Below are 109,419 nucleotides of genomic sequence, written 5' to 3'. Positions count from 1 at the left end.
TTTTTGAAGTTCATTAATATTTTATTGCATGTCCAAAGTAAAATGCATGGGGTAGGAAATATTTATTCTTTATTAGTAATTACTAGGCAGGCAGCACAGCTGGTTTGCCTAGGATGTAAAATCAACAATAGTGCAGTGCATGTTATAAGAATACATACGCTACAGTTATTAATTGTGAACAAAAAGTTACAGTATTGTATTAATGCTTTACAGTGACCAGCACTGAAGTATGTATGCGTTACATAAAAAAAATTAGCTACAGTGTGTATGTTACAATTACTAATTTAAAAAGGTAAATTATAGTATGTATGTCACAATTACTAATGATAAACAAAAAGTTACAATACACATATACAACTATACTAATTAATATTACAAACAGTCAAAGTTATAGAGCGTATGTTACAATTAGCAGTAAGTTATGATCCTGGCCACTGTAACTCTGAAGTCACTTTTCATGAAGGTTGAAATGGCTTTACTTTGCAAAAAGGTGTTGCTGTGCATGGTGAAACAACCCCTCCCCCCTTATCATGCATGTGTTACCTAGCCAGAGAGCTACATACAGTACAGGTGTAATTGTATCATGAGCAATGAAAAGATGGAAGGAGCAAGAAGAGAAGAAGTAATCTCTTCTAGGAATCAACAATAAGGCATAAAAATTATATTTGAGAGGTAAACTACTGAAAAGCTGCTAAAAATAATACTCTTATAGAACAGTCACCCATACTCTAATAGAGCATTCAGCATAAAAGAGATTATAATTTGGCAGTTTCTTAGTTAATTGAGCTCACTGTCATACTTCTCAGTTGATTTTGTGAAATTTATTGCTGTTAATTATTTAACACTATAAAGAATAAAAGACCAGTTTTATGTTGAAATTAAACCCTCATTCGTCTTGACTTGTGCACTACTATCTCATCATTGTGCCAAACATCCTGCCATACCAATTCTATACCTTTTGTGTACCATGAATCACACATAAATTCTTATTGAAAGGCTATGCTTTTTTTAGTTGATGTACTGTAGGTTAAATGTTTCAGTTGTAGCTACAAATTTGATACTTGGGTTGGAATACTTAATTCCTTGACAACTGAAACATAAATTCTAAGCATCTATACAACATAGCTACAATGTCTGGGGACTGTGTCCTTCCTTGATCAAGCTAATCATTACCGCATGCAATCTGGACTTTGTAGACAAAAAAAAGATAAAGCAGGAAAACGTTGTCAAGAACTGCATGGAATCATGAATTTACAAATAGCTAATACAACAACAATAAATTAGACAATATTAATCAGTCAAGTCTAAGTGACTCAGCACACACTAAGTCAACTGCTGAGTCCTTAAGGCCATTCCAAGTGGTAATCCTGTTTCTGGTACCCACCCGCTTTAGTTATTGGACAGGCCATTATTGGTATTGTGCATGCTGATTCCATTTAATGTGCATCACATAAGCAGGTGGTTGCTGTTAGAAGCTGTGCAGGTTTGTTTAATGATTTATAAATTCGAAGTGGCTAATGAGCCAGTACGGCTTTCATTTATTTTATGCTAGGATAACCAGCGTGGCATAGTTCAAATTTGTTGTATAAACGTTAGGAATTCCATACTCGATCCTATATATGGCTATACAACATGCTTGTAGGATTAGGAACAATGCTCCTGGGATTAAGAACAGTGCCCCTGGGATTAGGTTGCAGCACACCTAGGATTAGGAACAGCACCCCTAGGATTATAGGAACAGCGCTTCTATAGATTTATGGTTGGTTAGGGTCAGATTAGCCTTGGTTTGTTCTACATGTAGAAGTTTCTTCATTGTCACATTTATATTAAAGGTAGAAACTAAAGGAGGTCAGTAGCAGGAAGCACCATGGTACATGCAGTGTTCACGACTCAATTAACATTCCTTCTGCCTGCTTTCTATCCTCTATCTTATAAATAAAACTGTGCCAATGTGGCATTTTGTACCTATAGCTACATGCATAAACATTGAGATAATATAATAGCTTAGGCTTTGTGGTTTAAGTGTTAGATATGGTGGCTTCCATGTTTATAGCTTGTATAATACGTGAATAATAGTATATTGATCAAGCCCTCCTGCCCTCATCTAATTTTGGACAGCCTAGGACCAGAAACAGGAATAGCTACTACTTGGGATGGACTAAAAGAAGAGCGATTATTATTATTATACAACTATATCCCTCTAGGGACCAGCAAGGAGGCTAACAGCAAGCTTGTGAAGCAGGGATTCAGAAACTTGTTAGTGAAAACTATGCTGAATGCAAAAAAAAATCTCAGGCCAGGCGATGACTTGATCTACAGACAGCTTGCAGTCTAGGCAAGTGCCTGAGGAGCCACACAACCTGGGATCCAGGATTTCCTCTGCATTCAGCCATGCATGCAGTAGTTAATCATCTTGACTTTTCGTTTTTTCATTGAGGGTTGATTAAAAACAATGGTATAAGATGACGTAGTTGTCCAACTACCCGCTTTTATAGTTGTTTGATAGGGTATATATAGTCGTTCGAATTCTTTTACCCTAACAAAAATAGCTGACAATTTTGCGTGCGCACGTGGCGCATTTTTAAGACCACACCCCTTCGTTAAATACGCCTATAAGCTATACGGCTGCACAAACCTATACCTGGATATGAAAACATACCATGAAGCTCCCACACATACAAAAGCGGTCTGCATGCATGGGCACGAGACTATATAGGCCTAAATCGCGCCGAAGATCGCCACATGAACGGTTGACATAGATTTCCGCAACGGAACTTAGCTATATTATGTGTTGAGATTCTGGGTGCTTGGGTATCATGTGCACGCTGATTAGTGAGGCGAATAGGTTCCCGCGGGTAATGGAACAGTCTGGTGATAATAGGACCACCTAATAAAAATTTTTGATTCAGAAAGTTGCCATTGATGTTCACCGTGGCAATGCTGCTTCTGTGATGGCAACAATACCGTCATCCCAGGACTGCATGGGCAGAGTTTGCCTCTCTGCCCACTGTTTAAGTGTTTATATTATTATCTTTGTGGCTGTATAGCTCGTAAATATCTCCCTAATATTTTATACTTCACTTAGCTATTCGTTACGTAGATTTTACAACAACCACAAAAACTGTGTAGGTCTACATGCAGTATTTATAGGTTAACACGTTACAACGAATGTAAATGCATGCATATATAGAGCTAACCATGCATATGTTTATACTTTAGGTGCACTACAGCCAGAAGTCAAACAAAGAGGTAAAGACGTGCAGCTACAAGGTCAAAGATCATTCAACGACAGATGCAGCAATAAGCTCAGTACAACAGACAGCAGTAAAGCATTGACTCCAACAACCCCATCACTATAATTATATAGCTATATAATTTATATGAAAATTTAACTGTTTATATATGATTCATGCTGGTCCCTAGAAATTTTTTACCATGCTTCTACTTCGATGCATCATAGCAGAATGATAACAAACTAATCTGCATTTACATGAATGATATAAATCTGCATGCATGGGCTAAAATTCAATTAGCTGTTTTACCGTTATTGAATTATATATTATACACAAATCCCAATAAATCATATACAGATTGCAACCCTGTGACATATCATAGAGATAGTATAGCGCTATATCTATATGGACATAGACTATAGTCTATATAGGCCATCTCGTTCTATAGTCTATACATTGATAACTACAGGAATATAGCTAGACTATATAGCTATATATATAGTTTACGAGGAAACCAGGATAAGTTCATCAAACCATCTGCTACTGTTGATGCATACAAATTTAGTTTTTATCCAAGATCAATTACCCTAGATGGAATCAACTACCAATCAATGATATTTTTTCCCTGAATGATTTTGATAGTGTTCTTCAATCAACACTGACACATCATACTGTTAGTTGAAGTCATACCTAAAGCATTAAAGGCCCCAATCCTATCTCCTAGACTTCAAATTCCCAACTACACTTCCTATACTAATTTTGATCCTGATGCACCTTTACAAAATAGCACTAGAGGAATAATCATTTATATTACTGATTCACTCAATTCTAAGGAGGTATCATTTACTACTGAATTTCAAGAGCAGTTGTGGGTTAAAATAGAGTTATTAAACTACAGCTATTTACTAATTGGTACTATTTATCGTTCACCATCTACTGATCCCAATGTTAGCATATTCAAATTGTGTTGTGTATTTAAGGAGGTTTTAGAGTCAAGACCACCATATTTATTGATAGCTGGTGACTTTAATTTGCCTGGCATTGATTGGAGTGATGATAATTTTTCTGGCAATTTGTATGAGCAGGAATTCTATGATACAGTACAAGAATGTGTTTTATTTCAGCATGTTAATGAGCCAACACGTCTCAGACCAGGTTCAACCCCCCATGTACTAGACCTAGTACTTACCAATGAAGAGAACATAGTAAAATCCATCAAATATTCTTCTGGGCTGGGGTTGAGTGATCATTTGTGTTTGAATATTTCTCTTTCATGTTCTCCAATAACTATCAACCAGTCCAGTGATGTACTATCTTACAATTTTAACAAAGGGGATTATATGAAGCTTAAAAGCCTCCTTAACGAAACTGCCTGGTTGACGGAATTACAGGATCTAAATGTATGCCAGTCTTGGAATTTTTTTATGCAACGTTTTAAGTCTGCTATGGAATGCTCTATCCCAAGGTACCATAAACCCCAATGTAGAAAATTACCATATACTAATCATAAAGTAATTGATCTTAAACATAAGAAGGAAACATTATGGAAAAGGTTCCGTTGAACTGGCAATCATTTGGATCATCTTAGGTTTACTGAAGTAAGAAATTCGCTTAGACGCCTTACACGTGACTTGAGATCTAAGTTCGAGATGAGAATTGCTAAGGAAGTGAAGACCAACCCTAAAGCTTTTTGGCAATATGTAAATTCTAAGGTCAGAGTTAAACCCTCCATTCCTACCCTGGTTGATGAGTCACTTAATGATACTGAAGCAGCAACTGATGAAGGTAAAGCGGAAATGTTGAACAAGTTTTTTACCAGCACATTTACCAGAGAATCCATGGATAACATCCCTGAGTTTCAAGACCGTGACTTTGTAACTAGTCTCGATGGCATATCAATTGATGTAGGCATTGTAAAAGAAAAGTTGTGTGATTTAAATTCTAGCAAAGCTACTGGACCTGATGAGCTCCCCCCCAGAGTGTTGAAGGAAGCTGCTGCTGAAATAAGCATACCTCTGTCTATAATTTTTAAGAAGTCATTAAGCGAGGGTAGACTACCCCCAGACTGGAAAGTAGCAACTATTATCCCAATTTTCAAGAAAGGAAACAAATCCTCACCCTGTAATTACCGTCCTGTAAGTTTAACATCTGTTGTTTCCAAAGTTTTCGAATCTATTATTCGTGAGGGAATGTTAGAGCATTTGTTTAACAACAATTTGATGTCACCATGTCAACACGGATTCCTACCTTGCAAGTCTTGTATGACACAGTTACTGTGTGCACTTGATGATTGGACAGAGACTTTGGACAGTGGTAATTCAGTAGATGTTTTGTACCTTGACTCTTTAAGAAGGCTTTTGACTCTGTTCCTCATGAAAGGTTGCTCAAAAAGATTTATGCATATGGTTTTAGAGGTGATCTGTTTAATTGGATACAAGACTTTTTGAAAGGACGCAGACAAAGAGTTTCTGTGAATGGTTCAATGTCTGGTTGGAGTGATGTAATAAGTGGGATACCTCAAGGATCAGTCTTGGGTCCTCTCTTCTTTGCAATTTTCATCAATGATTTGCCATCATTATTAAGGAATAAAGTTCTTTTATTTGCAGATGACACAAAAATATATTCCAGCATTAGTCGTGCTAACCCAATATCCTCCATGCAAGATGATATTAATGCTTGCATTGAATGATCAGTAATGTGGCAGTTGCCTTTCAACATTTCTAAATGTAAAATACTACATATAGGTCAGTTTAATCCAAGATATTGTTATAAGATGGATGGGATGGACCATTCTGATTTTTTTACTTTTTCACCCGTTACCCATACCAGAGGTCATACATTTAAGCTATTTAAATATTTTTCAAGAACAGATGCCAGGAAATATTTTTTACAAGAAGAGTTGTTGAACCATGGAATAATTTACCCCAAGAAGTATAGCATGTGCAGCATCAGTTGATGATTTTAAGAAATTGATTGACCAATATTCATCTAACACTATGTATAAATGTATGTAATTAGTCTACTTGTACTTTTTTTTACCTGTTGATCAGGTGTAACAGGCTGTTTAGCCTTATAAATTACCTGTAATAAATAATAATAATAATAAGACACATTCAATGAAAAACAGTAATTAATAATCTAAAGACATTGTTTTTATACTCTAATACCATACCTGTTTCACTGCCCATACGAAAGTCTCAATAGTAGCAGTGAAATTTATCCCGTATTTCACTGGTATCAGTGAAAAAGTTGTAGCTAATTGCTATTTCATTGGCTAGAATTTATGTTAACAATGTAGCGCCAATTAGTGTTGACGCGTGTTTAGTACATAGCGAGAAATTGCGTATATAGCAACGCTAATGCACAGCATGCTTATATGCAGCGAGTATGGTATTAACTGGGAATAGCATGGGTAGCAGTGAAATTTGGGATAAATACCACGAGTGTTGTATTGGAAATGGAGATAAATTTCACGAGGCGAAGCTACCCATGCTATTAATAACTAGTACAAATTTGTGAGTCATGAGTTTTACAATCATAAATATATATATTTATATAGCTAGCTATATGCCTTCAGTATATTGAACCAGAGTATATGAATTAATTTGCTAATGAATATAGCCGCATGCATGCATGCGACGTTTGTTTTCCTGAAATGCGTGCTCCACAGCTGTATATAGCCCACCCTACAATATATCATTGTTGTTGTTAATGTTACGGGAAAAACATGATAGTGAAGTGGCGTTTGCGTTTCGTCTTTTTACTTTTGTTTGTCTCCAATCTCTTTGAAAACTTCGTATGTGCACAAGGTAGCTATAAAGATAAACTGTTTTAACGTGCAATATAATTATTAACTGCATGATGTTTATATACACCTTATATATCGGATTCTAGACTATATCAAAACTTTCACAGTCAAGGTGTTTCGGTTAAACGATTACATTTTGCCAAAAAGTCGTTTTTGATAAAAGCAAAAATGCTACTCGGTCAATACATTTCGAGTTAGAACGTTTCGTTCAAACCCATATATCTGACTAAGATAACAGGAAGTCGCACTACTTTTAAACAAAAGACATTTCAATTGTAGGGATCCCAGCAGTTGCTGCAGCTACTCAGTATTTTACTACTTAAATGCCTGTCATTCGCTGAGATCCTGGCGACCTTATATATATATACACAGTTCTGTAAATATCTATAATTGCCGCGTTGTCATAACGCCACTACTCTTAAAAATCGGGAATACGTACAATATAGCCTATATAGAGCTATATAATACACTGTTAAATGGTAACTGCATTCGAGCTTGTCGTTACATACCTTCACGAGTACATTGGCAACTTGTTTCTGCAATAAAAATATGTTTCTGCGTTTGGCTATGGGTATATATATATCCATTAATTATAATGAATTGTAGCTATAGCTGAATTATAATATATAGAAAAGCAAGTATACCTAGCTATAACTGCATGCATGCATCCTTATACAATATCAATTATATTTATATATAGTTTGCCATAGATTTCTCTGCAGTAAACTGCATGCTTGCTTCAAGCCAAGTGCATGTCAAAAAGTTCGTCGTGTAGTTATACTGCACTACCTCGTAATCAGCAAACATACAATCCCTATATACTGTGTATAGACTTTACATTTGCAACCAGCAGGTTAATTAAATGTATATATAGGGTTGCAGCAGATGTTACATCTTGTACATGTAGTGAGAGGGTCGATAGATTTACGCGATGATCTTCGCCCATGCACATGCATGCATGCATTATTATTATTATTTGTTTACTGTACAGAAACCTCCATATGGAGTATATAGTACAACAGATTAAATTAAGAATAAATTGTAGTGATTGTACTTAGCTATAATTAATACATTGTTTAAATGTGCTTAAGGTAGGTGATTCCACAGTACTGCTAGATAGGTTATTCCATAATTTAATTGTAGAGGGGTAATAAGAGTAAAGGTAAGAGTCAATTCTGAAGTGTGGCTGCAAAAATCGTTGATCGTGACCTCGTGTTTGGTTTGCTGTTGGGATTAAATAGGTTCCATTATCGATGTGAACTTGTCTATGCACCATTTTATACATCATAACTAGCTTCAAATTATTCCGTCACTGTTCAAGAGTTGGTAGATTCAGGTGATCTAGTATCTCAGTTAGACTAGCCCAGGGTGAATAATTGTTTGTAATAAACCTTGCAGCTCTTCGTTGGATCATTTCTAACTTGTAGATGCTACTGTTAGTGTATGGAGACCAGACAGTTGATGCATACTCTAAGATAGGACGTACCATTGCTAGATAACACAGCTTCTTAGTTTGTTGAGTGCAAGAGCTAATATTACGTCGCAAAAAGGCATTGGCTGAGTTTGCTTTACAGGTAACATGTTGGATATGGTTTGTCCATTTCAGGTGTTCATGCATGCTTTGCATAGCTCAGCCACTGGTGAAGTTGGCACAACTCGCAAGTTTAACGATCGCTGAAGTTGCCACGAGAGGCTGCACAATAAGTATCAGGTGCTCTATTTCTGCAATTGTGTGTCTAGCATGCAGAAATTCAGAACACTATAGCTAAAATAAATGTAGCTATACTGCAAAGCAAGTAACAAAGAACTATAGCTATGTTATACTTTTATATACATTCGCTGAGATGTGAAATAGCTGTATTACCGTGCAGTCAATGCAGATTACAATGTATATAAATACAGATTAATAAATTGTAATTCTGTGAAGTATTGCGGCGGGTGTTTGGGGCAAGCACAAGCAAGCCCTATATTGTTTGTATTACTCATGATATATGCGTGTCTCGCCACAGCATAAGTTGGTTAGATATATAGCTGGTCGGAATGTTTTAAAAGCTGGTTAGATTTATTGCTTTCATACAGCTGCAGTAGCTGGCTAGCCAAGGGGTAATATATAGTCTAGTATGTATATATACCCCGTTGAATAGCTACCAATGTTCATCATCACAAGTTCATAGTTCGAAAGTTTATAAAACTCCTTTTGAGTTTATTATTATCATGCTAGGGACATGCAACTATATTAAAACGATGTAACAACAGCTAGCTACAATTAAGGCTTAATAACTGGAGCCCTGGCAAGACAAAAAAAATTAAATTGCACCTATAAATCCAGACTGGAACAACTAAACCTCCTACCACTAATGTACATCTATGAAATAAATGACCTTATGTTCTTAATAAAATCATTGAAATCACCATCAGACAACTTTGAAATTAGAGACCATATTACCTTTACCAGTAACTCTACCAGATCAGGGACACATCACAAGCTAACCCATCCTAGAACAACATCAGCGGTACAGCGTCACTTTTACTTCAATAGAATCACACGACTTTACAACTACCTCCCAGTTATTAACATTTCATTACCAACTAACATTATCAAACGCCAATTAATCCAACACTTATGGACTCATTTTTACAATAATTTCAATTCTGATCGAGCCTGCACTTTTCACCTTCTTTGTCCATGTCATCGCTGCTCCAGTGTGCCTATATCTGTAAACTTCAATGAACTATAATTCTGTAACTAGGCAGATGCTAGCAGCATCGTGGGGCGAGCCTGAACTGAACTTAGAAGCTATAGCTAGCTAATGATACTATGTATACTTTTACAGGCACTGCGGCAAGATGGAAAAGTCAGCACGAGGAGTCAGCATATTGTTGTAAATACATTTTGATGATGTAATGTGTAATGATGAAATGCGCTAAAGTATAGCTATATATAATGTATGAGATAAACGAGTGGGAGAGTGCGCACGTGGTGGCACATGTGCATTGACAAAAAAGCTTCAAAGAGGTGGCACACTATCGCGAAATGAATCGAGAAATGGATGTATCCAGCATGAATGAAAGCGATTCTGCAACAGTACATGGAGTGTATGTTGGTGCTGTTTCTCACCAGCATTCAAACCACTATCAATATAAACAAATTATACTACTGAATAAATTTAATTAAAACGTACTAATCCTGCCTTCTCTGCTGTAAGATTGTGTCCCTTTGCTGTTGTGTCAATTGAGTACGTCTTCTTCTGCTACTTTCTCTGTTTCTCCTTCGTCTTTCTTCCGCTTGCTCTGGTGTTTCGCGATCTCTTCTCAATCTATACTGCTCTCTTCTTCTTCTAAGCCGTTCTTCTCTATCCATTATGTACCATCTATAGCCAATCTCACCGTGATAACACGTGGCATGGTTGAGGACACGAGCAGTGCTGTACCACGTATAGCCAATCTCAGCGTGACAACACGTGGCATGGTTGAGGACACGAGCAGTGCTGTAATCTACGCCGCTTATTTTTCCGTGACACGGTCGACGACACGAGCATATATGGAAGTGCTGTAATCTACGCCGTTTATTTTTCCGTGGCACGGTCGATGACACGAGCATATATAGAAGTGCTGTAATCTACGCCGTTTATTTTCCGTGACACGGTCGACGACACAAGCATATATGGAAGTGCTGTAATATACGCCGTTTATTTTCCGTGGTACGGTCGACGACACGAGCATATATGGAAGTACTGTAATCTACGCCGTTTACTTTGCCGTGACATGGACTACAGTGGGCATTAATTCGGTAAGTTTTCCGATTTCTTTTGTAGTTGTTTGCGCATGGTCCATGACACGAAACTTACGTGGGCGACTCGCTAGTGTGGGGCTTGCTCAGGCTCGCCCCAATTAACGGTAACTAAAATTGTTTATTTATTAAATTTTTTTTTTCACCTTGGATGTCAGCACCTGTTGCCGGCATACCTTCAGCATGCAATTTTGATTTTACTTGCACGCATGCTGTAAAGCTAAATAAATTAAAATAAATAAAATAAAACTACTTATAAAACTAAGTAATTATAGACCAGCTATCAACAGATCGCTACTATTAGCTATACATCCCGGGGGGGGGCTTTGGGGGCTGAAGCCCTAGTCTCGCGTGCCAGACGGTTTGTGTGGGGGCGGTAAATAAACCGTCTGGTCACTGTTGCACACTTTCCGTGAACTCACTGGAATGTAATTAGATTACATCACGGCATTGTTTTGCGCCAATGATTATTATTATTATTATTTGTTATTATTTGTTTTTACTGTGCAGAAATCACAAATGATTATAATGCACAGATATAATTACTTAAGTTGTTACAAAAATTATCCAGGGAAGGGGAATTAATTATGTAGGGGGGAAGGGGGTTCCAAAGTTTAATTGCAGAGGGGAAAAAGGAAAATTTATACGAGTCAATGTTTGTCGTCAGTTGCCTGTAGTATCCTTTTCTTAATCGCGAATCATTAGGGGTAAAGTACTCTTTGGGGATATCAATAAGATCATTAATAATTTTATACATCATTATAAGTTTAGCTCTCTCTCTTCTTTGTTGTAAAGGGGGTAAGTTAAGTGTGCTTAGCATGTTAGTAACACTAGAGTAACTTGAAAACTCATTTAGGCAAAATCTGGCCGCTCTTCTCTGTACTGCTTCAATTCTATTAATATTATTTAAGGTATGAGGATCCCATACAGATGATGCATATTCAAGCACTGGCCTGACCATACTTCTGTAGCAGTTACATTTCACAGTGCTTGGACAGTGGCGCAGGTTTCTGTAAATAAAGGCATTGATTTGGTTAGCTTTATTGGTGATTGTTTGGATATGGTCATTGAAGGTAAGCTTGTTGTCGATGGTGACCCCTAGATATTTGGTAGATGGAACTTCCTTAATGGGAGAATTTTCAATATAATATGTGTGCAATGATGATGCAATAATCGTTCCAATTACCTCTTTGAGCAGACTAAGACAATAATTGTACTGGTAATGTCCTGGTGACGTATTCGAAACATTGCTGAACGTCTTCCTCGACAATTCTGTCGTTTCACAAATCCGTAGCGAACCACGATCGTTCTTATACGAACGCTTTTAAGAACCCTGTACTAGGGAAACAAAGATCCTAAGCCCATGGCGTTGTTAAACTTTCGAAAAAGTGATCTGTAGCCGAGATTCAGTTTATAATTACACTAAGAATTTGAATTATTAGTGGTTGTTTCGTCACAGAGTGCGCGAAGCGATCTGATTGGCTCTGCCAACATTCCGGCAGTGGTCCCGGAATGTGTGCAACAGTGACCAGACGGTTTATTTACCGCCCCCACACAAACCGTCTGGCACGCGAGACTACTGAAGCCCCCCCCCCCCTTCATATTTAGGCTTTACTTGATCAATATGCTGAGTATTACAATGAAATTTTGTCTTAGCATAATTATATGATCACTAATAATACAAATACTCATAAAACCACCTTATAAACATATTTCCAAGGTATTATCAGTGGATTTATGCTAAAGTTTATGCAACAAGGACCCGGATCAGCATTGGAGGTGTACAAGATCGAGATACTCTAATAGAGCAGTCAGCTAACTACTCTAATAGAACATTCACTGGAAACATGTGATTTTGGTTCTGTTATGAAATTTTTCCAAATCTTCCTGCACCTATACATACAATGAAGTGCATTGGTCTGTTTAAAGGGCTTCATTCATCTACTTGTGTAGTTAATATGTATGGCAATACTTAATTCAGGTACACAATTTCCATTGAAAATGCTCTCAGATTCAATATTGTATTGTTCAAATTTCAAAATTTCCACATTTTCAACATTCTTATTCTAACATGCACCTATTCAGTGTTGTGCAATTGTGAGAGGGGTGCATCATGTACTTGGTTGTCTGTACCTACCCAAACTTTTCTATTAGCAAAATGCTTCAGAGAACCATACCTATAACCTAAAGGCAGTATATCAGGTATGAATTTTATGTGGAAATGTCTCCAAATTGCAGTATTTTAGCATCTATTTTTCAAAATTTTCCTGGGCGGGGGCACGCCCCCAGACCCCCCTAGTTCCAGCATGCTTTGCATTAGTCTCGCGTGGCCAGACCGTTTTTTCCGTATATTGGGTGGGGAAAAGGGGTCTGGTGCAACTCCAATAGCTGTTTACTTCTGAGCCGTCCCCACATTCCGGGGACGCTGATTGAATAATATTGGTCACAAAGGAGGTGCCATGACGTCAGTAAGTTAACTAGAGTTCTGTTTATCCTTTAAACGAATCTTAATTTGCTCCGATGTCTCTTTTATAGTGTCTTGAAAGTTAATCCTCATCGTGTAACAAGACTCACAACCAGAGCAGAAGTGTAGGAATACTTCATAGTTTTACTGACGTCATGGCACCTCCTTTGTTACCAGTGTTATTCAATTAGCGTCCTCGGAATGTGGGGACGGCTCAGAAGTAAACAGCTATTGGAGTTGCACCAGACCCTTTTTTCCCCACCCAATATACGGAAAAAAGCGGTCTGGCCACGCGAGACTAGCTTTGCATGCTGGGAAGTGTGCTTTGTACACCTCTACCCAAAAGATTAGTACCTTGAGTTAGCCCCCCCTTTTATAAATCCTAGATCCGCCCCTGATCCCATGCATGATACCGAAGCCCGTTCGAATCGTGTGACGCCGTAGCTATACATGCATTGCTTTGCGTAGTGTCGTGCGTAGCACTTATCAGGCTGCTGCATGCATATGCTGGACGACTAAAACGAAAGATCAACTCCTGCATCCCTTTCGCTGTAATCGGATCAAAGCCTTCGATCACGCACTCACGCCCTACGCGGGAACCACACTGTCTGGTTTCAGCGTTGAAACCGGGTCGGGTCATCCGGGTCTGACCCGGTTTACAAATTATCCGGGTCTGACCTGGATTGGATCACGTGAGGAACGAAATTGTTCGTTTGAACGTATAAACGCTATCGCGTAGCTCTTTCGTGAGCCACGCCCACTTAGCGCGTTACAAACATACGCTCAGCCACGCCCATTTATTAGTAAGTGCAGTATGTAGCACGAAACTGAAGTGGTGAGGGGTAGCTATTGTTAGTAGGTGATGGCCTTTTTTTTTGGTCTTCAACCTACAGCTAGGCTGAAGTTGCAATTCTAAAAGTCTGGATCCGCCCCTGTTTACTCAACACGAATCGAACGCTCAAAACGTAGTCTCGCTCGCTCGAGATTAGCCGAAACATAGCTCTTATCGCACGCCTCGGATTTAATTAATCCGGGTCAATCCGGGTCAAATCCGGGTCTGATCCGGATTGCTATCCGGATCAGTGGGTCATCAGGGTCAGCCCGGTTTCAACGCTATCTCGTTTACGTGAGACCAGAACTACATAGCTATATGTTTGTTTGGCACTGATAAAGCTAGCTGCTTGGCTCAGTTAAGCATCAGAATATTATATTTAAGTTAACTATAACTCATAGCAATGATAGGCGGAAAGCATTCGTAGTTAAATCGATTGTGGGATTGGCTGTCTTCATTATTGTCTGTGATGCTTTCAAACTGATATTATATAGGCAAGGTGAGAAGCAAGGGCACTTTACTTTGGTGCTTTCTAATATTTCATGACAAGGGAAGTCTTATTTCTACGGTATATCCTACTTCAGCTGATTCTGCTGACTCGGGAGGGCGTTATTTAGAATTTCTGACACTTATTTCAAACTACAACTAAATGTCTACAAAGGACGCTGTATCTGCTAATTTTACTCCACCGAATTGTAAGAAGCAAAAGGACAAGAACAAAGCTGAAACTGAACCTGAGGATGTGCTGTGTGTGACAAGCCAATCTTAGAATAGTCAGAAACTAGTGATGGACAGGAGGCTATATTTTGCGACGGTTGTTGTAATGCCTGGATGCATCGAAAATGCAGTGAACTGTCTTCAACCTTATTTGATATTCTTAGTAATGAATCGAAAGAACCTTTTCGCTGCTGTCACTGCATGTTTACACTCAAAGAGATGAAATTAACATTCTAAAACAAATTTTTGAGTCTGACTGAAAAATTTTCTAGCTTAGAATCCAACAACTCTACCAAGACCAACACAACTTCCGTAACTGAAACTAACCACTCCATCACAACTTCCGAAATTCCAATATGTAATCATATAATCACCTTCATACTCCTTCCTCTGGTTTTGTTGAACCTCCCAAGGCAAAGTCTGATAAACTGTTTAATGTGGTCATGTATAGAATCAAAGAATTCCAACCAAACAGTTCAAGAGCCACTAGATTAAAGCATGACATGGAAGCCATGCAAAATGTACTTACTAATATTGATCCTGCTCTCTCCAAGTCATCAATTAGGGAGTTCCATCGACTAGATACCTCCAACCCAAAACCCAGACCTATTTTAATTAAATTTCTTCACACCTTTGATGCAACATTTGTCTTGTCTAAAAGATCTTCAGTGCCAAAACAAATTCTAGTCAAACCTGTCATGACCAGAGAAGAAAGAGCAATCAAAGCAGTCTATCTGAGAACAAGGTGGCAATTAGCTCGGAATGGCACTGACAAGAAGCTGTCAAGCAAAGAGGAAACAACATTTATGGCAATAAGAGTCTCTTTCGCACAATTAAGGTCTAACAGCACAGAATCATATGTAATGACTCCAGTTACCACCAATGATGGTTAAGTTATTAACTTCAACAATAAGAGCAACTGTACATGTTACTTAACTCCTTGCTCATAAATTCATCAGTCACAGCCACCCACCTTCAATCTAAACTCTCCTTAGCAACTGTACGTATGTATGTAAATAAGTAACATAGGGTAATGTACAAGGCTGTTGGTGCATGTTACCTTCAGGCCTCTGTTGTGCTTATGTCATAAAGTTTAAATAAATATAATCTCCTTAATTAACTAAAGGTGTTGCAGGAGGTGTTCCCAAGTCACGTGCATAGAAATTTTGAGTGGATTGATCATGGTAAAATACGGATCATACCCATGATACATTATCAGTGGCCAAGTAGTATACATGCTGTACCTTTACCAGTATCATCAAAGTCATAACTTATAAACAATTAACACCATGCATTCAAGTCCAGCTATATGAAAGAGTATTTTGACACAGGAGAGTGTGGTTATATATAATAGCTCGGCAGTACTTGGCTGTTAGCCATAATTAAATTTAAAAGTGCCTTCAGAGTTATGCCAAACCCTACCAATTAGTTGCCTATTTCAGCAACTAGACACATTTATTTATAAATCCTCTTGTCAGTCCATTGCCGTTGCATGGTTCTTCATTGGACTGGTTTGAAGTTTTCACTAACTGACATGGGGACATTTGTCAACTCATTTTTAATTTCAACAATGATTAACGATTTTGTACATCACTACCAGCCTCAAGTCCCTTCTACCTTTAAATGTTGGCCATTACATTGTGCTATATAACATGCATACTAGAAATCATTACTAACTTTTACTTCCACTCCCTGCATTCTGTTCCATTTTAAGATGCAGAACTTTGTTGTTACACCGTTTTTGGTTTACTGGCGTGTATGCTACTAGTCCATGTGGTGGTGACAATAATTAAACTCCAGTAGGTGACAATATCAAATGTTAGGAAATGGCTTGAAGTTCATTCACTAAGAGACTCCAACAAAAGTCTCTGAGTGCTAAGAGACTTGTAGCATAAGTTAATTGCTTATCACTATATATGCACACAAGAATTTATTAACCACCGAAATATTTGTGTCAAAAAATAAAGTGTTGTTATTGTTGATTGTGCATATATTATATTATACCAAATATTAATACTTTATTTACTGTCTCAGTACTTGATGACCTTCTTCCATCATGCTTTTTAAAAACCTTATGTACCTGTAAGGATCATGAAAAATTAATGTCTCATACAGCTAAGACACTTTCTCAGCGTAGATACCTTGCATGAAGAAAATGACGAAATGAATGATTAACCAGTGCATGTATATTCATTAAAAAATTGACTTTTGTCATATTATCCATGATATTAGCACTATTATAGCATATACACATATACAAGGTAATTGATTAAACAATACAGCATCTGTGCACATCAACTGTTGTTGTGTCTTATAGTCTCTATTTGGTGTATTGTAATTGGTGTGAGTAACTGCGGGTGACTATTTCATATTTTGTCCTTGGTAGCATCAACCCATTCACCAGATTTATTCAACACTTTCCATTTTGAGGATGCACTTTGTACTTTTACATAATTATGTATTTGTGTACATAAACCTGTAATCTTTGTTTACACATCAGTATGTCAGTATGTGTGGTGAGCATGACTAAGCCAATGTATAGCATTGTTCTATTAATACACAGAGGCAGGAGACATCCGCTTGGTAGATGGATACAGGCCAGCTGAAGGTCGTGTTGAGATGTGGTACAATGGCTGCTGGGGAACAATCTGTGATGATGGTTGGGGTTTGAATGATGCCCGTGTGGTTTGCAGACAGCTTGGCTACTCAGATGCTCTACAAGCACTTCAGCGTGCTTCACATGGACAGGGAGAAGGGGCCATAGTATTGGATGACTTGCAGTGCATCGGAAATGAAGCAAATCTCCTTGAGTGTCCAAGTTTTACAAATCCTGGTGTACACAACTGTGGTCATTTTGAAGATGCCAGTGTTATATGTGAAAATGATATTAGTGAGTTACATGTCCACGTGTGTAAACATAAAGCTACTGAGATGATATAACCAAATATTATTGTATATGCTGCAATGCCCAAATGTATTTTTAATACAGGACTTGTTAATGGCTCTAATCAGTTTGAAGGACGGGTGGAAGTGTACGTGAATGGACAATGGGGGACTGTCTGTGAAGATTGGTGGAATCTTCAAGATGCTGCTGTTGCATGTCAACAGTTGGGCTATGGATATCCAGTTGATGCTATACGACAAGCTCCATTTGGCTCTAATGAAAACATACCCATCCTTTTGGATAACCTTGACTGTAGGGGTAATGAAAACCGACTACAAGACTGCCGTGCACGAGTTGGAAGTACTTCACACAATTGTGATCACAGAAAAGATGTTGGACTAATCTGCTTTGATGCCAGTAAGCAAATTTGTTATAAACTATAAACACTCATTGTAACAATCCATGCAGGATTGGTTGATGGCTCTTTTCTCTATGAGGGTCGTGTAGAAATATTTTATAATGGTGCTTGGGGTACAGTTTGTGATGATGGCTGGGATATTACAGATGCAAATGTACTCTGTCGTCAGTTGGGTTATCCTGGTGCAGAATTTTCATATAGACTTGCTGCATTTGGTGAAGGAACTGGTTTAATACAATTTCGAGGTCTAGGCTGCAATGGAAATGAGAATAGTATAACTGAATGTCCAGCTGGTCCAAATCCCAACACGGAGTGTAGCCATGCAGAAGATGCTGGAGTTCGTTGTCTAAGAAATATAAGTAAGCTAGTCTTGGTCATATGTGTGTGAATATATTTTAATTTTGATTGTAGGACTGATTAACACAACTGGTAATGAGTCAAGTGCAGGTCGTATAGAGGTTTACAGAAACAACACGTGGGGAACAGTGTGTGATGATTTGCTTGGACGCCTCGATGCTGATTCAGCTTGCAAACAGTGGGGTACAAATACTCGTGCCATTTCATGGAATGGTCGTGCATTCTATGGTCGAGGTACTGGACCAATACACCTAGACAATTTAAATTGTCAAACTGGCCAGGAATCTTTATTTTTTTGCACTGTAACTACTCATGATTGCACCCATGCAGAAGATGCTGGTGTCAGTTGCCCAACTGTTCGTAAGTTATCATATTACATATGCTATTAAGTAATTTGTACAGAACTGTATGTAGTTCTGTAATTATGATGGGTTCAGATGAAAATAGATTTCTCATGATCCCTGCTATACAATTTTCATGAATGTGCAAAATGTACAATTGGAGAGGCTATATAGCACCCATATGCTTTAAAAGTAGCTATCTCTAGAAAGGTCAGTATGTGATCAGTTAAATAGCAATGTGTAAATACTCTTGGATTCTATTTAGGCATTTTTGTGTGGGTAAGAAATAAATTCCACCTTATTTTCTAATATACTATGCACGTTCAGGCACAATATAACATATGTGGATGAGTACACATTCCTACTAAAGTGCAATGATGTAATGAGGAACTTAAAAACTGCATCACGTGAGCATGCATGGTTGCCATAGTGCCAGTATTATTGTGAAAGATTCAGCTGCTTTTGTTAATACTACTGCAGAAAGAGTCATGAAAGAGGTAACTGATTTAGCATAGAGTCTAAAGTGGCTATAAGGCATAATGTGGAGTCTATGAAATTTATTACTAAAACCCTCAGGCCCTTAGTAGTGCCCTCACTGTGCTCATGTGCTACAGCCTTAAGCCGCTACAAAATATTACTTTGATGCATATCATACTGTGGGATAGTACTGAATATTAGGGATCATGAAGGTTGGAAGTGTTGGTATAACCAAGCCCAAAACACCTTCAGTACGACCTCAAACAATTCCAAAATGTTAAAAAAAAGTTATTTAGTGGAATTTTCTACTGACTGACTGCATGACTACTGATGCCTTCAAACAAGTATAACTCGATAAAGGCTATGGCTATGCACTTGATTTTTGCACTGTTTGACATCACTGCAGCCCAACACATGCCATTTATTGCCAATGTATGCTTCATGAACTGTGCCCTCCTTTTAGTCCCATTTATCTTTGCTGACAGCACAAGGTGTCAATTAGCAGTAATGCCGTGTGATGGCTTCCCTACAGGATTGGAATCATCCATTGTGACTGGATTGATTGTATGCAGAGGTCCTTCTCCTAGTGTTCTTCATATGTAATGCTGTGTAACGGGCTGAAAACAAAGTGTGATGGCTACTTCAATATTTCAGTAATTGATAGTTAGGGCACATGTCTGGATGAAACAATAAGCCTGGCACCATTCCTTCCATTCTAATGTGTGTTCACCAGTCATAATAGGTCGCCTACACCTGTAGTGGACATTTTATTCTAAATTCAGTCATTGTCTTCAAGTGTAGATGACCTACCTTGTTTACTATTTATTTCTATAATCCCTTAAAATTTTTAGTTGGTTTTTCCTTGTATACTTAATACATGTATTGGTAAGGCAAATTTAATTCTTATCTGCATAACTAAACAGGCACTGCAATTTGAATTTTTTGTATGTTAAAACTATATGAAACTTATTTATTTGAATATTTTCTTACACAACTACTGTATAGTAAACATATATAGCTACTAGCCAATGTTTCCAGAATTAACTCTATGTAGTTTTTATTACTGCTTTTAATACTGTAGCAACTAAGACACATGTATCAAGCATCAAAGAACGCAACTGATAATCTTTTTACTTATGCTAAATCACTAGACTTGTGGTAACAACAGACACTACTAAGTATGGGGTGATGCAATGAATTTTATGAATACAGAGAATTTGCGGAATCTTTGCAATACAGGAAGTCACCAGAAATATGACTGATCAAAGTTGTGGTGACAAATTTCAAAGTTGATCTATCACATTTTTCAGTTGGCACTTTATGGTTTTGTTGCAAACATTCCGCAAACCGCTGTACTTATACCTACATACCAACAGCTCTTAAATAGCTTACAAATTACGCTGACTCTCTTTTGCAGTAAAGAAATGTATAAGCAGTGAACAAACTCTACTTATTATTGTAGTAATTGTACAGTATTGAATGTTTGGCCTAGCAGAATTTATAAGCATTTTGTAGTATTTTGAGTGCTTGTACGCTTATGGGTGTAGCTAACAACTGTTATTTTTGTGCAAAAATCTTGAAAAATTTTCATGTATGTTGTGTGCTCTTTGTGAACTTTTCACATAAACTGTATTGCTTATGAAACGTTTTTGATGTAGTCTCACCACAAATTGGGCTTTGGTAACCTTTATGGCTATAGTTTCATTTATTGAAGAAATATATGAGTTTTTATAAGTTACAATCAGCTACATCAACTATATAGCAGTCATTCAAAACCATTTGTGTGTTTGCATAATGTCTTTCTTTCATACAATAATAAGCAGTTATGTATACTCTAATGGAGCAGTCAATTACATTCTAATAGTACAATCAAATACTGATTGAATGTAATGCTGGTCACTCAACAAAGAACTTTTGAAAACTGTTTATCCACTAATTAGACATGATCTATTTTTTTGTTTGTATTATTATAATTATGTAAATATGAATCCACACAAAAAAGCCAAGCTGTGAAAAAAGATTGTGTATATGTTCTGCAAAACCCCTGGATGATAAAAGTTATAAGATGCTGGCTAGTAAATTGTACCATCATTGCTACCATTTCTTGGCCACCACCTTTGAGTTCCCAACTTTTTCACCCAGATGTTTGAAGGTCATGCAATGGAAATTCTAAAATTACTTGTTCTTGAGCATTCTAGCTATGAGGGATTACTTTGTAGATAGAAATGTTGGTGAAAGCAAACCCTATAGCTGGCTTTGAGGCCATATAAAATACAGAAAGAAGTGAATAAAAAAGCCAAGCTGTAAAAAGGGAGTAGCCTTCAAAACACCTGAATTTAAAAAGTAAAGGCGGTGGCCAAAAATGGCTGCAATGATAATAAATTTAACAATTATCATGCATTGCATTATTCATCAAAACAATTGCAGCCATTTCTTGACGGCCACCTTTTGATTTCACAAGTTTTTAACCCAGGTGTTTTGAAGGTCACACTGTATATTACAACTTGGTTGTTTTGAGTTGACTATCTATATTGAAGCATTTGAACTAACCCTCTGTTAGATATTGGATGTAACTGCTTGTTGGCCATAACAGTCTTCCTGTTATGATAAAAATAAATATCAGAGTGGTCCTTCCACAATCCAGCCATCAATTAAGCATACATTCTGTTATTTGAAGACTGTTCAGTTAGAGTATTTAATTGAATGGGGTTCTGTATACTAATGAATGAGATCATTTACCTAAATCTGTTGATTATCTGTATACACTCAGGGCCCAGTAAGTTCAGATAATAGAGGGACCTCAAACAAGTGTACTATGCTACTAGCTGATTTCAACAAGTCACTGTAGACACAGCCAAAAATACATATAGATGAAAGGTGCTATATAAAAAAACATTCACTCTACAATAATAAAAGCACAAAGAGAAAAACCTTGATTCAACTACACAAAAGATTAGCTTTGTACTGTATCATGTGATACTGCAAATTGTTGCAATCAAATGAGCATTATGTACCTGTCAAACATCATCATCCATAGTCTTGTAATAAAAAGCACTTACAGTGTATGTAGCTTTTTATAGTACAATTAGTGCCAAAATGAGGGGACTAACAATATGCACTAGTGAAGATGTTCTTAATTTTACTCCAACACAATATGGATCAATCACGGTGAACTTATATGCTATTCAAAGGAAAGGATAGAGCTAGACACACACCACCCCTTTTTACATTTCATTTGTGCATAATTTGTACCACCAAGTGTAGCATTATTTTCAGTGACAAAGTAGATGTGGACAATGATTCAAAAGGCTTATCTGGCAATAGTGATCTAATAGTAATAGACAATTTTGACATAATGCCTGATAAAGACAGTGATGAAACTTGAAATTGCATATATGGTAAAGACAAAAAATTAACAGGGGAGACAGTAATACATGTCCATAGCACAGGCATTGAATCTTATGTCGTAAACAAAATGATGCATCTCATGATCACCACCAATAAAACAATTGTGATTCCCCATACTACAAAAATGAAACATACAGTTTTACTCGTTATTTCATTACACCTGTTTGAAACTATCAATTTGTTGGTTATTCAGTAAAAAATGAAATAGAAAAAAAATAAGATAAAATAAAAACCAATTGCATATGCATTCTTTTCAGGTCAGTCAGTGTTCATCAGCCATGGCTTCTCATTGTCTCCACGCAGTGTTGGGGCAATTACCTTTTAAAAGTAACTCGTTACATATTACATATTACTTGCAACTAAACTATTTAGTTAGTTACATATTATCCAAAAATAAAGTAACTAAAATAATATTACATATTATATTACTTTCCGTCCACAGCCTTAAGCTGTCATGTGTGAGACTACCACCTTATCACGTGACATGATTACGTTGTTGGACAATGTGCAAATCTTGGTTATAAGTAAGAAGCTGGTGAATAAGCTTCAGTCAGTAGGCATCGTTACTTTGTTGTGGTTAGGAATTACTTAGTGGATTAGTAACGAGATTAGTAACTTCGTTACTTGTAGTAACAATATTAGGTAATATTACACTCGTTACAGTAATTTGATTACTTAGGTAACGCATTACATTTGTAAGTAAAATAACTTGAGTTGTATTACCAGCTTTTATAGTGTATTTTGTTATATTACTTTGTCACCACAAAAGTAATAATTATTATGTAACGTGTTACATAAGTAATGTGTTACCCCCAACACTATCTCCACATTAATGTATTAACAAACATTTTAACCATAGGACTTGTTGGAGGAGACACCCCTTATGAAGGAAGGGTGGAAGTTAATTATAATGGACAATGGGGCACAATTTGTGATGACTTTTGGTCTCGTGCAGATGCAAATGTGGTGTGTCGACAGTTGGGGTATGGTACAGCAGCTGCTTGGCCAAGAGTAGCAGAGTTTGGTGCAGGAAGTGGTACAATTTGGTTGGATAACCTTCGATGTACTGGAAATGAGACTGATCTATTCACATGTCGACATAATGGCCCAGGAAATCATAATTGCAATCATAATGAAGATGCTGGTGTGGTGTGCACTGATATTCGTAAGTGTATAACATTATAGGGTTCATAATTGATTGCACTCCTACACTCAATGTCTGCTTGCCCTTCACAAGAGCTTCATAGTGCTGATGGATGTGTTGGCACATAGTCTGTGTAACAGAGGGGACATACATGGTTACAAATGGTACAAGTTACTGCTGATTGATTGCACTACTAGGAAGTTGTAAAAGTGAGGGCATTGACCAGAGCATCAAATCTCTGCAAGCATTGATCTGTGGTAACTTTCATATGACAGAACACAACAATACTTTTTAGTACTGAGGTGGGAACTTGTAGTTAATGTGTTGCTAACATGAATAGTAGCAGCCACAATATAAATCTATAAGAGAGAGAACACATTTCACACCTATTGACCTAACAGAGTTGTACAACAAACCAGAGCCACTTCTTTGCCTTATGTTATGCAAATGAATGATTATATGGATGAAATATCCTGGATAGCGAAATTCACAATAACTAAAGTGGTGTACTACATGTTATATCAACTACTATTATGTGTTGAATATATATATATATATATATATATATATATATAGGTTTGGCTGGTGGAACTTCAAGTTACAATGGTCGTGTGGAAGTGTTTACAATGGGTCAATGGGGTACAATTTGTGATGATTGGTGGAGTCTGAATAATGCTGACACAGCATGTCGACAACTTGGTTTTCCCTTTGGAGCAAGTGAAGCCATAAGTGGATTTGGTGGTGGAACAGGTCCAATTTGGCTGGACAATTTGGCCTGTGGTGCTTACACTCAAATCATTTTTAATTGTTACTCACCTAATCAAGTAGGAGTACACAACTGTGATCACACTGAAGATGCTGGTCTAACTTGTATCCCAATACGTAAGAGCAATCTTGTGAAGCTAACATGCTGTGCTATTTAATCAATTTATAATTTTCAGGTCTTGTGGGTGGTAATTGTCCCAATGAAGGAAGAATTGAAGTCTTTTACAATGGAGACTGGGGCACAGTTTGTGATGACTTTTGGGGTACAAATGATGTTAATGTTGTCTGCAAGCAACTGGACTATGAAACCAATGGGGCTATTGCTTATAGAAATGCTCAGTTTGGACAAGGAACAGGTGACATTGTTTTAGACAATGTTCGATGTCGTGGAAATGAATCAAGCATATTTGATTGTCCACACAATGGAGAAACGAACCACAATTGTGATCACAGTGAAGATGCTGGAATCTTCTGTCCTGTTCCAGGTACCCAAACCATTTTTATCCAAACCATACACTGATAGCTATAATGTGCATTTACATATTGCAGCAATATAAATCCCACTTAAAAAGGATACTAGAAAAGATTGCTTTCAAGATCTATATGCAAACTTGTCATCAAAAGAATGTTATAGGTGCAACCCTTTTTATTAATCAGTTGTGTTTCCTGCTACTTGATGAGTGGATGAATACCATATAATACCAGTTTAGCGTGGACATTCAAAGGTGCCACTCGGGATTTAACTCGAAGATTTTCCTGGAAATATCATGGGAACACGGTTTTCTCATCACTTTGATGCTTAACCAGTTCAAAGATATGATATGCTTTGACTCATTATATTAAGTGACCATCTATTGTGAGTTTGGGTTTACAAGTTAGGCTGCCCAGTGTAGTTGCTAAGTTTTGACTAGTTGATAGTTACTAAATGATGAATTATCAGTAAAATAATCGTTTGGGCAATGCATATTTCTGCCCAGGTTAGGGTATTATCTGTATAATTCCCTGTGGTTAGGACTCTAGTTATAATGCACTATTGAATACGGTAGGAAAAGGTATATTATGAGCAAGATGCACTTTACATTGTGGGTTTTAATGATCCCCTGTGGCTTACAATTGATACTCCTGTGCCAGGTTCTCAATTGAGACCAATTGAATCCCACTGTCTCTTGATGATATAGGTTACTTATACAAGGTGAAAACCATACTTAGTGAGTACTAGTGTTATAATTAAAATTAATCTGAAACTTTGATATAGTAACTATAATAAGGTTAGCCACTTCAAAGGTTCTGGACAAAATATCAGACCACTTTCAACTACATCAAAGGCTTTATGTTAAAAGTAATACCTTTACAGAGGTGTAATACAAGTTAAGGTGACTTCAAAGGTTTACAAGTACTTTAAAGTGTCACGTACTAGTTGTAATATCTGTACTTGTGGTCTACCTGATATGTCTACTCTCAGCCCTTGGGTAGGCATAGCTATCAGGCCACTCATGCCCATGTTACTACTTACAGCTATAAAATATACCACTTTAGTGTGGGTGTTCAAAGGTGCCACTTGGGTCACATATTGTTAGGGCAATATCATGGGAACGTGGTTTGCTTTGATGCTCAACCAGTTCAAAGATATACGCTGATACACTTTGAGCAACACGCAGGATTCCATTGTTGGGATTCAGTATTATTTTCTTAGCCAGGCTAAATGTAGTTGCAAAATTACGACGAATTCATTGTTAGCAAACTATTTTTTATGACGAAGGATCACTAGCTAAATAATCGTTTGAGTAATGTGTGAATGCATACTTATGGTGTTAACCATTGAACAGACCGTGGAACAAGATCGCTATATTGAAAATAGGTTAGTAACTTATAGTCCTAAATGCTAATATAGTAACTTACTTACTGTCTTAATAGCAAAGTTAGTAGCCTTAATGCAGTGTATAACAAGGGGTAGTCAATACCAATAGTCCTGTAGAACCATTTGCGACCAGGAATCAAATGATCAAGAGGTTATTTTACACCAAATCAAGTGATCAAGACATCCTAAAAATGGTGATCAAGCATCTTAGAAAGCTAACTTGTATGCAAACAGAGAATTTACAAACTTATTTGCAAACTTATTTATTTGAAATGTTGTAGCTATTGTGAAAATTAAAAAGAAAATAATTTATGAACTTCTATTGTAGATTGTCAAGGGATCAAGGTACCTTTTAAAATGAAATCAAGTGATCAAGGTTCATTTTCATCAATAAAAAATCTTGCTCCCAGTCACAAATGGTTCTACAGGACTATTGGTAGTGACTACCCTTTGCATAAGGATGCATGGATAACGTTCTGAGGGCTATTAGCCCACAATTTTAAAACCACGATTGACCATCAGATACCAGTGTATAAACAAATTGGATGAGTGCTTTGTAGTTCTTTCACCTATTAAGTGAGTGCATCATATCACTTATACCATGGCTGTTTGATTGTAACAGCTGCTGTTGATATCCTTTTCAACAGTAGCCATGGGTTCCTTTTGGGCTTCATTTGTGTAGTAAGCTTTGTTCTACAAATTAACCTATTGTAATCTCATACAAGACCAAACATGATGCTAAAGCTGTAAGAAGTGTGTGGCCACAAATCTCTATTGTAGGATAGCATGATGTGTATCTAACACTTCATTAGGCATATATAGCTACTGTATTTACCCATAAAAGATGAACTCAAATAAATGCCATATCCTAAACTAAGGCCAATAAATATTGATTAGCAGTTTCATGTCATCGCCCACATGCTTTTGATACAACTGCATGAAATTTTCATTATTGATAATTGAGATACTCTACTAGAGCAGTCAGTTTTACTCTAATAGAGCAGTCAATTTTACTCTAATATAGCAGTCAATTTTACTCTAATAGAGCAATCAATTTTACTCTAATAGAGCAGTCAGTTATACTTTAATAGAGCAATCAAATAAATGTTTCATCAAAAGGTAAACAAGGATAAATATACTAGTGTTTCATATTTGATGTAATTTATTGCATCACAATAAATTGAAGTTAACATGCATGCTGCAGATGTAGGAATATAAGAACTTGCATATAATTGCTGTGACCTAAGTGCACGCTATGACCTAAGGGTGCGCTATGACCTAAGTGCACGCTATGACCTAAGGGTGCACTATGACCTAAGTGAGTACAGCAATGTTGAAATGATTTCAAGCACTACACAATCTACAAACTAGTTTAACAGGTTTGTGTCATGCGACACACCACATTCTCAAAAGGTGAATGGCCCAGTAAAACAAACTTAGAGTCCTAAATAAATGATGGCAGTTGCCACTACTCCCAGGGGTGGGCCACAGCAACCAACATGTCAACTATAGCTACTATAGTAAAAGGTCATAAGTAATACATATTTAGATTTCATTTGTGGGTATAAGGTTGCTTCAAACATCCCTTATATAATTAGTCAGCATAGTTATTATGTAACAACAGCTGTTACATTGTCCTGCAGTGTGTATGGTGGTGATTGAGAACAATGAAACTAGATAACCACATGCACACAGCTAATTGTATAACTATGTGTGACTGGAAATAGGTTGTGACTAACATGTGAGTCAGAGGTTATACTGTTGAATCATCAAGTGCAGAATAATTTAGCTGCTAGTTGTGCCAATTTACAGAGAATTATGGTACTGTACGTGTAGTGATAAAGGTGTTCATCTTGAATTTCTGTTGAAAAGCACAAATGTAAGGCTTCTGTGATGCCTCATTGTTTGCTGTGACTCTCTTTTACATGTTAAAGAATTTTACATGAACTGTCTGTCCTCGAGAAAATCACCCCACTATAGGCACAGTAATTATAGAGAGAATTGCTGATGTTTTGTCAAAAATCTGTTCTGATGTGTGCATGTGCACTTGTGTATGTGTTGCAGTGTTGAGACCTTCTTACAGCACATCTTCCAGGCAACTGAGGTGCATGCTGGCACTATTATTGCCCCATGATATATATTTAGCTAGCCAATGAACATTTATTATTACACTCGGGTATTGTGTGTGTGTTTTAACCATGATTGGAAAATAATGAATAATAACTGCCTGCCAACATCAAAGTTCAAAAAATCTGAGCTAGAAACTAATAATCAAGTTTCATTGGCCTAAGGCAAGGGCTGCTACCTTAATATTACTTAAAGTTACAAGTCACACTAGTAATGTTTTTTCTTATAAATAGTTTTACATTGGAGGGGAATTCTCATACTCTGTACACACTTACATTACTAGTTGGACATGCAAATATGCTGTACAGCTTATATAGTAGCTACAATATTATAGTAGCTACAATATTGTACTTGATGTTTACTGTAGATGCATACACTTAACTTTGCTTGTAGATGAAGGCACACTCAGATTAGCCAATGGACGTGATGAAACTGAAGGTCGAGTAGAGATTTTTGTAAATGGCCGATGGGGCACAGTTTGTGATGACTTTTGGGACATCAGAGATGCTAATGTTGTGTGCAGGCAACTGGGATTTCTTAGTGCTCGGCAAGCAGTACCACGTGCAGGGTTTGGATCAGGCAGTGGACAACCAACTGTACTTGATGATGTACGATGTGTGGGCAATGAGAGCTCACTTCTTGACTGTCCAAGTAGACCAATTGGCCGTCACAATTGCGGCCATCATGAAGACGCTGGTGTCAGATGCAATCAATGCCCTGCAGGTAAAGGAGCTACATAATATCAAATTAAGACAATTGTAAAAGGGTCAGTAATAGTATAATACTATACAACAACCAAATAAAAATTCCAGGTTTATTTGTACTCTACAGTTTTAAACTACATGCCACAGTAAAGTTTACCACTTCATACAGATATCATTTGATTATCTATTATTATGTAGTAATCATAGCATGATGATACTGCAACAAGAAACTTGAACCAGAATCATACTTTGGTCATACTAAATCATAAACTCTAAACACAGGCTATTTACCTAAAGGTATAGCTGTGAATTTGCTTTCCAGTTATAGGCTAGTGAAAGTGACTCACAGATATAAGACAATATAGAATTCAAGGAAAGAACCTGAAATTCAAATATAGATGTGTTTGAAACAGCCAGTAATGTATAGAATCAGATCAGATCACACACACACACACACACACACACACACACACACACACACACACACACACACACACACACACACACACACACACACACACACACACACACACACACACACACACACACACACACGCACAAACACACACACACACCAAAAATTGCAACAATAATAGATTTATAAATTATTTATTGTATACTTTAGCTGAACGTGTCCGACTGGTGGGTGGGACAGTACCTAATGAAGGACGAGTGGAGGTTCGTGTTGCATGTAACACTGCATGGGGTACAGTATGTGATGACCAATGGGATACCTTGGATGCTCAAGTAGTATGTCGTCAACTGGGCTACCTTGCTGATGGAGCAATAGCATACACTAATGCCTATTTTGGAAGAGGTACTGGTTCCATCTTATTGGATAACTTGGAATGTAATGGAACTGAAGCTAATCTACTTCAGTGCACACATAATGGACTGGGTGTAGAAAATTGTGGCCACAATGCAGATGCTGGAGTCTTCTGTAACTTCAGTGAGTATCACACACTACCAGGGGCATACCGAGGGGGGTTTCCAGGGGTTTCAGGAAACCCCTTTGGATTTTACACACTACTTGAAACATTAAGAAATAGAAACTTCAGGTTTCCAGAATCTGAAATCTATCATGGAACAGGACACATTTTAAGCCTTTATCTTATAGTTAAATAATAGTTTCTAACATGATAGCAACACCTATATAGCATTGTTCTGCATTATGATTTTGGTGAAGGATCGAGATACTCTAATAGAGCAGTCAAGTAATATAAACTACTCTAATATAACAGTCACTTAGCTGTAGTGGAAACCCCTTTTTAAAATTCCTGCGTATGCCCCTGCACTACATACACAACTACACTAATCCAAGGGGCAACTTTTACAAACTTACTTATTATTTTAATACTTTGTAGTTCCTTGTCCAGATAATCCTATCAGACTGAATGGTTCTAATGCTACCAATAGTGGTCGTGTTGAGTATTGTGTCAGCGGAATATGGGGCACTGTGTGTGATGATGAATGGTCACTTCAAGATGCTGATGTAGCATGTAGACAGTTGGGCTTCCAAGGAGCAAGAAGAGCTTATGGTTCAGCATACTTTGGAGCTGGTGAAGGTCCCATCTGGCTGGATAACCTACAGTGTAATACTAGTGAATCTCGACTTGAGGACTGCCCTAACAAAGGATTGTTGGTGAATGACTGCACCCACAATCAAGACGCTGGCGTAGAATGCATCACAACAGGTAACCTGGCACTACAATACAATTTAGATGTTAACACTAATATCCACTGTAGATTATGTATGCCCTCCAAATGGCAATGTGAGACTCAATGGTAATGATTACTACCAGGGTAGAGCTGAGGTGTGTGATAACTCAGCCTGGACCTGTTTCTGTGGTGACAGCTTCAGCAGACAACATGGAGAACTGATTTGCTCTCAGCTAGGATTTCCTGGACTCTATCGTTACTCAACTGGACCAGCAAGCTGCAGTTCTGGTGCAACAAGTCTCCAGTGCACAGAAGATGCAACATCCATTCAAAATTGCAACTACACAGTTGCCACAACTTCCTGCCCTCAAGTATACATTGAATGCTACAGTAAGTCTATATACAATCACTCTGGTTATTGGTGTGAATGATTTTTAAATTTTTGTAGCTGAGTCACCAGTCAATGGAACACTACCACCACAAAACAATTACCAAGTACGTTTAGTGGATGGCTACTCTGATTATGATGGGCGTGTGGAGTTACTGGCCAACAAACAATGGGGAACAATCTGTGATAATGGCTTTGGAATAACTGATGCTAATGTGAGTCATATAAGTGAAAACAACTTTATTTAATACCTAACCACCACAGGTTGTGTGTCATCAACTTGGATACCTACGAGCTGTTGATGCTACTGTTAATGCTTTCTATGGTCAAGGAAATGGCCCAGTATGGTTTGATAACTTGCAGTGTACAGGCCAGGAAGGAAACATTGGTGCTTGCACAAATCCAGGACTAGGAACATTGGCTGACAATTGTGATCATTCACAAGATGCTGGTGTAGTGTGTGCAAGTAAGTCTGTAGTAGATGATGTAATCCAGTTGTAATTTGATGTTTCCTCTTAGATGATGATAGGACTTTTAATGTTAGATTGGTAGATGGAAGTACAGAAAATGAAGGACGAGTTGAAATCTTCTTTGGAGATTCTTGGGGCACTGTTTGTGATGATGACTGGGACATCGATGATGCTAATGTAGTATGCTATCAGTTGGGGTATTCACATGCAATTGAAGCCCCCAGAAGGGCTCAATTTGGACAAGGAACAGGCACAATCTGGATGGATGATGTAGAGTGTCATGGTGCTGAACAACTACTTGGTCAGTGCATATCCTCAGGATGGGGCAACAGCAACTGTGATCACAGTGAAGATGCCAGTGTCGTCTGTTCAAGTATGGCAATAGCAACACTATTGTAGTAATTTATCCCATCTGCTGCACAGGACATATTACTTACATTGCACACAATTATCACATAAAAGCCCCACTGCATCATATAATAATTTCAAAACTTTACATAGAGGTAGAGAAACACTGCACAAATGAATATACCACCAATACCAATATATGTATAAGGGTACCATCACCATTATTAATTCAGCCATGGATATGGACCACTCAACACATGCCAGTGGTGGATCCAAGGGGAGAGTTACATGAAACCCCTTTCAAATAGCCTTCTCATTTGCTGATGTAAATTCAGTGTTATCCTAGATTCCTATCATCTTCATATTTGCTAAGACAATTATCATTAATTGTGTTAAAAGCAGCACTTTCAATGCTTCCAAAAGGCTTAAGGTACTGAAAAACATTGTTAAGGAGTGATTATTTGCTATCAAATCTTAGAAGCTAGCTAGCTACAATTACTATACCTCAGACTTGAACCTCTCCTTTTAAGTCTGGATCTGCCACTGAATGGGGAAATTGATAGACAAATACATGCAGGAGCATCCACAGACATGGACACACAACACACACACAATTGAAACTAATAATGTTTCTTCCAGTTATAAGGTTGTTTCTATAGTTTTTGTTTACCCTCAGCTGACACTACTACACCACCTGTGCAAGCTCCAATACGAATAGAAGGTGGTAGTAACCAGTTTGAAGGTCGTGTTGAGGTGTACTACAATGGACAGTGGGGAACAGTATGTGATGATAACTGGGATATAATAGCTGCCAAGTATGTACTTATTTTCAACATTGAAATTTCACTGGCCCTTTCCATTCTAAAGCGTTGCTTGTCGTCAACTTGGATTTGGTGATGCAATTAGAGCTTTCACAGGCAGCTATTTTGGTGGTGTAGACCCTGACCACCCTATCTGGTTGGATGAAGTACAGTGTACCACTGGAGATCACTACTTATCTGAGTGTCGTCACAATGGTTGGGGAAATAATGACTGTACACATTCTGAAGATGCCGGTGTTGGCTGCACTGGATCAAGTTTGTTGTAAACAATATTATAATTGCACAAATATGACTCCCACGTTTTTCCTTCACAGATGAAACAACTTGTACCGAAGGTGATATTCGTCTTGTTGGAGGTGCTGATGACTTTGAAGGTCGTGTTGAAGTATGCCATAATGATGTATGGGGAACTGTTTGTGATGATTTCTGGAGTGGAAATGATGGTAGAGTTGCTTGTCGTCAACTGGGACTACCATTTGTAGCAACAAGAACACGTGCCTTTTATGGACAAGGAACAGGAGATATTTGGCTGGATAATTTACGTTGTACAGGATCAGAGACTCAACTGATTGACTGTACCCATAATGGATTTGGTGTACACAATTGTTTCCATGGAGAAGATGCAGGGTTAATCTGTGGCAGTAAGTGCCTTAATAATATTGGTGCTGAAAGAAGTTAATGTGTGCTTGATTTTCTATACAGTGCCCCCACCCATCCGTCTTGTTGGTGGCAGCAATGAGTATGAGGGTCGCTTGGAAATATTGTGGAATGGACAATGGGGAACAGTTTGTGATGATCTTTTTGGTAGTGTTGATGCAGCTGTGGTGTGCAGACAACTTGGCTACACTGCTACTAATGCTATTGCTTTTGGCAATGGATACTTTGGACAAGGCGACGGTACCATCTGGTTGGATGATATACAATGTGATGGACATGAGAACACCTTGTTCCAATGTCCAGCTGCTCCATTTGGTGATCACAATTGTGCTCACTTTGAAGATGTTGGTGTTCGATGTGGAGGTAGACACAATGCACAAATTAAGTAATCAAATAAAGTATGCTTCTGTTTAGGTGGTGGAGCTATAGATCCCTTTACTCTCAGATTGTTCCCTAACCCTAATACTTCAGCTGGTATTCTAGAAGTCTACTTGTACGGAGCATGGGGCACTGTCTGTCGAAATGGGTTTGATCAAGCAGCTGCAAATGTAGCCTGCAGAGAATTGGGCTATCCATCAGGGGGCTTGGTGTTGAGTTCTTCCATTACATTTGGGAGAGGAACTGGTCCTGTTTGGCTAGATAGTGTTGGTTGTCATGGTACTGAAGACAGCCTATCAGCATGTACAGTTGAGATTGGAGGAGGGACTAGTTCTTGTACTCATGCTCAAGATGTCAACATTGTTTGTGGTAAGTACACGTGTACCATCACATATTATAGAGCATACATTGAATGTTTTAGATACTGGCAATGAAAACAATTTTGATATTCGTCTTGTTAATGGAGATGTTGCAAGCGAAGGTCGTGTTGAGGTGTTTTATGGAGGCCAGTGGGGAACTATCTGTGATGATCTTTTTGATGCCAATGATGCCAGTGTGATCTGTCGTCAACTTGGTTACAGCATGGGTGGTGTTCCTGCATCTTTCCGTACATTTGGTGAAGGCTCTACTTCACAACCAATATGGTTGGATAATCTTGCATGCAGTGGGATGGAATCAAATATTACTTTGTGCCCCAATATCATGGCTTCTTTGGGTGATCACAACTGCGTACACTTTGAAGATGTTGGAGTCCATTGCTTTGGTAAGCTAAACATGTATACCACCACTAAGTTACTATATCATTGTTGTTTAATAATTTTCTAGAAACAACTTGCCCTACAAATAATGTCAGATTAGATGGAAGCACAGTTCCATATGCTGGTCGTCTTGAAGTGTGTTTTAATGGATTGTGGGGTACTGTGTGTGATGATGCTTTCAATCAAGTTGATGCTGATGTAGCTTGTCGACAATTAGGCTACAGTAGTGCACTAGCTCCTTCAACTTACTATGGACCAGGCTCTGGACCAGTGTGGCTTGATAATGTGGGTTGTACTGGTACTGAGAGTAGTATCTTGGACTGTGCTCATGCTGGAGTGGGTACTCACAACTGTGTCCATTCTGAAGATGTTGGAATAATTTGTCAACGTAAGAGACATGACATGTACACTGTCATGTTGTCATTACTTATCTTCTATTTTTATAGCCAGTACTAATGACATAACTCACCCTTGTGGTACACACTGTGTAAGACTGGTAGATGACCTTGCAGGTACTGTCAATGGTAGCCAAGGACGAGTAGAGATTTTGTACAATGGTGAATGGGGCACTGTTTGTGATCCCTATTGGGGTATTAGGGATGCTGAGGTGGTGTGCAGACAGTTGGGATACTCTTATGCTTTAAATGCAACCAGAGATGCATATTTTGGACAGGGAACTGGAGAGATTTATGTTGCCTTAGTTGACTGCCGTGGAAATGAAACTGAACTTGCGTACTGCCCCAGTTTACCACTTGGAGATGTTTTCTACTGTGCTCATCCTGATGATGCTGGAGTTGTGTGTTCCAGTAAGTTGTGTGACATCATGTAACATTGTATAGCTGGAATTACTTGTTAATGACAGATTCTCCACCACCTTCACGACCTGATGATGGAATTCTGCGATTGGTGAATGGCACTTCACCACGTCAAGGAATACTTCAAGTGTTCTATAATGGACAATGGGGATCTATCTGTGATGCTAACAGATTCTTTGGTGCAAATGAAGGAAGTGTTGCATGTAGACAACTGGGCTACCAAAGTCTAGAATCAAAGAGAAATAATCCAATTAATCCTTTCACATGGATCACTGAAGTTTTCTGTTATGGAGAAGAGGGTAGATTGGTGGATTGTGATTACTATGGCTGGGATGTACCATGTACTTCAGGAGTAGTTGAAGTGACATGTGATGGTACGTAGCAATGTTTGAAATACCAAATAATGTTAATGATGACAACTGCTACTTATAGATCCTACTCCTACACAATGTCAGTCTCGACTGCTAGATGGAGACTACACATGGCAAGGGCGTGTTGAAATTATTTATAACGGCACTTGGGGATCAGTCTGTGATGATTTTTGGGGTGTGAATGATGCAAATGTTGTGTGCACTCAACTTGGTTTCACTAGAGCTGTATCTGCTCCACGGTTTGCAGCATTTGGCCAGTCATCTGGTCCAATTTGGCTTGACCAACTTCGTTGTACAGGCAGTGAAGCCGATCTTTGTGAGTGTCCTGGAAACAGTGTAGGAGTACATGATTGTTCACACTCTGAAGATGCTGGTGTTGTATGTCAAGGTAATATAAATGCCTAATTTTGAAGTGTTATGGCAATGTATAGGTAATACCAAGAGTTAATAATATAGAGAGTATTTAGTTCAGTCTTCAAATATTCTCGAGGATTCATCACGGTGCGGCTAAACTAATTGCGGTAAGGAAACGAACAAATACTAGAAGCCTGTACGTTACACGGAAAGGAAGCCGTTTAACTTCTGCGCAATCATCTATTACAGGCCTATACAGCGTTAGACACTCTCCTCTCTATATTATTAACTCTTGGTAATACTGTGCCACAGAAAATCACTCAAATACCAGCTTCACCTTTCTTTCTTGATGACTTGTTTAATAGAATCAAGTACCTTTAGAGCAACCCAAAACACAGTTTTAATTTTTTTATATATAGCTAAAATTTCTGCTGATGCCTTCAACCAAGCATAACTTGACCTTGGTAAACACTACTACTTTGCTCATTTTTCCAAGACATTCCTTTCTCCTACCCTTATTTCATTTTTTTTATTTCTATCATCCTCAAATTTCTATCTTTCCTTACACTTTTTGTTTACCATCATCCACAACTGGTAAACCAGCCTGAGAACCAGCCCATACCACATCAAAGGAAAGAATAGCACTAAACTTATCATACGTTTAATTGTGTAACTGAAACAACATAGGAATTTTTATGTCACATGTCATAGAGGTTTATGTCACAATATAAGCAATTCTTAAAGTTTCACAACTGAAGTTGTTACTTATGAAAGTGTATAGCTATTTTGATTCAAACATGCAAAAATATCAACTTAAACATCAGCAATATTAACTATGACATCAACAACCAACAATGCTCATACTTATAAGTAACTATGCGGCAATTTTTCTCATATTTATTGCATCAAATTTGATCAAAATGAATGGAAAAGTGTGCATCATTAATGCCACGACATGAAGAAGCCTATGTCATATCATATCATGGAACTTTATGTCATGACATGTCGTATGTCACAACTATTGTGGCATCCCTATAACTGAATGCATACCCTGACTGAAAAGCAAAGTGGTTATTCCACTTGGTTTTTAGCTATTTTCCAGTTGTTATACAATGTTACAAACAAAGAACAGCAAGAGAACCACTCACCATGGAAATCTTGGACAATTCTTGTGATAGCCATTACTGAAACGACCTGTCAAATTCTTCTTGTCAATGTGTTGTCTTCTCATGCAACCATACCAAGGCATTGTATCGAGTCCTTTCTTTAGAAATGAGTATACAGAGATCACAAAATATATTCAAAGCATTATACCACTATATATGATCCACCCACTATATTTGGAACATAATATAACATGCTGCGAAGACAGTTTCTAACCCATAGAACTTCCATCTAATCTACCACCAAAAAGTACTGTATCCTCCATTATAATGACATTTAATCTCAACTTCAAAGTGACTTGAGTAATTTGCCATGAACTATTGTGTTTGCTCTTGTATTGTTGTGCTGTTGTATAGTTGCTGTATGTATCAAGTATGTGTAGTTCATTAGGAAAGTACATCTCTACTGGCTACTAAATCAAATCAGAAAAAAAAAGCACAGATTATCATGTTAGATAACTCCGCCAGAGGCTTACTTAAGAAGCAGTCACCCTAATACAAAAAATCATGTATAATTTTCTAATAGAACAACCACACATGTGCATATATTTGTGCTACAACCAAAAAAGTATACAAGTAGTTTGTTTATTAAAATTTAAATATGAAGTAGGGAAAAAGTAGTGAAATAAGATATACAGCATAGGTATGTAGCAAAATCCCTATAGTATGGCACTGAACAATGCCAATGTAGGGATTTTCCAGTTCACTTATGTTTCAGTTACTACCATCATGTCACTACTATCACGTGTATCCCTTTATATTAATAAACACATATAAATTAATAGTTTTCAAGCACACATAAATTCTGTCTATTACTTGCTGCAGTATAATTTACAAAACTGATATAATTTAAACTATGTTTATTGCACTTTATCCTTTGGCTCCATTCTGTGTAGCAACTGCAACCAAGTATGGACTTAATTGTACACTATTGTTTATTTAGCCACTGACCCACTCTATGGTGGTGTGAGATTGGTCAATGGATCAAGTGAGAATGAAGGTAGATTGGAAGTACAAGTCAATGGTGTGTGGGGAACCGTCTGTGATGACTTATGGGGACTTGATGAAGCTGATATTGTATGCAGACAACTTGGTTATCCTGCTGGTGCAATAGTCTCTGATGGTATTCCTGTGGCTGGTGAAGGATTACCAATCTGGTTGGACAATGTGAGATGTACTGGCACTGAATTCTTCATTTGGGATTGTGCCAACAATGGACCAGGATCGCACAACTGTGAACACTTTGAAGATGTCTATATTGTGTGTCGACCCAATGCTACTGAAAACAACACTGCATCAAGTATGTGTTTGTATGCTATTTACTGTTTGTGTTTTGCATGTACATAGTACAGGAGAGTGTTCATAACATTTCTTTGTGTGTACACATTCACATCACATGTGCATAGCACACAGTGTGTCATTAATATTAATACTCATTTTGTTGTGCTAAGTTTGTACTGTAGTTGTTTATATCACATCTGTAGTTTGTCCACCAGTAAGACTGGTTGGAGGAGTCAACAACTTTGAAGGTCGTGTAGAGGTTTATTATCAAAACCAATGGGGAACTATCTGTGATGACTTCTGGGGTCTCCTTGATGCCCATGTAGTGTGTAGACATCTTGGATTTGGACCTGCAACAGCTGCTTTGAGGTTTGCTGCTTTTGGACAAGGAAGTGGTAGTATTTGGTTAGATAATGTGCGATGCACTGGTTCTGAGGGATGTATAGGGAATTGTACTCACAATGGCTGGGGTGCACACAACTGTTTACATTCTGAAGATGCTGGTGTTCGCTGCTCTGGTATGGCATACATGTGTGTGTGTGTGTGTGTGTGTGTGTGTGTGTGTGTGTGTGTGTGTGTGTGTGTGTGTGTGTGTGTGTATGTGTGTGAGCATTTGTATCTATGCAAATTATTTAGCAAATTCAATACTGTGTAGATCCTGGCCCTCATCAGTTTGAAGTTCAACTTGTTGGAGGTGATCGACCAGGCCAGGGACGAGTGGAAATCTATTACAGTAATGCATGGGGTACCATTTGTGATAGTCTATGGGATATCAATGATGCTGAGGTTGTATGCCAAGAGCTGGGTTATGTTGGAGTAATTCAGGTGTACAGCTCAGCTGCATTTGGCCAGGGAACTGGATTTGTGTGGATGGACAATGTACGTTGCAGAAGTAGTGAAGAACATCTTTCTGACTGTGCCTTTTCTGGCTGGGGAATCACAAATTGTACACATGCAATGGATGCTGGTGTCTGGTGTGGAAGTACGTAAGCCCTTTGTGTAAACACAAATACACACCCTCCCTGCTAGTGAAACCTCATTTTACTATGTTATTTGTGTATACATAGATACCACAAGCAATGGTACACTTCGTCTGGTTGGTGGTTCTTCTGATAATGAAGGTCGTGTAGAAATCTTTTATGGTCAATGGGGTACAGTCTGTGATGATTTCTGGGATCTGAATGATGCTGCTGTTGTGTGTAGACAGCTTGGCTTTCTGCGTGCAGTGTTTGCCTATCGTACATCACAGTTTGGACAGGGCACTGGACCAATTTGGCTTGATAATGTGCACTGTACTGGAACTGAGTCTCGACTTGATCAGTGTCCTCACAATGGAATTGGAACACACAACTGTATTCATTTTGAAGATGCTAGTGTTCAGTGCACAAGTAAGAAATGTTTCACTTGTAAATATGATTTTAAAGAATAAATAACATTTGTAGACATACCTGTCCATCAAGTAAGATTGGTTAATGGGCCCAATGAGCATACAGGTCGTGTAGAAGTTTACACCAACAGTACTGGTGGATTTGACAATGCACAGTGGGGTACTGTCTGTGATGACTTCTGGGGAATAACTGATGCCAGAGTGGTGTGCCGTCAACTTGGATATCCTGATGTTGTGGCTGCTCCACGTTTTGCTAGATATGGTCAAGGAACTGGACCTATTTGGCTAGATAACTTAAGATGTCTTGGAACTGAGCCTGATCTTTTTACCTGTGGTGGTAATCAAATCGGCAGCCATAATTGTCAACACTCTGAAGATGCCTCAGCTGAATGCTTAAGTATGCATAAATTGTCTGTTTAAATATAATAATTATGCATTGTATTAACAACTACAGTACCTAGCTGTCCTCCAGTACGTCTTGTTGGTGGAAGTGACCAGTATGAGGGTAGAGTAGAAGTGTACTATAACAATACTTGGGGAACTGTGTGTGATGATTTGTGGGGTCAAGAAGAAGCTAACACTGTCTGTATACAACTTGGTTACTCTGGAGCAGTGGCATACTACTACAATGCCCGCTTTGGTGAAGGTACTGGCACTATCTGGATGGATAATGTACGGTGTGCATCTGATGACAATTGTCTTGGAAACTGCACATTCAATGGATTTGCTATTCACAACTGTCAGCACAGGGAAGATGTCTCTGTGAGATGTAGTAATTTTACTGGACCACCACCACCAACTGAAATCAGACTCATTGGTGGAAGCAGTGAGCTAGAGGGAAGAGTTGAAGTGCTGTACCTTGGAACATGGGGAACAATCTGTGATGACTTCTGGAGTATTGAGGATGCTCATGTGATTTGTAGACAACTTGGATTTGGACGTGGCTTACAAGCTACAAGCCGTGCCAGCTTTGGACAAGGATCAGGCACCATCTGGTTGGACAATGTGCAGTGTAGAGGAAATGAGACAAGAGTAGAAGACTGTTCACATAATGGATGGGGAGTACATAACTGTGCTCACTTTGAAGATGCTGGTGTTGTTTGTTCGTCAGGTAGGTCTTCTATTTAGGAAGTGCTATATTCACAATTTTCACACACACATATGTATAGCTATGTAAGAGTAATTTGCGCAGCTAATGTACATTGTAGATACATAACATGGACTATATATTTAACCAGCATTATTTACACCAACAAATGTTTGTTACAGATATAGGACCATCTCCTGGTGACATTAGGTTGATAAATGATGCAGACAACACTAATATGACTGGAAGGCTTGAAGTATACTATGAAGGACAGTGGGGAACAGTTTGTGATGATTTCTTTGATAGTCTTTCAGCAATGGTTGCATGTCGACAGTTGGGGTTGAATCCAGTTGGAGCTATTGCTGTTACCAGAGCAGGATTTGGCCAGGGTATGGATCCTATTTGGTTAGACAATGTAAATTGTGCTGGAAGTGAAGAGAACATTGATTCCTGCCCACACAATGCTTGGGGATCACATAATTGTGCCCACTTTGAGGATACTGGTGTCATCTGTCTGTGTAAGTTATTACTGTTTTACATTAACAGGTGTCCATTTTTTATGATGCACTTATTGCTGCTATGTATACACAGTGGAACCTAGCTCCCTTTAAAAATCCACCCTCCAATTAAGTACACTGTACATTAAACATTTAACCTGTCAACAAAGAATGGGGTCTGAGGTACCTACAGATCTCTACCAATACAATAAAGGACAATCTCCTTATCACAGTAAAATTATATCAGTCAGCTGGTCCAAGGTTCCAGTGCATGTCATTACTGTTAAGTGATTATATATACAAGTGTAAGGAAAAAGTTAAGAAATTTATAAGTTAGTAGCATTCATTACACAATCAGAAGTACTGAAACAATGGAGATCGTCATTTGGTGCAAACATAATCTCTAATTTAGTGTATAAAGTTGGTATTATAAGCAAAAGTAGGTTGCACATTAGGTGATGATGTCTCTGTTTCAATACTTTCTATTGTAATCATACACTACAATAGTAATGTATAGTAGGGACCACAAAGGAGTAGGCATGGCCCACGAAATAATATCACCCAAAAAACAGCCTCAATTTCCCCTAACGACAATCAGGCAGTATTGGTTAGGTGAAACTAAGCCCAAACAAGCTTTCAGATCGACCCAAAATGCCTTCAACAAGTTGCTACAGAATTTTAAAAATTATTTATTTAATGGAATTTTCTACTGACTGAGTAAGTAACTGACTGACTGACTGATGCCTTCAGACAAGCGTAACTTGATAACGGCGAAGGCTACCGGCTTTATTTTTTCACTGTTTGACGTCGCTTCAACCCGGCAGGTGCCTTTTGGTATACCACAGTATGTACAATGCATTCTTCATGGACTTACTAGTGTTCTCCTTTGTGTCCCATTCATCTTTGCTGACAGCAAAAAGTATCAATTTGGCGATAGCACATGATGGCTTCCCTTAGTAACGGAAATTGTCCGTATTTGTCATAGTGGCTATTTTGATATCAGAGATGCTTTTCAAACAGTTCTTGATTCATACTGCTGTGTAACAGGTTGAACATAGCCGACAATGAAGGGTAATGGATACTTCACTTTTCAGACAATAATTGATATAACTGGGGCACACGACACCATTTCTTTCAGTATGCATGGATTGCAGATGTGCTTTTCGAACAGTTCTTGATTCGAAATGCTGTGTAACGGGTTGAACATAGCTGACAACGAAGTGTAATGGATACTTCACTTTTCAGACGATAATTGGGGCACGCGGCACCATTTCAGATGTGGTATTTGTGGGTTCACCAGTCATATTTATTATTTACAAAAAAGTTAACAAATAAGTACACTTGTAGTTTAAAATTTAAAAACTTCTGCATGTAATTTTTTGTAACATAATTTATCTTTATCATTAATGAACTCCTATACACTTCATCAAAAGAAAGAATGGCACCAGGGATGTACAGATATAATTGCACATCAAAAAATACCCTCAATAGCTACTAATTATTGGCAAGCAAAGTGGCTTAGGTCTATATAAGCTTTGATCTTACACAGCCTTAAATATGGAAAGCAACATGTGATGCACACCTGCTGTTACTTCAAGTCTTGCATAATTGTAGACAGACCTTTTATTTGTACAACCTATGAAGTATCTGACAAACTACTCACAAAATGCAATGTATGTCAATGACACACAGATTCCATGTCCTACCATATAGATAATAGAGTACTTAGAAAATGCAATTGGTTTGATTTTCATTGATAGGACAAGACAATTTTGTGCTCAAGTACAGAAAGAATTGTTCTAAGCAGTATAAATAGTAATCCAACAGATCAAAGAAACTGTGAAGGCTTTTGTGAGAGATTTTTCAAACCATAGGTTTTGTAACGAAGAGTATCACAATAATTTTGACTGTTAAATGCCATTCTTACTTCATCCGCTCCTTGCATAGCTAGTTCCACTTTTGAGACTTCTGATCAGGCACATAGATATGTCACCAACATGGGATTTTCCCTTTGTGCTGTACCACTAAAGACTTTAAACAATGAAAGATACTTTGCCCAACTACTCCTATTTTGCTATTTTGCTCTTATACTCTCTGTGTTAAAAGGTAAGGAAAAGGTTTATCAGAAGTTATTGTCAGTAGCCACAAAGAAAATTATGGACTTTAAAGTACATTTTTTGAGCCCATTTTATTTCATGCATAACTTCCTTAAGTGCTGGTACCATCCTAGTGATGGGCCATATTGATATTTTGCTATACGATTATTGTCATGAACAAATATCACGATTATCACGATTATTGTCAACTTAACTTTTGTAACAAAAAACACTAAACACATCATGAATTGTCAATTAATCGGTAAAATTACATTGAAAATTTACAAATATTTCTCTGGCTATCACGATTATTGCACGATAATTGCCAATTTCGATTATCACTAGTCAATGAAAAGTACACAATGTCGATTATTGCCAATAAAATAATCACGATTATCACGATAATTGAATAATTGCCCATCCCAGTTCCAACAATTACTTATAAGAATTTGTAGTAGTCACAATTAGTGGTCAATAAATTTGTAACTTGTTTATCTTTGATATAATCACAGCAGGCATGGATATTTGTGATGTGTGTAATACAGACTTTCAATTAAAATGAATGTGCTTTGTGGCATCGCATTATTGTGTTTTCTAAGCCTAAGTACTCTATTACCTATGGTTCCACCAAAAAACACATTTCAAGCTAAAGCAACATAACATTAATATAATTTATCTAACTGCAAAAAGTTCTAGTCCATAACTTTAACCATCATTGAGTTATGCTTGTCTAGTCAGTCAGTCAGTTAGTCAGTAGAAAATTCTGTCAAATAAAAATTTTAGTTAAGCAGAAAGTTGATGACAGCATTTCAGGATGCTTTGAGGATGTGTTTTGGCTTGACTGCACCTGACCAATACTGGTAAAGTGCAGTGAAGGTATATAATGTGAGGCTGACTTCTAGTCAAGTAAAAGTGTAAGCAATTGTGATCCCTACTACTTAGTATACTACTACCATTACACAATGTTCTAAATGATACAGGGACTCCACTCAGTAAGTAATATTCTTTGATTGTTACTGCTACTTATTTGCTCTTACAGCCAATGGAACACAGCCACCAATCCAGGTACGGTTAGTAAATGGAGAAAATGAGTTTGAAGGAAGAGTAGAAGTTCTGTATGCTGGTATATGGGGAACTGTGTGTGATGACTTCTTCGACCTTGCGGCTGCTAATGTGGTATGTAGACAACTTGGTTATCCAGGTGCACTGAGGAGGGCAAACTTCTTAGAGTTTGGCCAAGGTACTGGTCAAATCTGGCTTGATGATGTACGTTGCACAGGAAATGAGACCTCATTGGAAAACTGCCCACATAGAACATTTGGCAGTCACAACTGCTTCCACTTTGAGGATGTTGGAGTTGAGTGTATTGGTAAGGATTATAAATCACATTGTAACAGCACTTTTACTGAAATTTTTATGTTACAACTACAGATAACACTCCACCACCCCAATACTCCGTAAGATTATTAGGAGGTGCTACAGAATATGAAGGAAGAGTGGAGTTCTTTTACAATGGTCAGTGGGGTACTGTATGTGATGACAGCTGGGACATCAATGATGCTGAGGTGGTTTGTCGACAGTTACATTTTACTGGTGCTACTGAGGCTTTGAGGCTTGCAGCATTTGGTGCTGGCACAGGTCGAATATGGCTGGACAACCTTCTGTGTACTGGTAGTGAACAAGCTTTAGTGGAATGTCCTCACAACGGATTTGGAACTCATGACTGCAGTCATAGTGAAGATGCTGGTGTAAGATGTAGAGGTAAGCTGTTTGGTCACTCATTCTGTCAGTTTTGCAATAGAATACTGTTGTTTGTGTTGTAAGTTGCTTTATATTTCAGCTCCCAAGGACTATGATGTACGGCTACGAAATGGATCTTCACATTCGGAAGGTCGTGTTGATGTCCATTACCAGGGTCAATGGGGTGCCATCTGTGATAACGGATGGGACATAAATGATGCCATGGTTATCTGCAGACAGTTGGGCTATATGTCAGCTTTGAGACCAACCATCGATTCTACATTCCCACCCTCAATTGAAAATTCTCAACTGTGGTTGGATTTTGTTTCATGCCGTGGAAATGAAAGTAGCATTCAGTTCTGTGCTCATTCTGGTTGGGGAGAAACCTTCTGTAACACAAACAATGAGGCTGGAGTGATTTGCACAAGTATGAACTTCTATTAAACAAACACTGTATTGATATGTTACTATTCTTCTTTACAGATGAAACATTTACTAGTGGTCAAATGATTGACATTCGATTGGTCAACAATGGGGTAGTCAGTTCATCAACAGGAATAGGAAGAGTTGAAGTACTTCATGATGGTGAATGGGGAACTGTCTGTGATGACAACTGGGACTTCTTGGATGCACGTGTGGTTTGTCGACAATTAGGATTTAGTAGTGTCTTAAATATCACCCGATTTGCTGACCGCACATTTGGTGCTATACTGAACAATTCAGTTCCAGTGTGGTTGGATAACATCCGCTGTACTGGAGATGAAACAAATCTTGGCTTGTGTCCACATCCTGGCTTTGGTATTGAAGACTGTTCTCATTTTGAAGATTCAGGAGTTTACTGTACAAGTAAGTTCATTGTTTATTCAATGTGCTAGAGCATTAATGACTCCTTTACAGATGATGTGGTCAACACAAACATCTCCATGAGATTAGCAGGTAGCAACAACAGTAATGAAGGAAGAGTAGAGGTGTTCTTCAATGGAGAATGGGGTACAGTGTGTGATGATTTCTGGGGGCTCACTGATGCAGATGTCGTCTGTACACAACTTGGATTTGGCAATGCTCTAGAGGCACCACGGTTTGCTCGCTTTGGTCAAGGAACTGGTCGCATCTGGATGGATGATGTACAATGTTTGGGTATTGAGGACAACCTGTGGGATTGTAGCTTTGATGGATGGGGTCAACACAATTGTAGACATTTTGAGGATGCCTCAGTAATATGTGACTATCCTGATCGACCTCCTGATGGCCAGCCACTTGCAGTCAGAATTGTTGGTGGTGCCAGAGATTATGAAGGAAGAGTGGAAGTTTACAATGAAAACTATGATGGATGGGGCACAGTGTGCAGTCAAAACTGGGACAATAATGATGCAGATGTTGTTTGTCGTCAACTTGGTTACAATGGAGCACTCTACATACAATCCTACGGTCCAGGTACTGGTCCTATACACTTAAATAATTTAGGATGTGTTGGCAATGAACCTACATTGTTTGATTGCATCAATGATGGATGGAATGTTGCAAGTGGTGCTTGTCTTGATCATAGTCTTGATGCTGGTGTTGTCTGCAATAGTAAGTACAAGACTTGTATGTGAATTCAAGTGCAATTATGATGGATAACACTTTAGGTAGTGACGTACCTTGTAATGATGGTGATATCAGGCTTGCTGATGGTTCAGATGGAATTAGTGGACGTGTGGAAGTATGCTACCTTGGCCAATGGGGAACAGTCTGTGATGATATATTCGGAGATCTTGATGCTCAAGTTGCTTGCAGACAATTGGGCTTGAGCACAAGTAGAGCTTCAGCTCAACAATTTGCCTTTGGTTCAGGAACAGGTTTCATCTGGCTGGATAATGTACAGTGCAGAGGTACAGAGAACAGGCTTGTGGACTGTGTGCACAATGGATTTGGAGAACACAACTGTTTCCACTTTGAAGATGCTGGTGTTAGCTGTCCTCCTGGTAAGCTTTACAGTTTCTGTCAAACTGTAAAAAAGTGATGTATAAATAATGTCATTTTACTGGTCTAATGTCTTATACATTCTCACAGATGTCAACCAATATCCACCTGGCACTCTTCGTCTTGCTGATGGTGATGATGATTTCTCTGGACGTGTTGAAGTGTACTGGGAAGGTCAATGGGGTACAGTGTGTGATGATTTCTGGAATTTGGCTGATGCTCAAGTAGTGTGTCGACAACTGGGCTTCCAAGATGCTCGTCAAGCTACTAGGTTTGCAACCCATGGTGCTGGCACTGGTGTAATTTGGCTTGACAATGTGATGTGTATCGGAAATGAAACAAGACTACAAGACTGTCAATCTAATGGCTTTGGAGTGCACAACTGTCGACACTTTGAAGATGCTGGCGCCGTGTGTACTAGTATGTATTCATAGCATGCTTTAGTTCATATATATCATGGCCTTGTTTTCTATAGATACCTCAGCACCTGTCATGTTATCAGTTAGAGTTCAAGGAGGTAATCAAGCCTACAATGGTCGTGTTGAGGTGATGTACAATGGAGAATGGGGAACCATTTGTAATATGGGATGGGACCTTAATGATGCTCGAGCTTTCTGTAGACAACTGGGATATGTTGATGTCATTTCTACTGGTACAGTCTCTGATTTTCTGTATGCTAGTGGAAGTGGACGCATCTGGCAAACTAATGTGGACTGTACTGGAAATGAAAGAAGATTTGGAGAATGTTTCTTTACACAAACATGGGGAGACACTGCTGGATGTGGTCACAACATGGATGTTGCTGTGCAGTGCAACCGTTAGTAACACATTGTAATTTGTTGTAATATATAAGTTCTGCATTACAAATATACTGTGATGTGTAACTATGCTTCTATATACATTTGTTTTCTGTACAGCAACAAGAAGAGAACTATTCCCAATTGAAATAGTTGATGGTGATACACCAAATGAAGGTCGTTTACTGGTGTTGATTAATGGAACATTTGGCTCTGTATGTGATGACTTCTTTGGTCTTGAAGAAGCACAGGTTGCCTGTCGTCAACTCAACTATACTGGTGCAGAAAGAGCAGCCTACTTTGGAGAGTTTGGTAGAGGTGTAGCTTCTGAGCCAATCTACTTTGATAATGTGATCTGTACTGGAAATGAGAACTATCTGTATCAGTGTAGTTACACCACAAACCATAACTGTGTACATTTTGAAGATGTTGGAGTTGTTTGTAGAAGTGAGTATATACCATTGTTCTTTACTCGCTTGTCATTTCTGACTAATAAATACAGCAACTGTTGATGGACCCTGCACTGAGGGAGATATACGTCTTGTTAATGGTGACCTCACTGAGGGACGTGTTGAGCTTTGCTTTAACAACCAATGGGGCACAGTCTGTGATGATTTCTGGGATATTCGTGATGCTAGAGTGGCATGTCGTCAACTAGGATTTGCTGATGCAGTACGTCCAACTAGATTTGCTTCATTTGGTGCTGGTACTGGTCCCATTCATCTTGATAATTTAATGTGTCTGGGTAATGAGACCAGATTACAAGATTGTCGACACAATGGTGTTGGTAACCATAACTGCTTCCATTTTGAAGATGCTGGAGTTGTATGTACCAGTAAGTGTGACATATAATATGCATAGAACTATTTTATATACTTACTGCATTGTATTAGATGATGCTGTTGGGCCTTATCCAATAAGACTTGTTGGTGGTGTGGATGAGACTGAGGGTCGTGTTGAAATATTTTATGATGGAGAATGGGGCACTGTCTGTGATGATATCTGGGGACTTCCAGATGCTCATGTAGTGTGTCGAGAAATTGGTTGTCCCAATGGTGCCACTCAAGCAGTGTTACGAGCTGGATTTGGTCAAGGAACTGGTACAATTTGGTTGGATAATGTTCAGTGTACTGGAACTGAATTCTACTTGAGTGACTGTCCACACAATGGTTGGAATTCTCACAACTGTGTACATGGTGAAGATGCTGGTGTTCGCTGCAACATGACAGGTAGGTATACATATATACATACCACTTTCAAACCTCGAAGGTGTATAAATGCCAAATAGCACTGCTAACAGTGCTTGGGAATGCATTAACGATCAGAAACAGATCATCAGATTTCTTTGATGAAACTTTGTTACCTCCTCTGCTATAATATAGTGACACTTCATGACATCAATTGTGGGTTTTAGTGTAGTGAATAATGTAAAGTTGAGCCAGAGTTAATCTGTGGACCTGGAAATGAGTTGTTTGTTGTTTATATTGCTGTATTGATTTTTATTTATTTTTTATTTATTAATGCTTTACAGCACAAGTGCTGAAGTGTGCTGAAGGTCTGTAGGACACCTGGTCCTACAGCCTGCTTAAAGACTTTAGCTACATAAGGTGATTGATAATAGACACCTGGCACAATGTCATGATGTCACACAAAGCACAGGGTGTGGCGCTCAATGGATTTAGCCATTAGCATTGTGAACATATTATTCACAACTTTAGTTTATTCATGGCTGGTAAAGTAAGTACTTTGGTGCACTTAAAACATTGTTATGAGCTCATGTTTCAGCTTCTGTGCTTAATTGCACACCCACAGTTGAAGAGCTTTCTGCATGTTCGTTTACACTTACGTTTGGCCTCAGTAACACCTTGATGTTATTTCTTATGTACATTATCCACATCAAAATTCACATAGCCCAATATAAATACACTTGTGAACCATGCCCATACCTGCAGGTGAGTCACCCAAGTGGAACATATTAGTTCCAACACGTGGGCTCTTGTGATTTGTCAGATATACACTGTATACACACCCAGGCCTACAACCCTCACATTTGTGCCTATATCAGGAAAATCACTCATACCTATGTTACAACTATTACATACATATATTTTTTCAAGTAAAACTTATTGCAAGGCTGCTTTTTTTAAGTGCAAAAATTTACAAAGCCATATGCTTTCTTACCAATCTCTCCTTATTAAGGTACTTAATGATTATATACAGTATAGTAATACTGTATAGTATGGATCATGGAGGTATGTATACTCTCACAAAAACTTTTGACTAGAAATTAACTTCACAATACCGTAGAGTCGGGTTGTTAAGCATATGTGTCTATTAAGTGCATATTATTTGTTAAGCGCCTACACATTTCTTGTAATTAATCATGGATGATTAGCACACATGGCCAAATGCGATGGCATGGCTACACACAGTGAGAAATGGCAAGAAAAGCTGAAAGTACTGAAAAATTAATGTCTTCTCTCAAGCGCTTACGTCTCCCTTGAGGTTTCCTTTCACTATGTATACAGCAAATCAGCCATCTGGATAGTGATAATCTTGTTTATCACAAAGGATTTCACCCAGAAATGGAGTCAAATATCCTTACACACTGGCGTGGTGACCGGCACAAACTATTAACTACTCTATTACAACGTAGTGATTCTGTGTTACACTCACCATAATTATTTATTAGGCGTATGCGCTTAACAGATAGTATGATTTTTACAAAACGTTTTCTCCGAAAATTATAAGCGCATGCACTTAACAACCTGACTTTACGGTATCTTCACAGTGCCTTGACAGTATTGGACCAAGCCTGAAAGTGCCTTTATTGCAACCCAAACTGCTTCCAATATATTGCCACGAAATTGTAATTTTTAGGAATTTTCTGCTGAATTACTAACTTACCTACTACTTACTTACTTACTTTGTGTCCCATTTCTTTTCACTAACAGCACAAGGTGTGGATTTTTGATAGTGCATTATGGCTTCCCTGTGGCTTTGCTGACTAGCTATGACAGTTATTGTCTATATTTTGCATAGTGACTGGTAGAGACTGTTCTTCATTTGAAATGCTGTGCAACAGGTTAAACATAGCTGAAAACGAAGCAGAATGGCCTCTTTACTTCTCATAATTAATGTATGGGGCATGCATTCATACGCAAATTAAATTTTATGGCACGTCTAGTGTCATTGTTTCTTTTGATACTGTATGTGTGGTTCACCAGTCAAAATTATGTTACAAAAAAAGTAAACAAACTAGCAAAAGGAAAATTAGGGATTTTAAATTTGATTAGGGATCATAGAAACATAAAGTAGTGAAACAAGGGAGGTCACCTACACCTGTAGATATACTAGTGGACATTTAATCCCTAATTCAGTCTATTGTGACTGCATATATAAGGGATTAATAGAACAGTCAGGAGTTCTAGTAGAGATACTCTATTAGAACAGTCATAAACTCTAATAAAACAATCAAGAGTAGCATAATATTTGACAGTTTAAACAACTAGAATACCTATTCTAAACAGAGTTATTGACTCCATCTTAATGTGACTAGTAGAAATTCTCTACATAAGGCAGTATCTATATACATATTTCGTAATACATATCCATACCTATATGCAAAGAGAGAAGACCTAGAGATGTGGTTGATCTTATGGGCTTTAGTGTACATGTAATATATAAACCATGGCTATGAGGTATTGCACTTACATACACCCCAACTCCGAAGTCAGAGGAAGTTTGCTGTTTATAAACTCTGAGATGAAGATCCTCATGCTAAGTCTCTAACCTACACTTAAAATATTTATTTTTCCTTATACTTGTTTGTTTATTTTTTGTAACATTATGTGACTGGTGAACCACAATAGAATGGAGGGAATGGTGCCAGGCTTATTGTTTTGTCTGAACAAGCGCCATAACTATTGATTACTGAATTAACAAAGTGGCCATTATATATTCATTTTCAGCTATGTTACATGGCATTACAAACGAAGAACACTAGAAGGATCAACAATGCTGCAAAGCAACATTTTGGTGTTACAATACAGCCTATATACTGACATGTCCTTCCCATCCAGTTCTCATCTGCAATCAATTCGGTTACAACGAAAAACTCAGATGATTCCTGTCAAACATAGGGAAGCCATCATGCAGCGCTACTGCGAATCAACAACTTAGCAAAGTTAAATGGTACACAAAGGAGGACACAAGTAAGTCCATGAAATATGCATTGCATGCACTGCAGTATACCAAAAGGCACCAATCAGGCTGAAGCAATGTCTAACAGTGAAAAAATCAAGCTCGTATCCTCCACTGTTTTCAAGTTACACTTGTCTAAAGGCATTAGTCAGTCAGTCAGTCAGTCAGGCAGTAGAAAATTCCACTAATTATATATATTTAAATTCTGTAGCAACTTTTTGGAAGCATTTCAATCTGTACTGAAGGTACATTTGGGCTTGGCCAGTACTACCAAAGTGCCATGAAGGTGTTGTGAGGCTAGTTTTAGGGTGATGTTTTTATCCAGAAAAGCCCAACCCTAATATACAGTACTGTAATGTATATAATAACTGTAATATATGTATCATACAGTATAATAGTACTGTATAGTAGGGACCACAAAGAAGTAGGCATGGCCCACAAAAAACATCACCCAAAAACCAGCCTTACTTTTCCCTGACGACAATGAGGCAGGTAAAACTAAGCCCAAACAAACCCTTCAGATCAACTCGAAATGCTTTCAACAAGTTGCTACAGAATTTTTTTAAATGGAATTTTTTACTGACTGACTGAGTAACTAACTGACTGATGCCTTCAGACAAGCATAACTCAATAATGGTTAAGGCTACAGGCTTGATTTTTTTTACTGTTCGACGTCGCTTCAGCCGGACACGTGCATTTTGGCATATCGCAGTACACACAATACATTCCTCATAGAGTTACCAGTGTCCTCTTTTGTGTCCCATTCATCTTTGCTGACAGCAAATTGGCGGTGGCACGTGATGGCTTCCCTTCGTAACAGAAATCGTTCGCATTTTTTATAGTGGCTACTTTGATTGCAGAGGTGCTTTTCGAACAGTTCTTGATTCGTAATGCTGTGTAACGAGTTGAACATAGCTGACAACGAAGCGTAATGGACGGTAATGAATACTTGATAATTGGTAGTTGGGGAGCGTGGCGCCGTTTCTTTCTTTTGATGCAGTATGCATGGGTTCACCAGTCATAATAATTTTTCTTTTACAAAAAAAAGTGTACAAAGAAGTACACAAAAATTTCTGAATTTTCAACTAGAGTAAAGCAAGCAAAGCAAAGCCTCCAGCAGCCATGCGAAACATAGCTATTTCCGCCCAGTGAATGCCTGTGCACCACTCAGGCACTTGAGCCTTGTGCAGGAAAATCCTCCTGGGGCAGGGCTAGTAACCCGCAGGAGGACTGTCCAGGTCTCATGGAGAGAGGTCGTGGAACCTAAAGTTCCACAACGACCCCAATACTACTAAGCAAGACAAGGACAGTTGGGAATTTGCTTCCCCAGTTTACACCAGGTACCCATTGATGTTACAGCTGGGTGGGCTGCTTCCCCAGTTGACACCAGGCCACCAGGTCCCAATTTAAACAGCTGTGTAGACTGGAGCAATGTGAGTAAAGTTTCTTGCTCAAGGAAACAACAACACCAAAGTGGCTCGACCAGGAATCAAACCTGGGACCTTTTGATTACCAGGCCGATGTCCTAACCACTTGGCTATACTGCCTCACTAGAGTAGGGACCATAGCACATCAATAAAAAGTACTGAAACTAGCTGGTCCAGGAGTAGTGCACAATATTAAATCACAGTAAAACAAAAGGAAACGTTATATCTCTACTGTGCTCTTCTTATGGTATCTTGAGCACAGTAGGGATATAACACTTATTTTTGTTTTACTGTGATTTAATATTGTGCACTACTCACGTACCAGCTTGTTTCAGTATTCTTTATCAATGTGCTATGGTCCCTACTCTAGTTGAAAATTCCATTTCTTTTGTGTACTAGCATTGGTACCTGCAAGGACCACATTATAATGGCAACCAAGCATTAGACATCAGTGCCACTCATGTCCTGCAGCATGCATGGTGATGCCACTTTTAAATGAGCCTTATACCACCATCCTGCAAAGTATACCGAAATGATGAGAAACATGCAAGTACTCCTGAACCTGCAGAATTGCAGTAGCTAAGCTAAGACAACTGTACTGATGTTGTGTATGCTTATATGTTTACCACACATGTGTAAACGATGTGTAGTACCTGTCCTATTATGCAGGCTATACATGTAGCATCATTTGACAACATTTACTTATAATTATTGACAACAAAAGACAATATTTGCACTTTAGCATTGGTACTATTGGTACCTTCCCTTCGTGAAGGACCATTTCACATTTCCACATTAACCACAATGACAAGTTAATGCATTGGGAAGCATTAAAGATCATGTCCTAAAGTGTACTGTAGCATGCATAGTGATATTGCCTTTACATGAACCGTATTCTATGCAAGGCTATACTAATAGTGAAATGATGTGAACACGCAAGTTACCTAAATAGCAGAATAGCATGTAACCTAAACCAATAAGACGTGTACGGCCTATCCATGTGGTGCTAACAGTACCTGTTCTATCATGCTATAGAACTGCAACATTGTCAACACAGAAAATGAATCAGTACAAAAAGTACTTAAAGCAGCACTACTCGCCATAGCTATATATAAAGGTTTGAATGCACACTTTCAAGTAGTTAGCATCATAAAGAATTGAAGTTATGAAAGAGATTGCTAATAGAACACACACACACAGACAAATGAACATGCACCCAATTGGCCCGCCCATGCCTGCCCTATACCTATAAAATGTGCTACTGTATACTTTTCCAACAGTCCATATGCTCTGAAGCAATACCAGGATGCTATGAACATGCTATGAGCAAAAAAAAGTCAAGTTAGAAAAAGTATGCATCAAAAAGGTAGATAAAGCAAAAAAAAATTGTGTTTGTGGCTCACTGGCAGCAACTGCAACAACTTCAGGGAGGTGCCATACCAGATGAACTGTTTGTCCTATGGTTTGCTACAGAATGCAGCCGAAGTTTTCTCTACATCATGGCCTTCAATGTGCTGTAGTGGCTAAGTAGCCAGATGATGAGCATCATATTTCGTATGTGAATCGTGTCGATACATGTTGATTGGTGAGTAAGCATCATCAGTAGCTGACATATGAAAAGTATGTCACAAAAAGGTGGCTCTGAGAAGAAAAAAAGGAGGAATCGAACCCTGGATCTTCGGGTTTTACAGTTCTATGCACTAACACTTGGACTGTTTGTTCATGGTTTTGACAGGAATTTAGCCCAAGTTTTCCCCTATACAAATGTTTCAACACTTTGTAGAGAATGAACAAAAGCACTTATCGATTTGTAACAACAAACTTGGAGTTCCCTAATGATGTGTGCTTAATTTCACCAAAGTTCCGTGTCAATACGTACAGTGGTTAGAGAGGACCCAAATGGAATGTAGACAGACAGACAGATAGCTTTTCAGCTTTATATATGTATATCACACCTGCAATGTGTGAAGTTACACCATATACAGTAAGCATAGCCACAAACCATGGTATATCACCACAGTTTGCTGTGGTACATACCATAGCGCTTCACTGCATGCAGTCCTCAACTAAACAATTCTAATAATTAGCACCTAAATTGACTTACTGTTATTAACCTGGGCAGTTAACTGATGATCTTTTGCCTGGATCATCTGAAAACAGTATATAGGGCAAATCTCTCATTACTTTGTGCACCATAAGTCAAAACTTGCTCTTAAAGATACAATCTCCATCATTCCTTCTACTAGAATGTGGTATAGAACAGTGAGAATATGGTTAATAGGGATATGACTGAAATATAGCACACTTTTCCCTTGAGCACACTCAAGAATCATTCAGTCATATCCTTCATAAGCATTATACATAGAAAGAATTAATATTATGCCATACTATTACTTTCAAGACTGTGACATTGGTGGAAGGAACAGATCAGATATAAGACTTGCTGGTAGTACTGATCGTGGCAGTGGTCGTGTAGAGATCCGTGTTGGTGACCAATGGGGTACCATCTGTGATGTGTTCTGGGGACTTGCTGATGCTGAAGTTTCTTGTCGGGACCTGGGTTACAGTGGAGCTCTACAAGCTACTGGTGGAGGATGTAAGTACAGTACCAATAGTTATATTGGATGGTTAACTTCTGTATGTTCTAACAGACTTTGGTCAAGGAGTTGGTCCCATCCATCGTACTCAAGTGCTTTGCCAAGGATTTGAACCCAACTTGTTTGTGTGCCCATCACAAAGTGACACAAGTTCCTGTGATCACTCTCTGGATGCTGGTGTCATCTGTATTAGTAAGTACCATCAAATATGAAGTGCAACTAACTTTCAGACTGTGTTGTAATGTTCACAATAACAACCTAATTTTCTGCATTATGAGGTGTACGTGTACTACCAAGACACTAACCAATTCTAATACTATTGTAACAGAAGTGTCTATGTCATACAGCAACACCAAATTGTGACGAGGGAACAATCAGACTGAGGAATGGATCAGACATAGCTGTATTAACTGGACGTATTGAGATCTGTATTAACAACCAGTGGAGTGGCATATGCAATGAAGGATGGAGTGACTTTGATGCTGCAGTTGCGTGCAGACAACTGGGCCAGTCAACTATTACTCCACGAGGAATTCGCCAAGCAGCTGATTTGTTTGGCCAAGGAGATGTACCAGTTCTTATCAGCAATGTTGCTTGTCTAGGCCATGAGGGGGCCATTGTTGATTGTCCTTTCAACTTCCAGCACAGTTGTCTCACTAGCCAAGTCGCAGGAGTACAGTGTACAAGTTAGTTCTTTTCAATAAAGTGTATAATATGTTGTTTACCTCATTATTGAACACTACAGATGTGACAGCACCTCCATTACTGCCAACAAGACTTGTTGGAGGAAATGTTGATGGTGAAGGTCGTGTTGAGGTTTACTATAATGATCAGTGGGGAACTGTGTGTGATGATGACTGGGATTTGGTTGATGCTAGTGTAGTATGTCGCCAACTGGGCTATACAGGAGCTATTGGAGCTACCACAAACTCATTCTATGGAAGAGGTGTGTGGTAGAGATAATCCACAATAATTGTTGTCATACATTGTAATGTTTAATCTGCAGCTGAACAAACTGTACCGATACAATTTGATGAAGTCCAATGTACTGGAGCTGAAGGAAGTCTGGGTCAATGTATGTTTATTGCTGGTGACAATGACTGTGATCATAGTGAGGATGCTGGAGTGATATGCATTGGTAAGCAATAAAATTTTACCCAACAATTGTTATTTTAATCTTACAGTATACCAATTACAACGTTTTGTTTTTCAGGTGCTGGTGTTTCTGGTGTCAGAATAATTGGAGACACTCCTGGATCTGGTCGTGTTGAAGTTAACATCAGTGGTTCCTGGAGTACTGTCTGTGATGATGGCTGGTCACTCACTGAAGCTGATGTTGTGTGCAGACAATTAGGCTACACTGGAGCAACCAACTTCACCACTGGAATGACAACAAATAACATGTTTGGTATTGCTGATCAAGAACAATCAATTGTTACTGGCAATGTTGGCTGTACTGGACATGAAACTGCACTGTTTAGTTGTCCTGGCTTTAATCCTAATGCTCCAACTCTATGTGCATCTGACCACACTGAAGATGTTGGAGTTACTTGCTTCTGTAAGTAGAGGCGATGTTAGCTCATAGTTCTCATTTGTTTTACCTCACATATAGCAATCTATCCTGTTCGACTAAGCAATGGCACTGCTAGTTCTGGTCGTGTGGAAGTATTCTTTAATGGAAGATGGGGAACAGTTTGCGATGACAACTTTGACAAGCTTGATGGACAAGTTGTATGTAATCAACTCAACCAGGGTGCAATCTCAAGAATTGCCAACCCCATGGAATTCCCAGTTGGTACTAGTGATCAACCAATTTGGTTGGATGAAGTGCAGTGTACGGGAGATGAGAGATGGCTGAGTACATGTCCTCATCCTGGCTATGGAGATAACGATTGTTTCCACAGTGAAGATGTTGCTATAGTGTGTACTGGTGAGTGATAACAACAACTCTTAACAGACTATAATTGTGTTTTCATTTTCACAGGAGAACAAGCAGAACTACCAATTCAAGGAATAAGACTACTTGGAGGAAGCAGTGTTGGATCAGGAAGAGTTGAAATTAGAGTCAACAATGTGTGGGCTCAGATCTGTGCAGACTTGTGGAACCTCAATGATGCATTAGTTGTGTGCAGATACCTTGGATTTAACACTACTCAACAAGTTCCATTAGGCAATGTATTTGGAGTGAGTACTACTGGTTATTGGGCCACACAGATGAGATGTGGTGGACAAGAGAATGACCTCAACCAGTGTCACTACACTGAATATGTCAACCAACCAGCACAAACATGTTCTATCGGATATCCAGCCAATGTTCAGTGCTTAGGTAAACTTTTGTCTATAAAATTCACAATACAATAATATACAAACTTGGTCTTAAACTTTTACAATGTAATTTGTAGATCTGACCAGTTGTGGTACATTGTCAGAGCCAACAGGAGGATATGTTAGTTATGATGCTTCATCTGGAACAAAGACAACCGCTACACTAACTTGTTTCTATGGATATCTGCCATCTGATAATCACAATAAGAGAGAATGTCGAGCAGAATCAACCAGCTGGACTGGTGATCCATTTACTTGCATTCGTAAGTTGATCAGTTTATTCAATGTGTACATAATTTTTACATGATGAATTCTAATAGCTCAAATCTGTGGTGCTGCACCATCAGTGAGAGGAGCTAGCTCAACTGTAGTGGTGACTGAATCACCAGATGGGGCCTTCACTGTCAACACCACTGTCACCTTCACCTGTCCTGATAACACCACACAGTCTGCAAGGTGTGAATATGCACCTGTTGGTGGAGCCCAGTGGGTTGGTAGCTTACAAGAGTGCAACATAATTGTTGGTAAGAAAGAGATTGAAGAACATATTGAACAGTTACATTCATGTGTTATACTATTATAGGTCCAACAGGTGGTCGGACTGGTGGTGATAACAATGATGATAGCAATAGGAATATTCTGATTGGTGTTCTTGTTCCTGTGATCCTCATCCTGTTGGTAGTAGTAATCATTTTGACTATCGGAGTAATCATTGTGGTGAAGAGGTATAGGCTAATAGCTAGTACTTCACTATGATGCGCATTAAATATAAATAAATTTCATTTCATTTATAGACGTCCCAAGGCAGATGATAAGGTACACTTCCAGTCACCAGATGATGCCGTTACATTTGATGGCTTTGAGAATCCCATGAGCAAAGAACCATCTAGTTAGTAATTTACTGTGATATATACAACTATATGACTCAGTGGTGTTGCTCTGTAGCCTTTTCCAACCCAATGTACCTCAACCCAGATGAGATGGAGAACTTTGAAGAGTCTACAGCCTCAGCAGATGATGGCACTATCTAAAACACATATGGCTTAGATGTAACAGTAGTACGAGCTTAGTTATGTAAAAACCTGGTTCTTGTAATATATTTAGAAAAGATATTTATTAACTTTGCGGGGAATATGAATATATTATATACATTTATTGCCACATATTCTATTACAAATGTACATCTACATTATCGATGATAGGAGTACTGAGCCAAAACTTAGTGAAACTCATTTGTAGACTGCAAGCAAGACTGCCAGTTAATACCTATGTCATTCAACTTATCCCAACCCTTATAACTGATTTGTGACATGATCTGCATGTAAAAACACTGTATTTATTTTTTATTATATACAGCCATGGACAAAGTTTCAGCTTCATATGCTGATAATGTTTTGGAGTTACAGTGCTACTAAGTAGGAAAGATTATTTTGCATTAGTAAAGATATAGGTGACAATAAAACGGTTGAAATGGTTGTAACATTGTATTTGCCATGAACAGGCAAATCATTGCTGGGTATGTTTCCCTGTATAACCTTTCTTCACTACAGATAAGATGGTGATTGTCAGTGAAGGGAGATTGTTGGCATACTACATATCTTTTCAAGTAAATGCTCATATCTCACATTTTCTTTGGTCTACTGCACTGGAACAAAGATTCTAAACTCCTATAGGCAAATAGGATAATACTGGTGGCCCACTCAAACCAGTGGCATTAATCTCAAGTGCATTTTTAGCACTGATGGTGCTACACCGGTGTATTCTTATATTCTACACGGACTGTCATAAGCATGAATGGTAAAGTTTAGTCTCCTTGTTTGGTTGAAATTTGATCATCAGAAACTTGATGGGCTACCACCACTTGCATCACTAGGGCTAGTACTTGGTGAGGGATGTGGCTTTCTAAGGTTTGGACTTTTTGTTCCAGAGCAAAATTTTGTTTTCATGCTTCTCATTAGTGACTCATATCTAATCAATAGAGTGAGCAGTGGTATGATTTCATAAAGAATCGGTACTTGAGTTTGAATAAACTTGTACACTGACAATGTAATCAGGCTTTGCAAGAGCCCTGGTAGTAAATTATCTCTGGATCCTCAATGTCTTCGTTTTTCAGTAGAATGAGCAATTAAATCTTCACAAATCGGACACATGTAGTCTTACTGTGCTTGAAAGGCTGTTCCTGAAACCTTTTTGGTGACTCAAGACCTGCACACTTATTTGTCCATTACTGTGCTAATTTTGATGAGTAACATCTAATTAATGCTCATAAATGAAGAACAGGATTAGCCCAAAATACTAGTTATATGAGTATTTTATTGTCTTACAAGTACCATTATTTGGAAACCACGGTAAAGCAGTTTGGGCATTTATTACTTAAGATTAGAAATCCACTGAATCACAAGCTAAAACCTACAATCAGAATTTTTCTTGGCTACCACCTATGATTTCATGACTTTTTAAAATAAACCCAGGCTTTTGAAAGATGCACCCTATGCTGTGTTTGCATGGATATTACCTTTTCTTGTACCTTGTATACCCAGGGCCTGCCAAAAACTGACTTTAGGCTTGTATTCTTCGGTTGTTTACAGACACAATGGTAATTATGCAAGATTAGGGCATAGCAACAAAATTTTAAGTGAAGGGGCTAAGGAGGGTAATATCTATATAGTTGATGTGATTCGCAGTGTGCAAAGCACACTATCTAGGGGGTCTGAGGTATGCCCCCCCCACCCCCACATACACAGGAAATCTTTGAAAAAATAAGCCATTTGAATTTGGTAACAGTTTTGATTAAATTTTATTTGAAAATGCATCTAAATGTTTTATTTGAGTACATGACTGCCTTGATAACTACTCTTATAAACTATGGGGTGTCGTTTGTGCCAAAATTGTACAAAAATGCCTTTTTTATAAACTATAACCATACTTTATAAATCAATGCACTACTTTATAAATCATGAACATATACTTTATAAATCATATGCATGATTTATAAACCATATACCTGATTTATAAACCATATACCTGATTTATAAATCATTGACATACTTTATAAACTATAACATTGATTTATATAAATTATACATGTGATTTGTAAACTATAATACTTATTTGTAAAGTATAAACACTGATTTATAAATTATAATATTAATTTATATATCAATGTACTACTTTATAAATCATGTGTATAGTTTATAAATCATGTGTATAGTTTATAAATCATACACATGATTTATAAATCAATAACATACTTTATGAACCATACATGCATAATTTATAAATCATCATTATGATTTATAAATTGCACATGTCAGATTAATAAATCATAAGTATATTTTACAAATCATCATCACGAGTGACTTAGTTTGGTTATTATTGTATTTTATAAATCATTGTCGTACTTTATAAATTTAACACATACTTTACAAATCACATGTACAATTTACTTTTATAAACTAATACTATGATATATAAATCAATAGTGTAATTTAGTAGCCATATGTTGTTGTTTAGTATCGATAGTCAGAATCCATATCAATATTGCTTAGATGTGCATCAAATGGAAAGCATTTGTGGCATGTGATCCAGCAGAGGATTCAGCAAACTTAGTACAAGCTTTGGCAGCTGTTGTGAGTGCTTGCACTAATGAGAGCAACCTGGCAAAGTGGAGTATCACCATTACCAATGCCCCTGTCATTGTCGTGGGTAACTCCTCTGCCAGTAATTCCACTAATTATGCCACTCTTGCTGGCTACTCTTACACGGTGTAGGATTTGGGCTCAAGCCAGCCAGTGACAACAGTAGCATAATTGGTGACAACAGTGGCATAGTTGGTGGAACCACTGGCAGGGGCATTGGTAATGGTGATATACTCCACTTTGCTGGGTTGCTCTCATTAGTGCAAGTGCTCACAACAGCTGCCAAAGCCTGTACTAAGTGTGCTGAATCCTGTGCTGGATCATATACCACAAATTCTTTACATTTGATACACATATAAGTAACTATCGATACTAAACAACAACATATGACTACTAAATTACACTATTGATTTATATATCATAGTATTAGTTTATAAAAGTAAATTGTACATGTGATTTGTAAAGTATGTGTTAAATTTATAAAGTACGACAATGATTTATAAAATACAATAATAACCAAACTAAGCCACTCGTGATGATGATTTGTAAAATATACTTATGATTTATTAATCTGACATGTGCAATTTATAAATCATAATGATGATTTATAAATTATGCATGTATGGTTCATAAAGTATGTTATTAATTTATAAATCATGTGTATGATTTATAAACTATACACATGATTTATAAACTATACACATGAATTATAAAGTAGTACATTGATATATAAATTAATATTATGATTTATAAATCAGTGTTTATACTTTACAAATAAGTGTTATAGTTTACAAATCACATGTATAATTTATATAAATCAATGTTATAGTTTATAAAGTATGTCAATGATTTATAAATCAGGTATATGGTTTATAAATCAGGTATATGGTTTATAAATCATGCATATGATTTATAAAGTATATGTTCATGATTTATAAAGTAGTGCATTGATTTATAAAGTATGGTTATAGTTTATAAATAAGGCATTTTTGTACAATTTTGGTACAAACGACACCCCATAATAAACTAAACTTCTACTGCATGTAATTATATGAGTTGAGCAGCTTATAGCAGTAGCTCAGAGGTTAAGGATTTAGGTGCAGAGGTCCTTGTTCAAACCCTGGATAACATTTTTTAATGTTCTTGTGTCTATTATAAACTTCACCGTGACTATCCTACTAGAATTTTACACTAATCCGGTTTTCTCTTTTTAACTCTGTAGCTGTCACCAAACTTTCTTTTAGACCACAAATGGTTTGAGCTATGATAGTTACCCTACATATATACACACCAAATTTCAAGTTATTTTGATAAGCTATTTACCCTGCAAGGCAAATATACAAATATTGCCCTTTTTGTGTAAATAATGGTCCATCTCCTTAATATTTTCACCAGACCTAGTACAAGAGTTAGCTTTAACACACTCATGCCAAAGAAGTTCTATGCAATCAAGTTATACTTCCATTTTATAATGGGTTTGTAAAGTGTGTGAAAAGAAGGAGCCAGGCCCCCAAAGAGAGGGAATAAAATTTATTTTACAAACCTGGCTAACGAACCTGGCTTATGAACCTGGAATTCCACTGAATAATTTTATTTTAAATTATAACAGCCTATTGGAAGCATTTTGGGTCACACTGAAGGAATTTTTGGGTTTGATTATGTCTAACCAATACTGCCAAGGTACCATGAACATATTGTGAGCCTGGTTTCTGGTGTCAATGTTTTTCTGTTGTGAGAAAGTGCAAACCTCCATGATCCCTGTATGGTACTAGTGCTGGGAGGTAATGATTGCTGTATTAAATCTCTCGTAATTTTGGATATGAGATACGTTTAAAAAGTTGTATGCAACTGCATAATAGTAGAAAGAGAAACTGACAACTGACTCTGAGCTGTGATGAGTAAGTTCATCAGTGTTTGATAGATAGTATATTATTCATGCGGTAGCAAAAAGTGAAATAAGCAACAGAAACAGTAGTGTAGTATGTAATTAGTTGACTGGGGGTGCATGTATGCCTTAAACAAATATGTATTAAAGGGTCCACAGAGATGGGTTCACCATCTTACATGGCCTGGCCTGACTTAGCAGTGATATGAATTAACTGTTAAGCATTCTCTTCATTGAACCAGTCCATTATTGCTGTCCAATCAGAGATAATAGACTTGTGCTATCAAATTTCAAAATGTGACATGTAATACTGCATGGGTATTACATAGAAGTTTCACTAGTTAGTATTAGTATTATTTTACGAAGTAAAAGCCTGTAATACCTTATCAGTACACAAATAGGGTCAACTTAAAATACAATCATCAATTTTGGTCATTAGTTTGGAAAAGTTGAATTCATTTAGGGACTGTGTGGTAACTACCTGGTAGATGTTTCAACAATCCACAGCTCTAATTGAGAAAAATTTACATCTTGCTCTGGTGGTAGCATGGGACTTGAATAGTTATACATGTGACCCTCCAATAAACGTGACAGAGGAAATTGTAAAAATTCACCAAAATCAATGCCAATATCATTGTTAACAAGATGGTGTAATGGTATGATATCACCTCCCAGTCGATGATATTGCAATGAATGTAAGCCCAATATATGTAAACATTCTGAGTAAGGAGTATCTTGTAAGCCAGTAAGTGTCCTAGTAGCTCTTCACTTGACCTTTTCAATGTATTTTTGATTAAGAATATACCGTGACCTTCAGATAGTGTTGCCGTACTATACTCAATCACTGGTCTTACAAAAGCAATACATAAAGAGTACTACAAACATGCGGTTATCTGTGAAATGAAAGCTCTTGTGAATAATGGCCAGTGTCTGATTAGCATTGAAAATCACAGATGCAGCATACGCATGAAATATAAGGTTGTCATCAACAAGTACACCAAAGTATTTGCACTAGAGGATATTATACACACGTGACTCACATTTTATCAAGGATTCTGACAAATTAAACCCCTTCTCTGTAAGTTGAAGTATGCAGAAGTTATTATACCTTGCATCAAAGACGATGTTATTTTTCCAAGAATTTAATTCACAAAAAAAATAAATGTAGCTACAGTTTAATGTGTCAAAGTTTTGACATGACTACATATGAGCACACAAACACATACAAAATGCATGTAGGAAAACAAAACACACATCATACTTTGAATTTCTGAAACACGAGTAGCTACATAGGGAATACAGAAAATTTCAGCAAGTTTCATTTGCCAAAGATTCATTCCACTTGAGATCTGAGTAGGATACTCCAGTTGGTGTCGGCATTGATATGTCCAAGAATGAGTCCCCCCAAAGTTCGGTGCTCAGTTTTTAGCCTGTGCGCCTATAGGGGATTCCAGGAATTTATGAGAAGCTGCATACTAACTGTATACATGCTTAAAAATTTTCCCACTTGAGGTATCCAAATTTTTCCTCTTAGAAATGGTCTCTACTGAGGGTTTTAGAATAGCTGATGGTTGGGGGTTCGTTAATAGTGAAATTAACGACTACTTATTTATAAATGTCGATAAGAATTAAGGTATGCATAATTCATGAGAAATTCAAATTGGATTGAATGCTGTGATTTATTCTGTAAGTTGTAGTTTCATAGCTACATTCTGGAGATTACTTACACAGTACCCCTATCAACAACATCAAAATGTGATTATTTCTTATGGTTACAAACAAAAAGTCACCTCTTAAGTTTACATACCACATTAACAATGTCCCAATCAAAGAAGTGAATTTTGGTAAGTATTTAGTAATAGATTCTAAACTAACTTGGAAAGAAGATATTAAACAAGTACTGTCAAAAGCTACTAGCATTTTTACATCGTAACTTGAGACCCTGCTCACATCATATCAAAGAACATTGCTATAAGACATCTGTGTGTCCTATAATAGAATATTCCTCCACAATATGAGCTCCTCATACTACCCAAGACATTCAAAATTGAATTGTTTCAGAGAAGAGCTGTTAGGTTTGTGTATAAGAAGTATCACCTGTGTACTCGCTTGCTGAACTATCTTGGCTGGCCAACTCTTGAAACTAGAACGAGATCATACTTAAAAATAAATTTAACATACAAAATTGTGATTTGTATACTCACTGATAATCTTAGATCTGTTACTCGTAACATCCGTGGGCACCAATACCATCTACAACATGTACAATGCACTTGTGAACATTACTGATATTCAGTTTTCCCCTCAGCAATTAGATTGTGGAACTCCTTGCTTTTAAACATAGTTACAAGTAACAATTTTGGTCAACTTCCACAGAAACTGCAGAATTACTTAAGTGTGTGTGCTTCAGCACATTTGCATTGTTCAGTTTTGAGATGTAAATGCTATGCCCCATACATTAACCCAGATTGGTCCAAATGGATTGGTCCTCAGTGAAGCATGGGGCATTGTTATTAATAGCATCTTGAAAGTGAGCAATGCGAATGGGTTAAAGCACACATTAGTCTACATGGCGGTGTCACATTACTGAAATAAAGAACTGTTTGAAAAGCACCTCTGCAATCAAAGTAGCCACTATGAAAAATATGGATGATTTCTGTTAATAAGGGAAGCCATTACACGCTATTGCCAAATTGACACCTTTTGTTGTCAGCAAAGATGAATGGGACACAAATGGTAAGTCCATGAAGAATGCATTGTACATACTGTGGTATATGCCAAAAGGCATGTGTCCAGTGAAAAAATTGAGCCTGTAGCCTTAGCCGTTATCGAGTTACGCTAGTGTGAAGGTCTGAAGGAATCGTCAGTCAGTTACTCAGTTACTCAGTCAGTCAGTCACTAGAAAATTCTATTTAATAATTTCCATAGCAACTTGTTGAAAGTGTTTTGGGTCGATCTAATACCTTGATTGGGCTTATTTTTACCTAACCAATATTGCCTCATCGTTATCAGGGAAAAGTGAGGCTGGTTTTTGGGTGATGTTTTTTCATGTGCCACACCCTAACCTTGTGGTCCCTACTATTGTACTGTATGATATTAAGGATCTCACACAACATCACTACAAAAAAAGCTTTATTGCAGTGAAAATTTGAGCTTATACGTAGCTACTTAAAGTGGCTGCTGGATCAGTCCTATACTGGTGTAGCTAGCTCAATCACTTACATGGCACCAACTTAAGTAAAGATATAACTACAAAACACTGGCCCCTTTATGCAATGAAATCCTTACAATGAGTTACGCTTGTCGATGTCATATCATGCAGGCTTCAACATGAGTGATTATTCAGCTAGAATATTGGGCCTTACTTCCTGTGACCACCCACCCCCACTGTGAATATATGCAAACACAGTCATGCGCTCTCCAAAAATGTTCAATGAAATCTGACCAAGGTTGGGATAGCATAATTTATTTACACCTCAACCACCTGTCTTCAGCTTATCATTTTATGGCAATCTCTTATATTCGTAAGCTTTTGGAAAAATATACAAGGCAGGTGATTCCTCTAATCCAGCAAGTTTTCACCCAGTTTCCCTCACTTCTGTTATCAGGAAACTTATATTGCTTAGAGGATTACCCTCTAAAGGATAACAACTATAAGTGTTTCATCACTGGACTATATCTGCAATGAACATGTGTATACTCTTTGTCAGAGATGCTACTTCATCTAAGAAACATTGTTGATCACATTCTTTGACTTAAAAGAATGCGTTTGGCTCAGTTCCCCACCAACTGATATTTGATATGTTAAGAGCTGTCAAAGTACCAACATGTTCCAAACTAAATACCAAAATTTTAAGTTGTGGCAAGTTTTTATCTCAAAACACAGCAAATTTTATGTGATGCACTAAAATTTACCCTTGTGTAGGAAGCATGGTTCCTACACGTGTAGGGCCATAATATTATTAAGAAATTTTGTAGGATATATTCCCACACTGTTGAATTTTGTAAGAAAGATTCCTATACATGGCACAATGTGTAGGACATTGTAGGAATAATTCTTGCAAGTGTAGGAATTATTCCTACATTTCCTACACTTGTAGGAATTATTCCTACACCGCAAGAAGATGTCTTACACTTTGCTCAATGTATAGGAATCTTTCTTACAAAATTTAACAGTGTGGGAATATTTCCTACAAATTTTGCAAAAATTCTCAATAAAGTTCTCCACATGTAGGAACCATGTTCCTACACAAGTGTAAATTCCTTCCTGCACTTTACCCCAAAACCATGATTTCTTTTTTAATTTGGAATATGTTTACCATCTCTCCACCAAAATTTTCCACTATACGGTACATATAGAATTGGTGCATGGGGTTGCAACCGTAACATATAATTGAGAGTAACTATTGATTTTGAATTTGGAGTAAAACTTTGGCGAATGATCAGCGAATCAAATTGGCAAATAAAACATTGGCAAATCTTCTTAAAATAGGAGATTGGTGAGAGAAAATGTTGGCGAATCCGAACTTGCTTTTGCAGAAATCATCATCTAATCGTTGCAAACAGACAGTAAGTCTTCAAAAGTTATTATTGCGTGAGATATCATGTGTCATGGCATGGCATCTTGTGTGGTGTCCATGTTTAAATTGATCTGTGGCTACCATGAATATCAATCAATCTGGGGAACACCTGCTGTTGGAGAAGAACTTAACTGCTGTTGCGAGTTGGGAAACAGCCACACCTATATGCTGTAACTATTAAGAAAGTGCTAGGCAGAGAAGAAAGGGTTGTTGGACACATGCCAAGCAGAATATCTGCATGCCATTTGTTCAGGGAGAAAACCATCATTATTGATGAATAACATAGTCAAGATACACACTAGTAAGTGAGTGAGTCCTAGGGACACACAGCCATGGATAAGGCCCACAAGTGGGTGTGGCAAGGAAAATACAGCATTAATAAAAACTTTAACTACAATAAATACAAGAATTAAAGTGGTCAATGTTCAAGATTCCCCTGACCATTATGGGAAATCTCTTGCCATGAAAATTCTTCTTGAAGAAGAAATTGAAACATCAGCAGCTAAGTCAAAAATCTGTCTGCAGGTTGATTTAGTGACCTTGATCTTGTTTATTAGAAGAGGGGTACAATTTGTTGCATAGTAGAAGGTATTCTGCCCATTTACATCAAGGTGGTCTTGAAATACCAGCGAAATTGACATTAACTGCAACCAGCAGAGAAGAAAGCATGAAGGCTAAGAAATTAATAGAAGGTACTTTATGTATCAATGTAATACGAGATGTGACAGCCTCAGAGGAGCTCTTAAAGGGACTAAGTCAAGGACGAGGAATATGTTCTGCCTCACCTACAATCAGCAAGCCCGTGTCAACTAGTGAAACTAAGGAAGTCATAAATGTATCGGATCATTAGCTGGATGTTGAGTTGCCACCAGCGAAAAAGGCTATCAAACTGGAGGGGATCATTATAGGAGAACAGTTGACTGATGTAGAAATAAATGTTGCATAGTCACTGCTAAAGAACCAATTTCCTAAGCTGAATGGTCTTGCTCTAGTAGCTTATATCAAGAGAAGAAGTCAGAACATAGTGAAGCTTCAGTGCAGAACAAGCTGCAAATTATACATTGCAGATCCAGGCTTCACTGGACTGTTGCGTCGACTAACTGTGCTCTTGGGGAGGTTAAAGTATAAGACTCCCTCTTTTATTCAAAAGATGATATCACTAATCTTTTTCAATGTGGCTCCAAGAAGATTAGAGTAAAGGTTGCACAACCTCAAAAGCAGAAATGTGGTAGTGATTGTGGGGTTTATACCCTTGAATTTGCAACAGCCATTGCATGCAGAGTCAATCTAAGTAAATTGAAAGTGAAGTAAGGAGATATATGAGGACTCATTTAGTATGCTGCCTCAATGCTCTTCCCATCACTATAACTGCTGCTAATTCCTTTTGTAGTAAATTTTTTGCCTTATGAAATTTATTAGGTAGTAAATATTTTTATGTAGACAGTAATCAGAAATTGTATTCATATTGTGTAGGATGATGCCTTTGTCCTCCTTTGTGTTCCAGTTCTTTTCGCTGACAATGCAAGGTGTCGATTCGCTATAGCACAATGTGGCTTCCCTGTGATTGTGTTAGCTATTATGCTTATCTCCCATATTTTCCATAGTGACTGGATTGCAGAGACGCTTCTCATACTGTTTTCATTTGTAACGCTGTGTAATGGGTGGAGCATAGCTGAAAATAAAGTGCAATGGCCACCTCCTTTTTTGCAATGTAATTGATTGTTGTGGGGCGCATTCTGAGACTGTTTACTTTTTAATAACATAATTATGGCAAATGAACCAGTGCATAACGTATTAAAAGAAAGAATGGGGCCAGGAATGCCATAAAAGTATAGGAAAAAAATTTAAGTTACAGAAAAAAAGTTGTGAAACAAGGGAATAGCTCAAAATTGGTAAAACAAGGAAGGTTGCCTATACCTGCAGATATACTAGTGGACATTTAATCCCTAATTCAGTCATGGTTATAGACTGAAGTTTAGGGATTTAATGTCCACTAGTATATCTGCAGGTATAAGCAACCTTCCACTTTTTAGCTATCACGATTTCTTTTGATCCCTAATCTAACTGATTTTTCCTTCTACTTGTTATTATTGTAAATGCAGGAATAAATCAGACAGAGGCTGTAAATCCTGATTCAAAGTTACAATAAATCTGTGCTAAACATAATGTCATTGTTCCAATTATCAAATAGCTTCTTAAATTCATTAGTTGAATAAGCCTCTACAATGTTACAAATGCTCAGTACATGATGTAAAAAATAATTCTGCCCAACTTCTTTGTAACCAAGCAGTTTACAAGAGTGCCCTCTAACTGTCATCCATGCTCTTGTAAAAAAGGTAGCTTTATTCACATATAGATACCCATGCAATATATTGTAGGTCATGATCATGTCCCCATGGAGTCTAAAACATTTTAAAGATGATATAGTTTGAGGTAAGGTAGATGTTTGATTGATGGTACCAACTTTGTTACATACCGTATAGTGGAAAACATTGGCGAATCTGGCGAAACGAACCATAATTCACCAAAGTTTTACCCTCCAAATTTTGTCATTTGAAAAAAAAATCATGCTATCCCAGCAGTGACTACTAGTGCTTGCGCACGAGAACTGTAGAGAATGGCTGGTATTTTAAAAGTATTTTAAGTAAAAATGTGACATTTCCGATTCGTCTTCAGCAAGTTTGCTAGAGCCAAATGGCTCACTAAGGAAAAAAGTTCTATCTAAGGCAATTAACGTCGAAGTGACTTAACTGACAGAGGGACCACCAAGTGGCAGAGGTATTATAATTCATTAATAAGCAGGTTGTTGAGCACTGTGATGGATGAAGCACAGACGGTCTCTGGCTGCATTTTGTTCCATAGTATAGCAGTGGAAGGAAAGAAGCTGAATCTATATGAATCAATTCTAGTGAATGGCAGGGTAAGTTTGTAGTTGTGGCCCCAGGTAATTCCTGTATTGAAGGTGATGTATTCTGGTAAAGTAAGGTCAACAATTTGATGAACAATGCTGTACATCATTTAAATTTCTACGATAATTTAAACTGTTCTATTTCAAGGTGGTAAGCATTTGTGTTACACTGCTAGTGGAGTGGAAGTCTCCAATCACAAATCTTGCTGCATGCTTCTGAACAGCTTCTTATTACATTGGGTGTGAGGAGCCCAGACACAGGCAGCATACTCCAAGATGGGATGCACGTACATCTGGTAGGCTTCAGCTTTCACTTCACACTGGCATGAATACAAATTTCCTCTCGGAAAAGACAAGGTATTGTCTGCTTTCTTATACATACTAAATTGACATATGTCTTGAAGGTAAGCTTGGAGTCAATCATTAATCCTAAATATCTAGCTTTGTTTACACATTTTAGTAATTCATCATAATTATAATAGGTGCAACTTCTTGATGATACGCTTCAGTAAGATGTGTACAACTTTACATTTGAACCTAAACTATTTGAGAATTTGAAGGAAGATTTTTTACAAGAGATTAAATGTATTGTCACCATTGATGAAATTCCTGGTTGAACTTTGATCGGACAGCTTTGAATTATGTCCCAGTTACACCTTGGACCATGGCAGAAGAAGGAACTAAAAGTGTAGAGATAGTTGCTAAAGATGATAAGAGACAAATAACAGCAGTGTTTTGTGGCTCAATGACAGGTATCACTTCAATTAATTTATGAAGGAAAGGCTGATCGATTTTTATCCTAGCATGATTTTCCATCAGCATGGCATGTCTCACAACCATTGGTCAAACAAAATAACAATGAAGTGATATTTTGAGAGGATTATAATGCCCTATGTGAATGAAAAGAGAAACAAATTGAAGTTATTAAGTGGCCCCCCAGCTTTATTGATCTTCGACAATTTCAAGGCTCAAACAACATCCTCCTTTCTCCAGCTATTGGATAGTCAAAATTTAGATGTTGTTTTACTGCCAGCCAATTGCACAGATCAGCTACAGCTCCTGGATCTGTCAGTAAATAAATCTAAATCTGTAAAGACTTTTATGCTTGCAGTTTCAGGACTGGTATGCCAAGAAATTACATTTGCAATTACAAGAACAGTCTTCTGAGTTGGTTCCACTTGATTCTAACCTAATTTCAAGGACTTAGATTTAATGACTTGACTTGGTGACTTGACTTAGTGACTGATAAGGTGTAACAGAAAAGGAGCCAAAGTAAGAAAAAAATCCCTCCAACCCCAGGATTCGAACTGCAGGTCACCCAATGTCTAGTCGGGGCCACACTCAGTCTTTCTCCAGGAGGGATGGATTTTCTTCCTTACATCTAAAGTATTTATTTATTAACACTTTACAGTGACCAGCACAGGTCACACATAAATTACTTAAGCCCCCTGCCCACCATTCATGTTGGGTCAACTATTTTGGCACTAGAGTAATTAATGACTGGAACAATCTTAGAAGTGATTACTGTGGAAAATTCTTTACTAAATAATTTTTAATCAGCTATAGATAGTTACTTTTATGATTTTAGATTTATGTATAATGTAATAATTATATTCATAGTTAATTTTTGTTTATTACATCTATATGTATGTATGTAATTGAATGGGTGTACAGGCTTTTAGCCTCAACCCAAATCACATCACAGTGGCGGATCTAGGATTTTAAAAAGGCGGCTTCTGAAAGTTGGTATAGCTGAATAAGGCATCTGATGACATTTCTCCAGAAAATTTTGAGATTTTAGAAGTTCTGAGATCAGATTTTAGGCTACTTTTAGTTAGCAGTTAAAATAAATCCAATGCTTTAAACTGCAAATACTATAGCTAACTAAAGGGCAAATATGGTGACTACAAGCTGTAGCTTTGATTGCTCTATTAGAGTAGTTACATGACTGCTCTATTAGAGTATCTCGATCGTTTTTACTGCAGTGGGAGATGAAAAGTGAAGCGTTGCTGAGGGTTTAATAGCTATAAATGGTGTCAGTTAAGTGCAACTGCATGCATGCTACTGAATACAGTGGTATAGTTGTTTGATATGACAAATTATCAGTACAACAAATGTCAACAATGTTTATGTATTTAGACTTCCACTGAGCTAAATTTAAAGGGGGTTTCTGTCAAAACCCCAGAAACCCATCTAGATCCGCCACTGCATCATAATCATAATCATCATAAATAGTTTATATAATTTCATTTTGGATCATTTGAACAACTAGCTAATAAATAATACTTTCCTGACATAGCTAATGAGACATTTCACTTGGAAAGCAAAAGTAGCTGCATGATCATGAGCAGACCTTTCCTATAGTGCTATTGCGTGCTCAGTTGTTTTAAAGCAGTGTGCAAGTGGCAACTTTCCTAGTGCATTTTGCAGAATCATAATTTATGTTGTAAGAATGTTGGCTAAGCTTGGTTAATATGGCACTAAGATCAACATGAGTTGGCTAATTTTACTATACAGTGTGTCATCACAGTATACATTACTGTAAGAGTCTATAGTCCTGATCATCCGCCCGCCTGCATCCTTTTGTTGGCAGTGTTGGGCAAGTTACTTTTAAAAGTAACTAGTTACATATTACATATTACTTGCAGCTGAACTATTTAGTTACAGTTACATATTACCTATAAAATAAAGTAACTGTAATAATATTACATATTATATTACTTTGTGTCCATAGCCTTAAAGCTGTCACGTGTGAAACTACCACCTTATCACGTGACACGATTGCGTTGTTGGACAATGTGCAAGTCTTGATATAAGTAAGTAGCTGGTGAATAAGCCTCATTTAGTAGGCTTCATTACTTCGTTGTGGCTATGCGTTACTCAGTGGGTTACTAACGAGATTAGTAACTTCGTTACTTTTAGTAATAATATTACGTAATATTTGATTCGTTACAGTAACTATATTACTTAGGTAACGCGTTACATTGCAAGTAAAGTAACTTGAGTTATATTACCTGTTTTTATAGCGTATTTCGTTATATTACTTTGTTACCACAAAAGTAATAATATTACGTAACGCGTTACATAAGTAGCGCGTTACTCCCAACACTGTTTGTTGGCTAGGGAGTGACCAGAAACTAAGATATGACTTGGAGTGGCCTAACATGCTGGCAGCATTACTCTATTTATTTTGTCCAGCACGTGCCATTCTTTGTGCTGGGGAGGGCAGTCCATCAAACCAGGGTTTTAAAAAAATGATTATGATTATGATTAAAGTACCGGTAAAGGCACAGCCTGTATACCAGATCAGCACATAACAGTACAATTAACAATTTATACAAAATTAAGTCTAAGTAATTATCTAATAAGGATTTAAAACTATTTACAGAATTAGCGTTAACTACAATTGCAGGCAAAGCGCTCCAATCATTAATTAACCTATTTTAAAAAAAACTACAGTTTAATCTAATCTTGAATGATACTTAAACAGTTTCAACTGGTGTCCCCTGGTGATGGTGTATTGGAGTAGGTATATAAAGTAGAAAAATCTGAACTAAAATATGTAGTTATTGAGAATCTTGTATAGAAGTATCATGTCACCTCTGTGACGCCTATGAGTCAAAGACGGTAACTGAAGTATTGAAAGTCTCTCCTCATATGGGTAGTAGTGTTATAGTGTCCGGAATTAGATGTAGTCCGTTATGTCGATGGTGTCCGGAATTTGAATAACCATCATTATTATTCTTCTGTAACTAAAATATTCGCGGTAATTTTGGACGCTTAATCTCCTTATATAAAGCGGGAATTTTAAAAATTGTATATGGGTTTAGTATGCGGCTTCCCAATCCTCAGTCTCGCGTAGCCAGACCCTATTTCTCCGCACGGCGCTTATCGATTGGAAATTATAAGCGCCTGCTACGGCTTATACTGATGTTTTCACCAGCGTTCGAATCTGTGTGACGCCGTGCGTGAGTGCGTAGCGGTTAGCGTGATTGCACACTAAGCCTTTTGTATGGTGGCCGAGAAGGACACTCCGCTGCGCCTTGTGAAAACCACTGCGGTCCTTTGAAGCCGCTGCGGACTAGTGAGAGCCGCTGCGGATTTGTTGACTCACGTGATAATCTTAATCTGGCCACGTGCGATCTGTTTGTCACCTGAAAACTGACTCGTGAAGAACTTTGACATTAATCAGTCTACGAATATAGAATTTATTGTTAAAGGAAGGATCTAGTCTAAGAAGAACTACAACTCGTTTGATGGTGGGCGTGTTCAAGAATTGACACAACTTGACACACAGTGAGAGCGTTTGTCAACTGTTAAGAGAGGTGGAGTTTTGAAACGCGAATTTCAAGGCCGAGAACTCGAAAGCAGGCACGACTATAATGTATTTTAATTCCTAAAATGCGCAACAATTTATAAATTGCGCAGGTGTCGTGCAAGGCGACACGTACAGCCTGTTGTACTGCGGTTTTCCAAGTTATTGTAATGCAAAGCGTCATGCGCTATACAAGCATGTGGTGCGCAGTTGTTCAACAGCGGATTTTCAGTGACGACTACCGACTCACAGGACTTTAGGCATGCCTACGCATACAACTCGACAGCCACAGAATATTACAGGAGTTTTTAAAGAACTGCGCATACTGACACATTATTAGCGCATGACGCTTTCCATTGCAAGAACTTGGAAAACCGCAGTATCGGTTGCCGACCTACCGTCGTTCCAAGAAAAAAAAAAAAAAAAGTGTTGGATCACGAGATTTCCTCGTTGCAGTGCCGGTATGCGAGCTAGGTGTGAATTTCACTATGAGTTTGTGAGGTACGTCAAAAGAGGGTCACAGAGAGCCGGTTATTCGAAAGGTTCTGTAGAGGAAAATATCTTGGTCCCAATCACACCTCCAAAAAGCAAAACAAAGCAGTAGCTAACGGAGGAGAAAGTGCAGAAGATCATGTTTGATATCAGACCGTTTTGAATGGACTAGTGGAAAGAAGTGATGCTCTAATTAGCCTTGCCTTTCATTACTACAACAAAGAAGTTTGTTTTTGTTAAACTACCCAGAGCTGAAGTTGGAACAAACAAAGGGTAAGAAACTTTGTGCCTGCCCTTCACAAAATTTTGTAATTATACAAATGAATGAGAATGACCATTATTTATTTGCAACAGTTGAGAAATTTTATGACATAGTAGAGCGTGTGCATTCAACTGAAAATGGACATGTAGACTACAAGAAAATACTTGCAGAGATATGGAAGTATAGTGAATTATGTATGCTATCATATTCTCAAGCATCACAAAAATTTATAGCCACTAGTCATACGTTGTGAAGATGGGTGATACCAATATTCTGTACTGAACAAGTAGTCCGGTTCCCAAGTTTGTCCAAGTTGTGAAGGACAAGTCAGGCTGGATTTTAGCTGATATTTTTGCAAGAGACCAAACCTTTGGTCCCCATCGACCTATCAATTTATGGAGCCCACCCACCTATCAATTTTCTGATATAGTAGTTTGCTAAAGGATTACGACACTCTAATAGAACAGTCATTTGTTCTAATAGAGCAGTCAGTAAGTGATCTCAGAAGGAATCTGTAGGGGCATGCCTCCAGACCCCCTAGTAAGACCATCTGTGTATTTTGCACACGGTACTCAGCTTTACAACTACCTGGAACAGACCCCCTGCTACGGGCTTGATTTCTTCACTGTTCAACGTTGCTTGGTACCTTAGTTTGGCATACTGCAGTACGTATAATGAGAACACCATGGACCTACTTGAGTCCTCCTTTATGTATCTTTGCTGACAGCAGAAGGTGTTGATTTGTGGTAGCTAGCACCATGTAATGGCTTCCCTCAAAAATTATTATAATTATGCACCTATTAATTGCTTCAGCAATCATTTGATATACATCATCACATTGTGTCATTTGTACCATTAAGTAAACATGTACGTGTTTGTTCATGTTGTGGTAAAATGTATCATATTAGCTTATGTAACCTTGATGAATAGTTGGATTTCTTGGCGAACCAGCAAATTTTGAACCAGCAAATTTCTTTTCATCGTCTGTTGTATTATACCGATGTGTTATGATGTGTCACATGAATTATGTTTGTTTATTTAGAATCATTGGATGACTATTGTCAATCTTGTGGAATGATTAGTTTGGATGATGATACAACTGACATGGTGAGGTCTAGTTATGCATACAAAGTAATGTATGCATAGGTCAGGTGCAATAGTTGCTCATGGGGGTACCATGAATGGTGTTTAGGAAGACATGTGGTTATAGCCAGGCAAGATGAAAATGGATGCAACTTTTCTGGGCCTTGCTGTTCATCAAATGGAGCTGTACCTTTGTAACTCATGTATTGGAGCATACTTAGCTATATGTGTAACACAGCATACCTGATTCCAAACACTATATGTTTGCACTAATAACTGTATCACACTGAGGTGACATTATGTAGCTAACCACGTGTTGTGTTACATCTGGATGCATGGGATAATGTGAGAGTGGAACTAACTACGTGTACCATTTAAGGCTGGACATTAAAGATATGATGTTAGACTTGAATTACAATGTACCGAACCTTATGTGCTGATATGCATTTCATTACTGGTGCAGCATGTGCAGTGCTTGCATGTGCTGGACAACTGCTAGGAAAAGTAAAACATGCAGGCTGGACTGTGCTCATCAATATCAGCTGATCAAAATGAATGGCTTAGCCTACCAGAAATGCTGTAGTATACGCAGCGCAACGCTGAGAGAGAAAGACAGTGCACCTTATCCAGGCCAGCTGCAGAGTACGCAAAGGAACCTTGGAGGGAGAGATAGTCAGGTAGAATGCGTCTTTATCCATGTCCCTTCAGCTAGTAAAAGGGGGTAAAAGAAGCCTGTCATTCCTCCCTGTGATACGTACTTGAATCGGCCAAGAACGTAACAGCGGTACCCAGTTCATAAAATGCGAGTTCATAAAATGCGCAGCTCTTACGGTAGTCCACAAACTGCGAAACAATTTATAAATTTTGCGCAGTTTGTGGACTAAATTGTTGCGCAGTTTGTGGACTAAATTGTTGCGCAGTTTGTGGACTACCGTAAGAGCTGCGCATTTTATGAACATCAACTGGATTGTCCATTCAGTGTACCGCCGTTATGATTTAAGTGCATATCATAGCTGCTTTCAGAGAGGAATAACAGGCTATTAGCCTAATTAGGCTGAAGGGACATGGATAAAAATGCATTCTAGCTACATTGCAGACTATCTCTCCCTCAAGGTTCCTTTGCATGCTTGCAGCTGGCCTGGATAAGGTGTGTAATGTCTTTATCACTCAGTTTTGCCCTCTGCGTACTACAGCATTTGTGGTAGCTAGCAGGTTCATCTCGTTTTGATCAGCTGATATTGATGGGCACATGTACAATCCAGCCTACTTGTATGTTTTTCTAACAGTTGTCCAGCACAAACAAACACTGCACATGCATGCTCCACCAGTAATGAAATGTATATCAGCACATAAAGTTTGGTGCATTGTAACTCGTGTCCCAACACATCATATCTTTAATGTCCAGTTTAATGGTACACATACTTATAGTTTCACTCTCACATTATCCCATGCATGCAGATGTAACATGCAGTTACATATTATGTCACCTCATACAGCTATTAGTGCAAACATATAGTGTTTGGAATCAGTTATGCTGTGTAGCCTGTGTTACACATGTAGCTAAGTATACTCCAGTACATGAGTTACAAAGGTACAGCTCCATTTGATCTATTTTGATGAACAGCAAGACCTAAAAAAGTTATATCCACTTTTATCTTGCCTGGCTATAACCACATGTCTTCCTAGACGCCATTCATGGTACCGTACCCTTGATGAGCAACTATTGCACCTGACCTATGGAATCCACACATGAATAAAAAAATTGTTTGCATAACTAGACCTCACCATGTTAGTCATATCATCATCCAAACTAATCATTCCACAATAGTCATCAAGTGATTCTAAATAAACAAACATTATCTGTTAATAATGCATGTGACACATCATAACTCATCGGAATATACAACAGACTATGAAAAGAAATTCACTGATTCACCAAGAAATCCAACTATTCACCAAGAAGGTTAGAACAATATAGATACAAACATGTATATGTTTACTTAATGGTACAAATGAGTACACAGAATGTGATGGTGTATATTGAGCTGTTTGTTGAAGCAATTAATAGGTGCATAATTATAATAATTTTTGTGGCATAGTCTAACTTCTTTCAATACATTTCATTTTAAACAAAGGATAGTTGAGTTTCACTCAGTGGGTAGTCTGCACAAACAGAGTAAAGTCAAATAGTTAACTGAAAACAGGTGCCAGACTTCATGTATTCATCTGAACGTGCCCCCAACAATAATTAGGCTACTATACTTTGCTTTCAGCCATGTTCAGCCAGTTACACATCATTGCATATGGGAAGCTCCTCTGGAACCATTCCAGTCACTATAGTAACAGAATAATAATACAGATAACTTCTGTTACACGTGTAGGGAAGCCATTACGTGAAGCTAGCTACCACAAATCAACATCTTCCACTGTCAGCAAAGATACATAAAAGAAGACTCAAGTAGGTCCATGATGTTTGCTTTATAAGTACTGCGGTATGCCAAATTAAGATACCAAGCAACGTTGAACAGTGAAGAAATCAGGGGGCCTGTTCCAGGTAGTTGTAAAGCTAAGTACCATGTGAAAATACACACATAGCTAGGGAGTCTGGAGGCATGCCCCTACAGATTTTTTCTAAGATCACTTACTGACTGCTCTATTAGAACAAATGACTGTTCTATCAATCTTTTTCCAAATTAATATATCAGAAAATTGATACGTGGGCTCCATAAATTGATAGCTGGTTGCTATGTCTATGGGGATCACAAATGTTTAGTTTTATAGTGTAAAAAAATGTAGGGATGACTAGTGGAACTTGTGGACTTTTAATCTAGCTCTTGGGGCACGCTTCTATTTTAATTAAACCGGGTCACATGCGGGTCAGATCAGGGTCCCATCCGGATTACTATTCGGGTGAGTGGGTCAAACAGGTCAACAGCACTGACCCACTTACAATGCTGAACTGGACTACTTGTTCAGTATTATAATATTGCTATATAATTAACCACTGTGACAATGTCCAGGTCTTATAACTAGTGGCTATAAACTTTTGTGATGCTTGAGAATATGATAACATACATAATTCACTATACTTCCATACCTCTGCAAGTATTTTCTTGTAGTCTACATGTCCATTTTCAGTTGAATGCACACGCTCTACTACGTCATAAAAATTTTCAACTGTTGAAACTAAACGATGGTGGCCTAAGACAGTTTTGTCATTCTCATTTTGTAATTTTGTGAAGGGCAGGCACAAACAAAGCAGGTTTAGTTTCTTACCCTTTGCTTGGCAGGTAAATATAGAGCATCTTCCTGAACTTCACTGCATGAGCTCTGGGTAGTTAAACAAAACAAACCGGCTTCTTTGTTTCAGCAATCAGAAAGGGCTAATTAGAAATATCACTTCCTTCCACTCCATTCAAATACGTCTGATATCTTCTGCATCTCCTCCTCCATTAAGTTACTGTTTTGCTTTTGGAGGTGTGATTGGGATCAAGATATTTTCCTCTACAGAAGCTCTCTGTGTGTGACCCTTTCCGACGTATCTCAACTCGTATAGTGATTCGAAACTCACACCTCGCATACACTGCCACGAGGAAATCTCGTGATCCAACACTTGGAATGACAGTAGGTCGGCAACCGATACAACTATAATGTGTTGCATCTCGCATTGCCCTTTGCCATATGTCAGTACGACACCTGCGCAGGCCTACACAATTTATAAATTGTTGCGCATTTTATGAATTCACAAAATGCGCAGCGCAATTTATAAACTGCGCGAATTCACAGATTGTGCCTAACAACGAGACGACGAACTAACTAACGTGCGAACGGGGAGCCGGTTGGAAATGCTCGAGAAATGCTATCCCAAGGCCTGAGTGCTTACAACTGTGGGACACATTCCTAGGCCGGAAGATCAAGATCTCCAAAGTCAGCTCAATCTTTTTTGCGTGGTGGTACGAACTCACCTTCATCTCAAGTTCTAGTTACTCAATGCGAGACTCAATGTGCTCGTGTGATCATCTAAAATAATTGGCGAAAAAAACTTTGGCGAACTGAATGCTATTCGCCAAAGTTTTTTACTATACGGTATTGTATTTACTTCTTAATTAACTGTCACCTGGCAGACTGGAGGCGGACAGTTTATGTTCAGCCCGGACCATTTATGCATTGGCATGGGTGGTCCAGGGGGACCAGTTATGTAAACACAAGTGGTCCGGCCGGACCATTTGTGACAGCATAAATGGTCCGCCCGGACCTTATATGCCCGGACCATTGGTGCATTGACAGTTCGCTAGATTTGTATTGGGTCTATTGAGGCTCATGTGAAATATCTCAGATGGAACTATGCAATTAAAGCAATAATTTTACATAGCACTTAAAACATGTCGTTATAGTAACGTTAGTTAAGTGGAAGTTGTTTAATGTGTAAGTGAAGTGTGTATAGCTAGCTAGGTTGCTCTAATCAAGAAAACACTAGAATGGCCACGGGTAGCAAATTTCGTCCTTCCCTTCTATGGTAGCAATTTCAGGCCTCCTAAATAATATTACACTGTCAATAAACTGTACAAGTAACAATTAATAACACCTTACTGCAATCGTTTCATTTCGTTTTAAATTTTTACCCCGTAAAATTCCTTACAACACTGAATTGCGAAGACATCGTACATTATTGTTCAGAGAATTTTGAATGGGAGAAATGTGAAGAGAAATTCGAATTGGAGAAATCATAATGGTACCGCTATTATATTATGTCAATCACGGCCTGACCAGCACTTTTACTATATTAGTTTCAGTGTTAGCTACCCTGGGGCACTGAATTTCAATACGATTACGTTTGCAGCATATACCTGGTCCACCTGGAACATGGAATCCAGAGGTACGCTTTTGTAACATTAATTTTCTGTTGTGGTATAACCTTCTGTCAATGATGAACATGTAGCTATTTTGATAGTTATTAATTTTGATTTTGGGTTTTGCAAATATTAAATTTCTAGCATTGGTACCTGCCCTACGTGCAGGACCATTTCACTTTTCATGTTAACCACCATTATGCAAGCTTAATAGTGTGAACATGAGGTTAACTAAACATCAGAATTGCATGTAAGCTAAACCAATGTGGTGCTGTCCTATCATGCAGGCACTGTAATAACATGGAAAACAAAGCGTATTTAAAGCAGTTGTAGCTATAGGTTCGAGCAAAATTAACTTAATACACAGGTACACACTTCCTAGCTATAATTTAGGCAAGTAGTTACCATCACAAAGAATTGGAGTTGCACTTACTCTAACAGAACACACGGGACAAACACACAGACAAATTAACATTCACCCAATTGGCCTGCCTATGTCTGCCCCTATACCTATCAAATGTGCTACTGTATGCTTTTCCAACAGTCCATATGCTGTGAAACAATACCAGAATACTATGAGAAAAAAAAGTTAAGTTGAGTTAGAAAAAGTGTGCACCAAAAAGGTATAATATATAAAACGGAAAAAAAGTTTTGTCACTGGTGGGATTCAAACCCATACCATACACAGCAGTAACCGCAACAACTTCAGGGAGGTGCTTGGAAGCTATGCATATGGGTTCTTCACCAGTGATGAAGCAATTCGTGATCTTTAATGAGAGCATCTGGTGGCCAAGGTAATCCTTGTAGAGTTTCCTGCCATTTTAGTTAGATTTTATCACCAGTGTTGCTGTATTACAAGTCCTCAAAAGGGAGTGGAGGGTGGGGGTGGTGGGGTGGGTTGGGAAAATGATACTACAAAATGGGAAAGGATGGTAATTGAAGGCACCAGACCACAAAACAGTCCATCAGAGGCAGGAAATAGGCTGAAATCTCACAAAACAGATATACGTCACACATTCAGCTCCCTGCTTGTCTGTCCAGAGTGTATGAACCCTATATAGCACATCCCTGGTGTTCACAAACCTGCACATCTGGTGTGGTTGTATAGGCTGCCAGACCAAAAGCAGACCCAAAGGGTTAAAGGCAAGTTTGATGTGGAAATGATAGTGCAACAACTTCATGCTGGTGTTATCTCAATAGAGGATATGCGCTAACTTTACAACTGAAAACATTCTTGATGTCACAACAGTGAACGAATGTATTGCAGGTATGCATGGAAGTGTGAATCGCAAAAAAAGTAGACCGGTTATGAGAGTTTCTCCAGAGGGATAGATTCCTTTACGTGTATAACAGAGTAACTGGAAGGAGGAGTGCCATCCGTAGTTCATGTGGGGAGTTATAGTCTGAGCTGCAATTGCTACCCATACTTTTGTATGGGATTCACAATAGTCGTTTACCATCAAAAATTCTTGGGCATGCCGCTAATCAAACAGTACGGTAGTACTGTTTAAGTAGGGATCCCCCCGAAAATGACATGCGCCGCCTAACATTCCGCCTTTAAAAATCATCCTAGAGACATCTTATGCCACGAAAATCACCTTTACAGAATAATATTAGTCCATCTAACATGAATTACAGCATTAAAAACAAGAAAACACTTACCGGTGACCAGATATAGATTTTTTTTTAAATCTCCAAAACTTGAAATTTTGTCTCACTCACTCACTCACTCACTCACTCACTCACTCACTCACTCACTCACTCACTCACTCACTCACTCACTCACTCACTCACTCACTCACTCACTCACTCACTCACTCACTCACTCACTCACTCACTCACTCACTCACTCACTCACTCACTCACTCACTCACTCACTCACTGACCACAGTCGCAAGCCTAGAGCCCAAACGAAGCAGCGCATGGTCACCATTTTACGCTACAACAACAAACTCACCAGTGGGATGTGCCTTTTGGGGGTCCGACGAGTGTACACCCTGTGTGCCTTGTCTTTCCTTTTATCTTCAATCAGGTTGCTTGTCTTCTTCTTCAAGCATCGAAACCATACCGAGGTGTTAATTTTCCATATCAACACTTTTCTGTAGGCACCACAAAATTATTTCAGAATTTCAGAAAGCGCCTATGCTGCTGAAAGAGCAGGGTGCTTATAATTTCAAGTGTTGCACGTGAAACATTTTTGTCACTTTGACTTTTGCCAATGCCTGGACTGCAATCGACGAAGAGATTTGTTACTTAATAGACAGACTGATACTCAACGGCTTGTTCCTCTGAACACACTAACTCAGTCACTCAGTGCCAGACGGTGAGATCAGTGAGTGATTGGATAGTACTCGAGTGGAAATTGTATTACTTCCTGTTAGTCGAGACTAAGCTCCAGACAACTGAAAGGGCCTGTTCGTTCAAACAACTTCTGGCCTGGGTGAATAGAATGTGGACCATTGTACTGAGACAGGTCATAGATCTGAGTACCATGCACTGCTACTACAATCAAAGGTAAGCTATGCATGCTACTACGGGCCTACATGCTTCCAATTTTGGCACAGTACGTAAAGCTGTACAGGAACTTAATAGCTAGCTCACAATGCCTAACTAGGGATTTAATATGTACCAAAGTAGTATACAAATGTATAGCGATCATTATGGTGTTATAGTGGGAAAGCATGGTTTGCATTTTCAATGTGTGGACTCCTCTCCTTTGTTCATTTTGCTACAGTAAAAAAATCATGCCCACATGTTCTTGTTTACAAAAGTTACAGCCAATTCCTGCTGCAGTGTCATAGTTTCAATGGGCTAATCTGTGCAGAAAATTCTTAATACTGTCAGATATTTTGAATCATAAAATGATAAAGACAGAAGATATTTAGAAACTTCTTTCAGATCTTGCTTAGTGGAATGTTCCTTTACACCGCAAACCTGAAATGTAAAATATTCAAAATAATTATGCATTTATTAAAAATGGTTTGAAATCGCTGAAAATGGCAAGAAATAGCTAGCTACCTTCAATTCCGAGTCAGTCAATTTTCAACTGTTGTATTTTGCAACCATATTCCTTTGGGCCAAAACTTTCTCCAAAGGTTTGAAAGGTCATCCACTCTTACTATCAAACAGTATGGTAGTACTGTTTAAGTAGGGATCCCTCGAAAATGATACGCACCACCTAAAATTACACCTTTAAAAATCATCCTAGAGACATCTTACACCACGAAAATCACCTTTACGGGATAATATTAGTCCATCTAACATGAAATTCAGCATTAAAAACAAGAAAATACTTACTGGTGACTGGATATAGAATTTTTTAAAATCTCCAAAACTTGAAATTTCATCCCACTCACTCACTCACTCACTCACTCACTCACTCACTCACTCACTCACTCACTCACTCACTCACTCACTCACTCACTCACTCACTCACTCACTCACTCACTCACTCACTCACTCACTCACTCACTCACTCACTCACTCACTCACTCACTCACTCACTCACTCACCCACTCACTCACTGACCACAGTCGCAAGCCTAGAGCCCAAACGAAACAGCGCATGGTCACCATTTTACACCACAACAACAAACTCACCAGTGGGATGTGCCTTTTGGGGTTCCGATGAGTGTACACCCTGTGTGCCTTGTCTTTCCTTTTATCTTCAATCAGGTTGGTTGTCTTCTTCAAGCATCGAAACCATATTGAGACATTAATTTTCTGTATCAACACTTTTCTGTAGACACCACTAAATTATTTCAGAAAGTGCTTATGCTGCTGAAAGAGCAGGGCAATATTAATTTAAAGTATTGCATATGAAACATTAAGGCTGCTGAGTTGTCACTTCGACTTTTGCCAATGCCCTGACTGCAATCAACGAAGAGATTTGTTGCTTAATATAAAGACGGACTGATTCTCAACGGCTTGTTCCTCTGAACACACTGACTCAGCCACTCAGTGCCAGACGGCGAGATCAGCGAGTGATTGGATAGTACTCAAGTGGAAATTGTATTACTTCATCCTGTTAGTCCAGACTAAGTTCCAGACAACTGAAAGGGCCTGTTTGTTCGAACAACTTCCAGCCCGGGTGAATAGAATGTGGACCATCGTACTGAGACAGGTCCTGAGCACCACTGCTATGATCAAAGGTAAGCTATGCATGCTACTACGGACCTATGTGCTTTCAATTTTGACACAGTACGTACTTTAATAAGCTGTACAGGAATTTAATAGCTAGCTCACAAGTTTCACTGTAACTAGCTGTGCTACAATGAAAAGACCAAACAAACTAGTATTTTTTAAAAATTGTTGACTTAAAAATGAAGTAGAGATCTATGCAATATAAAGTAATAAAACAAGAGATGAATGATGGTATTACAGCATAGCTCGATGGGAAAGTCCCTACTTTGGCATATTAGCTATAATTTTGCTCAATGCCAAAGTAGGGACTTTCCCACCGAGCTATGCTGTAATACCATCATTCATCTCTTGTTTCACTACTTTTTATTGCATAAATCCCTACTTTATTTTAAATTAACAATTTTTAAAATACTAGTGGTAGATAAGTGGTTGAGTTTCAGCTGGTAGTAATGTCACACATTGCTGATCAGTGAGAAAAACAACATTTTGTAATTTGGAGCACAGCAGAATCGCAGGAAATAGTGTGACACTTAACACAGTGATCACCTCCAAGCCAAGTGCCTGCATTCAGAATATGGCATGAATTGAATTTTGTTGACCATCTGGCTGAGACCAGTGTCATCCAATCATTTAGTGGAAAATTCTCCAAGATTCAATAACCTCGTGCACATTGGCATGTTTAAGTGTGAAGTGTGAAAATAATTACGTAAAGCAAATACAAACTTCTAACAAAGGTTTCATTACAGATGGTAAACTGATATGTAGCTAGCTAACATGATTTATTGTGCATAGCTAGAGTTTCATGCTGGGGCACAGCATAATGAGGTGGATGTTAGCACTTTGGGTTAGTGCACTACTTTGGGTACAGTAAAGTGATCATATTGTGGTTGTTGGTGTACAATTTCAGTGACTTATTAGCTAAACTATGAGAAATCACCTAATTCTTACTGTATTTATTAAATTTTATTTATTTAATTACAAAGGGTAAGGTGAGTACAAAAGACACAAGTTTATAGGAGTATCACCTACAACTATTAGAATATCTGACTGCTCTAATAGAGTATAGAACTATTCAGTAGATAACAATTTCACTTAACATTGATATTGTTGCTGGCATAATGGCCTAAACATCCAACTTCAATTGTCACAAGCTCAGCAGATAGAGCAGTATGTTGAAGGTCTTGTAACAGTGGACCATAAAGATCTTGCTTCTTATGGCTGGTAGCTGTAAAATGATGCTTGATATTAGTAGACCTTTACTAGTATAATGGAATCAGAGGAAACCAACACCAAGTTAGGTCTGCTAGATAGATGGAATGGTATTAGGAGAAGTAGTACTAACAAGATAGCTGGGGAGAATGGCATAAAGTTAATAACAAGGAGGCAAAGCTCTCTGAAGACTGCAAACAAGTACTGTACTTACAAAACTGAATCATGGCACCAAGTGTATTGTCTCCATGGAGCAGCCAGTTAAAATATAGTTAGCTGTTGACTGGATTGACTGACACAGAATACAAACTGGATTAACCATCATGTTCCATTTGGCCAAATTCATTGGTGTTGGTAAGGTGTCACATTCAGAATGATAGTTGCCTTTCTAGTAACCCATACATCAGCCTCTTCCACAGACGACTCTTCCACAGAGGACAAGCAGGTTCTAAGTCAAGGAGTTTATTCTGTACAGTCAGTGATTTAAGCCTGGAAACTTACATGGGAATACTGCATATTATTACATGCAGCATTAGTAAAAGTAGCAGAGTGAATGTTAACTAGATACTAGAGCTTTAGCAGCAAATAAAGCACCACAGCCTCAGATACATCGTGAGAATTGTGGGTCAAAAGAGAATGATGCAATTCAACAATCAATGGGTCTGCAGAACATTCAATAGCCAAAATATATGACAACTTTGCAGACTCCTTAAAATGAGGAAGAAAAGAAAGATATCAAACTCATGAAGGTGTGCTCCAATTAGGTCTACGAAAGCTGAAGCAGCTTCATTAGTTGATATGGCATCACAATTCAGAGCCTCTCTAACCAGGGACATTAACATAAACAGTTCTACATCAATCATTTGCCAGTCAAATGTAGCACTGGAATTACGTAAGGAAGTTTCTATGAGCTACATCTATCCCACAATCGATCTCACTATTTATTGGTAGTTAATGTACAGAACTCAGAACTGAGTATATGGTACATGTAAACATTTGATAAATGAATTTCTAAAACTATTTTGAAGTATTGCAAGTTGTATTGTACTTTTGTCCTTCCTACGTATATTGGACTACTATGATGTTGTGTAGTCAACTTCAGCTGTGCAATACTTTAAAAGGCTTGAATGTATATTCATTCTGTGGCTATAGACCACAATTAAAATTTGCACCTCTACTATCTGGGACACTTAGGGTGTTGGAGGTATTACAGGATTAGAGAAAGTGCAACTAACAGCAACCTGCTCCTATAGCTACTAGCAATGCAATCAAACATGAGCCTGAGACTCATATAACTTCCACTCCACTACATCTTACCTTGTTATGTGTACCAGAATGATTTCTTTTCATTATGTTATACCAATAGGGCCAATAGGCATTGTTGAAGTTGCAGATACTGATTTATTTTTTACTAAACTGCTCGTTATTGTAGCAAATTTATGTTTGTGCAAAATTTGAGGGCTGACTACGTACTGCTGACTGCTTGAGGGCTGACTGCAACACTCATTAGTTGCAACACTCATTAGTTTTAAGTAGTGATGGTATTAATAAAGATGAGAACACCCAAAACAGGGAAATGCATGCGAGTGCACACCTCATCACCTAACAGATGATATCTCAGTACCGGGATGGGATATACATTCTTCATAAAGCCAATTTAAAGTGTAATATATATGTGCTAAAAAAGTCATGGCCATAGCATAATGGTATAAAAAGTTATTAGTGTCAAAGTTTGAAAAAGTAGTATGTTCCCACATGTCCTGTTTTTGCAGGCTTAGTGTTTTCTTGGTCTTTTTGCACACTGCTTATAGCTTAGAGGAATTGTATTTATAAGTGTTGGCTGTTATATAATAGTTACAAATATTGAGATTTTCAGTAGCTTCAATAAGCTTTATACTCCTATAAAAATAGTTTTACCACCTCTTAGTGATTGTTGGAAAAGATTATTCCTTACCTTTGTTCTTTTCACCTTTCCATTGTTCATGCTAAAAATGCAGTTACACCTGTAGCTTCTACTAGCTTCCTAGCTAATGCATAGTAGAAATTCAGAGGGGGTGCAGCAACCCCTTAAATCTCCTTGTAACATGCAGCATAGGCATACAATTCATGAGCCCCAACAGCTTGGATCTGATTCCCTATATACCTATATTCAGAGGCAGATCCAAGGTTTGGAAAGGGGGGGGTGGGGAGGGTGTACCAGGGTAGTAAATTTCAGGGTTGAAAATTTAATGTAGAGTGGTTTATGCTTACATCAAACTGCTTTCTAAGTGGCATATCAAGAAAAGTTTGAAGACATTTGTTATACTTTTGTTCATGGCAAAACTGCCAGTTGGAACAGGCATGTCCAATACATTTTGATTGAAAAACCACTAAAAATCATGATTGTGAACTGCCTACCTTGAGTCTGTTTAGTAACTTTCTGGGTATGTTATCCGTAGAGCAACTCTCTGTGAGTACAATGATGCCAGAATAAGTCCAATTCACAGAAATTTTGGCACTTCAAAAAAACTGACCCAGTGTGTCAAATTTCTCCTTACATTTTGATTTCGAGGGCATGTAATAAAAGGTGTGATAACCTGCGACACGTGATAAAGGAAATCAGAGGAAATTTAAGTGCATCATTTTATGATTGAAATCACTTCAGTCTTGCTTTTTTTCTATAGCTAATTGAGAACGCTTTCAAGCTATTTCAAAGTTCGTTTTTCCAAATGTGATTTAGCTGGCTGTTACTCAAAGTTTATCCCACCAAAGTTTCTCTGTACATGTACTGTAACTATTGCAGTATGTTGGAACTCGGGATATATAATGAGATTTTTAAACTTGAGTAGGGTCATTTGCTATAGTTAAATTTGTGAGTTTGGCGCCATGGTGAAAGAGTTATATCATGTGACTTTACAAGGATTACACACTGCTGAAAGGTGTACTAGTGCCCAAAGGGTAACAGTCTTCTTTACTAGGACAAATAAAGTAAAATATCTTAAATTTTTTGCAAGCTTATATTTCACATCAGGGGCGGTGGAGCAGGCCAAAGAGTGAGGGGGCCAGGCAGCTGCAAGTTGAATACCAAAAAAAAAAAAGTCACAGTCTGCTGACAATAGCTGCTCTCCACAATCATATTATATCTCCTTATTTATAACTACACATACGTAGCTAAGTAACTTGCTACACTGCTTCTCTGAATACTATGACTGCTCTATTAGAGTATCCAGATCCTGACTGTTCTATTAGAGTATCTCGATCTTTTCTTGCAAACAGACTTTTCCCATAGAAGTGGGGAGGCCATGTCCCCCGTCTCCACCGCCTATGTTTCACATGCATTTGATCACTGTGGCCATTAACTACAGCATGGTAATGTGAATCAAAGCTAATGGGGAAAATGTACATGGGTTGCATATACAATGCTTGAACCAAAAGCACTAAAATCTTGTCTCCAGGCTTGCCAGGAAGGAACCATGCAGCTCTTCCACAAGGCCAGGCCAGTTTTGCAATGGGCAGCAAACATAATGATACAACAGTAACAATCATAATTAGCTCCTTTTTTTTTACTTCTAACCTATCTGCATGCAACTCAAAACATAGAATTTGTTCATGTCCAACTGCTAATAGATGCATAGAATTTATTCCATAAATTTACTAATATGCTTGATGTTGAGACAAAAAGCAGCATATGTAATGTGCTGTGTTAATTTTAAATTTCCAAGCATTTATAAACAACATGCAATTAGCAGATGTATGATTAAATTGTGTGCATACAACAGGACATTATTTTTATGGGCAGATGTCAACTTTTCAAACACAGTAAAGCATACTAATGTGGCAATGTGTATTGGGACTGTCTGGTGAAACCATGCAGACTTCAATTCATCATTGGTGTAGTGCAGTCCCAATACCCCTCTGTGCAAATTCCCCTACCATTACTGCCATTTTCATTGTACAAAGTAATTGTGGTTAATAATTAACTGAATAATTAAACCATAACTATAATTGTGTGTGTGTGTGTGTGTGTGCGTGCGTGCATGCGTGTGTGTATGTGTGCGTGTGCCTATATGCATATGTGTGCATGTGTGTGTGTTTTTATGTCTACTAGGAGTCAGACCTAGACCTTCATACCTTCACATTCCTAATGGACGGTACTACCTTTTACTTTTACTGTCTGAATACATGTTGTAGAGGCTACAAACATTGTTTACTTTGATCACTGTATGACAAAAAATCATGGCCATTTTCTCAATTTATTTTTTGAAATGTAATTGCGGATAAGGCTTATTGTTACAAGGGTATAGGAAAAATGCTAGTGCTAGGAGTCACCTTACAGTCTGAAAATGTGGAACATGAACATTTTAGAGTCTGGGGGACTCACCCCCTCAGAAAAGTTGAAGATGATGTTCTGAAATTGTATATGATGGTTAAAATATCTGTCTGCAAACTATTAACATTATACTTTTGTTTCTGGGAATTTTTTGGTTCAAGTGGCTGTGTAATTCTGCTTTCAGTTTAAAATTTCATTATCCCTACAGGACAACTGTGAATAGTTTTGCTTTTAATTCAAATTTGACTCTGGAAGCAATTTCGGATGAAAATTACTGTTTCAAATTGTAAATACCTTGCAGATGATTAACTGAACGTTGCAAAATTAGGCCATTATTTGATGATTTTCTGTTTTTCAACAGATCTTCTGCAAAATATAATAAGGACAGGCAAGTTGTCATCCATAATAGCCATTGGCAGTCAAAACTTGAACTACTCAATCTCTCTCATAGGAATGAAACCTCCTCATTAATGATAGCAGGTACACAAAACTCAGATGCTGGTTCATAGCAATGTGATGATTACTTGACTGCAATAAATGTGCATTCATCAGATAGTTAATGACAGATTTGATAATAGCAAAAAAATGTGGACAACAAGTAAATGAGAGTGTTGATGGAAAGAAATACAGAAAATCTACAAATAATGGCCTTAGAGCAATCAATATAGCTAGCGGCTCAAGTGATATGTTAAGGCAGATTTTACTTGTCGAGAAGTGTGTAACACAGTGACTATTATATTAGAGTAGTTGACTGCTCATAAAGTGTTTCTTCATAATTCAAGTGGCTAAAAGTGGTCTGGCCAAAACCTGACCAGCAAAGAGTAATGTCCCATTGTCAATGACAGTGTGAAGTATGCTATTCAATAACATGATAAAAAGAAATATATGATTGGAACAAAAGTTAAACCAAACTAGTACTGAGGTAGGCTTCAAGCCAGAACTTCAAACTACCTGAGATATTGAAGAACTGAAGTTTGGACAGCAAATGGAGATGGGAAACTGAATCAAAGGATTAATTTGCGGATGTATAAAATTGATGACAAAAGCTAGTGACAAGAAGTGAATGTATTAGATAGAAATGAGGCAGTTGTTGAGTGGTGGATTGATTTCAAACTGGACAGGATTGATAAAGGTAGACACATTGCTCAGTTGGTATATTCAATCAAACATGATTGCACAAAACCCACTAGACATTTTACACTCCTCATGCACATATAGGCCAATTATGGAGCAGCTAAGCAACAATTTTTTGCAAAAATTATTTACTTTGTGATAAAAGTATAGAATTTTCTGTGGAAGCTGAGAAAGGTATACTAAATGATTTGAGATACAGTGCCACATCAAAAATCATTGCTTTAAGGCATTTTTTGGAAACTTTTGAAATAAGTAAGTCTATGAAGCACACATGCAAGATTGCCTTTTTAGCTAACATAGTGTAAATTTATTTTAATGTTACAAATGTATTCAACCATCTTTCAAAATGTGGTAAAGTGAGTTATTCTTCTGAAAAGGTACCAACGTTTCAGTGTAACAACCTAATAGAAATATTACAATCCACATCTATGGCTTTGTACAGCATAGCCCTCTGTGATGACAGCCTACTGACCTGGATGGACACCTCCCTTGATCAGCTATTGGATCTGATCACCCTTTGCCAGTTTATGAAAATGTATTATATTACACACTTTTATGACTTCCACATATATTTTCTATTGGTTTTATATGTCAGGTTCTTTCTGCATGATATAAACACCCAATCTAACGTATATGTATCAGCAGTTCTATATCAGGTAGCTATATAAAACAGCTTGTGACTGTTCTATTAGAGTATATCAATCTTCATTCATGATCAGTGAATCATTGTCAGTTGCTACAATTTCAAAACTGTGCAGTGTGACTCATGTTTAAATGGTATGAATCATGCATGGTACTGTATCAAGTAATTTGTTGCTTTTGTCTAAAACCTAATAATTATTTTTTGCTTAGCTGCACCACTACATAGTTGTGGGAGTTTGTGAACCAAGTATCAAGACTACCCAGTTCCTTTCCCCAATACAGCTTCTGAAAATGTTTGTTCTCATGCAGACAGCTCTAATTTGCATCCAATACAATATAGTTATATCTTTACATTTAGGATGTCCATCTACTTTTAAGGTACACAGCAAATTAACATGTTACTGGAGTAATAAGGAAATTTTTGAATTTCATTAATATTTTATTACATGTCCAAAGTAAAATGCATGGGGTAGGAAATCTTTATTCTTTATTATTAATTACTAGGCAGGCAGCACAGCTGGTTTGCCTAGGATGTAAAATCAACAATAGTGCAGTGCATGTTATAAGAATACATACGCTACAGTTATTAATTGTGAACAAAAAGTTACAGTATGTATGCGTTACATAAAAAAAAGTTAGCTACAGTGTGTATGTTACAATTACTAATTTAAAAAGGTAAATTATAGTATGTATGTTACAATTACTAATGATAAACAAAAGGTTACAATACACATATACAACTATACTAATTAATATTACAAACAGTCAAAGTTATAGAGCGTATGTTACAATTAGCAGTAAGCTATGATACGTATGTTACAATTACTAATTATTAACAATAAATAACTTACGTAAATGATTTGTAAAACAATTTAGAGTACTAGCTTCGATAGCAGGGATAGGTAATAAGTTCCAATCATGAAAAGTCTTTAAAAAGTAACTATTATGATAATGATTATTAAATGGGCAGTGGTGGTGGTTGTGATGTGGGTTGGTATATTTCTAGTGATGTTAAATTAATTATGAAGTCCTTGGTATAGAATTGTGAGCTGTGAAATATATATGTCTTCCAATGTTTAGTGCTGGCCACTGTAACTCTGAAGTCACTTTTCATGAAGGTTGAAATGGCTTTACTTTGCAAAAAGGTGTTGCTGTGCATGGTGAAACAACCCCTCCCCCTTATCATGCATGTGTTACCTAGCCAGAGAGCTACATACAGTACAGGTGTAATTGTATCATGAGCAATGAAAAGATGGAAGGAGCAAGAAGAGAAGAAGTAATCTCTTCTAGGAATCAACAATAAGGCATAAAAATTATATTTGAGAGGTAAACTACTAAAAAGCTGCTAATAATACTCTTATAGAACAGTCACCCATACTCTAATAGAGCATTCAGCATAAAAGAGATTATAATTTGGCAGTTTCTTAGTTAATTGAGCTCACTGTCATGCTTCTCAGTTGATTTTGTGAAATTTATTGCTGTTAATTATTTAACACTATAAAGAATAAAAGACCAGTTTTATGTTGAAATTAAACCCTCATTCGTCTTGACTTGTGCACTACTATCTCATCATTGTGCCAAACATCCTGCCATACCAATTCTATACCTTTTGTGTACCATGAATCACACATAAATTCTTATTGAAAGGCTATTCTTTTTTAGTTGATGTACTGTAGGTTAAATGTTTCAGCTGTAGCTACAAATTTGATGCTTGGGTTGGAATACTCAATTCCTTGACAACTGAAACATAAATTCTAAGCATCTATACAACATAGCTACAATGTCTGGGGACTGTGTCCTTCCTTGATCAAACTAATCATTACCGCATGCAATCTGGACTTTGTAGACAAAAAAAGATAAAGCCATAGAACTGCATGAAATCATGAATTTACAAATAGCTAATACAGCAACAATAAATTAGACAATATTAATCAGTCAAGTCTAAGTGACTCAGCACACACTAAGTCAACTGCTGAGTCCTTAAGGCCATTCCAAGTGGTAATCCTGTTTCTGGTACCCACCAGCTTTAGTTATTGGACAGGCCATTATTGGTATTGTGCATGCTGATTCCATTTAATGTGCATCACATAAGCAGGTGGTTGCTGTTAGAAGCTGTGCAGGTTTGTTTAATGATTTATAAATTTGAAGTGGCTAATGAGCCAGTACGGCTTTCATTTATTTTATGCTAGGATAACCAGCGTGGCATAGTTCAAATTTGTTGTATAAACATTAGGAATTCCATACTCGATCCTATATATGGCTATACAACACGCTTGTAGGATTAGGAACAATGCTCCTGGGATTAAGAACAGTGCCCCTGAGATTAGGTTGCAGCACACCTAGGATTAGGGACAGCACCCCTAGGATTATAGGAACAGCGCTTCTATAGATTTATGGTTGGTTAGGGTCAGATTCAGCCTTGGTTTGTTCTACATGTAGAAGTTTCTTCATTGTCACATTTATATTAAAGGTAGAAACTCAGTAGCTGGAAGCACCATGGTACATGCAGTGTTTACGACTCAATTAACATTCCTTCTGCCTGCTTTCTATCCTCTATCATATAAATAAAACTGTGCCAATGTGGCATTTTGTACCTGTAGCTACATGCATAAACATTGAGATAATATAAAGCTTAGGCTTTGTGGTTTAAGTGCTAAATATGGTGGCTTCCATGTTTATAGCTTGTATAATACGTAAATAATAGTATATTGATCAAGCCCTCCTGCCCTCATCCAATTTTGGACAGCCTAGGACCAGAAACAGGAATAGCTACTACTTGGGATGGACTAAAAAAAGAGCGATTATTATTATTATTATACAACTATATCTCTCTAGGGACCAGCAAGGAGGCTAACAGCAAGCTTGTGAAGCAGGGATTCAGAAACTTGTTAGTGAAAACTATGCTGAATGCAAAAAAAAATCTCAGGCCAGGCGGTGACTTGATCTACAGACAGCTTGCAGTCTAGGCAAGTGCCTGAGGAGCCACACAACCTGGGATCCAGGATTTCCTCTGCATTCAGCCATGCATGCAGTAGTTAGTTAATCATCTTGACTTTTCGTTTTTTCATTGAGGGTTGATTAAAAACAATGGTATAAGATGACGTAGTTGTCCAACTACCCGCTTTTATAGTTGTTTGATAGGGTATATATAGTCGTTCGAATTCTTTTACCCTAACAAAAATAGCTGACAATTTTGCACGCGCCGGCATGTGGCGCATTTTTAAGACCACACCTCTTCTTTAAATACGCCTATAAGCTATACGGCTGCACAGACCTATAGACCTTATTCAATTAGAATGATAAGCGCCCGGAAGCGTTACGACATTTCCATGGCGACAGTCACGTGAATCAGCAATTTCTAGCAGACGCCATTTTGAGTACCGAGGTGCAATGCCGCCTTCGTTTGCCAGGTAAGGCTATCGAACAAATCACTCGACAAAATACTTTAACGACTTTGTTTACGCAAAATTAACAATGAGCGCGGTAATGAGTGACTTTTATCACCAACTTGACGAGGCAGGGAAAAGGCGATACCAAGAGAAGCTTCAATTGATTGGATTGAAAGAAGACCCATATCTTCTGCCACGAGACCACTGGTCGCCTTCGAGGGCTCTATGGCCCAAAGTAGAATCGCCGGATATTTGTGTGTACCTTATAAATTCACCTAGCCCATACACGATGGAAGAGTTGAAAGGTTACAAAAGTACAGAAGCATGGGCATACTTCGTGGCTGGATTCGTCGAAGATGTGCTGATTACTAAGGTTAACGAGAACTCGCTCCTTATGACAGCAAAGGTATACAGTACTCAGTGACTAGTCTAGAGTTTTGCACTGTGTGTTATAGTTGATTTTTCCTCACACTAGAGTAGCCGGAAGAGCCTTTCTTCCCTAGCCCCTGGAGCACACATAGCTATGTATAACAAAAACAATACAAAACAAAATCACAGGAAGATTTTTTTTTTCAAAATGACACCTGTGTCTTCAGTGATTCGTAAAATTTATCCTCACAGTAGTCAGCAGATCTACTGGAGACAACAGTACAAAATTAATGATACAAAAGCACACACAAACAAAAAAGGCAAACAGAAAATGATCTGCTAAGTGAACCCTATGCACATGCTAACGATGGCACGTGCCACCTTTAATAACCTGAGTTGCATGCAGGCTGCACAAATATTTTAAATGCATAAGTTACATACAACCAAACATGCACAGCCTATAGATTCAGGTAAACCATGCAGTCTGCCTGCCCCATATTGGCCATCTATATTAGTGGAACTACATGTACATGTACAATATTATTGTGCACTGATGGCCTGATTGTTCTATATATTAGAAGATAGGTATGCCCTAATTCTGGAAACTTGCTTCCTCTCTGTAGTATAGTGTTACATTTGCATGTGTCACAGTGTATATATCCATTCAGTAGCTATACAGCTAGCTATAGCTATATACTTTTTATATTTAAAGGTTAAACATAGCCAGTGTATGAACAGTCCACCATTGAGACCATGGCTTGGCATTAAACTAGATGGAACAATCATCTGTGCTCACTGTAATTGCATGGCTGGTGCAGGCGAGGCATGCTCCCATGTAGCTGCTACACTATATGCAGTGATGGCTGGGGTGAGACTACGAGATGAAACTTCCTGTACTTCTGAACCTTGCCAGTGGTTAGCACCAACTGTAACAAAAAAGGTACATAGTTTAATCTGCAAATTTATGTCAGGGATGCCATTTATAAATTATTGCAGATATCATTTGCAACCATACAAGACATCAGTTTTACAAAGCCCAGGGAACCATTTTGGGAAACTGATGATAAGCCACCAATTGCAACATCAAAGAAACTAAGAACATTACCAGAGCCACTGATTACTATGGAATCTGCTTACTCAAGATTAAAAGAAGCAAATCCAAAAGCAGTGTCTCTGTCCTTGCTGCCAGGATTTTCAAAAAGTTTTATTCCCCAGTCTTGTACAGACAAATTCCCAGTAAACTTGACCACACTGTATGACCCTAAGTATCTTCACATGTCATATGATCTCCTTCTTAATGAATGTGACAGAGTTTTTAGTTCTCTTGCTGTGTCTATAGAGCAGGCTGAAAGTTTGGAGCAAGCAACAAAGATGCAGTCAAAATCACAGCTGTGGTTCCGTTATAGAGCTGGCAGAATTACAGCATCTAGATTTAAAGCTGCTGTTGCCACCAATGCAGACCATCCTTCCCCATCACTTATTAAAGCAATCTGCTACCCAGAATCAACAAAGATTAAAAGCAAAGCAACTTGGTAAGCATTCAATGTAGCTATTCTATACATTATATGTTTTTGCTTTTCAGCTGGGGGTGTAGTCATGAGAAGGTAGCTTTGTCGCAATATGTTGATGTGGTATCGCCCCAACATGAGAATTCTGAGCTATGTAATTGTGGGTTTGTTATTAATCCATCTTATCCTCACTTGGGTGCTTCACCAGATGGTATAGTGGCATGTGATTGCCATGGAGTAGGTGTGATTGAAGTAAAATGCCCCTATTGTGTCAGAAAGCAGTCACCTGATAATGCTATAGAGATGTTGAAGTACTTGGAATGCCAAGGTGATGAAGTCCACTTGAAAGAGACAGATGCCTACTATTATCAAGTTCAGGCACAACTGAATATTTGTGATGTTCCATATGCAGACTTTGTTGTATGGACAGAGGCGGGGATATTTGTTGAGCGAATTTTTCCACAGTCAAACTTTTTCATTAAAGCAGTTGCAGAAATGGAAAGATTCTATAAGTATGCAGTGCTACCTGAGTTGTTAGGAAAGTGGTACACTAAGCAGCCTGTAATTCCTTCATCAAAAGATTCTCCTGCTGTAATTATAGCCCCCACTCCAGGTGAGAGTTTACTTGCTAGTAGCTTAATATGTCTTACTCCTTGTAATGACTTCCAAGGTCCTGCTTTTGATGACCACATGCCTATGTCTGCTGCAGCTGGTGATGACACATTTTCTGCTAGTGATGATCTCATCCTCACCGCTACTGATGAACTATCCCTCACCACTAGTGATGAACCAACCCTCACCGCTAGTGATGACCTCACCCTCACCGCTAGTGATGACTTCAGCCTCACCGTTAGTGATGTCCTCACCCTCACCGCTAGTGATGACCTCACCGCTAGTGATGACTTCACCCTCACTGCTAGTGATGACCTTGTGTACACCCATGGTGATGTTGCCTCCAGTAGTGCTGCAGCATTGTGCATGAACACATGTACAGACAATCGCATGCCATCACATTCAGACTCTGATGAATTATGGTGCTACTGTAGGGAACCTGAGGATGAAGTCATGATAGCTTGTGATTTTCCAGGATGCAACATTGAATGGTTTCATATGAAGTGTTTAAGGATGGAAGTAGTTCCACATGGAAACTGGTATTGTCCGGACTGCAGGATAAAATTCAAAGGAAAGTGCCCTCCAAAGAGTTATATTAACTAGCTATATAAATTTAATCAAATGGTATAATAGATGCACATAAATTACATAATGCTGAGCACGTAATAAGTATGTTATCAATGGTACAGTCATTGCCATCTTTCAACAGGGTGATAGGCAAGATTCCTTTCAGAATTTTGTATTTTTGTTTCAGCATTCCTATCACCCGTTCCACATGTATTCTAACATGTGAGATCTCTCTGGACCAATCGATGTCATGGCGACTTAATTGTTTTTTTCCCCTAGTGAATGATGGAGTTTTCACTTCAGCACAGTATAGTCCTATGCTGTCTTGTATAGTGAAACCTCGATCTGCTAAAATCAAATCACCGGGTAAAAGCTTGTCTAAAATTCCACAATTTTCAGTGATGTATTTGTCAGAGACACGCCCTCCCCAGGCCTTTGAAACAAACGAAATACTGCCTTGTGGAGTGATGGCTATTAACACTTTGGCAGTGTTGTGTTGTTTGTAATTGCTCCAAGTTTGTGCTCTTGCCTTCAAATTGCTGGGTCTATCAATGAAAATTTCTGTGCAGTCTATTATGCAGACACATCTCGAAAAGAATCTTCTAAATGCCATTGGCATTGTCTCTCTTAATTCAGCTCTTTCTGGCCATTGAATGAATGGATGCAATCTTTTTGCCATAATGTCAATCCACTTGCGAAATATCCGAGATACAGTAGGTTGTGATATGCCAAATCTGTAAGCAAGGTCTACTTCTTCCAAATCAAGTCTTAACTTCATCAGTACCATGAATATCTCTTGAAATGTGGTCAGCACACCTCTGCTCATATTCAATCCAGATGTAACCACGTCAAAAACCAACTTCAAGGTAGCAAAATTAGGTAGACCAGTGTAATACTTTACTTTCCTGTCATTATGTTCTAAACTTTCTGCAGTCAAAAATAAATCAACTTGCACACCCTTCTCAGTCAATTGCACTGCATAATCAGTCTGATTACAACTGTCTTGGACATCAGGGCTCACTTGTACACCTGTTTCCATCATTTCTACATCTATTTTGCCTTCCACTGCTATACACACTTGCACACCTGCTTCCAGTAGTTCCACATCTCTTGTATCTGTTTGGAAACAACTGTCTTGTACTGATGGTGATACCTGTACACCTATGTCCATCAATTCTGCATCTTGAACTTCTGGTGATACCTCACATACCTCCATCGATTCTGCATTTGTCTGGCAGCAATCATCTTGAACTGGTAGTGACACCCCTATACCTACATTCATCAATCCTGTATTCACCTGTAGCTGACACTCACTTTCTTCTGCCTCATGCAACATTTGCATACCAACTTCCATCATTTGACAGCAATCTTCTTGATGTGTTTGTAAAACTTGTGCACTCAATTCTATATCCATTCTGTCATTAGCTTCCAATGGTGTATCATCAGCTTCTTGTGGTGCTGCTACATCTCCTTCTATCAAATCTGCAACCAACCGACCCTTTGGGACTTCCTCTACTATAACTAGTTCATCAGGTTGATGGTAACCTTGTTCATGATTACGTAGATGGTCTTCTTCTACGTGATTACTACTCAATGAGCATTCCGATTGGTAAGTGCTTTTGCGGTTACTTAAATCCACTTGTCCATTAAGGCTATTAACTTCTGTAACACCATCATCTCTATAATATCTTAATCCAGTGGTGCGTCGTATTTTATTTCTTAGTCGCAGGTACCTTTCTACATCCTTTTTCAGCTTAGCAATTACATGAGGTTTCACATCTGAAAATACTGCTGGCACATAGTCTGGATGGCCAGGGTCATCACTCTTATTTCCTATCCAAGTAGACAATTTAAGAAGTAACATAATTATAATATAATTCTGCAATATAATTCTGATAACCAGTTTAACATCTGGGCTGGGAATGGTAATGTATATTGATATGTATGAAGTTTGTAATTGTTTGCATCACCTATATAGGCTAAACCATTATGATGGGAAGACACCATCTGTAGTTGATTATAGCCAGGAGGGTTAAGCCCTCAGAAAATAAAAAGGGGTTAGCTAATTGCAACAAATCTAAGTTAAGAATATATATATATATAAATTATTATTAAATTGTTCTGCTTTAAAATTTGAGAGGTTATTCCACTGTTTGATGGAACAAGGAAAGAAGTTTTGTTGGTAGGCAGTTGTTTTGGTTGCAGCTATATAGTTATAGGTTATCACAGTTTATACTAGCTAATGGTTCATTCATTAGTAGCTTGCATGGTAGCTAGCTAAAAAAGTATAGCTACAGTAAAATTAGTTACTGCATGCATGCATGGTAATTTCCTTTAAATTTCAGCAATAGAAGACAATGCCTAAATGTAAAACGTTGCAACCAGCACACTGTGTACAGTATCAACACATAAAATTAATCTGCTTAAAGCATTGCAAGTGACCGTTGCATTACAACAAAGTGGGTGTACGCTCTATTAGAGTGTATTGGGAACCATTGTGTCTGTGCTCTATTAGAGTGAAAACAATACCCGTAATGAAGTGGCCACCGCAAAGCCATGAATGTTTGGTTGGCAACCAGTCTTTACGAGCGGATATCCATCGTCTTCTTCGGTTAGTATCACCTGGAAACTTATAGAATGAAATTCCACAGCCCTTAGAAAATTCTCGGTTGCAATCCGGGACGCAGCATTTCTTCCCCATGAAATGTATTCATACGCTAAATGGCTTTAAGAACTCAAAATGGCGGACAATAATCCGCCTGAAATGTTGCAAACTTCAGGCGGATTATTCTGCTTCGCAACGCCTTCGCAACAGCTATAAACGCTATAGTTATAATTACGAGCGCCTCAAAATTAATTCAGTGAATAAGGTCTATACCTGGATATGAAAACATATACCATGAAGCTCCCACACATACAAAAGCGGTCTGCATGCATGGGCACGAGACTATAGGCCTAAATCGCGCCGAGGATCGCCACATGAACGGTTGACATAGATTTCCGCAAAGGAACTTAGCTATTATGTGTTGAGACTCTGGGTGCTTGGGGATCATGTGCACGCTCATTAGTGAGGCGGATAGGTTCCCGCGGGTAATGGAACAGTCTGGTGATAAAAGGGCCACCTAATAAAAATTTTTGATTCAGAAAGTTGCCATTGATGTTCACCGTGGCAATGCTGCTTCTGTAATGGTAACAATACCATCATCCCAGAACTGCATGGACAGAGTTTGCCTCTTCCCACTGTTTAAGTGTTTATATTATTATCTTTGTGGCTGTATAGCTTGTAAATATCTCCCTAATATTTTATACTTCACTTAGCTATTCGTTACGTAGATTTTACAACAACCACAAAACTTGAACTGTGTAGGTCTAGCTACATGCAGTATTTATAGGTTAGCTAACACGTTACAACGAATGTAAATGCATGCATGCATATATATAGAGCTAACCATGCATATGTTTATACTTTATAGGTGCACTATACAGCCAGAAGTCAAACAAAGAGGTAAAGACATGCAGCTACAAAGTCAAAGATCATTCAACGACAGATATACAGCAATAAGCTCAGTACAACAGACAGCATGCAGTAAAGCATTGACTCCAACAACCCCATCACTATATATAGCTATATAATTTATATGAAAATTAACTGTTTATATGATACCGTATAGCTGGTAATTTTCGAAAGGTTTTTATTTTCGGATATTTCGAAGAGGCCCTTCTGTTCGAAAATAAATTCCCACGTCCAGTTGTTCTTCGAAAATAAATTCCCACAAGTGAAAGTAACGATCCAACTTTCGGCGATTTGTTTGTGTATTCCTCGAGATTTAGCTCAGTATTACTGATGATAATGGGTAACTAAACTGTATCATTACTGTGCCAATAACCAGAAAACAGGTGATCCATAATGAGAATTGATACCTAGAATCTATGGTAGATAGCTAGCTGCGATCGAGCGCGATCGAGCCAGTGAATTTACTCCACTCGAGACTCCCTCAGTCTTCTCTCAAGTGCACAGGGATGGAGATTATTTCATCAGTAAGTCAGCTTTTGGCACACATCTTCACATTTTGTGACACGAATTTCAGTTTATTTGAAATACATCCGGGCTTCGAAATATGACATTCTTCGAAATTAAAATCTTTCGAAATTCAGATTTTGCTTCTTGTGCGAAATTTTCTGTTTCGAAAATAACCCGCTATACGGTATGATTCATGCTGGTCCCTAGAAATTTTTTACCATGCTTCTACTTCGATGCATCATAGCAGAATGATAACAAACTAATCTGCATTTACATGAATAATATAAATCTGCATACGTGGGCTAAAATTCAATTAGCTGTTTTACCGTTATTGAATTATATATTATACACAAATCCCAATAAATCATATACAGATTGCAACCCTGTGACATATCATAGAGATAGTATAGCGCTATATCTATATGGACATAGACTATAGTCTATATAGGCCATCTCGTTCTATAGTCTATACATTGATAACTACAGGAATATAGCTAGACTATATAGCTATATATATATATAGTTTATACGAGGAAACCAGGATAAGTTCATCAAACCATCTGCTACTGTTGATGCATACAAATTTAGTTTTTATCCAAGATCAATTACCCTAGATGGAATCAACTACCAATCAATGATATTTTTTCCCTGAATGATTTTGATAGTGTTCTTCAATCAACACTGACACATTCAATGAAAAACAGTAATTAATAATCTAAAGACATTGTTTTTATACTCTAATTAGGCATTCCAGCCTGATTTTTAAATTTTTGAAAAATGGACTTTTTATATGCTCAATAGATAGAGTATTGATTGTCGATCTCAGAAATATATAGTTGGTTGGGTTGGAATTAACTACTTTGGCATGCACAGCGCTTTAAAACTGAAAAAAGGTACAATTTTTCTCCAGAGTTCCCCATACATTTTAAAGGGAAAAATGGCACAATTGAATCAGGAAGCCATCTAGCAATCTGGACTGTCTTGAAACTGCAGTTGCTTCTAGCTGCAAGTTTGTACATTCAATGAGAGTAACTTCAGATGTTATTGGATCTCAGTGATCTTTGTATGCTTTGTGGTGAGCAAATATGTTTCACCTACTGCACACTTCTCAATACAATAGTGTATATCCATAGGTAAGTGGCTATCTCAAGTAAGTAAAAACATCAAGTCAACTTATAAAGTCAGCATAGTCACAAACTTATGAAATGCTCTGGAGTACCAGTGCATTTCATCAGACCACCACTTGATTACCTTTGCCATCTGCTGTAAGAATATTATACCAAAGCCTGTCACTAAGGAGACATTTAATTATGCCAAAGGTGACTATGCTGGCCTTAATGAATACCTATTGAATTGTGACTTTGGTGTAATTTGCAATTTAACAGATGTAGAAGAAATGTGGAACATATTAGAGAACCATATCCTTTCCGGTATGAACCTTTTTATTCCTAAAGTGAAAATAAGAGTACGTCAATTTCCTGTATGGTTCACTTCTCATCTACGTCATCTTATTAAGTGTTTACGGACACTTCAGCGAAAATACAGTAAACAGCAACAATTTTCAAAAGTTAGTCAGAGCCCAGTGCTCTTTCCAAGATGCAAGCAAGGCGGCCAAATCCAACTACGAACGAAACCTTATCCAAAACTTTGTGACAAATAGAGATCCAAGAATATACAGATATATAAAACAATTTACTAAGTCTCATACTCTACCTCCACAGTTACATTTCAATTCTAATGTAGCCAACACTGATCATTATAAAGCTGAGCTTTTCAATCAGTACTTTCTCTCTGTTTTTACTAGAAGTACTTCCCTAGAACCAAATCCTAATGATTTAAGCATTCCAGCCAATTCCCTGGACGCAATAAACCTAACAGAGTCTGATGTGTTTAATGCTCTTGTTAATCTTAATCCACACAAAGCAACTGGAATTGACTACATAGCTCCTAGCATTTTAAAAAATTGTGCCACCTCTCTTGTGGCACCACTGTTTCACCTATTTACCACCAGCTTAAACACCAGTGTAATTCCAACTGAATGGAAGACACATAAGATTACTCCAATTTACAAAACTGGTGATAAGACATCTGTCAAAAATTACCGACCCATTTCCTTGTTATGCAATGTTTCAAAAGTGTTAGAAGACCTGATATATGTTAAGATGATTGGTACTGTGGCTAAGTGTATTACCCCTTGTCAATTTGGTTTCCAGAGTAACTCATCAACCCTACAACAATTACTTTTATATCACCACCAACCAGGGCCGCCCAGAGAAATTAAGGGGCCCAGGGCAAAGAGTTAAAGTGGGGCCCTTCACCCAAGTTGTAAGGTGAAGACCAAAAAAAAAAAAAAAAAAAGGTCACAACCTTTTGGCAATGACAATAACTACCCATCACCAACCATATCTCTTTATCTATAAGCTTGCTACACTGCTCCTCTGAAGAATACTGTGACTGCTCTATTAGAGTATTTAGATCTGACTGCTCTATTAGAGTATATCGATCTTTTAAACGGCCCTTCCTGGGGCCCCTTTCAGGCTGGGGCCCGGGGCAAAATGCCCCAGTTGCCCCCCCCCTGTGGGCGGCCCTGCCACCAACTGATAACTTCCAAGGATGAAGTGGACGTTGTTCACATAGACTTTCGAAAGGCTTTTGACAGTGTGCCGCACAATCAACTATTGGTGAAACTCTGGAACATTGGGATCACTGGAACTCTTTGGAAGTGGTTTAAATCATACCTATGCAATAGGGTACAATGTGTTTCTATCAACAACTGTTTGTCTAATTGCTTACCTGTATTGTCAGGTGTACCACAGGGGAGTATACTTGGCCCCTTACTCTTTCTAATGTACATTAATGACCTTCCCTCTGCTATTCATTCATCAAAATTATGTTTGTCTTTGCTGATGATACGAAGTGCTTTATGAAAATAAAGTCTGAGTTGGACATCCATAGATTTCAAGAAGATTTGTTATCAGTTTCTCATTGGAGTGATAACAATAACTCTGCCTTCAGTGTTCCAAAATTTATATTTTTACGTTATCACAACATATTTAATTCATTTTATACCATCAATGGAAATACCATTCCTTGCTCTGATAGCTGTAAAGATCTTGGTATCTATTTCTCTGATAGTTTATCATGGAGATTATACTATCAAGACATTACTTCTAAAGCTTATAAATCTTTTGGATTACTTCGCCGCATATTTAAGGAAAGTTACTGTTTGGAGACTAGGAAGAATCTGTATGTTTCAATGATTAGATCTACTTTAATGTATTGTTCTTGCTTGTGGAAGCCATATTTACTATCTGATATTGAACTGTTAGAAAGAGTACAAAGGAGGGCAACCAAATATATTCTTAATGACTACACCAGTAACTACAAAGAAAGGCTTTTGAGACTGAAACTTCTTCCACTGATGTATATTAACGATTTAGCTGACATCATGTTTTTTATAAAATCAGTAAAATTTCCATCTGAAAAGTTCAACATATTAAACTTTGTAGAATTTATCTCTGGACCCACAAGATCAGCAGGTTACAAACTTAGACACATGATAGCATCTAAAAACAGTGTAATGAATTCCTACTTCTACCGTATACCCAGATTGTGGAACAGCTTACCATTAATTGACTTATCCCAAACCCTCCTAACTATCAAATTCAAACTCAAGAATTATTTTTGGAATCATTTTGTTAACAATTTTGACAGTAATAACCTATGTACTTTTTATTTCCGTTGCCCCTGTTCCAAATGTTTAAACATTCCAGCTCCTACAAACTATTTTATTCTTTAACTTGTACTCTTTATAGCTACCCCTTGTAATTATTATTTGTAGTTATATAGCTTATTGTTATTTGTAAGTAATTAATTATGGCTACCAGTGCAAGACACTGGTAGACCTTCAGTTCTGTAATTTAATTGTTATAAGCTCTTAAATATTGTTTAATTTTGTTTATTGATCTGTACAGTTCTCTAAAGTATTAATAATAATAATAATTATAATTATAAAGGTAAACAACTAAAGTGGAGGTGCCACAATGATGCAACAATACCTAAGGTGGAGTTGTGGTTTCAATTATGGCATTGTTATGCTGACTTTCAGAAGTGGTTTGCGTTCAGTTTGAGCTGATGACACAGCCATCAGAAAATTGCTCTGGAGCTGAAAATCGCTAACCCGAGCGAAGTTACTACGCACTTTAAAGTAAGCACCAGTGACTACCTTCCACCCGACACTACGTTTTTTAAAATTTTAAAGTATTCTACATACATTACAAGGCTTGAAAAGATTACAAAACAACACAAAACTTACTTATATGTAACGCGCACGACAAAACTAAGATTATTATTATTATTATTATTATTATTATTATTGTTAAATAGCAAAGCCCACTAGGGGCAACACGCTAATGAGCATTACAATCACACATTATATTATATTACTTACAGCGTTCTTAAATGTTTCAAGATCTATTGTGTCGATGTTAGGAATTTGAAGGGAGTTCCATTGAATAATTGTTCGAGGGAGGAAGGAGTATATTTGTACACACAAGATTGTCATGATGATTAGCGTGTGGACAAACCCCATAGCGA

General features: G+C 37.9%; 3 protein-coding genes and 1 long non-coding RNA gene across 5 annotated transcripts; 3 read left to right on the top strand and 1 right to left on the bottom strand.

Annotated features, from left to right (window-relative positions):
* The first annotated feature begins 6,945 nt into the window (after positions 1-6,945).
* Positions 6,946-60,018, top strand: LOC136242479 (uncharacterized). Its single transcript, XM_066033909.1, has 56 exons — positions 6,946-7,042; positions 17,408-17,734; positions 17,834-18,145; positions 18,197-18,505; positions 18,558-18,863; positions 23,589-23,894; positions 24,450-24,755; positions 24,815-25,123; positions 29,017-29,346; positions 29,953-30,276; positions 30,692-31,021; positions 31,074-31,376; positions 31,435-31,589; positions 31,639-31,840; positions 31,894-32,217; positions 32,869-33,007; positions 33,060-33,268; positions 33,328-33,654; positions 33,716-34,033; positions 34,085-34,417; positions 34,470-34,811; positions 34,874-35,194; positions 35,253-35,612; positions 35,669-35,995; positions 36,054-36,380; positions 38,453-38,809; positions 38,994-39,308; positions 39,446-39,772; positions 39,858-40,178; positions 40,233-40,574; positions 40,632-41,288; positions 41,447-41,782; positions 44,897-45,226; positions 45,289-45,618; positions 45,698-46,024; positions 46,081-46,443; positions 46,495-47,169; positions 47,226-47,561; positions 47,650-47,979; positions 48,035-48,376; positions 48,477-48,803; positions 48,859-49,191; positions 49,250-49,585; positions 56,388-56,582; positions 56,638-56,775; positions 56,931-57,269; positions 57,329-57,529; positions 57,590-57,721; positions 57,797-58,141; positions 58,196-58,513; positions 58,568-58,909; positions 58,986-59,171; positions 59,229-59,432; positions 59,492-59,633; positions 59,703-59,797; positions 59,854-60,018. The coding sequence occupies exons 1-56, from the start codon at positions 6,961-6,963 to the stop codon at positions 59,937-59,939; spliced, it is 16,635 nt and encodes a 5,544-aa protein (XP_065889981.1). The 5' UTR covers positions 6,946-6,960; the 3' UTR covers positions 59,940-60,018.
* Positions 60,019-76,960: 16,942 nt separating this feature from the next.
* On the top strand, positions 76,961-78,463 carry LOC136242579 (uncharacterized). The gene is made up of 3 exons (XR_010694576.1): positions 76,961-76,999; positions 78,031-78,095; positions 78,135-78,463. It is a non-coding gene; the product is annotated as an uncharacterized lncRNA (long non-coding RNA).
* A 19,219-nt stretch (positions 78,464-97,682) lies between these two features.
* Positions 97,683-103,674, bottom strand: LOC136242524 (uncharacterized). The gene is made up of 2 exons (XM_066033967.1): positions 100,514-103,674; positions 97,683-98,267 (listed from the first exon to the last, which is right to left on the bottom strand). The coding sequence occupies exon 1, from the start codon at positions 102,664-102,666 to the stop codon at positions 100,849-100,851; it is 1,818 nt and encodes a 605-aa protein (XP_065890039.1). The 5' UTR covers positions 102,667-103,674; the 3' UTR covers positions 97,683-98,267; positions 100,514-100,848.
* Positions 97,692-101,443, top strand: LOC136242519 (uncharacterized). Of its 2 annotated transcripts, XM_066033962.1 has the most exons (6): positions 97,692-98,152; positions 98,828-99,055; positions 99,112-99,647; positions 99,698-99,783; positions 99,832-100,236; positions 100,294-101,443. In XM_066033962.1, the coding sequence occupies exons 1-6, from the start codon at positions 97,832-97,834 to the stop codon at positions 100,836-100,838; spliced, it is 2,121 nt and encodes a 706-aa protein (XP_065890034.1). In that variant the 5' UTR covers positions 97,692-97,831; the 3' UTR covers positions 100,839-101,443. The 2 variants fall into 2 exon arrangements, with proteins under 2 accessions (XP_065890034.1, XP_065890033.1); XM_066033961.1 differs by having other exon boundaries at positions 97,693-98,152; positions 99,698-100,236.
* Positions 103,675-109,419: the final 5,745 nt, after the last annotated feature.

Source organism: Dysidea avara, chromosome 13, assembly GCF_963678975.1.
Source record: "Dysidea avara chromosome 13, odDysAvar1.4, whole genome shotgun sequence".
Lineage (NCBI taxonomy): Eukaryota > Metazoa > Porifera > Demospongiae > Dictyoceratida > Dysideidae > Dysidea > Dysidea avara.
The sequence above is the reverse complement of the archived record's forward strand: the minus strand, read 5'-3'. Positions and strand labels throughout refer to the sequence as shown.

Bases quoted from the DNA above. Each gene is read 5' to 3' on its own strand.
- LOC136242524 (XM_066033967.1), bottom strand. From the start codon at position 102,666: ATGTTACTTCTTAAATTGTCTACTTGGATAGGAAATAAGAGTGATGAC.
- LOC136242479 (XM_066033909.1), top strand. From the start codon at position 6,961: ATGATAGTGAAGTGGCGTTTGCGTTTCGTCTTTTTACTTTTGTTTGTC. The intron at 32,218-32,868 runs GTATGGCAATAG...GTTTACCCTCAG, and splicing joins TGCCAGTGTCGTCTGTTCAA to CTGACACTACTACACCACCT. The intron at 57,722-57,796 runs GTAAGCAATAAA...TTTGTTTTTCAG, and splicing joins TGCTGGAGTGATATGCATTG to GTGCTGGTGTTTCTGGTGTC.
- LOC136242519 (XM_066033961.1), top strand. From the start codon at position 97,832: ATGAGCGCGGTAATGAGTGACTTTTATCACCAACTTGACGAGGCAGGG. The intron at 98,153-98,827 runs GTATACAGTACT...TTATATTTAAAG, and splicing joins CGCTCCTTATGACAGCAAAG to GTTAAACATAGCCAGTGTAT. The intron at 99,056-99,111 runs GTACATAGTTTA...AAATTATTGCAG, and splicing joins CACCAACTGTAACAAAAAAG to ATATCATTTGCAACCATACA.